At 37.2% G+C, this 116029-nt stretch overlaps 3 protein-coding genes and 1 long non-coding RNA gene across 4 annotated transcripts; 3 read left to right on the top strand and 1 right to left on the bottom strand.

Annotated features, from left to right (window-relative positions):
* The first annotated feature begins 13251 nt into the window (after window positions 1-13251).
* On the top strand, window positions 13252-27238 carry wipf2a (WAS/WASL interacting protein family, member 2a). The gene is made up of 8 exons (XM_067432026.1): window positions 13252-13719; window positions 15803-15929; window positions 18565-18697; window positions 18775-18918; window positions 18995-19654; window positions 21207-21425; window positions 25474-25575; window positions 25688-27238. Exons 2-8 carry the CDS (start codon window positions 15870-15872, stop codon window positions 25726-25728), a joined length of 1359 nt encoding a protein of 452 aa, XP_067288127.1. The 5' UTR covers window positions 13252-13719; window positions 15803-15869; the 3' UTR covers window positions 25729-27238.
* A 1674-nt stretch (window positions 27239-28912) lies between these two features.
* Window positions 28913-36542, top strand: cdc6 (cell division cycle 6 homolog (S. cerevisiae)). Its single transcript, XM_067432025.1, has 12 exons — window positions 28913-29047; window positions 29646-29909; window positions 30013-30279; window positions 30361-30560; window positions 32011-32165; window positions 32323-32429; window positions 32985-33124; window positions 33213-33313; window positions 33397-33467; window positions 35649-35821; window positions 35929-36069; window positions 36154-36542. The coding sequence occupies exons 2-12, from the start codon at window positions 29669-29671 to the stop codon at window positions 36241-36243; spliced, it is 1686 nt and encodes a 561-aa protein (XP_067288126.1). The 5' UTR covers window positions 28913-29047; window positions 29646-29668; the 3' UTR covers window positions 36244-36542.
* Window positions 36543-39445: 2903 nt separating this feature from the next.
* jupa (junction plakoglobin a) lies at window positions 39446-80355 on the bottom strand. The gene is made up of 16 exons (XM_067432022.1): window positions 80202-80355; window positions 59908-59962; window positions 58465-58629; window positions 58057-58310; window positions 57712-57950; window positions 56580-56781; window positions 55204-55348; window positions 54624-54727; window positions 50365-50703; window positions 48013-48165; window positions 47534-47653; window positions 47247-47397; window positions 44365-44486; window positions 40677-40716; window positions 40431-40576; window positions 39446-40320 (listed from the first exon to the last, which is right to left on the bottom strand). Exons 2-15 carry the CDS (start codon window positions 59918-59920, stop codon window positions 40434-40436), a joined length of 2190 nt encoding a protein of 729 aa, XP_067288123.1. The 5' UTR covers window positions 59921-59962; window positions 80202-80355; the 3' UTR covers window positions 39446-40320; window positions 40431-40433.
* Window positions 80356-85657: 5302 nt separating this feature from the next.
* On the top strand, window positions 85658-111389 carry LOC137058671 (uncharacterized). The gene is made up of 3 exons (XR_010900786.1): window positions 85658-85794; window positions 92295-92470; window positions 111169-111389. It is a non-coding gene; the product is annotated as an uncharacterized lncRNA (long non-coding RNA).
* Window positions 111390-116029: the final 4640 nt, after the last annotated feature.

The raw sequence follows: 116029 nt of genomic DNA, 5'->3' as shown, positions 1-116029 counted from the left end.
CTTCAATTAGGACAGCAATCCAAAACAAACATCCAAATCAACACACAAATGTGTCACTGGGCACAAAATGAAGCTTCTGCTGTGGCTATCTCAGTCCCCTGACCTGAACCCTATAGAGTTTGAGTAGGGTGAACTGAAGAAAAAAAGCGCCAACACGGATCTGGGAATCTGAAGGATCTGGAGAGATACCGTATGGGGGAATAGTCTCTCATCTCTTGTCAGGTGTTCTCCAAACTCAAACTCATTTTAGAAGAAGACTCAGAGCTGTTATTTTGGGGAAAGGAAGTTGCAAAAAGTATTTCATAAAAGTATGCCAATAATTGTGATCAGCATGTTTTGAAGAAAATAATTTATTTCATACGTGATTTACCCCTACACTTTCAATTCTTTTACTTTAATGAAAGGTTAGGTTTTTGTGAATTTTTCTAATAAACGATCGAAAGGATAAACAATGCAGATTTATTTTTTACAGCCATCTTTGATCATATTTACCAGGGGTGCCAACAATTTTGACCAGCACTATATATACACACACTCACCTAATATCACCCAAAATCACTCACTGCTCTTGACTGAAAAAAGAATACAGTAGCTAATAATCAATGTATGTTTTATAGTGAAGTCTAGTGTTTTATTTTTACATTTATTCATTCAACTTCACACTTAAATGCTGCTGTACAGCTCAGCTGCCAGTATAAATATTTATTTTATATTATACAATACACTAGGAATGTGTAGGTTTTTTTAAAGTGTTAGGGGTTAACAGCTTATGACCCAGGACCAGTAGTGAAGAAATGAAGACAGAGTCAGGATTGCAATTAAATAAAAGAAAAATTTACTTAAGAATAGTTTGCAGTTTCAAAAGCAGAAGCCAGCTTCAAGTCTCACAAGGAGTTCGTAGGCCGCGCTCCCTCTCTCACCGTCTCGTTGCCTCGCCCTATCGTACATACAATTGTCCCAACAGTTATACAATTTTCAAGGTCTTATCCACGTCATTACTGCAATGTGGATGGTTCTGATTGGCTCAGAGACAATGCACAGTCATGGTAAATTTCCACTCGAGTCAGTTAATCTGATGCACGTTTCCACTGACGTGTCACTTGTTGATGCTTTCACCCAGAATTAGGCCCGTAGTGACCTTCCAGATCTGGAGCAGGCGCCAGCTTGCCCAGAACAACAAGTCCACCCATCTCTTAGGGTGCCCATTGTACACCATTCTGATCTGTAACATAGAAAATTGCGCACACACACACACAGATACACAGTCTCTCCAAGGTTGGAGCTGATTAAGCTCCAGTTCTAACCAGTTCTTACCAAAACATACTGATAACATGTGCTTTCTTTTAGTGAGAGGGACACACAATAGTACAGGCAATATTCATCTTGAGTCTTTAGTGTTTCAGTAAAAGGAAATATAAAAGGAATAAAACATAATAAATTAAATGAAAGACAAATCCATATTTCATATCTGGAAGCCGGGCTAAGTGAGCAAACGCTGTTACTCCACTCCTGACATGTTAGGGGTGTGTGATACCTCCAAAATCCAAACACATGACCTTGTTGCCAGTGTTTAGTGACACATCACACATCTCTAGGCCAGACCCTCAGTCACTCCTCAGAGACCAAATACACACTTTAGAAAACAAGAAACTAAAACAAAATCATAACTGGATAGAATCATTATAATAATATAGGATAAATATTGATTAAAGTTTTGATTATGAAGTTAATTAGGATATGAATATATACAGGTATATTGAAGCGGCAGTGGATTTCAGAATCCCCCCCTTCACTCCCTCCTAAAGGCCAATTTTAGGGTCCCAAATGACCCCCTAAAGTTGGTCTACCAATTTAGGCCGCTTCATAATCTTCCATCCCCCCACTTTTTAGTTTATAATCTTTGAAAAAAAGAAAATCTCTTTTCCCCTCGGGGATTTAACTTCAACCATTATTAATCTTATCTAATTTGGTTTTATCAATGGCTTGATTGATTACAATAAGCACACATTCATCCTCAAGAGGACACACTACATTAGCACCCCATGTTAAATACCACCCCATTATAAATACCAAGATATCTCATCTAAAAATAAGGATTTTAAATACATTTCTTTTAAACACAGACCTTCTTCATCTTCAAAAACAACAGTGGTCTGAAATAAAAATAAACAAAATAAATAGGCATAATAATCCATCCAATTACATTCAGTCTCTGCATAAAACATCCTTCAGTTTACAGTCTATATACATGTACCATCTTAATTTCACATCCTATTCATTTCTTTCTCAAACATGTACATGATTTTACTCAAGATTTTACTCATTTTACTCAATGGGTTTCTTGTTAAACCCATTTTCATAACACATCTTTTTCTTTTCCACATAGATTTCCACATACTCAAATCTTTTTGTTACACTTGCTTTTTCCATCAAATCCAGTTTTTACTCATGATAGCCCACATCAATTTTTAACTTAAATGAACATAACCATAAAATTGTTAATGTTGAAAACTTCATCAAAATGACATAATTATCCATTTGTATAACATTCAATCAGCTTGTTCACATCTTTATCTTGTGACATTGTGCTTAATCATACTCAATACCAATTATTTTTCAAAATAAATTTCCAAACCCATGTTATTTAGTAAACCATTCAAAATCTATTCATTAGGGTTTCCTTTAAAGTAACATTTTTTCTTTCAATGTCTTGTCCATTAAAACTCTTTAGGCGTAAGCTCCAAATGACCAAAATCTTAACCCTGTTGATTTATGTCATCTGGCAGTGATACTTCTCATCATATCCTCACTAGCCTTCCTTTGCCACTTACACCAAAATTGTTATAATTTTACCAAGAACTTCCAAATTTCCATAATCTCCCATATTACTTTATAATGTATTCAAATTTGTTGTCATCATCAATTTCTTTAAAACTGTTTAAAAACAATCTGTATTTTGAAAATCATTCATTGTTCAATATTAACTTAATTTGATGTAAAGTGTTCATACATTATGTCAGAAGTTTTACTTTCACAACATTAATCTTTAGGGCTATTTCTCTGTCATTTTGACTCAGATTATTCTTTATCAAAATAGTCTCCAGTGCAGATGCACCATGTGATCATTATTGTTTCAGTCTTATCTCTACTGCTCTACAGAAACCAAAATATTATTCTACTCATCTCCTAATCCCAGTCACACACAAAAAAGTTAGTCACTTGCTCCTTTAACATTTAGACATTATTACTAGACATCTAATGTCCTGCATCCATTTAAGGGATGAAAAATCAAAATCAAACTTTTTCTTTTAGAAGTTATCTTTTTGGTCGCCCTTCTGCCTTCAGAAATATGAGGGAATCTCTGGATCATTTAGATAGTGACTTCAGCCAATTTGTCACTTTGTCTCTGCCGTCAAGTTTTTGTTTATCATTTCTAATCAATTGAATATTTCAATTTAAACCCTCAGTTAAATTTGGACACGGGTGTTTAACCCATTAAGAAACGGCAATCTTTAACTTTATAATTCCACTTCAACTAATCCAGAGATTAATTCAAATCAGCATCATAAATGACAAAATTAGTCATAATTACCAGTAACGGACAGAGCTGGATACCAGTCCACTTAAAGCTCGTCCAATGTTCTGGATCAACTTTCCCAGATTCCTTCAGAATTAGTAGTTTCTTTAAAGGTTGTCGTTTGCCTTAACCCATCTGTAATGATAAACACTCATTCCAGAGGTTAATGACCTCACACACACTATCAGGACAGAACAGTTTCACAAACCAACACATACAAAACATAAAGTGCAGTCATCAACAAACATACACACATTAAACATATAATTTTGAATTGCTCATTATCAAAATTAGCTTTTAGTGTTAACTAAAAAAAAAATAATAATATTTAAACTCAGTTCTTACATGGTTTCTTAACCAATTTTCAAATCATGTCTGTTCATTATTCCTTCATTTTTAGAGAAGTCAGCTGGGTTGTTTTGGTTCTGATATCATTGCTTTTGTTTAGTTTCAGCTTTAGCAGGACGATAACAGACAGAGCACCATTCCTCCTTCTCAAGCAGTCTCTCTCTCTCTCTCTTACACGGATAGTCTCTTTTATTAAATTCATTAACCTTTAACCTTCACAAAGTTTATCCTTAAAGAATAAATTTGTATCAGAAATTTAAATGTTTAACTTTCCAATTAGAGCTATATAATCATCTCAAAATAATTTATGCTATGATTTTTTTTTCTTCTTCAAGTTACTTTAGTTAAATACCTTTTGTTATCCAGACCTCTTTAAACTTCAACAGCTGTCCTTATCTTTAGACACCACCATGCCTTCAAATTCTCCGCTGCCATATCTAATGACCTGCAGGATTAAACTCATGATATGGGAATATTAGTTCAATATCACACAGTTTTACTAATTCAATTAATACTTTTTTTTTTTTTTCTGGTCTCCACAAAAGTTATTGACAATCACCTCATGGTCTCAGCTGGCTCTTGAATGACCTTTACCATCATAACTTTCACTCAGGGTCTTCCCTGGCATTCACAAACAGTGCGGTACTTGAGTGAGCGGTATAGAGGAGCCATTATTAGGGCAGGCCGTGCTGTGTCCTGTCTGGACTCTCGGCCCCTACAACCACAGCGTCCCCCCTTACTGATGCTGCTGGCCTCACAGACATCGGTTCAACTCTCATACACACCTCACATAAAAACACCTCCCTTCTTGGAAGTGCCCAATGGCGGTGACCCCCATGTCTTAGGTTGTCCCCCTGCTGGCCAAAAGAGGATCTTACCCGTCTTCGGCAAATCACCCTTATTCACATTGGTCATCGCTTGAGATCTTTGACCCTTAAAATGGATCAGATGTTTTTCTGGAGTCTTGGGGAAAGTGCATTCAAGAGTCACCAGAGCCATTTAGTCTGCTTACTATAGGTAGAACATGGAGACAGGTTAATCGTAACACTACTTAATCACTGATACCATTTTACATCCTTCAAACCGCAACATATTAGTGCGTAGATTATACTCAGTGAATTTAGCCATAACCACTGTCCATGCAATTTAATGTCCTGCATGTTGACTCTGACCTGATCCATTGGTCCTGTGCATGGTGGAGGCTAAGATTAGACAAAGATGTTACTGGTCATGGGATAATTTATTTAAAAATTTCAACTCATTAAAATTCTGTATCTAAAAACCTTTATTAGCTTTATTATTGCCCTCCTAATGGCACTTTCACTCTTTTTAACAAATCACTGTCTCTATGATTTTCAACTGATGCACTGTGCTTTTACTATAAATATCTTATCACCTAAGACACAGGCTCAGATAACAGCATTGAGCTGGTTTTGAATGAGAGAGAGACTCTGAGTTATTCAGGATGGTTCACTGTGTTTTCATAAACTTTATACTACTCACACTAGCTTAGCATAAGATCTGGCTAGAAATTAAAATTGTTTTCAAATAAGACATCAAACATTTCCTTTAAACTCTATCCTCAGACAGAGATCACAATTTTAATTAATCATAATTTTATTTGTCTTTTTCCCATACAATTAATTTAGAAACTATACATTTCTCAGATTAAGTCTCTGTTACTCTTTCAAGTTTGTCCATAGCACCAGAAATGGTGGGGGCCAGATTCAGATAAGCGAATTGTTTTATTACAGCTCTGCACCAGCTTATCTTTTTGAAACCAAAACACCAGCATCTAGGTTTTTAACATATTAACGCCAATTTATCTTATAAAACAGTGTTTTTACCAACATTGAGGCAAATTAACATTATTAGAATTTTTCAAGAGTTAGAGTAACAGGAACCACCTTTTTCATAAATCTGTCATTTAAACTTCTACGTTACATTTTCTTGCCTCACGTTTTTCAGTCAATATCTTTAATTTTACCTCATAATTTTAATAAATTTTCATAGATCTTTCCTTCAAAAATAATTACTTAAGACCTTATATTCATATTTCATTATTTTGTTAGACAGAGTGTAAGCCACTTCTTTGTTACTTTTTACTTTGTTTTATCTACAAAATTTAATCTGATGGGCTGATTTGCCACCATTTCTACACCTTATGGGTGGGTGGTTACAGTTACATACAAAATGGCCCTGCTGACCACAATTAAAACTCTCTGTCCTTCAGCAACTGGCATGTTTCAGTCTAGTTCCCAGTCTGTAAGGCGGTGCCTAAAGCAGCAGTCGCTCAGACAGTCAGAGAAGAGAAGAGCGCGCGAGAGGGGAGGGGGCAGATAAGACTGGCTGCTTACACATCTTGGTGTTTTCGCTTTTTCAAAAACAATCTCAAGCCCTTTTTTTTTTTTTTCAGACTACAACTCAATTCCAGTAATTTCAGACAATTTATTACGTTTGGCAATTAGACTATACTATCCCTCAGTAATCTTCTGGGATTTTTCTTTCAGGGGTTAAACCCCACCCATTCTACAAATTCATTAATAAGCACTCTTTGTTTGTAGCCAGTCAAGTTGCTATTTCACTTTTCAGTCTGAATTAAAACCTTGCTGCCATGTTTTAATTTTTTTAAATAAATATGCTCTGCAAATTTCTTTTAAGTGAGGGCTTCAGAGCAAAGCTAGTTACAGCATTTGCTCTCTTTCATTTCAATATATATTATCAAGACTGTTCAAGTTACTGATCATGTCACAATTTATCAGCCATATTTTAGTCAAAGTTCATACTCACCGAAACAGCAAGAGATGGAGGCGGCGATCTTTACCCAACACAGCTGTGGCTTCTGCGTGATGAAACTGCAAAGGACACTTGTACGAAAACGTCACACATACTGGTCCGTGCCAATTTGGGTCACAATTTTTATTTTACTCGGGATCGTTCCAGATGCATCACTGGCAAAACAACTCCTGAATCAATTTTTATTTTGTTTAACTAATAACTAATATTTTATTCCCTGACTGCCTGATTCACTAAGTTCTAAACTCTAAGTTCGGGGTACCCCTATCTGAGATGGAAGAGAGAGAGCAGGTTTGCGATGCCCCCTGGTCCATGTGACCGTCTCTTAAGACTCTAACTCAGACAAACAGATCACACACCAGAGAGACGTGCCCCTGTAGAGGTGGTGCTACACCAGTGGCCCCCAATGGGCTCTCCCCTGTATTAGACACGTGTCTTGCGCTGTCTGCTACGCGTTAGCCGTTGCCCGTAGTAACGTGGCGTGCTCTCAGCGACCTTCTTATACCCTTATGCTGTTCCCAAAAAACAAACACTTAGTATAATTAATCCCCATTCCTATCGAAATGAAGCTCTCTCGCTCCCCGTACCCAATCTCTTCCAGTCAGACAGCCCTAACCAAATAATTAAAGCTTTCTATTACCTTATTTGTTGTTTTGCCAGGGGTGTCACCAAGGAATCATTGCCCGCGCATCCTCCACCAAAACTGTTAGGGGTTAACAGCTTATGACCCAGGACCAGTAGTGAAGAAATGAAGACAGAGTCAGGATTGCAATTAAATAAAAGAAAAATTTACTTAAGAATAGTTTGCAGTTTCAAAAGCAGAAGCCAGCTTCAAGTCTCACAAGGAGTTCGTAGGCCGCGCTCCCTCTCTCACCGTCTCGTTGCCTCGCCCTATCGTACATACAATTGTCCCAACAGTTATACAATTTTCAAGGTCTTATCCACGTCATTACTGCAATGTGGATGGTTCTGATTGGCTCAGAGACAATGCACAGTCATGGTAAATTTCCACTCGAGTCAGTTAATCTGATGCACGTTTCCACTGACGTGTCACTTGTTGATGCTTTCACCCAGAATTAGGCCCGTAGTGACCTTCCAGATCTGGAGCAGGCGCCAGCTTGCCCAGAACAACAAGTCCACCCATCTCTTAGGGTGCCCATTGTACACCATTCTGATCTGTAACATAGAAAATTGCGCACACACACACACAGATACACAGTCTCTCCAAGGTTGGAGCTGATTAAGCTCCAGTTCTAACCAGTTCTTACCAAAACATACTGATAACATGTGCTTTCTTTTAGTGAGAGGGACACACAATAGTACAGGCAATATTCATCTTGAGTCTTTAGTGTTTCAGTAAAAGGAAATATAAAAGGAATAAAACATAATAAATTAAATGAAAGACAAATCCATATTTCATATCTGGAAGCCGGGCTAAGTGAGCAAACGCTGTTACTCCACTCCTGACATGTTAGGGGTGTGTGATACCTCCAAAATCCAAACACATGACCTTGTTGCCAGTGTTTAGTGACACATCACACATCTCTAGGCCAGACCCTCAGTCACTCCTCAGAGACCAAATACACACTTTAGAAAACAAGAAACTAAAACAAAATCATAACTGGATAGAATCATTATAATAATATAGGATAAATATTGATTAAAGTTTTGATTATGAAGTTAATTAGGATATGAATATATACAGGTATATTGAAGCGGCAGTGGATTTCAGAATCCCCCCCTTCAAAAGTAAAGTTTTAAGTTTAAGTAAGGTTTTTCAATTCTTTTAAGTAAAATAAAGAAAGAGTATTGCAATAAAAAATAGTCTTTTTTTCTCCTTAACCTTGCTGTTTCTCTGTCACTTAAGAATAGAATAGCAAAAAACTATATATGAGTGAGTATATATATATATATATATATATATATATATATATATATATATATATATATATATATATATACATACATACACACACACTCACACTCAAGTATTATTAGGAACACTATACTAATACTGTGTTTGACCCCCTTCCGCCTTCAGAACTGCCTTAATTCTACGTGGCATTTATTCAACAGGGTGCAGAAAGCATTTTTTTAGAAATGTTGGCCCATATTGATAGGATAGCATCTTGCAGTTGATGGAGATCTGTGGAATGCACATCCAGGGCACGAAGCTCCCGTTCCACCAAAGGCCAAAGATGCTCTATTAGGTTTAGATCTGGTGACTGTGGGGGCCATTTTAGTACAGTGAACTCATTGTCATGTTCAAGAAACCAGTTTGAAATGATTGGAGCTTTGTGACATGGTGCATTATCCTGCTGGAAGTAGCCATCAGAGGATGGGTACATGGTGGTCATAAAGGGATGGTCATGGTCAGAAACAATGCTTAGGTAGGCCGTGGCATTTAAACAATGCCCAATTGGCACTAAGGGGCCTAAAGTGTGCCAAGAAAACAAACCCCCACACCATTACACCACCACCACCAGCCTGCACAGTGGTAACAAGGCATGATGGATCCATGTTCCAATGCTGTGTATGCCAAATTCTGACTCTACCATCTGAATGTCTCAACAGAAATCCAGAATCATCAGACCAGGCAACATTTTTCCAGTCTTCAACTGTCCAATTTTGGTAAGCTTGTGCAAATTGTAGCCTCTTTTTTCCTATTTGTAGTAGAGATGAATGGTACTCGGTGGGGTCTTCTGCTGTTGTAGCCCATCCGCCTCAAGGCTGTGCGTATTGTGGCATCAGAAATGCTTTACTGCATACCTCGGCTGTAACGAGTGGTTATTTCACTCAAAGTGGCTCATCTATCAGCTTGAATCAGTCGGCCCATTCTCCTCTGACCTCTAGCATCAATGAGGCATTTTCGCCCACAGGACTGCCCATACTGGATGTACTGGATGTTTTTCTCTTTTCACACCATTCTTTGTAAACCCTAGAAATGGTTGTGCGTGAAAATCCCAGTAACTGAGCAGATTGTGAAATACCCAGACCGGCCCGTCTGGCACCAACAACCATGCCACGTTCAAAATTGCTTAAATCACCTTTCTTTCCCATTCTGACATTCAGTTCAGAGTTCAGGAGATTATCTTGACCAGGACCACACCCCTAAATGCAATGAAGCAACTGCCATGTGATCAGTTGATTAGATAATTGCATTAATGAGAAATTGAACAGGTGTTCCTAATAATCATTTAGGTGAGTATAAATCTATCTATCTATCTGTCTGTCTGTCTGTCTGTCTGTCTGTCTGACTGTCTGTCTGTCTGTCTGTCTGTCTGTCTGTCTGACTGTCTGTCTGTCTGTCTGTCTATCTATCTATCTATCTATCTATCTATCTATCTATATATATATATATATATATATACAGTGCCTTGTGAAAGTATTCGGCCCCCTTGAACTTTGTAACCTTTTGCCACATTTCAAGCTTCGAACATAATGATATGAAACTGTAATTTTTTGTGAAGAATCAACAACAGGTGGGACACAATCTTGAAGTGGAACAAAATTTATTGGATATTTCAAACTTTTTTAACAAATCAAAAACTGAAAAATTGGGCGTGCAAAATTATTCAACCCCTTAAGTTAATACTTTTCAGCGCCACCTTTTGCTGCGATTACAGCTGTAAGTCGCTTGGGGAAATGTCTTTATCAGTTTTACTCATCGAGAGACTGAAATTTTTGCCCATTCCTCCATGCAGAACAGCTCGAGCTCAGTGAGGTTGGATGGAGAGTGTTTGTGAACAGCAGTTTTCAGTTCTTTCCACAGATTCTCGATTGGATTCAGGTCTGGACCTTGACTTGGCCATTCTAACACCTGGATATGTGTATTTTTTAACCATTCCATTGTAGATTTTGCTCTATGTTTTAGATCATTGTCTTGTTGGAAGACAAATCTCCATCCCAGTCTCAGGTCTTTTACAGACTCCATCAGGTTTTCTTCCAGAATGGTCCTCTATTTGGCTGTATCGATCTTCCCATCAATTTTAACCATCTTCTCTGTGCCTGCTGAAGCAAAGCAGGCCCAAACCATGATGCTGCCACCACCATGTTTGACAGTGGGGATGGTGTGTTCAGGGTGATGAGCTGTGTTGCTTTTACGCCAAACATAACGTTTTGCATTGTTGCCAAAAAGTTCAATTTTGGTTTCATCTGACCAGAGCACCTTCTTCCACATGTTTGGTGTGTCCCCCAGGTAGCTTGTGACAAACTTTATACGACACTTTTTATGGATTTCTTCTTGCCACTTTTCCATAAAGGCCAGATTTGTGCCGTATATGACTGATTGTTGTCCTATGGACAGAGTCTCCCACCTCAGCTGTAGATCTCAGCAGTCCATCCAGAGTGATCATGGGCCTCTTGGCTGCATCTCTGATCAGTCTTCTCCTTGTATGAGCTGAAAGTTTAGAGGGACGGCCAGGTCTTGGTAGATTTGCAGTGGTCTGATACTCCTTCCATTTCAATATTATCACTTGCACAGTGCTCCTTGGGATGTTTAAAGCTTGGGAAATCTTTTTGTATCCAAATCCGGCTTTAAACTTCCTGCCTGGTGTGTTCTTTGTTCTTCATGATGCTCTCTGCGCTTTAAACGGACCTCTGAGACTATCACAGTGCAGGCTTGTGATACGCAGCACAGTGCATTTATACGCAGACTTGATTACACACAGGTGGATTCTATTTATCATCATTAGTCATTTAGGTCAACATTGGATCATTCAGAGATCCTCACTGAACTTCTGGAGAGAGTTTGCTGCACTGAAAGTAAAGGGGCCAAATAATTTTGCACGCCCAATTTTTTAGTTTTTGATTTGTTAAAAAAGTTTGAAATATCCAATATTTTTCATTCCACTTCATGATTGTGTCCCACTTGTTGTTGATTCTTCATAAAAAAATCACAGTTTTATATCTTTATGTTTGAAGCATGAAATGTGTCACAATATATACATATATATATAATATATATATATATATATTAACAATATATATATATATATATATAGAGAGAGAGAGAGAGAGAGAGAGAGAGAGAGAGAGAGAGAGAGAGAAGAGAGAGAGAGAGAGAGAGAGAGAGAGAGAGAGAGAGAGAGAGAGAGAGAGAGAGAGAGAGAGAGAGAGAGAGAGAGAGAGAGAGAGAGAGAATAATAAGTATTTGAACACCCTGCTATTTTCCAAGTTCTCCCATTTAGAAATCAGGAATTGTCATCGTAGGTGCATGTCCACTGTGAGACATAGGGCCTATATATATATATATATATAGCAGGGTGTTCAAATACTTATTTTCCTCACTATATATATATATATATATAGGGCATATATATATAATATAGTGCTGCTCACTGCATTGAGGTGTAACATTTTGTCTCTAGTGTCTTTGGACAGCTCTTTGGTCTTAGCCATGTTCATAGTTGGATTTTTACTGATTGTATGGGGTGGACAGGTGTCTTTATGCAGCTAACGTCCTCAAACAGGTGCATCTAATTTAGGATAATAAATGGAGTGGAAGTGGACATTTTAAAGGCATACTAACAGGTCTTTGAGGGTCAGAAATCTAGCTGATAGGCAGGTGTTGAAATACTTATTTGCAGATATATCATACAAATAAATAGTTAAAAAAATCATATATTGTGATTTTTTTTTTGATTATGTCTCTCACATTGGACATGCAGCTACGATGGCAATTTCAGACCCCTCCATGATTTCCAAGTGGGAGAACTAGCAGGGAAAATAGCAGGGTGTTCAAATACTTATTTTCCTCACTGTATATATATATATATATATATATATATATATATATATATATATAGTGCTGCTCACTGCATTGAAGTCAAATTAGCTACCTTTCTGTAAGTCTGATGGGTTGGAGATGATCGAGGGACAGGGTTGGGGTGTACTTGAATATTCTAGCGTCACACATTAGGGGAGTTAGACCAGTTTGCTCTGTCTGCAGTTACCTCTCAAAAAAAAATTCACAAAAGAATAACATTTTATAACTAGCAAGTTATATCTTATTTGCATACTAAATTGTGATTAGTCTCCTGTCATTTATTTGCTTACTGAATTGTGATTGGAATTTAGTTGAACACATTGTACCATACACCATAGGCTACTGTACTGTGTCAAACTGTTGATGATTTTGTTTTTCACTGTTACTTACAAGAGATGGATATTTTAGGCCTACCAACTTCCAGTGATGTTACACTTTTTTTGGAAATATGGATTGAAATGCATTGAATAAAAGGATAAAAACTCTGAATCTATCATCTAGTAGTATGCTATATTGAACACAATTGCAAAAAAGAAAACTTTAGTTTTGAAATTTTAGTAACTTCAAAATGAAAAGCTGGGCATTTTGACATAATTAAGTCCTCAATAAAGTTAGTAGAAATACAATAAAAATCTAATTCCTAGACTAGTATTATTCACAATGGTAAATAAAAAAAATGACGACTTTTTGGTTTAACGTTACCTTTGCGTTTTGACAGATGCTTGCCGACGTTTCAGGGTTACGCAATACGCACGGGAAAGAGGTTAGCCCTATGGGTTAGCCATGTAGTTACAGGCATAGATGGTTACAGGACTTGCTTTCCGGATGCAATCGGATTTCTTCGGCCGCTTGCCTCCATTTTGTACCGACTCCGGGATTTCCGGGATTTCGTAGAACTGGGTTCGCTGAAGCCCAGTGGTCCACCGTTAAACAATCGCCCTCGATCATGGGGCAGCAATTTTAATAGCAACAAGCGACCCGGCTTCGTAAATCTTTTACTTTGGTGCTTTTATTTCATACTGTGAGCTGTTTGGAATAAGTTTGCAGAGTTGACATTTAGCTTTCAGTATGACAGCGGTCCACAGTAAACTCTCGCCCAACTAGTTACTTAGTTACCAGATTTTATTCGGTGGCCGATCAGACAGCGGATCATCGGCGAAAGAGGACCCGGGGTTACTGTTTAACATTAATGTTGTTTGGGACAAGATCTCGCATCGCGAGCGACCGACAGGTAAGCTTTGCCAACGTCTTTACAGCCGGAAGAGCTATAAACGTGTCAAGTTAACCTATTTGTTACATTTTTTATTATATGTTTTAATGGGCACACAAGTGACTTTGCGCTAAGTTTTTGAATGCACACGGTTTAACTGGTGTTGTTTTTATTAATCAACGAGTCGTCCAGACCGGTTTGTGAACCGGTTCAACCGATTCATTGAAACGATTCGTTTCAAAAGAAACATTTGTTTACGAATCTCCCATCATGCTCATGATATGTTCATAACATCGTTAGTCGTTCAAAAGTTTTGTTTTTGTTGTCCAATACATATAAATACGTGCTTAAACCTGTAACGTTATCACATTTCCCAATTTTTTTAGGATCTTGTGGTATGACAGGTATGGTCCCTTCGGTCTGTGTGCACACGCACAGTTTAAATATTTGTTTTCTCAGATGATCACGTCGACCGACATTTTACACAACACGTTATTTTAACAATCTTGTTTGACCTCCTTCCATTAATTTCCTTCTTTTTGCTCTAAAATGACTAAGCGATTTTAAATCTATGAACACTGACATGACAGCAGTTTATGATACTAATCTTAAATAACCTCAAATATGTTTTTTTTTATTTATTTTTTTATTTTTTACTTTAATACATGCGTTTATTAGAGCCATCATATAGAGAGCCAAACTAAATTAACCCTATAAACAGTAATATTAGAAATAATAGTCTGAAAAATCTATTCAATATTCTATCTATATCAATTTTTTATGGCCTATATATTATGATATGAGGAGAAAAAAACACCTACATTTTATTCAGAGGCCTAATTTGCTGTTATTTTTGTCCAAAAGGTAATATGGAATACTGATAGATTGTAATGTAAATCTTTATAACAGTATAATAGACTACTTACAGAAAATGGCAATATTAGTTGTAAAGCTATGTCTCCCAATAATATGGTAAGGATGATATTTAAATTCCTTGTAGTTTTAATTATAGGGTACAAAACATATTATGCAATGTAATAGTGATGTACAAAAAAAAAATCATCAAAAGCCTCATGGTATTGTATTTAACGCTAGTCAAGTAAACCTTAGTCCAGTCAATGTTCAGGATAAAGATCATTAAAAATTTCACAGGTAAAAGACACGCACAACTATATCTGAAGGAGGGCATTTTTCTATTAGAATACTATAAGGCCTTTTACTTGCTAAAAAAGTATAGATCAGAGGACCTTCATGTTGATTGTGAAAGTTTTTTCATCAATTTGATCATATTGATAATTTAGAGGCCTTAGAAATTCATCTATCATATGGGATACTGTAGGCTTTATAAGGTTTCACCTTGGGTCATGAGATTATTTACAGCTGCCAAGTAGTCATTCTGTGGCGTTTATTTGTTTGCCTCTACACGTCACCATGTTTAAAAGTTGGTTGATGAGTTTGTGTAACAGAGGCTGGTTTATTTCTTTTATTGTAGTGTCTATGTGATTTCAGGAATCGATCCATATGCAATATTTGTTTTAGTTTTGGTTTGTTTGCTACCTTTGTAGTTTTATTTATTAGACATGCTCATAGACAAAGCGTAATTAAATAGACCAGCAAAAGGCGTTTTAACAGTGTGTAATAGCTTGAATGTACAGAAAATGAGCCATTACAGGTTTTATTTAGTGTTTCTCCATGCTTCACCCATTTTCACACTCTCCCACTTCCATTAGTCGTTGTGTGACTGCAGATCCTGCTTAGCGACATTCTGGCTAGTCCTGCTGAAGCTTTGTATCACTCCACTTTATCTGTGGACGTGTGTGATCACTTTTGTCTGAACTGGCAGGGAAAGTTTCTGGTGTTCCAAACGGGATAAAAAGATCACTGGAAAAAAGAGGAATTTATTTTTAAAAAAAATCTCCAGTAACCTTTAATTTGCTGCCCACTGCCGAGTAGTTCCTAAAAGTTTCAGGTACTGTGACGTTATATTGATGACGTTAACCACTGAAGTATGTCTCTGTGATGAGTCATGGTTTTAACTTTTAAAGGAGTTTTTTAGTGACCTCTTTATTTACCTGAAGATGGCTGTTATTCTTTCACCTCGCAGAGTTTTTGTGAGGATACCGAGTGGAGAAGATTGAGGTGTACTGTTGACGTCTCCAGAAATCACCAGGATGCCAATTCCTCCTCCTCCCCCTCCGCCTGGACCTCCACCACCCCCCACCTTTAACCAGGTCAGTGTAAAGCAAAGAGCAGGTAGCACATGTCCATTCTCAGAGACCGTTTCTTTTTTCTTTCTTTAATTCATGTTGCCTTTTTCAAACCCCCATTGCTTATTTTTTGTTACACGAGTCAATGACAAATATAGAAAAATGTAAAAAAATCACTCTGAAGGGGTTTATTCTGTGATAACAACCGGCTGGATATACATTATCCCGCTTATTACACGGCTACTTGCCTCAAGTAAATTAGACACAAAAAATTGTCTTGAGTTTAAATAGTTTATTAGCTCTTATGTAAAGCTTCCATGAAGAAACAGTTCCAAACTGCTTTAATCCTTTATCTGTTGCTGAAGATTTGTTTTTAGCATATATGTTGAAATGAATGCTGAAAGGGTTAGTTCACCCAAAAATGAAAATGTGCCCATGATTTTTACTCACCCTCAAGTCATCCTAGGTGTATGACATTCTTCTTTAACCTTAAACCTTAATCCAAGCCTTAGTTGTAGCTTTTTTGAAGTCCATAAAAATGCAGCTGTCCATCAAATAACGTGCTCCACACGACTCCACGCTTTTTAAAGTAAACCCTTGAAGTCTTCCATTATAACACATTAGGTCAACGACAGTGTTAAACATAAGTAGTACCGGTCAAGAAAACTCGTAGTACCTGCATGAGTGGTGTGTTATTCAACTTTGGCGATTGTTATCTGGGAATAACATACCGCTGGAATGCATACCGCAATCAGAATCAAGTATTTCACAGAGACGTGTAATAAGTTCTTAGAAATGCACTGTTTGTATTCATGTAGGTCTCATAGTTTTGTAAAGAAGGTTCCAAGATAAGTTTACCTTAAGATCCTTGTCTGTGAGTGTAAAAATGTAAAAAATTATTATTAAAGGTGCACTATGTAATTTTTATAAATATACATTTTGTTCAGTCGAGTTCTTACAATATCTCAAATATTTCCAACTATTTATAAATAGTGAGAGCTGGAGCTGGGACGTCTGAGCGAGTCGCCTGTCAATTGCATCATATCTGCGTTACCCTCGTTTTCCGGTTTTATTTAGCAGAAAATCTTAACTCTTAGCAGTGCGAACAAGTGTCACAGCAGCTGCTGAGCGAACGCACAGAGTATCATAACATCATTTTAAACACACTTAAATGTATCTAATATGATAAACAGAGCTGCACTACCTCATACTCATGATCGGAAAACCGGAAATGGCATAGGCGACTGTGTCCCATCATAATAAAAGTCCCGAGCTACAAAGCAATAAACATGCTATTAAGGATTACAAAATATTGTGCAGTGCCTGGTCTCGCGATAGTAAAGCAAAATGTAAGTAATTGTTTGTTCTTTTGTCTGAAATGTGATTCATGTACAGTCAGAACTTTATTTGCAGTCGTTTGAGCGTGCTGGAGCTGTCAATCAGCTGTGTAAACAACGAGTTTATCAGTGTTTCATTCACTGATTCATTCAACAAATCTCTTAACTATATCACAGTTGCACTGATAATGAAGATGAAGGCATTCGTTAGTGTACAGAAAGTTGCAATGACGAGATCACTGCTTTTATGCGCTCAGCATGTCTGTGATTGGCTACAATGATCATCACTGCAACCTTTCTTCTCAATATAATGCCATAGATTTGAATATAATACAACACTTTTCACGATTAGTTAACCTTGAGAGCGTTAATACTAAAAACACGCTAAAAGAGAGAGTTATTCAATTTCAAACGGAAAGACGTTAGCCAATTACAGCAGTGGGTGTTCAAAGGTTTTAAGATCAAAGGCTAAACTCATGGTAGGACAACCTTTTATTTCTAAATTATGGTTATTTATTTATTTATTTATGATTTTTTTAAAAATTATGTAAAAAGCATTGTAACATTATAAGTGTACCCCAGGAAACATTATACAACAATAAAACTACGCAGTTCATGACCCCTATGATAAGCAGTAAAGCATTGTTGTTACTTTAAAAAATACAAAAATTATGTTTTTTTTTTGGCATTATAAACCTTAAAGGTTTAGTTCATCCAAAAATTAAGTTTATGTCATTGATGACTCACCCTAATGTCATTCCACACCCGTAAGACCTCCTTTCATCTTCAGAACATACTTTAAGATATTTTATGTTTAGTCTGAGAGCGTATCCAAGTGTATACACACTATACTGTCCACGTCCAGAAAGGGAATGAAAACATCATCAAAGTAGTCCATATGTGACATCAGTTAGTTAATTAGAATCACTTGAAGCATCAAAAATACATTTTGGTCCAAAAATAACAAAAACTGCGACTTTATACAGTATTGTCGTCTCTTTTTTGTTTTTTTTAAACCTCAAATAAAGATTCAAATGGTTATGAATCAGCGTATTGAATATAGTGTTCCGAAGATGAACGGAGGTCTTACGGGTGTGGAACGACATTAGAGTGGGTCATTAATAACATCAATTTCTTTTTTGGGTAAACTAACCCTTTAATATTTTATTTTATTTTTACCCCACATTTTTTTTTATTATAAATTACTTTTAATTCAGATATGACCAACAAATGTCGGAATAGAAATTTAAGTAAATTCATTTTTATTATATTTAATAAATTAATAGACCTGTTTTGCAAAATGCAAATGTATTTACGTTCAGGCGAACACCACACCTCCGAAAATCAGTCGAGATGAAGCGAAAGGAAGAGGAGCTCTGCTGTCAGACATTTGCAAAGGCGCCAAACTGAAGAAGGCCAATGTGGTCAATGACAGAAGTGCACCTATCATTGAAAGTAAGTGAGCTGTGTGCTTTTATGCTGAAAATACAGTTAATGTTTGACATGACCACTTAACAATTTTTTTTTGGCAGAGCCTGGAGGTCGAGGTGGCAGTGGCGGTGGTGGTGGAGGAGGGAGTGGAGGTGGAGGTGGTGGAGGATTCGGAGGTGGTTCTGGTCCGATGGTTATGGGAGGGTTGTTCAGTGGAGGAGTGCCTAAACTACGACCAGTCGGAGGTAAATTCCACGTTTTACACCAAGTACTTTAATGATGGTTTATTATCTCAAACTGTTTTTTAATGTGTCTGCACAGACAGCTCTGTAGGACGGTCAGCATTGCGTCCGCCTGGCTCTCGCCCTGCAGTACCTCGTGCTGCGAATCATTCTGAACCGGACGGCTCCAGCCGTGGTGATGGAGGTCGCTCTTCACCTCCTGAACAGCCACGACATCAACGTCCCTCCATACCAGATGTCTCCAGACCGTCTGCTGGCAGCAGCTCCGGAAAACCTGCCAGCTCTGCAAAACCCGCCAGCTCCGCAAAACCCGCCAGCTCCGCTCCACCTCCACCCCCGCCATTCAATCGCGGCGGCAACCGCGGACCCTCCTCAGCCCAACAGAGCCCTGCGGCACATAGTCGTGAGAAACCCCTTCCGCCACCACCTGCAAGCAAGGGGCCTCCACCACCTCCAACTTCTGTTCGTGATGGGCCCACTAAACATCCTCCCCTTTCATCTCGCTCCTCTTCATCGTCCTCCTCTTCTTCAAGTGCACCCCCGCCGCCTCCTCCTTATCGCCAGCCACCTTCTGCAAATGGAGACCCTGCCCCAGAGTTGCCGCAGAGGCGAAACTCGCTGAACAAGAGAGGCCATGCCAATGCTAACGTCCGTAGCCAGGCCCCTCCTCCTCCACCGTCTGCCCAGCAGAACAGACGACCCCCACCACCACTACGCGATCCAGTGGCCCGCAGCACAGGTAAAAATGTTCAAAGCAGTTTAGGTTACCACAAAATGTAGTCTCACTAAAGAGTCAAACAGTGCCTGGCCAAGTTTTTTTTTTTTTCAAGTCTTCGCTAAACAGCTATAAGCCACGAACCAAACCAACTAGCTATGAGGTGAATCACAACAATACAAACTTGAAGCAGATTTGAAGCAACAATGTATTTGAAATTTGGACAATAAACAAGACAGTGTGCTTAACAGCTTTAATGAGGCAATGAACTAGTCCCATGAAGCATTTCTAACAACATAACTGAAACAAATATAAAACTATTGATTTTAGATGTTGATTATGTATATAGAAACAGTATATTTTAAAAGTATATTTTTGATTGCAGTAGTTTGAGAGCATTGGGAGATTAATGGGACTTTTATTTCCAGAATCTATATAATTTCCAAAACACAAACGTGGAATTGGGAACAGACGACCAGAATGGTCATAATGCTTTTCCAATAAAAACTAAAGGAGATGGACATTGTCACATTCGAAAAATGATTTTCAAAAAGCACCACAAATGTTAAACATTGGTCTTGTATACTGTGTTCCAAGTCTTCTGAAGATGTACAATAGCTTTATGTGAGGAACAGAATGACATTTCAAACAGACCGAATGGTTTTCCTAAAATGAAGTCATCATATACTCTCCTTTCAAATTCCAAACCTGCATGAGTTTCATTCTTCTGCTGAACACAAAAGAAGATATTTTGAAGAATGTTGGTAACCAAACAGTTGATGGTCCCCACTGACTTCAATAGTATTGTTTTCTTCCTACTATGTAAGTCAATGGGGACCATCAACTGTTTGGTCATCGACATTCTTCAAAATATCTTTCAGAAAAATTCATGCAGGTTAGGAACTTGAGGGCGAGTAAATGATGACAGAACTTTCATTTTAGGGGGAACTATCCCTTTAACATGGCTTCTGAAGATTTGGAATATAGCATAAAAATCCTATGCAATGTATATTTTGCTGCTGTTAGAGCTGAGAGAGAGACCGTGGTGATGCAGCACAAATTCACCAACTGAAATACTAAACTATGTTTCTGTTTCGGTGGCGAGGTCGTTGGCAGAAACATTGATGTTTCTCGAATGCGTTTTTGACTGTTTCAGCATCTACTTTACACACACCACGTTGGATAAGCTACAAGACATGTCAGTGTGGATATACTTCACTGTGACCAAAAATGGTGCAAAAGTAGCAATATTTAAAAATTGTTCTGCTGAAATATCAAGTGGCTTGTGGCCTCTTGAACTTTACTACAACTGGTAACTTCATCACCTGAGAAAACAGTGTACTGAGTTATAGTTACACACATTTGATAAATTGATGTCTGTTTTCATCCTGTTTTACTTTTTTCGTGTGATAAATAGCAGTGTAAATATTCTGCCAAATATCTCATTTTGTGTTTCACCAAAAATCAGAAAGAGTAATGATTACAAATGAAGACAATTTATTTCTTTTAATCAAGGATTTACTACAATATAGTCCTCTGAAATGTGAACACCATTTAACATGACTTGTCCATTCAGCTCCTCAGGTTCCCCCTCCTTCATCTCGCAATGGGGTTCGGGAAACGCCACCCCCTCCGCCCCCTTATCGTGGCGGGCCACAAACGTCTTCTGAACCCCCTAGTAGAGGGAAACCGCCTCCTCTTTCCTCTACAGGACGTCAGTCTTCAGGACACGCTCCTCCTCCTCCTCCACCTATGCGGAATGGACATGCGTCATCTGCCCCCAAATCCTTTGCTGGTGAGTTCCATCAGTTTCATCAAACAGATGATGTAATCTTTTTTTGGAACATCCATTCCATTCTCTTGGTTGCTAATTTGTTTATTTGTGGGACGTATCTGTAGATCGGGACTTTGATTTCTAGCTAGTTTGTCTTACTGTATGTGAAGTCTACTGTGCATCAGCATATGGGGGAAAAAAACCTGCAGTCAAATGACCTCTCAGTAATTCAAATGCGGCCCTCTTATTTCCTCTTTACACCCAACAACAAAAGCCTTCTCAGAACACAGAGATGTAATGTCAGATAAGTAGTCCTGGAAAATAAGGTCATCATTTTAACTTGCTGCCAGATACTGATCAGTCATTTACAAATAAAACCCGCTTTTAATGTTTTTCATACAGGCTTCCAGCAGACAGCTATAATGCAAATGTAAGTCTTGAGCAGGGTTTCCCGAACAGGGGTTTTCAAACTCACGTGAAGGAATTTCATGGGTTTAATTATAAGTTGATGTTAATAATTAATTGAATCCTAAAAAATGTGAAATTAAAATAAATAAGTAGGGCTGCACCGTTAATAAAATTGAAATCACGATATGGTTTAGTATGATTATCGTTCAGTGTGTCTGCTGTGCGGTTCACAGTAAAGTATGCTACACAGAAAATCGGAAAATATATGCTGTTGCTTGTTTAATCAAAATGTTTACTAAAAATATAAATTATTATACAAAAAAAGACTATTTATTGTAGTTGTAATAAAGTGATAACAAATCCTTCCCTCAGGACCCCATAAGGAATGAATGGGAAATTTTGAAAAAAGAAAAGAAAAAACGCAAACAAAATCTGGCACAATCCCCAACACATATGCACAAATGAAGGGATGAGAATATATAATGTCCCCAATGCAAAACACATTCACATAAAAAATACATAAATCAATTACAATTTTCTTTTATCTATATATATATATATATATATATATATATATATATATATATATATATATATATATATATATATATATATATATATATATATATATATATATAGTTTTGTTCCCATATTCCAGTTTATTTGCTTTCTATAGAATAACCATAGAGAAATAGAGAAACTATACTCCCCCTCTAGTGGCAAAAATGATAAAATGCAGAGTGATATAATTTTTTCCCCCACTAGAGGTCAGCAGAGACACGTGATTTTTGATGTGTTTACTAGAATTGGACTGGTTCTTTTTTGTGGAATAAAGTACACAAATATGCTAGCCTAGAAATCTAGACGCACCCTAGCGGCAGCAAATCTAATCTGCCCGCGAGTGTCATCTAGCAACTCTCAATACCCTTCTGAGCTGTAATTCGCCTAACTCTTGTCGGGCCAATCACATTGGCCCTCATTTATCAATCTTGCGTAGAAACTGGCGTATATGTTGGCGTAATATTATGCTTACACTCCTCTCACCGCCTGATTTATGAAGCTGTGCGCACCTCTGCAATCCAGGTGTACGCAATACTTGCCCTTGATAAATGCGGCGGCTGAAAACGATCGTCATTAGAATAACACTCCCCTATATATTCAAGTCTCCGCCTCTCCCACGCCCTCATTTTACAGCATGGACAAACAGAAGACGGCAAAGAGGCGAAACTTCTCCGACGTGGAGATCGGGAGCGTCTCAATCATCTCACTAGTCCTCTAGTCAGGGCACTGATTAGGACATAAGTCAATGGGCTGACTCCCTGATCAGTGCCCTGACTACTGAACTAGTGAGATGATTGAGACGCGCCCATCGAGACCATCACCAGGGAAGTGGGAAAAAAACCCCGAAATTGTTTTATTTGGGAGTTTAAAGAGTGGGATTAAAGGCACCTACAAAAATAAAATATGGACACAAATAACGAGTACTGTTAATAGTGTGGGGGTTGAGAAGCGCACTCCAGCAGTTTAAAGTTTAAATTTAAAAACAGTTCCAGTTTAAATAGCTGTTTGGATGATAAATTACCATCACAATGCATTATTTTACAGCACGTTTTGAAACAATTAGCATTTAATTTCGTATCATGGCACATGTATTGGGGTGTACAATAGTGATGATGATGTGATGTGGAGTAAAATTCATTCACATTAATAATTACATGACAATTTGTAAGATTCTTCTTATTATTATTATGATTATTATTCTTAATGACGCTTGTTATTTAGAAGAAGAATGTCGTTTTTATTGATTTTATTATTATTTAAAAGAAGAAGGTCATTTTTATTATTTTGTTATCAGGCTCGTGACTGGAGGAATACATAAGCCTACAAATCAAACGCTTTGGTAAAGTCACACAAATTAAACATTGACGTTCATGTTGCACAAAAATAAGCACTGAATGTTGTTGTTGTGGTTTTTAACAGTGGGTCATATAACATCTTGTCAGTGCGTTTTGTGGTGTTAGGAATTGTTTTTCTGTGCATTTTCGCACTAACTCAAACGTGCGTACACCACCTCCTGAGCTGGCGTAGGATTTGAGCGTGCCGTACGCCAACGTCCATATTGATAAATCTCAAAGTCACCGTGGGTTTGGGTGTACGCAAGGTGTACGCTGGAAATTTGGTGTACGCACTTTTGATAAATGAGGGCCATTGTGTATAGAGTCGGTGGGTGGGGCCATAATAACTACTGCCGAGTTGCGCTTGCGTGCTTCTAGTAAACACAGAAAGTTGCGAACGGCGGTCTTTCGAATCAGCTGACCGAATACGGTGAATGTTTAATCTATCAACAAGCTCTGTTTCACCTCCGTTGCTCTGGTTGGTGGTAGCGCTATCCTATCGCGTGCAGAAAGACAACCGTTTATCCCGCCCCTCGGATTGAGCAGTCAATGGTGAGTTTCCAGACCAAACATCTTGATGTGGGTCTGGCTTGTCAGGCTACAAATATGCTTATTTTCAATTAAAATTATACAATTCAAGAATTTAGAGGTCAGTTAAATAAAAATAACAAAAACCCAGTATAAATGTAAAGATAATATTTTATCATAAATGAAACCTAATATAAGAAATTAAATAAGATTTCTGGACAAAAAACATTTTTTTCATTTCGACACCCCAAGGGGAAGTAGTGTTGCACCCTGGGGAGGTAGAGGATGGATACCCGGCTCGGTCACGTCAGCGCGATAAGGCATTGAACCTTTTAAATTTAAAACTGCTTATTATGCAAGTAGCCAATGGGCCTGTTTAACTTGATGCAATGGTTTGTTTTTGTGATTAAAATAAATGTAAAATATTACCCTAACATCCGTCTTCCTGCATGCGGAAATTTGTTTATGTCGCCGTGACAACAACGCGCAACATGTGTGTGCATATTGCCCGCGGCATCCTTGTCATTCCAGTGAGCGCAACTTCACCTCATGTCCTGCGCTGCTGGCAGGAGGACAGCCTTGAAGCCATCCACAGTTGATGCAATCCTTTTTCTGCATAAAACCTCGATAAGCCTAAACTTTGATGGATAGTTTATGTAAATAGATCCCATGTTGCAGTTTAGGAACCATACAGTTTGAGAAAATTGGTAAGATGACTTTCATTTCAATAAGCATTTCAATTGTGTTACGTTAATGTTTTGTTCTGTTAGCTTGGGCCATTTTTAGCAGACCTTTGTTTATTTAATTCCAGTTGGCTATTTGATTGGGCTCTGTGTAACGTTTGATGCCCCATGCGCGTGCTGATGTGCTCGTCTGTAACGTTAAACATTTCAGAATGCCTTCCTACAGTTGCTTAATAAAAGCGGGCTTTCCACACAAACGTACGTGTCATTAGTATATGAGGTAAAAAAATAGATTTTAACTGTCGGGCTCGGGTCGGGCTCGGACACAAATATTTGAATGCCTGTCGGGCTCGGGTCGGGTTCGGTTACTGCTCTGTCGGTCGCGGGCCGGGCTCGGACAGAAAAATGCGGCCCGATCCGCACTCTATGGGGAGGGAAGGAGTTGGGTTAAACATCAACATAAGCAAAGCTACTAGTCCAATGGTGGTTGAGCACAAAATAGCTGTCATTGCCAGAGGGTTTATATTTATTTATATGTCTGCCGTCTCTTCCCAGATGATTTTGAATCCAAGTACGACTTCCACCCTATAGAGGACCTGCCCCCACCTGAAGAATACAGGCACTTCCAGAAGATCTATCCCAGCCACATCAACAAAGGTAAACCTGACTTAACTTTGACCTCCATAGAGGAGGTCAGAGAGAGAAACTTTTACAGATTTTATTCTACATATTATTACCTCATGTCCTCTTTATCTTTCTCCCTCTTTAGTGAGAGGAGCTCCTCCACTGCCTCCCGTTGGAGGAAGATGAATGCCATTCAGGGAAGAGAAGGACCTAAAAAGATGACACAAACACACACACACACAATTACGTACATTCTGTATACAATATATATATTTATGTGTGTTTGCCACACAAACATTCATTACACATAAAATACACTAATAATGTGACATTTTTCTTAGGGAAACACTATCAATACCTACATGATCTCTGATCCAAACCACTCCAGAATGCTGTACCTCTAGACCCGAAAACACTGTGCAATATTCCTGTGCTGCCTAGAAAATGCACCTTCTGTTATTGTGTCTGATGACAGCGGCACAGCAAAGCAACCGAGGCAGAGTAGACAAACTCCAGTTACCACAAAGCTAGATGTGTACATTCCGCCTCTCTTACGGCAACCAAAGGTTTTTTTTATTCAGTGAGAAAATGTGTAGCGCTTGTAGATTATTGATGTCTATGCATATCAGACGCAAAGTCTGTATTTCTCTGGACAATCGTTTATTGTCTTTTTATTTTCCGCTTTCCAAGTCTATCAGGAACAAGGTTGTTTGAATTCTAACAGTGTTTGCTCACACTACGAAGGCCATGAAACAGCCTTGTTTCTTGTTCAGTCCGCAGGTATGTGTTTTCCTGGTCACGCTACAGAATCAAACGCAATATTGTCATATAAGTTTTAAGAGGATTTTCTTAAAAAAGATATATTTTTATTGGCTCTATGTTGAATCTAAACTGACCAAATATACACTAAGTGCCAGCGGATCTGCCGAAGACTGTGTTTTTGAAACAGTGCCATCTTCTGGCTCATCTGCACCCTTTTTCCTGCTGGGTACCAATGTTTCTGGGTCATTAATACATTGCCTTTTCGGCATTTACGTTTTAAACCTAAGCTGAATTTCAGGAAATTTTGTGTAAAACACTACAAGTTTTTCTAATTGGCATATTTAAATTGTGTTTATTGTATTATATGTTATAAAGTGACCAAGCGTGTTAATAATGTTCAGGCATTTCTGGCCGTTAAGTATAGAAGCTACTATTGGGATTTGGTGACCAATCATTCTGACTTTCTGAATGTTTTAAAATTTGTGTCAACATAATTGTGAAATAAAAGGTGGGAAAGGGAATTATAATTTGATTGTGCCTATTTATGATAAGGACATAACATAAAAAGGATCGCTTTGAACACTTTGCTTTATAATTGGTCTTTTGCGTATACTTGCAATATTTCATATTTTACAAGATTTTTTTTCATGCATACAGTGCATTATTTAAATATAAGAAAATGGTACAAAAATATCAGTATTTATATTTTGCTGTATGGACATTTGTATTGTTAATCAAAGTATTTTTTCACCTTTTGTCACACACACACACACTTTTATGATCTTGTTAAAAACAAGATTACCATTGTGCAGATTCTGAAAGTTGTATAGAAGCTTATGACTTATGGTAGCCGCCTTTACTATATTTACAACATATGTAGAGATCAAATTATCATGTGCAGGGTTATGACGTATAAGTATTGTCTAAAGTATTATTCAGTTAAATAATTTTTGTTTTTATTGCACATATTTGTAGACCTTGAAATTAGGCAATTTGCCATTCATTTAATGATTTTTAAAAAATTACTTAATGTAAAACAAAACAAGATATAAAAAGATCAAATGCAAAAAAAAAAAAGATAACAGAATCCCAGTAAAAGAAATACAGCTGAATTACACTATATCATATTTAGACCCATATTCTTAATAAAAAGGATTACCTATGCCTATTATGATATTTAAGAAATGTATAACTTCATAATAAAAGACATTCATAATTATAGATATCAGCATAACGCCACTGTGGACCTTATATCCCCAAATCGTGAAGGAAATATCTTACCGCTGGTCTAAAAAATAAATAAAATACAGTTGTATCCACAAATCATTATTAACAAAAATACAATATTTTATAATCCGGCATCAAATAAATTCAAAAATTGTTCAGATTGAATACAAAAAATGATCTTTTTCTTTCGGCTGTTCCCTTCAGGGGTCGCCACAGTGAATCCTCTGCCTCCATCTATTCCTATCCTCTGTATTCTCTTCTCTTAGACTGACTACCTTCATGTCCTCCTTCACTACATCCATAAACCTCCTATTTGGTCTTCCTCTTGACCTCCTGCCTGGCAGCTCTAACCTCAGCATCCTTTTACCGATGTATTCACTCTCCCTCCTCTGAACATGTCCAAACCATCTCAACCTGGCCTCTCTAACTTTGTCTCCAAAACATCTCACATGTGCTGTCCCTCTGATGTACTCATTCCTGATCCTATCCATCCTCATCACTCCCAAAGAGAACCTCAACATCTTCAGCTCTGCTACCATCGCTGGTCTCACTACTGTCCTGTACATTTTTTTAATACAAAAAATTATATTCAAAGGAAATGTTTTAGCCAATTAAATTGTGTTGAGATGACATTTAGTGACATCTATAGTCAAGAGTAAAAACAATTATTTAAACCCTATAATATGTATTATATAACATGTATAAAATACATATTTGAAACCATCAAATTTCTAATATACAAATCTATTGTTTTTTTACTAAAATATATATTTATATACAAATATGATCATCCTCCACCCAGTTGTGGGCACGGTTACACCAAGAACACATTAATATGCAAATTAGAGACAATGTATAGATAAATTATGTATAATGGGGCAACCTATTTATGGTTTTATCTTTTATATTTTATGACATTCTTTCAATAATCATCTTTATACAAAGTCTGGAGTGTATGTTTTTTAATGAGTCTGGGGGTCTTCTACAGAGGACATAGCATAACATGTCATTTTTTAATTTTGTCTCCAATCTAATGACACAGTATACAGTATAGTATACGGTCATTTAGAAAAGCGCCTCATATACGTTAGTGCATGTGCGCTAGTGCATATGAGATAGAAATGCCTGTCAATGTGAAATGTTTTAAGAGTGTCAAAATATAATGCTGAAATACTTGACTTCTCTTTATGCATCATTTTAAAAGCCGCAGTCCAAAACGTTTAATATTTCCCGGCAAATTCTTTCCGCCAAAATAGCAACAAAGATTTACCCGCCTTTACAGTCAAGTCAATGGGGGAAGGGACTAAGAACCCTATTGGTTCCTTAAAACAAGAGCAACTTGGGCAGCCAATGAAATGCGTTGTAATGACACGACGTCACACGCCAGCGTCCCAGCTGTTTAGAGGAGGCGTTCTTCACCACACATTTGGCGCTAGTTTGACGGCGGGCTAGTGTGGTGAGGAGATCTAGTTAAAATTACTACAGCGATTGTCAATACAATTTCAACTTTGATCAGGTAAGACATTGAATATGTTTATTCTTTAGTCCTTAAGAGGTTGTTAGCCAGAATGTTTCTATATAAACTGCTTTTTTCAGTGTTGTTCAGCGCGTGAACAAACAGCTTGGCGCCAAATGACCCACGACACATTCACTTTACAGTATTTGTAGGAGACCTGCACGTGTTTTAATCTGCAACAAAAACCCTTTTTAATTAGTAAATGTTATTTATTATTGCAAAGTGGTTGTGTAGTTGAGCTGACAGGAAGCATTGTGTGCTTAAACAAAATAAGTTAACGTTAGTCACAAAGCGCCTGTAGGCGCCAAATGGAAGGAACACTTGACTTATTTGTGATCAGTGTGATAAGGAACAGAAAATAACTAATTTTAATGCTAGACTGAACACCCCCAACAGGTTTTAGTTCATGTCTTTGTTAATGATTCATACCCCAGAGTCTACAGGAAAACAACACTCACTTGCTAAATTCCTCATTTGTGTTATATATTGTTACCTCATTCTCTGTTTTCTCCTCAAAGTATAGTTTTGATCCCACAGATGTTCTTAAATCGAATAAGCTGTGTATATTGCAGATCAATGATTTTTCTCTTCTTTTCAGACCTTCCTGTTTTTAAAACAAAAATGCCTAGCACTCGCTCACAGAATCAGCCCACCATTCAGTTCCCTAGAAGGAAGTCTTCCAGGGTGGGTTCTCGACCTAAAAGTTCTTCTGAGAATGCGGCGGATGTCCAAGCCACCCCTCTGTCCCCTAGAAAGACAAATGTGGGGGATTCGCTTGCTGTCTGCCAGTCTTCCAGGAACTCTTTGTTAAAAAACACCTCTCTGGCTGAGAGGCTGCCCCTGAGCCCCCGTAAACGCACGGGTGTGTGAATCGTCACCTTTAAGTGACCATCTTGGTTTTTTTGTACTTCTAGTAAAGTGGCATGCTTTGTTTTGTATTTATGAAGCTCTTGTTTGTGTTTCAGGTGATGAAAACGGATGTAACCTCCCACTTTCTATGCTTGGCTCCCCACCTAAGCAGCGCTGCGCTCCTCTGGGCTCCCCTCGTAAACTGTCCTTCAATGAAAACACGTCAGTCTTCTCTCCTCCACGTCTCACCCCGTCCTCACCGAAAATTCCCCTGTCTCCTATTTCTCGTACATCGCCAAAACGGCTGCATGAGACCCCCTGCTCCAAGCAGATCCCTCGTACAGAGGGAAGGATCCCGGTTACTCAACTGTTTCCTGTAAAGAGTACGTTTTAAAATTAGTATTGGTGTTGATTCTGATCACATTTTTGACACTTGATAACTGACTGTATCTTTGTCACTGTAGAATCGGGTTATCAAGGTGTAAAGCAGGCTCTTCACACCGCCGTACCTGAACGTCTTATGTCTCGTGAGGTTGAGAGAGCTGCCATCGTCTCCTTCCTGGAGAACCATGTAGTGTCTGAAAAACCATCCAGCCTCTATATCTCTGGAGCTCCTGGCACAGGCAAGACTGCCTGTCTAAACTGTGTCCTCCAGGAACAAAAGGTGAGCACTACCATTCAAAAGTTTGGGTTAAGTATAGAGATGCACCCGAATCCATCGGCCCGGACCGTTGACTGGCCGGTCAGTCTCAAGTCTTTCCGATTCCGAGCCGGTCTGTTTTGCTGTCAGCGGCATGTGTGTTGATGTCAGCTGCGCGTTCTCGCTCTTCTCTCCGACAGCAAAGTGACACACACCTGCGTCCTCTCTCACTCATTTCATTCGCTTTATTTAAATAGTGCTTGTATTGCAAATAACTGTAGGTTTTATAAGAAATTAACTTATTTTGAAAGGATGCATTCAATTTATCAAAATACCTACGTTTATATTAAATGTGGTTCTTTTGAACTTTCTTCTGTTTCTTGAGCCGCAAATCGATTACCATCAATATAGCCATTGCTGCTGAAATAGCATTAAATCAAGAATAGATCAAATAAATGAGGCGCAAATCACCATATACAATTGTTTTTGTGTTTTTTAAAGTGTCCTGTGACACTAAGGACTGGGGTAGTGATGCTGAAAAATCTGCTTTCCATTCGCAGGAATAAGCATTTTAAAACATTAATATAGAAAACATTCATTTTAAATTGTAATAGCATTTCAGCAGTTTTAGAAAACATTTTTTTTAAATGTTCTAATGGGTAGTACATCTGCTTTAATTTTAAAAAGCAGAGCGATAGCTGTCTGATATGTGAAACATTAAATTATAGCAAGAAACAACTGTGCTTATGGTCTCTTGAAAAACTTTTTTTTTTTTTAAATGAAGCATTAAATGACGTGCACTTAAAGGTGCACTATAGGATTTTTGCAGTAAAATATCTAAAAACCACGTGCCAGTGTTATATATTTTGTTTAGTTGAGTTCTTAAAATATCCCAAATGTTTCCAACTATTTGTAAATTGCTATTTTAACCAAGGAAACCGGGATGCCTGTCAATTGTGTCATATCTGCATTACCCTCGGTTTTTATTCTGCCGAGTAAAGCGTTTCTTAGCAGTGTGAACAAGTGTCACAGCAGCCGCCGAGTAAATGCAAAGAGTAACGTCATAACATAATTTTAAACACACTTACATGTATCTAATATGATAAACAGTTGTGTTACCTCATACTCATGACCGAAAAAGTGGAAATGGCGCCAGGGACTGTCCCATCATAATAAAAGTCCCGCTGCTCGCAAGCCGTGTGTTGCGCAACAATCACTCCAGCGGCTTCGCTCAGCATTTGGTCCTGCTCTGCTTCATACTACAGTAACGTTACTAACCGCATTCATGAACATGATTTCCGCCCGAGTCCTATCCCGATTCTTTTCCACCGGCTGTGAGGTGAAAACCCCATGTCCCAAGATTCTGCGCTTAAACATGGCGTCATCAAACTACGCCTTTATTTTGAATAGGCACCCTCTAGCGGATAAAAATATTACATAGTGCAGCTTTAACTTTCCTTTCTTCTGTTTCTAGGCTCTGTTGAAAGAAGTTCAGACGGTGGTCATCAACTGTATGAATTTGCGTAGCTCTCATGCCATCTTTCCATTGCTGGGAGAGAGACTGGGGGTTCCCAAGGGCAACATCGAGGCTCGCCTGGAGAAACTTCTGACCAGCTCCGGGCCCACTGTGTAAGTCCGCTTGCATTCAGGCAGTGTTTCGTTCTTACGAAATGCATCAACCGTTTCTGGTTTTTAGCTCATTTTGTACTGTGACTGAGTTCAGTTTGTGTAGGCCTTGTTCATGTGATTTTTAAATCTTATTGTGGTGTTTTATTGTGTGCAACAGGCTGTTGGTTCTCGATGAGATGGACCAGTTGGACAGCAAGTCTCAGGAGGTTCTCTACACGATCTTTGAGTGGCCTTACCTACCCAAATCTCGTGTTTGTCTCATTGGTAAGATTGTCATAACAAATTTGTGGATATTAAAGCTGACATTTGATCACAGTTGAAATAATAATACATTTTATTTGTATTTCCCTTAACATACAATAAACAAGAGTTGGTTGTTAGTCGACAACAGCACACTCTAGTCTAAACCAATGTTACTTGCATATGGATCAGAAACAATCCTTAGCACCCGTTTTCCCGCTTGGGTTTCTCCAGTGCTGGAAAGCTTTTTCTAATGTTAACGTGGGTCCTAAAGATCTTGCCTGATCATAACCCTTCTTAAGTATATTCCTCTGGCCTTTTCTCACTTGTATTGTCTCTCAGCAATCTCCCTTGTAAAGTTTTTTTCTTCTTCAAATCTCCCTCTTGCTTACTCTCTCTGCCATCATGAGTGTATATTCCCCTTCTACTGATTGGCTGTGTTGTGGCGCTCAGTTCAACAGTGTTTCTTAAAAATTGCTTACTGCACCTTTTAATAACTGACTTGATTTCTTCTAATGATCATTTATACATAGTGGATTGTACTGAATGTCTGCTGACATGTGAACTTTGACCCTTTAGGTATTGCTAATGCATTGGACCTGACGGACCGCATTTTGCCCAGATTGCAGGCGAAACCGCATTGCCGACCCAAACTGCTCAACTTTCCTCCTTACAGTCGTGAGGAGCTGAATGCAATCGTCCAAGACAGGCTTAAACAAGTATGTCTACTTGCATATTTTGTTACTTGCACTTATCCAGTTTCACCTTCTGTGGTAATAATACATTGGCTTGTTTGTGTGCATTTAGGTATCCGGTGAAGGTGTTCTGGACGCGGCGGCGGTTCAGTTCTGTGCCAGGAAAGTCTCAGCAGTGTCAGGAGATGCCCGCAAAGCACTCGACATCTGCAGGTAAGAGAACAGGCTCTAAACTTCTAAATGTCCAGTGATGGTTCGTTTTGTGAGGTTCTCACACATCTGTGTCTGTCCTTCAGGAGGGCTGTGGAGATTGTGGAAGCGGATGACAGGTCTAAAATGACATCGGAAACTGCGGTCAGTCCTAAAGGTATGAATTGCTGCACTAAATGTACTGGAGAATAAGTTTCATCAGACTCTAATCATTGTGAGACAGAATTAAAAAAACTAGGGCTGTCAAAATGCATTAATATTGCGTTAATGCAAATTAATTTTAATGGCACTAATTTGATTAACGCAGTGCGCATTTTCGGTTTGATCCATGTTTATGGAGATATTGAGATAAGCAATAGCCATAAAGGATGCAGCAGCAAACTAGCCTGACAAGCCAGACCCACATCAAGATGTTTGGTCTGGAAACTCGCCATTGACAGAGCTCAATCCGAGGGGCGGGATAAACGGTTGTCTTTCAAACTCCCTCTGCACGGCGTGCACGCAATTGGATATCGCTACAACCAACGAAGGTGGAGCAGAGCTCGTTGACAGATTAAACTTTCGCTGTATCCGATCGGCAAAACTCTGAACACATCTTCCCTTCATAAGAATGACCTCAGTGCCGTTCTTTGTTCTTTTCTCAGAGAAAAGCTTAACTCCAAGTCTTCCAGAGTCGCGGTCAAAGCTGATTCGAAAGACCGTCGTTCGTCAGTTTCTGTGTTTACTAGAAGCATGCAAACGCAACTCTGCTCCATTATGTTAAGCCCCGCCCACCGACTCTACACGATGTGATTGGCCTGACCAGAGTTTGGCGTTTACAGCTCAGAAGGGTATTGAGAGTTTCTAGACGACACTCGCGGGCAGATTAGATTTGCTGCCACTAGGGTGCGTCTAGATTTCTAGGCTAGCAGCAAACATTAATAGGGAAAGAAAAGGGTTAACATTACTATTCTGAAACAAGTGCTGTTATAGTCTACATAAGCTACCATATTTTCTTTTGAACTTTTATTAGACTCCAGGTTGAAAGAAATGTGCGTTTTTACACTGAGCACATTCTCTGCAGTCCAAGTCCTTGCACGATGCGTGAATACGCTGCAAGCTCACTCTCACTCATCTGATGTAAATCATTAACACCATCACCACTTTCAGTACATGTGTTTTATTGAACTAAATGCATTACAATCGTCTAAAACAAATACACAGGTTACTTTTCTGAACAAGAGCACTCCCGAGTCCATTAATTTAAGATACTGTTAAAACTGATTAAAATGTGCATTTACGTTGCGATTAATCACGATTTAACTCACGACAATCATGCAATTAAATATTTGAATCGATTGACAGTCCTTAAAAAAGACAAGTTGCAAATATGAACATGTAACATTTTATTACATTCATAAACTATATAAAATGCAGGCAAATAAAATGAAACATTTTACAAGCATTAAACATGAATCCTCTAACCACAAATCCTTAAATTTACTACAAATCCGTTTTCAGAACAGAACTGGAGAAATAAGGACATTTTGTAGTAAAAATGCACTTTACAAAATGGACAACTAAATATGCACACTTTGCATACATTTTGTGTGCTTGATGTTAATTTCATTATCTAAGTTGCTTTGGAATATGTCATGATACTTTTCAGATATTAAAAGCTACTTGTATTCTAAAAAAAAATACAGTAGATTGTTTATTTTATTATACAAATTATGCAAACTATCATAATATAAAATAAGTTCAGATGCATTTGGTAATAAATACTGATTGGTGCTTTCAAAACACTGCTTCATAAAGCTTCAGAACCTTTGCAAATCTGTTTTGAACCAGTGATTCGGAGTGTGTATCAAACTTAAAGTTCAGTAAACAAGGCTGTTTTACGTCATTTAGTGTTTTAAAATTCCATTGGTTGACAACTAGAGGTTCTCTAAACCAGTGTCTATGGTTTTTGCCTGATTTTGAATCAATCTGTAGAAATGTTAATGATCCGTTTCTATAATAAAATGAATGGTTGTAGTTACATCTCTCATTAGCCTGATTAACCAAGCTTTCCATAAAACAAAGCAAACCCCTCAATTGAATGACAATTTTGCTTTTAATAGATTAAACTTTCAATAAAACATTTGCAATATGTTTTTAAAAGCTCTATGCATAGTTGAACTGAGTTTTCACTGCATTTGCTCCATTCTGACCAGCAGGCGTCACTGGCGTGTCTCTTTTCGAGCACCAGAATCATTTTGTGAAGAATTGATTGGTTCAAACTTAGTTTCTCACAGCACTAGTCATAACCAATTCAGAAATCGAAATAACAACAGATTTGCCTGGTCTCTTGTTGCAGTGTCGCGGGTGAGCGTTCCTCAAGTGGCACGGGTTTTGTCAGAGGTGTATGGCGACCGCATGGTGTCCAGCAGCGGGGACGGTGAGAGTTTCCCTTTGCAGCAGAAACTTCTGGTCTGCTGTCTGCTTCTGATCGTCCGTAATGGCAAGAGCAAAGAGGTCCAGTTGGGCAAGGTGAGGCCAAGTTTGATTATTTTTTTCAAAACTTAATAACTTTAGTGTAAATGTTCAGACTGCATTCAGGAAGACTGGGACTGCTAACCCTCTTTCTGTTTCTCCAGCTGTGTGAAGTGTACAGTAAGCTGTGTAAGCAGAGGCAGGTTAGTGGAGTCGGACAGACGGAGTGTTTGTCTCTCTGCAGTCTGCTGGAGAGCAGAGGAATCCTCACTCTCAAAAAGGCCAAAGAGGCTCGATTGACTAAAGTAAGAGCGGTTGTGAATAATACAGCTTTTGTATAATTCATTACTATAATGAGAGTTCTAAATTCAAATTGTTTTCTTTTCTAGATCTCTCTGAAGATTGAAGAGCGAGATGTGGAAAACGCTTTGAAGGATCGAACTCTCCTTGGTAGCATATTAGCGGCTGGTCTGCCATAACCTACACAAGATTTTTAAAAACTTTTTATCATTTATTTTTATTTTTTCCCCCTCATTCCTTTTAAATATTTTATATTGATGCGCTGTGAAAGTCTTGTTTGAAATGAGATGTGCTATTTTGAAGAGGGATGATTTGATCCAAAAGGTTTCATGTCATTTTACTGTTTGTGTCAAACATTTTGCCTGTCTTTTTAAGTGTAGGGTTGCTTTTTGTATTATTGAAATGGCAAATTCTTATTTGATGCTTTCAAGCAGAAGACCTTGCCTTCTATTTTATTTTGTACATTGTAATGGTTTTTGGAAGTATACACTTTTAATAAAGCAGAATGTACATGAGTTTGAGCCTGAGTTTCTACTTTAGTTCTCTAAACAATTTTAAGAAGGGCACACTTAAAAACGGTTGATATTCTTCTGTTTTCCATCAAATCCTTGTAGAATTAATCTTGGAGTTTACAGTACCTTAAAAAGGATTTCTATCCAATGTTTTTGTCAACCTTTACACACTTTTACCTTAAACTATTCCATTTCACACAATTCATTTTTTTTTTAATCTTAGATTTTTGTCTCCAGACTTCACTTTAAGGGATAGTTCACCCAAAAATGTGATGTTTATCTGCTTACCCCCAGGGCATCCAATATGTAGGTGTGTTTGTTTGTTCAGTAGAAAAAATGAAGATTTTTAACTCCAACTGTTGCTCATATACTGCATGTCGGTGGGGTCTAATTCTAATTATACCCCATTGACATGCATAATATGAGCGAGGGAGTTAATCTTCATTAAGCAGATAAATGTCAAATTTTCATTTTTGGATGACCTATCCCTTTAAGATGTGAAGCCAAATATTGGTAAACAAATCAAGATTGCTTTTATTAAACCAATTAAAGAAATTAAATTTTCTCTAGCTAACAGTGACTGATTCCGCTGACAAATTTCAAAATCATTCAGTTCTCAAAACACATTTCACCTTTTTTCAAACATTCCAAGTTTGTTTAAAATAATTGCTGCAATACACAAATGCCCTCATTTTACACAGTTTAACCATGTTCAGGCACAACCTCCATGGCCCACACCACCCATAACTAATCTGCATCAGAGTCTGGGATCTACATGTATTTAGCAAGGTTCAATATTGATCTGTGATGTTACATCTTCCCAATCCTAGATAGAGGTATGGGTACACTATATTTCCAAAAGTTTTGGGGATGCCTGCCTTTACATACACGTGAACTTAAATGGCATCCCATTCTCAATCCGTAGGGTTTAATATGGAGTTTACATTAGTATGTCAAGTTCCTCCATACCAGACTCGTTCATCCATGTCTTTATGGACCTTGCTTTGTGCACGGGTGCACAGTCATGTTCGAACAGGAAGGTGCCATCACCAAACTTCCCACAAAGTTGGGAGCATGAAATTGTCCAAAATGTCTTGGTATGCTGAAGCATTAAGAGTGCCTTTCACTGGAACCAAGGGGCCAATACCAATGCCAAAAAATAACAGAAACCCACACCATATTCCTTCCTCCACCAAACTTGTCACATTGCAGTCAAGCAAGTAAAGTTCTCCTGGTAACTGCCGAACCACCTGATGATGAGGTTTGGATGCAGCTGCTTGGCCTTGGAAACCCATTCTATGAAGCTCTCTCAGCACTTTTCTTGAGCTAATCTGAAGGCCACACAAAGTTTGGAGGTCTGTAGCTATTGAAACTGCAGAAAGATAGTGACTTCTGCCTCAGTATGCACTGACCCCACTGATTTTACGTGGAATACCACTTCGTGGCTGAGTTGCTATTGTTCCCATTTGCTTCCACTTTGATATAATACCACTAACAGTTGACCGTAGAATATTTAGTCATGAGGAAATGTCACGAATGGACTTACAGCACAGGTGGCAGCCTATCACCGCACAACGCTTGAATTCACTGAGCTCCTGAGAGCGACCAATTCTTTCACAAATGTTTGCAGAAGCAGTCTGCGTGCCTACATGTTTGATTTTATACACATGTGGCCATGGAAGGGATTGGAATTCAATGATTTGAAGGGGTGTCCTATTGGCATTAGAATCCAGGCAAAGAAGGTCAGTGGATCGGAGGGGTGTAAGTCTAGCCTATTGTTTTGGATGGAAGTTGACCGGATTTTACAAAGAGATCGGTCTATTAGAACGTTTTTCTGCAACAAGTAGTATTTGGGTCAATTAAAATTATTAAGTAGCAAAACTATTTATTTTATTGGACCCTTTGCATGTTGTATCCTAAGTATGCGCTGATGAACTCTGGCAGGAAATACAGGGTTATGTTATGTTATGTAGGCATAATCAATTTAAATATTAATTTGTTCCACTGTGAGTTAAATTGATTGAGCAACTCCAGCACGGTGATAATAATTGCAGGTACTAATAGGTCGTAGGTCACGCAACTAAGAGGGTTGTGTGTTTTTCCTTTTCTCCTAAGGGAGACTATAAATAGTGCCTTGACAATCCACCAATCAGAATCTCAAGATGATATAAACAGGAGCATCCTAACACTTCAATGAGCTGAAAAGATCATCTAAAGGGTTTTTTATATTTACACACACACATTATAATTACAGTACACAGTAATGACAGATGAGGGAAATTTCACTATACTATGTACTGTAAACTCACTAAACACCCTCAAACTTTCGGCCCATTTTTAAAAAAGTAATCTTTTGCAGTGCAGAAGTGAAAAAAATGACTGCCTAAGAGAAAGTCTTTTGCCAAAAGACTAAGAAACTGCTATAGTACTGTATACTGTAATGAAATTTGCCTAAAGGTGCTGAGGATGCAGAATTTATATTTTGCTGTAATATTGTATTATGTTGCATACAGAGTTCATATTTAATTATTTTGGTATTTTTTAATAGTTTGTTGTATTTGCACTTTCATTTACTGTAATAGACTTTGAGCTGAGATCCTAAGAGGTTTTGTTAGTGTTATGAAATTATCTGTAAGTGTTCACTGGCCAAGAAAGTAGTCTATTTGTTATGTTTTATGTGTAATTTGTGTAAAGCTTGATTCTGATGAAAGAAATATTTGATTTTGACATGACATGAGTTGGTATGTAGTTCTGAGACTTTATAATTGTGAGAAAATGGTGATTTTTGTTTCATCAATTGCATACAAACAAGAAACTGTCTTCAGAAAACCTCTAACACAAACAATTTCAACATCCCAGTCACAAAGCATTAGATAACATGGTTTTATTTCTTTTTTTGGACAAAGTGTGAAGTAAAAATGCTACAAAGAATCCCTTTGTCAGTTAATAGTTGGACAAACATGGAGCTAGCTTTTATACCTCAAGGTTTAATGGTTTAGTTAAACATTAGTCCCTTTTAATCAGCACAGCATTTATTCATCACGTAAAAAAAAAAAAATCTCCATACACATTGCATTGCAAGACAAACAAAATCAGTATTTCCTTGTCTATACATTAAGACAGTTATAGCAAAACAAATATATGGAGTGAAAATAAAACAAGTAGGAAAAGTTCACATGAACTCCACTATTTGACAGTCTCAGTAAGGGAGGAAATATAATGCACTGCACTGAGATCTAAGCGCTGTAGAAAAATCAACATTCCAGGCATTTCCACTCACTAAAGCTGACTAAAACCCCCGTTGAACGAAGCTATAAAGCTGTTATTGTGAGATCGCAAGTCGAAATCATTGATCGCATTTTTCCAAAGTCTTAAAACTATAAAGCAACGTGATTATCATTATAAAATATTTTAATAAAATCTCTTTGGCATAGTTAACCAGTCCTCTTACCAACAATGTATTAATGCACCCATAAGAAACACTAAAATATAACATTTTCTACAAAAAGACATGTAAAATGCAACATGCTGTCATCCTTGTATAAAGGCAGGGTAAAGTTGCTCGATTCTGCCTCTCCCAGCGCAGCGAGAATTGCATATATTACAGCAGTGTCAGTGTGTGTTTGCGGAGAAATGGACCACAGGCACCCAGCGATTAAAAAACAAAACAAAAACAGCTGGGAGTTTCGGTCTCGTGTATTTTTTTTAGATTCCTCTTTCAGTGGAGCTGAATTCACCACCAGGCTGTGAAATAAAAAGAAAACACCAGCTGAAGTTCTGTAGTTGCATTAAATTGTAAGTCCAATCTTATTTGAGTATTTGAATGACAAATAATGTATTTGAGTAGTACTAACCGGTTAGCAGCGATCATAGTTTCTGGCCATGGAGTTGTAAACAAAATTAGGCCCATATTCTTCTTGCATATCTGCATCTAGAGGCAAGTTGTCCATGTGCATTCCATCATTGTATTGATATCCTACGGGCGGGTAGCCATCGAGCTCTGCATGAGACAAGGCACAATAGAGTCATAATGTCTAGAGACGTAACTGGCAGTCATGGAGAGAATTAGCTGACAAATCATGGTGAGATGATACACTCACCGTCTTCTGGAAGGCCATGATCCATCATGTTGTTTTGTGCCTAAAATGTAACAGGGACATTGTTAAAAACCATATGAGCATATTTCTGATAAATGATCTAATTTGTTGTGATTTGCGTCACCATATTGTCATTGAGGGAAATTAAAAATGTATTTATGGCCTACAGTGTTTTTCCACCAGGTGGCGTTGTTCTGTGTTCTACAGTGAGCGTCAGGAACAGGTGTGGTGTGTTACCAATGACTGCGCTCGAGTCAGGAGACGGCGAGTACAAATGGAAGGACTGAGGCAGTTCATCTTTCCTCTTCAGTTCCAGATTGTTTTCTTTCTTTTTTTCTTAAGTTGTTGTATTATTAACTTGACTTATTTTTTATTAAATGTTTATTTGGTAAATTGAGTTCCATGTGTGCCTCCCCCTTATGTTGCTTCACCTTGAGCTATGGTGGATGTAACAAAACATATATTTCATTTTATGGCCAATGTATAATAGACATCTTATATACTTAAGCACAAAGCATTATTAAAGGGTTAGTTCACCCAAAAATGAAATTTCTTTCATTAATGACCCACCCCAATGACGTTCCACACCCGTAAGACCTCTGTTCCTCGGAACACAGTTTAACTCTGGTGCTCCTCGTTTACGGGTTACATTGGTTGTCTTCCCGGTCATAAGTGACCGGACACCTACAAATTAAACTTCCTCCACCCCAGTAAAACCAATGCAATTTATTTTTCTTCAATAATATCTTTTCTTTTTAATTTTGTATTTTGAGATGATTTGATGGTATTTTTTGCGGACAAAAAATTGTATTGTATTTTTTATGCAATAATTATTGTCTATTTTTGCCATTTAAAATTATAAAATATATATTTTTTTAAAACATTTTATTTAAAAAAAAATTTAATTGCAGTATTTTAGGTTAAAATAGAGACTAGGCCTTCAAAAAAATAATAACTGAAGACAGATTAGCGCCCTCTTTTGGAATTATTTAAGAAATTATGCAACCATGGGTGTAATCCACTAGAGGTCTCTATGGAGGGACTTTTGAATTCCCAAGTTCACTTTTCAACACATTTAATATTTTTTTTTAGCTGGATTTGAATAAATATATAAAAATAATCAAATACTATTTTTATATTATTACTTTTTTTTAGAAATGGTGATTTTTTTTCTGTGAATTTGTGTTTTTGCAGATTTCCCATTCATTTCCTATGGCAAGTGGGAGTATTTTTTTTACAACCACTTAGCATGCTCGAATCATGCCCTCAATTTTGTGTGTGTGTTTACATACCTAATGTTAGAAAAGTCACCAAGTTTCATGTCATTCTGACGAAGATTTGATTTTTAATAATTCAAAATGTGGTTCATAGGTTCAGTTTTTCATGGGTGTGTGTGTGTATAAGTGTGCGTGTGTGCGTGTGTATGTGAGTGGATGTGTCAATATCACACTCCTGATGTTTTAGAGTGTCATCCCTATACTGCTGTGTACTTTTTTTCAGCATTGTGGCCGATTTGTAGATTGTACACACAAATATCCTGCAAATGTTTGTGTTTTTGCAGATTTCCCATTCATTTCCTATGGGGGTCATTTTTGACCGAAGAGCACAAGTGGAAGTAATTTTTTTATGACCACTTAGCATGCCCGAATAATGCCCTAATTTTTTTGTGTGTGTTTACATACCTAATGCTAGAAAAGTAACCATGTTTTATAATTTTCAGATGAAGCTGTGATTTTTAAAAATTCTAAATGTGGTTCATTGATTACATTTTTCATAGGTGTGTGTGTGTATAAGTGTGCGTGTGTGTGCGTGTGTGTGAGTGGATGTGTCAGTATCACACTCTTGATGTTTTAGAGTGTCACCCCTTTACTGCTGTGTACTTTTTTCAGCATTGTGGCCGATTTGTAGATTGTTTTTTTGTATTTTCAAATTTTTGTATTTTTGCCGATTTCCCATTCATTTCCTATGGTCGGTCATTTATGACCGAAGACAATGAACGTTACTTTTTTTTTAATGACCAATTAGCATGCTCGAATCATGACCCCAATTTTTTTGTGTGTTTACATACCTAATGCTAAAAAAGTCACCAAGTTTCATATCATTCTGATGAAGCTGGGATTTTTAAAATTTTAAAACAGAAAATTTTTCGGTCAGAAATGACCGAAGAGCACCAGAGGGTTAAGATATTTTAGATTTAGTCTGAGGCCTTTCTGTCCTTTGAATGTAAGTGTATGCCCACTTGCTGTCCACGTCCAGAAGGTAATAAAAACATCATCAGAGTAGTCCATATGTGACATCAGTTGGTTAGTTAGACTCTTTTGAAGCATCGACAATACATTTTGGTCCAAAAATAACAAAAAATATGACTTTATTCAGCATTGTCTTCTCTTCCACGTTCCTCAAATAAAGGTTCAAACGGTCGTGAATCATGATTCGGATCGCGTGTCAAACTGGCAAACTGCTGAAATCACGTGACATTGGCGATACGAGTCATGAATCAATGCGCTGATTCACAACCGTTTGAATCTTTATTTGAGGTTTGAAAACAAACGCGGAAGAGAAGACAATGCTGAATAAAGTCGTATTTTTTGTTATTTTTGGACCAAAATGTATTGTCGACGCTTCAAAAGAGTCTAACTAACCAACTGATGTCACATATGGACTACTATGATAATTTTTTTATTACCTTCTGGACGTGGACAGCAAGTGGGCATACACTTACATTCAAAGGACAGAAAGGCCTCAGACTAAATCTAAAATATCTGAAACTGTGTTCCAAGGATGAACGGAGGTCTTGCGGGTGTAGAACGACATTGGGGTGAGTCATTAATGAAAGAAATTTCATTTTTGGGTGCACTAACCCTTTAATAACGCTTTTTGCTAAAATGATAATTAATATCCCTAAATAATAAGTGATAATAAAGATCTAATTACAAAAGCACAACATTTGCACTAATCCATTAAAAACACATTTGTTAAATACGGTTTTATTTACCATATGTTCTTATATTTTGGTAGTTCATAGATTAAACTTTTGCCGTATACAGTCATCAAAACTCAGAACACATCTTCCTTTTTTAAGAATGACTTGTGTCATTCTTTGTTAGCAGGGAATTCACGCAGAACCGTCACAACTCTGCCATCATTATGTTAAGCCCGCCCCCCGACTCTAAACACACAGTGATTGGCCTGATTAGAGTTTGGTTTTTCAAGCTCGCAAGCCAACGGAGAGTTGCTTGTTGACCCTGGCTGACCCTGGCTGCTGCTAGTGTGCGTCTACATTTCTAGGTTATATTATTTGTGGTGAATTGTATTGAAACTAGTTAGGGTCAGTTTGCAAATATCATAATTATTAATTAAATAATATTATATTGAACCCACATCAATTGAAAAAAAAAATGCATACAAAATGTTTTGTCCCTGTTGTTTTAATTCATAGATAATAAGTGATATCAATGATATTTTTCCAATTGATTAAGAAGTGTCTCTGCTTTTAATTTCACAAGTCTGGTCACTACTATAAAGACCACTTTTCAGGAGCAAATATGATAAAATAAGGTATATATTTGTTTTTCTTTTTGATTATACTGTTTCCCTCTAAAATACATCACATTGCGGAAGTAAAATCTGTTTAAATAACACTAAAATAATCTTGCTATGAAACCTCCACACCACCAGGGGGCAAACTCACCATCTCCCAAGCAGCGGGGTCGTGTTTGAAGAGCGAGTGTGTGAGCTCCACTGATACTCGTTTCTTATAGTCAGGGTTTTTGTCCTCAGAAATTCGGAAGAGAACAGCTGCGGCATACGTGGCTGAAAGAAAAAACAAGCTTTGTTACGTGCTTTAAAAGTATACTTCAGTGTTGATACAAACACTCAGTGTGAACGTCGAATGCTTAGACCAATGGTGCATCCCAATTCGCATACTATCCATCCTAAATAGCATTCAAAAATAGAATTAGTACATCCCAAATCGTAGTATGTTGAGCATGCCAAAGATACCCAGATCTGTGCACACTCTAATGGCCACAATCCATTGCGCGTTGGAGGATTCGATTAGCACTACAAACACGGATAAAAAAAAGGGTTAAAAACTACAAACATGGCGGCCGTGCAAGTCCAACGGTTAAGTAGAAAATAGCAATTAACTTTTAAATGTTTTATTATATTTAAATTTCAAACACATGAGAGTTCTCCACATGAAAAACTCATGCTACTACATTTCTCTCCGATACGGTAGGAAATTAAATTAAATTGAATGTAAAGTGATAACTATGACAAGATGATTTGACAGGGAAGTAAACTGTGATAGTATGCAAAGGCCCCGTCCACATGAAGACACGCTTAGCTGTATACATATACATTTTGTACCGTATCAGCGTTTTGTCCACACGGATCCGGCGGTTTGGAAGTATGAATCCGATATTTTCTGAAACTGGGTCCCAGAGTGGATAAATCTGAAAACGACATTCTTGCATTTTCCGGAGTACAGCCAATCTGTATATTTTGTGAAACGTAATGTCATCACACTACGTCCGGCACGAGATATTTTTTCCCCCAGGATGGTAGGGGAAGGTACCGCCTTTTAGTCTATGATTGGTTAGAAGGGCTCTCCTCCGATTGGTTATACATCTCACGTTCATGGCAGGCTGTCAGCTAGTCTGTTTTGATCGTCGACAGAAGTAAACAAAGTCAATCCAACATACTAAGAAAAGCGTTATATGTCCGTGTCTTTAGATTTATATTTTACTTTTATATTTATTTTTTAAGTTTACAATTTCATAGAAGAGACACCACTGTATTCAAATATGACAGATTTTATTTATTGTGAACCTAACATTGCATAAACTTGCTAGTAATAAACAACCTTAGCGCATGTTAAACATACTAGTAATTGTGTGTGTGTGTGTGTAGGCTATGTTGGATTGACTCCGTTTACATCTGTTGTAAAGACGATCAAAACAGACTAGCTGACAGCCTGCCATGAACGTGAGATGTATAACCAATCGGAGGAGAGCCCTTCTAGGTAATCATAGACGAAAAAGGGGGTACCTTCCCCAACCATCCTGGGGAAAAAAATATTGCGTCCGGCACGGTGAAAGAATAAAGGGATACAACTATGGGCATGCGCACATCAATATTGCGTCATATATACCGTATTAGCATTTTTGTAAGGGTAGGTGTAGGGTCGGGATAGGTATAGGTGTTAATAAAACACATCTGTTAAAGCGACACTGTGTGATATTTTCCCTCATCTAGGGGTGAAAATGTATATGACCATCCAGCGAATAATAGTTTCTATTCCTCTCAATTTAGATTTCGTTTTAACTCCTACGGTGGCCGATTTAGTCCAAGATTAAACATGGCAATCCCCCTCTTCACATTCGACACGGTGCCATCGAGTGATAAAACGTGAAAGGCAAAGCTTGAATTTACGGGTATGTCCCTCTTTGGCTAATGTACTGTCAAGATGGAGGGGCAACATGGCGACCGGCATTCGAACCCCCTCACCCGTATGTATTTTCAATGGCATATTATAAACTAACGAGAATATTTTATTACTTGAAAGAAGTAAATATACATTAATGAGCACAAATATTTTGAAAGAACTAAGTGTTTTTAGCTAAGAATAAACTAAAAAAGTTACACAGTGTAGCTTTAAGTAGCAAGGGTATTGTTATTTTATCGTGAGATTTTGCCTCACCTCATACCACTGCTATACCCCTTGTAGCCACAACTCTTCTTCTCCATTTTTAGTATATTTCTGTGGCAGAATTACAGCGCCACACACTCGCCTGGCATACATACCACATAGTTTTGAGTTGGTTTTAGTGATCTCGCCCCTACTCTACAGGACCGTGCTTGGACACCCCTGGCATAGACTTTCAAAGTATACAGTATTTGATAGCATGTGCAAACCATAGTCTGTAAAAAAATATGGACGTAGTGTCTGTGACGTCACCCATAGGGGATTCCGAAGAGCAGTTCTGAAGGGTAAAGTAGAGGCGAGCTGGCCGTTGCCATCTTGCCAGCACGTCATCGCGTGTCACACCCGGATAACAGAAAATAGTCAAAGAGGTGGGACATGGGCAGAGCTAAGGTGACGCGATGACTATCAGACAGCGGATAAATGGTGATCCACCTGTCACTCAAAGTGACCATGCCCTTAATTATACAGAAATTTAAGGCTTTATATAATGTAAATGGATGAGTGATAAAAAAATTCACCCCATCTGAGTTGTCACGAAGGGCAAAATTAGCCGTATAGACTGAAACCACAATTTGTACCAGGCTGTAAACATGTTTTTTTTCTGCTGTAAAGTTGGGAATTTTAACATGGCGCTCGATGAGATTTTTTCTCCCTTCTGGAGCCTGTCGAGGAATTCACTTCCGAATTGGCTTCAACAGAAACTGGGGGTGGTTGCCGCTTGGTGCAAACGCAGGCCCTTAGCACATGGATGCTAGTGTTATATACCTGTCCAGTGTATGCTGTATTTATCTCCAGAAGTAATACAAAAGTAATTAAAAAAAAGCTTTTTTCGCTTGTTTCTTTGATGCTTCTATCTCACTCACCAATTCCTTCGTTGCTGGAATGGAGGAGCTCCATGAGAGGCGCACAGGCTCCTTCTGAATCAATGATCTCAGCCGAGTGTTTATCAAGAGCCAGTTCACACAGAACACCAGCTGCCACACGCTTGACGTTATCCAATGGAGAATACAACAGCTGCAGGGACAGAAAACAGATGTCTATTATACACACCGAGTATGTTAGACTGAGGGCAAAGGCGACATACAAACGCCCTCTCACACACGCATAAAACAGCCGCAACATAGTATATTGGTGGAAAGGTGTAAGTTACCTGAACAAACAGAGGAATGGTGTCCATGCTGGCAATGGTGGATCTGTTCATAGGATCTCTGGCTAGGATATGCAGAGCACCAGTGCTGCCCTCCACAATCTCTTCCATTCTCACACCATCCTGAGAGAGAGCAAAAAAGGGTCGGTTAATTAATTAAATGACGAAGTATGCTGTATGTGTGTAAGGATGGGAATTGTAAAGAATTAAAAAATTCTGGTATTGATTGAAGTCAGTAAACCATTAATTTGAGAATCAAATGTTTTTTATTCACCATTAAATTACTGGCTCGTTATGGTCATTCTTTGGAAAACTGATAAATACTAGTTGGGCTACATGTTTTTGAATCTGAAGAAACTGGCACATATGAGTCATTTATTTGAGGGAGTCATTTTTTAAGTGTGGTTTAATGAAATGCTTAAGCCTTGGTCCCCCACCCTTATTGTGTGTCCGTGTTACAGCGACAGGTGAGGAATTCATACCTGGTATTGTTGTTGAGCAGATGAACCGTGTTTCTGTGCATCCTGATGAGCTTTCAAAAGCAAAGCAACCAGTTTGGGAATGGCTTCAGCGTCTCTCAAAGGAGCCTGATTGGCTTGACACAGTGCCAGGTTACGGATCAGACCAACCACAGCCTGTGATGAAGATAAACATTAGGGTCAGCAAGATATGGTTATACTGCACAACAAGAGACCCAATAAGGCCCTGTATGGTATAAACTACTCATCGAGAGGGAGGATCAAGTCACAGGACCTAGGAGAAAGCTTTTAAAATTTATAAAAGCTTTTAGATTTTGTGGTTTATTAAAAGCAGGTTTATTCACATTATGTCAGTTTTACTTCATTTAACTTGTTAATCTGCATATTTGAGACACTTTCAGCAGTGGAATAAATGTTAATCTGCATATTTTGGACACTTTCAGCAGTGGAATAAATTAATCAATGGGGACAAAAGCTCCTGTGAATGGGGTAATTCTACAGTGGCATTGGTTTTGTGTAATGCTTCATTCACACCAATATGTTTCAGTATATGGTCCAAAATAACTATATAGTAAAATAAAATCTTTTACTGATTTGATCAATAAATATATTTTCCAGAAAACTTTTAGGAATAATAAAAAAAGTAGTTAGCAAAGCTCACTGAGGTGCTTATTTATGGAAGCATATAGGTAGCAATATTCAAATTGAAATGTAATATGTATAGCATTTTTATACCACATGTGCAACGTTTGGAGCAAAATGTAATTTTTCTATTTTAGTTTGAACATAATTTAAACATATTTTAACACTGTATAAGTTGGAAAATTAAAATGTATTACAAAAATGTTTAGATATGTTTAAAGGTCCCGTTCTTCGCGATTCCATCTTTCAAACTTTAGTTAGTGTGTAATGTTGCTGTTAGAGCATAAATAATACCTGTAAAATTATAAAGCTCAAAGTTCAATGCCAAGCGAGATATTTTATTTAACAGAAGTTCCCTTTCAAAGCCTACAGCGAACGGCCGGTTTGGACTACAGCAGGAAGTGCAGGGATATAATGACATCACTAGAACCGTTTCCGGGCAAAGTGCGCTAAGCTGCTGTCCAATCACAACACGGGAAGCGCTGGCCCAATCAGAACTCGTTACGTGTTTCTAAAGGAGGGACTTCATAGAACAAGGAAATCATCAGGCCGTTTTTAGGACAGAGGAAACAGCGGTGTACAGATAAGTAAATTGTGTGAAAAAATACTGTGTTTTTTTTACTCGCGAAACATGAACTCATGTTATATTGCACACTGTAAACATGATCAAAGATTCGAAAACATGCGAAGAATGGGACCTTTAACATGTTTAAGGATTTTTTGGGGTAAAATTATCATTTAATTAAATTTAATTAATTTAATGTTATTTTTCTTAAAGCCACACTATGTAATTTTTCCGTCTGCTAGAGGGTGCCTATTCAAAACAAAGGCGTAGTTTGATGATGCCAAGTTTGAGCTCAAAATCTTGGGACGTGGTTTTCACCTCACAGCCGGTGGAAAAGAATTGGGATAGGACTCATGTTGCATCCCTGTATATATTATATATATATATATATATATATATATATATATATATATATATATAGGCAGAAATCAGGTTCATAGATGCGGTTACTGTAGTGTGAAGCAGAGCAGGACCAAATGTTGAAGGAGCTGAGCAAGGCCGCTGGAGCGATTGTTTCACAACACACCGCTCATGAGCAGCGGGACTTTTATTATGACGGGACACAGTCGCTGGAGCCATTTCCACTTTTCCCGACACGAGTATAAGGTAACACAGCTCTGTTTATTATACTTGATACATTAAGTGTGTTTCTACCAAATAAACCCGGAACCCGAGGGTAACACAGATGTGACGCAATTGACAGACGACTCCCTCAGATGTCCCGGTTCCTTGGTTAAAATAGCAATTTTCACACAAATTACAAATAGTTGAAAACATTTGGGATATTGTAAGAACTCAACTGAACAAAATATATAACACTGGCCTGACAGTTTTTAATTATTTCACTGCAAAAATCCCACATAGTGCACCTTTAATTGCATTTAAACAGTTATAACACGATTGCATTTTCATTAAATGTCCTGCAATGGATGTAGAAAAATTCAATATGGAATTGAAAGTAGAACATTTAATTTATATTATTGAATTTAAATAAGCATTTTGCTCCAAACGTTGCATACTTGGTTTGGAAAAATGTACATTTAAATACAGAAATAGATTGTCATTTTGCATATTTAATTTCAAATTGAACATTGCTACCCACATGCTTCCATACTAATCTGTCAGTTTTCAGTTTCTCTCTCACTTACCTTTACGACTGGCCAGTAGTAGGGCTGATTGAGCAATTTGACAATAGCGGGGATGCCATAATGGACTCGTACGGCATTCTGTGCGGTCTCAGCCTCCGGGTGCCGGCTGGTGAGGTGGCGGAGGGCACAGACAGCTGGCTCAATCACGTCCTGTTTTGAACCGGCCCTAAGGATGGTGTGAATCAGTGCCTCCACGCCGTTACTCTGGGTCACCTGTGTTTTGTTGCGTGTGTTGTTGCAGGTGAGGTTGGACAGGATGCCTGTAGCGCAGGTCAACATGTTGAGGTCTTCAGCTGACAGCAGACCAACCAACACTTGGAGAAGATTTTCCATTCCGTCCTGAGGGGGCGAGAGAGAGAGAGCATGTGTTGGCACCAATGAATATTTTCCTGATAAGCAATCCAGCTCAGATAAGCAGCAAGGCTTTGACATTTTATGTGAGAGTACAATTTGTATAGAGCAGCGGTTCACAATCCTTTTGACTCAAAGGCCCCCCACTCTCCAACACAATAGAGAATGGGAATGTGACGTCAGCAGTGCAATGTATCCTGGGACTTTAGGACACAGACACCACATTAGAGACTGCGTAGAAGTGGAGGTAGACGTTAAAACTTATTTTATACAGTTAAACACAATGGATAAAGTAAAAGTAAAAGTTGATGAAAATAAACAACTTAACCAAAATGTGGCTTTATAATATAATTCATGATATGTTACAGATTCATAATTTCTGAACCGCTTAAATTTGTTAGTGCTCGCACAATAAATAACGTATTAAAACATGTCTGGTTACTTGTGGCAGCTCATTGCGATCACTCTCTCCGTGTTTGTAAAGTATTACTCCTTTGCTTATTGTTCAGCTTCTTTCACTATAAGGAATCTTGTACTTGTTTTATTTAAAGGTGCACTGTGTACATTTTAGCCGCATCTAGCAGTGAGGCTGCGAACTGCAACTGCCCACCGCTCACCCCTCCCTTTCAAAGCACATAGAGAAGCTACGGTGGCTGACACAGGACAAAGATGTCGTCGTTGGAGACAGCAGAGTAGCTAACGCTCTGTAGAGCAGTTTGTCCGTTTAGGGCTACTGTAGAAACATGGCAGCTAGGGCTGGGACAACGCGTCAATGTCATCGATGATGTCGACACAAAAAATATGTGTCGATTCCCCAGACCCAAATCAAAGATGGCGGCGCCGGAGAGTAGTAGCAACCATAGATATATATCAAGCGGCAACCTCCCGCGATCTCTCTTGAAGCCAATACGGAAGTAATGTAAACTGCAATTCCTCAACTGGCCAACAGGCTCCAGAAGGGAGCAGAATCTCATTGAGCCCCATGTTAAAATTCTCAACTTTAAAGCAGAAAAAAAAATGCTTACAGCCTGGTACAAATTGTGGTTTTGGCTTATAAGGCTAATTTTGATCTTCATGACAACTCTGAGGGGGGTGAATTTTTTTAATAACTAATTCGTTTACGTTATATAAAGCCTTAAAGTTCTGCATAATTAAGTGCGTGGTTACAAGTGGATAGCCATTTATCTGCCGTCTATAGTTATTGCGTCTCCTCAGCTCCGCGCACATCCCACCTTTTTGCCCATTTTCTGTTATCCGGGAGTGACACGCGTTGACTCGCTCACAAGATGGCAACGCCCAGCTCGACCATACTTTAAGCTTCAGAACGGCTTATCAGAATCCTATGGGTGACGTCACGGACACTACGTCCATATTTTTTTTACAGTCTGATATATATATAATAAAGTATATTATGTAATTAATATATAAGTATATTATTTGTTATGTATATCTACGGTAGCAACACGAATCCTCAGACTTTCAGAAGTGCAAGGCTTGCGGGTTGGCGCGCGGCGCGCACGGAGCAACTAGCGCTCTTAACACAGGCGCGCATGCACGCGTTTTGTTAGGGCTACATAAACAAATTTCTGCACACATGAAGACAGATGTTTTGGTAATATTTTATGTATTTTAATCACAAAAACAAACGTTTGCATCAAGTGAAAGCATCGGGCACATTGGCTACCTACATAATAAGCTGTTTTAAATTGAAAATGTTCAATGTCTTTCTTATCGCGCTGATGTGACCGAGGGTATCCTCTAAGTGAGCACAGTTTCATCCCAGGACTATTCCGGTTTTAAACGGAATATCGGCGCCCTTAATGCACTCTACATGTAACTGTTTTCACTGTCATGCAGCAGATGCGCGTGGCGTTTCTGTTGCGTGTCAGCCACGGGGCTGCGTGGCGTTTTCTCTGCCTTTGCACAAGCGACATGCGGCACCGCTGCTGCTATTGATGCGGAGGGAAGCCCTATACTTAATGTTGAACATAAATAGCCTACAGCAAAGACAATGTCGGCAGTAGCCTATTGACCACATATCTATGGTATTGCCGGCAAAATTGGCTACAGAATATTTCGTTTTGTATTGACAGTTGCAATATTCCAAACTCGATAATCGTCGTTTTTTATTATTAGTACAATTAGGCCTATCTGCATTTATGTTAACCTAGAGACTTTCAAACATGAAAATGTCATTTATTAATATGTATTCGTGTCAAAATGATATAGAAACATCTTTTCCTTCTATTTTGCCTGGAGACGCTTCCAACACGTTCTCGTGTCGCGTGAAAAATAGGCGCTCTTCTATTTCTAGCATGCACGCGGTTTCCGCGTTTGTCACGCAGGCAGTGTGCAGCAAACTCCAAGCTGTTAACATGGCATGGGAGCCGAAACAAGAACAGACACGTATGCACCCGCGATGCTCACGACACGCTTGCAGTGTGTCCCCGGATTTGATTAGCCAACTTGTTGATATTTAATCGATGGACATAGCCTGTAGGCTGAGTTGCATACATAGAAAAAATCATATATTGGTTTTCTTTGTTGTTGGTTTATACTTATTTATTTGTGTGTGTGTGTGTGGGTGTGTGTGTGTGTGTGTGTGTGTGTGTACTTTATGTTTTCAAGGTTTTATTGAATGCATTGCTCTTGTATAGTCTTTTACTTTGGAATTGTAAGAGCAATAAACATATTGCAATGTTAAGGAATCAGTAGTTCATTCAGATAATTAAATCAACATGTATAAATTGCTATTAGGCAATTATTGGGGAGAGAATCGATAATCGGATCAAAATCGAATCGGACAGGAAAAATTAATCGTTAGATTAATCGATGCATCGGAAAAATAATCGCTAGATTAATTTGCTTATCCCAGCCCTAATGGCAGCGCAAAATGGCGGCTTCACTGTAAGAGGACTGCTGTGTATGTAAATAGAAATGGCTCATTCTAAGCTAATAAAGACATAACTGTTCATTATCTAATGTCTTTATACATCACCGAAAAAATATATATTGTTATGTATATATTGCATTTCTGTCAATTGATCCTCATAAATACTTTACACTGCATCTTTAAGTCCAGTAAAACATTTTAGTAGGCTAGTGCTTTCACAATAAACAATTTCAGAGCTGCATTAGCTACAGAGGGCCATACTGTTATGTTATCCTTTAATGCTTTTACATTAAGAAATTAGGGCAATATTATGATACATGTTGAATAAATGATCCACTGGCTGAGATCAAGCTATATTGTTTTTGTTATCTAGCAGATATATCAGTGCTACGTTTTAGTTATTAAAAATTAAACTGCAAAAAGAGAAATGAATTTGGTATTGCGTGTAGTCTGATAGAAGGAGTGTATGAAATGTGATGGATTTGTGCAGTGTCTGTAGGACGACTGAGCGCTCCATTGTACATAAGAGTTTTAAATATTAACCCATTTATTAGTTAGAGTTCTTAAAAAATATTAAATGTGTCATGTTTTTTCTCTGGTGAATTGTATTTGTTATCATTGTACGTTACTGAGTGCGTCCTAAAACATGGCTGTGAAAACACTGCTAGTTCTGAAAGTTTTTTAATGAACAGAAACTAGGAGAGTCGGTACATTCAATTAAATTAATGAACCACAATTCATTAAACACAGTTCGATACTTCATGATTCTAGAAGTTTCGAGAACTGTGTGTTTTCCATACAAACAAAAGTAATTGAGGGGGGTTTAGAGTTAAGTAATTCAAGTTTATGAGATAAAACTTGAGATTAAGTAAATCTCAAGTTTATGTTTTTTAGCATGTTCATTTAGATTATGAAATGCTGTGTTTGTGTGTGTGTAAGATAGCTGTGTTTGTGTGTGTGTATGTGTGTGTGTGTGTGTGTGTCTAATAAGATGCTGTTAAATGCATAAATTGACCTGTTTGGTTGCAGCGTCAGACAAGTTTCTCAAGGTCCACAGGCAGTTTTGCATCAAACGTGGAGTGGTGCCAGTCAGATGCTTACCAAGAGCTTGCATTCCACCTGAGAGAATATTAGATTCATTTGTGAATAGTAGTTATTATAGTTAACTAAAATAAAAATAAAATAATATTTGTTAATAAAAAAAATAAAAGTTAATAAACTGAAATAAAATACTGGGTTTTAGATAATTTTAGCTAGTATTAAAATATTAATATATATATATATATATATATATATATATATATATATATATATATATATATATATATATATATATATATATATATATATATATATATATAAAAATATAGAAATAAAAGTCAATTCAAAATATATGTATAAAAAACAACAAAAAAACAATAGGATCTCAATGATATTCAAGTGAATAGTGTTTTTACTGTCTGCCAGGTAACCACAATTTTGCTGAAAAGCCACAATTAACAGTAAGTGTGATGGTTGCTTTATTAAGCACAACCAATTAAAAACACTAATTACTATATCTGGAAGATATAGTTCAATTTTCCAGTTTGACTTACCAGCATCTACAATAGCAGGCTTGTTACTAGGGCAGACAGAGAGCACTTTGAGCACACGGCTAGTGGTCCAGAGCAGCTTCTCATAGTTGTAGGTTCTCATGATGTTCACTAGACCCTCAGGGCCTCCGTTAGCCAGAATAATCAGCTGTGAAACAATCACAACAATTGCATTTTAAGGAAAATTACTTACAGTTCAAGAACATCAACAACTAATACATTTATTTGTTTTATTTTGTATGACAGTAATGTAGAATGAATATATGAATATATGAATATATATATATTACATTTCTAACATTAACTATCTAAACTATCCATCACATGCTTATATATAAATATATATATATTTAGTACCTGTACGAGCTGTACCCGTTTTTTGCTATTCTATTCTTAAGTGACATTGAATCATGATTCGGATCGCCAATGTCATGTGATTTCAGTAGTTTGACACGCAATCCGAATCATGAATCAATGCGCTGATTCACAACCGTTTGAATCTTTTTTTGAGGTTTGAAAACAAACCCGGAAGAGAAGACAATGCTAAATAAAGTTGTAGTTTTTGCTATTTTTTGACCAAAATGTATTTTCGATGCTTCAAGTGATTCTAATTAACTAACTGATGTCTCATATGGACTACTTTGATGATGTTTTTATTCCCTTTCTGGACATGGACAGTATAGTGTGCATACACTTGGATATGCTGTCTGACTAAATATAAAATATCTTAAAATGTGTTCCAAAGATGAACGGAGGTCTGACGGGTGTCGAACAACATTAGGGTGAATCCTTAATGACATCAAGTTCATTTTTGGGTGAACTAACCCTTTAACGCAGTAAGACAACTACTTAGTCCAGAATCACGTGTTTGACAGGCGTTTAGTGCACGCGCGCTCGGAAAAGCGCATGTTAAAACCGTGCATAAGCACGCAAATTAAATGTTTAACCGGTCCGGCAAGGCTTTAAAACGCATGCAAAAAATGAACTTTGGTGATTGTGAATAACTATAGTTTTCCGTGAGTATAACTCTACCACTAACGTGTGATGTGAATGAATGTCGTGTTGTTCAGTGCATTGGGATGGAGGCAAATTATAGAATTTGTAGAAAAATAATTAATTCAATTAAAAAACGCAATTCACAAGCACGTATTGAACTGTGAATGCTGTACTGAATGGTTCAATATTATATTGAGAATTGTGGCATTCCTAATCTATCTATCTATCTATCTATCTATCTATCTATCTATCTATCTATCTATCTATCTATCTATCTATCTATCTATCTATCTATCTATCTATCTATCTATCTATCTATCTATCTATCTATCTATCTATCTATCTATCTAATCTAATCTAGTCAAGATGCATAACATAAACACCTTGCTCTCCTGGTTGCCATAGGAAAGCAGCTGTAGGCAGTCTGTGGTGATGGCCAGGAACTTTGGGTTGCTTTTCTTCAGCAGGGGAACCATCCTCTGCAGACCGTCAGCCAGACGCACCGCCATCTTGGCTCCCTCTTGGTGCAGGAGCAGGTTATGCAGGGTGGTAATGGCATAGAAAAGAACAGAATCCATCGGAGAACTGAAAAAGGAATGAGTTGGATGGTTAAAATCAAGTCCTGGATTAATTTCCTAATAATTGGGGAGATCCAAGTTCCTAATAATGTAAATAAAATACAGCATCTCACATTTGCAATAAATAAATACATTAAAAAAATAGATTTAGTTTAGGGTGGCACATATACAGCTTATGGTTTACCCTAAAATGTTTTTTATTTCACCAATGAAAAACAAAAGGAGATCTTATTGTGATTGTTATTCACATTCCAGTGGGTGTACCTCTTTATTTTCCCTTTTTTTTTTCTCCCTTGCTACCAGTCGTTCTCTTAGCCTCACCCGTATTAACTTTGGCGCCGGAAGTAGCAACCTCTTCTCCCAAATCGAAATCCCCCAACATTATCCTTTAAAACTAATTTGTAACCTGCTAATTGTGCTCTATCCTTTGCACTTCCGTGCTTGTAAATTTTCACCTAAGCTGACGCTACGCCTACATCATTTGTTGGGGTCAGAGGTCACCCCCCCGCCAGAAATCGCACATACAGCTGTTGCCAGAAGCCAGTGATTATAGCTTATAAAGTTTTAAATATGATCATTTTTCGTACAAAAAAAGTTACGTTGCTTAAGACATTTGTTAACCCACTGGAGTCGTATGGATTGCTTTTATAATGGATAGATAAACTATCTATCCATTATAAACCGTTCGACAGAGGAAAGTCATATACACCTAGGATGGCTTGAGGATGAGTTAGTTATGGGATCATTTTTATTTTTAGGTGAACTATTCCTTTAAACTTTTTAAGTTTTTGCTTTGTAAAGTACGAATCATCATGGACTTTCACTGTATTGAAAACTGAGGCTTGGACATCCTGCCTAAAGTCTTATTTAGCCACATGTAATGACAAACATATCTGGGCAAACTAGTCATTTACTTCAGAATTACAGCCTCTCTCACCTCAGCATGCGCACCAGAGCTGGAATGCCCCCTGATTTGAAGATGGCGAGCAGCCCCTCGCGGTGGTGCGAGAGGTTGTGCAGGATGCTGGCCGTGGCGCGGGTTGTCTCCATGTCGGACGTGTTCTGCATGGCTCTCACTACGGCGGCCACCATCTGCGGGGACTGCATCAGAGCCCGGCGGGATGCCTCCTTGCGGGTCAGCTGGTTCACGATCATAGCGGCCTTATTCACCACGACCTGAAGTCAAGGGAGAGGGGATACATTTTTTGTGATATCTGATGTCATAACACTCACTCTTTGCACGTTCTCTATTTCTATGTTTTAAATATGTGCAGCGAGGTACCTGGTCGTCGTCGTTGAGGAGTTTGGTGAGCTCTGGAATGGCGCGTGTAGCGAGTTCAGCATCATCCTGGTAGTTAATGAGGTGAACGATGGCGGCTTTGAGTTGCTGAGATGGTTCGGCTAGCTTCTGTACATTGGTCTGCTGGGATGAATCGATCTGTGTGGAAAGGACGGCCGTTCCCTCCATCAACGTCTCAGGAAACATGGCCGCCCTCACACGCTGGGCACGGGTCATATTGTATTGAGACTCCACATCTATAGGAGAGCAATAAACAGAAGTTTTGAAGGGAAATAATCTGAAATATATCTGCATAGTGTGGATGCTGGCGAAGACAATTGGTAAACTGCTATGGGAAGATTGCTACATAATAAACTCATTTTGATATACAGTATATGATATGCTTTTCACCTGCAGGGTTCTCTGTGAATGTGGTAGAGTACGTTATTTTCTTGGTGCTGTACTCTGCTCCATCTTCATCTGAGCGAACCGTAGTGGCTCCTGATTGGATGCCTGAATCTGTCCCGTAATACGACTGCTGCCACTCTGTGACCTTCACCGTACCTGGTGCCTCTGCTACTCACACACACACGCACACGATTTGAGTTGTGCTATTACCTTGGTTTTGTCAAAACCATACATTTTACTCCCTCTGAATTTACTCCCATAATCATGCAAAGCTTCATGGAACATAGGAAAAAGGGGTGATATCTAGATAGAGGACCTTAAAGCTAATAAACATAGATTACAAGGCACAAAAAATGTGCTAATGTAACTAATATTGGTAATCAAACAGTTGATGGCATCCATTGATTTCCATAGTAGGAAAAAAAAAAACATACTATGGAAGTCAATGCTACCGTCAATCATCTGGTTACCAACAGTCTTTAAAATATCTTCTTTTGTGTATAACATAAGAAAAAAACTCATTAAGGTTTGGAACAACATAAGGTTGAGTAAATGATGATAGAATATTCATTTTTGGGTGAACTTTCCCTTCAAATTCCTTTTGGCAGGCTTCTCTATCTAGTGGACAATTTCACATTACAGCATTTTTTCTAGATTTTTTTTCATCTTAAAGAGAGATAACTTATATCAGTTATAGGCCTATTTTAGAGATTTTTTAAATGCATTGGTTGAATCATTTTAACAGTTAAATGTATGCTTTAACAAAATCTCAATGAATGTCCAATTTATACTGTACATTAAAATGTTGTAATACCTAAAGTAATACCTAAAATCACTTGTAGAATTTAACAAAAAATGTTTAAGCTTTTATTTATTTTTCTTTTATAAACATAAAATAGCGAATAAAAGCAGATTTTAATGCTGAATATTTTGTGGTTCTCAAGTCTAATCAAGTCACCTTTATTTCTATGGCACTTTATACAATACAGGTCGTTTCAAAGCAGCTCCACAGTAATAAACGGCAATAATCAATACTGCAAGTACATCAAATATAAGACAAATTTTAAAATCTGCTGTAAAGCAGCTCTACAGAAGACAATTGTCTCATTGTTCTCTGATTCAGTTTAGTTTATTGTTTTCATTGTTGCATGTTTCCTTTTCATCCAATTGTGTCAGTGCAGTCAAATCGATAATATTACTGAATATTAAGTGTCCGTGACCATATACAGATCATGGGGTACGTTCCCTCATTTCACATGCGCTCATACATTTATTGATTATATGAAGCGTGGGATTTTTCTACTTTTTGTCAAATAAATTTGGCTTTGAACGGATTCCTGCTTGTCCCGGTCATCTCATTGCCTCTAACCGTAAGGTTCATCCACAACAAATCATAACATTAAAATAATAATAGTTTTAATATTGTAAAAAACTACATGTACTTACAGCGCATTTCCATTTTGGCCTCCCGGAATCAAACCAAACAGCCCAAATGTAAAACCTGCAAAAAACAAAAACAAAACAATCAATCAGTTCATCCTGCAAACTGTTCTTCATCAGGAGGACAAAACACCATTAGAAACTGAAGTTACCAAAACAATCCCAAGCAATCGAAACTAGTGCAGAGGATCATGGGAGAAGTGGAGGGGGGAATGCCAGCGGTAGGATTTGACCCCGTGGCTTCTCAAACAAGGCGTGTGAGCTAATGCTCGACTGCGAGCACAACAACCTCACAAAACCGGCTCTGCGTGTTTCGACATTTACACACCCCTTTCTCCAACTCTCACACATTTGAACACAACTACAATATCCATTAGATGCGAAAGCACAATATGGGAACAGTAATTCTTAAAATCCATTTATAACTTAAAACAAGGCAACAATAAAACCCTGTTCTCAAAATAAGCAGGAACAGACCAAATGGATTTGCCTGCCATAACTTTTTTCCCTTTAGCACGCCATTTTATTGTCTCTCTCCTGGATTTGTTTGAACTCCTCCTCATACATTACTAATTTCTCTCCCACCCTCATTCAGGTGCTCTACAGTACATCCTCCATTTGGCTTTCTCTCTTTTATAACCCATTCTGACTGTGTCTAACCAAAACCTTTGAACTCCAGAGGAGAGGAGCAGAATTTATCAGACAGCCTATTTAGACGTCATGCATTTTTTTGGATCTGATTGCTATCCAATAGGGTATAAACAATCCATTTACACTTGTCCACATAAATGTGTCTCCATAACACAGATCATCTGATCTACTGTGTCTGTGTTATATGCATATTATCTGTTTAGAAGGAGTAAAGAAAAAGAAAAGAAAAAAACATTACAAGTCACATCTTGTATGCGCCTCAAACAATCTGCTGAGGTAATCTGTGTTTCATAACTGGATAGCTGTAAAGGCATAAACCGACCAAGTGTAAATATCCCCAGAGAAGACAGAAAACACTGACAGATCATAATCACCAATTATTTTACAAGTATATTAATCTACATAAATTTAGCAACAAGACTGACAAAAGTCACAATATTGTTTTTTATTATTATTCCAGAATCTATATCAATTCCAATTCATATTATTGCTTATCGAAGAGGCAGAGGAAAGTTACTTCTTATGTCAGCAGAGGGCAGAGCTTGACAATAAGGTCTACACGATTGCCCGGGACCAGCATAAACGTCGCTCGGCACAGTTGGCGCAATTGTCACTCGCCCAATCGGGTTAGTAGTGCAACATCATTTGTATATAAATGATGTACAAGTATATAATTTAGCATGTGTTTTTAAGCCTTGCCATTTTAAATATTCAAGCTCAAGAAGACATGAAAGAGAACTTAGTCCAAAAGCGTAGTAAGTTTTTTGCGTGGACACATCCGAAGTATGCGCCCAGAAAGCTGTTTCTCAGAAAGTGCCGAATTGAGCTCTTTTTTACATCTTCTTGCGCTTAAACAGACATAATCACAAAATATGACATCAAATGCCGGTCTCTGCACTGTAAAAAGTAATAAGTTGACTTTACTTAGAAAAGCTGTGGAAACTGATTGCCTCAAAATTTTCAAGCAAATTAGGTCATCATTTTTGACTTGATACTACTTACTACTACTTTGTAGAGTTAACTTGTGTATTTGTAGAGGTTACCACAAAACTTGAGTACAAGTAACTCATTTCAAAAGTTCAGCCAACTTACATATATAAGTTGGGGTTTGTAAGCAGAACTCAAACAAAATAGTTCTTTTAACTAGTTCTTTAATCTGTCCTTGTTCATTTTACTAGAAGAATGTGTGGAAACTGATTGCCTTAAAATTCTCAAGTAAGCTGAACTTAACACTCAGTTAAGTAAGCTTAATTGCATCAAGTTGTGCTTACTTAAACCATTCAAGTCGACATAATTCTATCTGTGAGCTGAGGAAGTGTACTCCCAGAATGCATTGCAGCATGAATAAATTAATCACAGGGCAATCGTAACACCATTTTATTATTTTTGGCTTTATTTTACCTTTTTATTTGTTGTCTTTTGTCAGTATAACCCCAATAATGACAGCAAATGAACTTTTAATGGCCTTATTAAGTGTAAAAAAAAAAAATGTTACCATTGTTGTGTTTTGCATGCTGAATGTTGAAGTCTGTGTGTGACTCAAGCATGGTCAATTGTTGGATATTGTCACAAATCTAGAGGCATTATATCAACACAATTAAAAATTTGTCAAAAGTATTATATATTTACAATAACATTTTAAAAGATCATTAATTGGTATTACATTTTTTATCTATATGAGTAGTTGTGTATGTATATATGTGTGTGTGTGTGTGTATGTATGTGTATATATATATATATATATATATATATATATATATATATATATATGTGTGTGTGTGTGTGTGTGTGTGTGTGTGTGTGTGTGTATATATATATATGTGTATATATATATATATATATATATATATATACTTATTTCTTCCCTTCCTTTGAAATCAGATAACTGTGATTTCGTGCTGCATTGCTGCATCAATAGGAAGATATTTATAGTAATATAAATTAAGTTCCAAGTGCCCAACCAAAGGGAACACCGATCACCACAATGGTGAGAAATTTTAGGAAATCAACATAAATTTATGAAGTCAGCTTATGTGTTGCTCTCCCAAAGTATTTAGTTGTATTTTCAATAACATTCAAGATGACTGGAAAATAAGTGAATACAACTAAGAAGAACGATGACTGCAGAAGTGGAGGAAATGAGTGAAAAGTCTATTAAGAATTGCCCCGCCTCAACCTTTTGCCCGCCCACCTGTTTTTTTTTTTTTTTTTTTTTTCCTTTGGCAAAATGGTACTCAAGCTAGTCAAGTAATGCTTACGTGGGTTTTCTAAGTAACAAAGGCAGAGCATGCAAACAGTTCAGATTACTATATTGTCTTAAGTAAGTTCAAATTATTGACATTAAGTAAATTTTACTAAAAAGATTTAGTAAGAACAGCTGTTGGATTTAACAGTGTGAACATGCATTTAGTACAACACACTCAACATTCTTAAGTACAATGTACTAAACTTGCTTAGTTTAGCTATTGCATCCGCCTAAAAGTTCACAATACTCAGTATATTCAAGTTAAATCAACAAATTTTCCAAAATCAGTTAATTTTACAAGTTTTTCTTTAGTAGATTCGACAATTACTTTTTACAGTGTGCAAGCATCCTAGTAAACATAGACAGTTATATCTTAAGTGAAGATGAACAGTTGAGAAATAAAACACATGTCTAACAGTAGCAGGGTTGCCAACTCTCACGCATCTGGCGTGATACTCACGCTTTCAGGCTCTGTCTCACGCTCTCACTCCGCCCAACTCAATCTCACGCCAAATTGCCAAACCTGCTTTTGATATTAAACAAAGCTATAAGCTTTAATTTTTTAAAATGTGTTTTAATGAAATTCAAACAATAAATAGCGTTTTGGCGCTAATGTGGCATAATGTTAAAGCCAGAGGCGTTGAAAAACGGAGTTGCATGCTCTCGTCTCCCTGCGGTGCGCGCTGGTCACGTGGCCCATGAGCGCTCAATACTTCTAGCGCTGTGCCAATGCATTTAAATGGCTTAAGCGGATACACAACAGTTTCACCATATAGATGTTTGCGGCAAGTTTTGGTAAACAGTACAGCTTAGTGTTAGTGTTTATTGTTTATTAAGTCAGCCATATTTACAGGATCGTTTTATTATGGAGAGTGATAGAGATTCAACATTGTTAACATTAATGTTATTCTTGTATTTAGCCCTTAGGTATTCCTTACTAATATGTCACACTCATACTCATTAAATTATATTTATTGAATATTTTGAGGAGATCTTTTGGTACTAAATACTATTTGTGCAACAATTATTGTCAATAAATGACCACTTAAAACAATTTTCTTCTAATATTTGTATTTCTTCTAAAATTTATATTACAATTAGTGTAGTAATTAATATTAAAATAGAGAATTCCAATTCAAAGAGGCAAATTAGTCATTTTGTGGCTAAAAAATATTAATGTTTATTTGTTTGGAAAAATGTTTGGAGCAATTTTTGTTTGTTAAATTAAAGTTTTAATTTTTTTATGTGACGACCCAGTGAGTTAACCGCATGTTTAATAGCCTAGTCTCTCAAACCAACTCTTGAATTGTCTTGCCTATATAAACTTTAATTTAACAAACAAAATTAGGATAATAAAAAACGAAACGAAAAATAACTACTTTGACATTAAAAACAAAACTGAACTATTTTAATGGCTGCAACAATGTAAAAAATAAAATAAATAAATAAAAAACACGGCTCCAGCCCTCGGGCTGAGAACTTTGATAAGCTGTCGGTTTTTACAAAGGAAAATGACTAAAATAGTAACTCACAGTGACTTGGATAAGTAACTTTAATCTGATTACTGGTTTGGAAATAGTAACGCGTTAGATTACTCGTTACTGGAAAAAAGTAGTCAGATTAGAGTAACGCGTTACTATGTAACGCGTTACTGGCATCACTGTTAATAAATATACATGTATCTAATCTAGTTGCTCAAAAATATATTGCAGTCTTTGCATTCTAATAAATATTTAGATATGATGATCAAACACTAGATTTCTTTAAATGTGAAATTTCAAAACTTAAATAACTTGCATCCTAATCTTTTTAATGAATAATGATACTTATATAAGCAGTCACAAGTGAATATTAAGGAATGGCACATATAATTTGACCCATGTTTAAACTAGTGCCAAAACAAACATATTATTATGTACAGTATATATACTAGATATTAACTGATACTGAATCAAGATCAAAAGCATTTCAGATTTGCCTATGGAGTTTTATAGCAATTTATGCGTTTTGCGATTTGTGTGTAAAATAATGCCTGTGGTAAACATAGCTCGACTATACTTTCACGTTTTGCTCAAAAATGTAAATGACACGCAAACATAATGAAAAAGCGAATTTTGAAGCAGTTATGTTAAAGGTGCACTATGTAGTATTTTTGCAGTAAAATATCCAAAAACCACTAGGCCAGTGTTACATATTTTGTTCAGTTGAGTACTTAAAATATCCCAAATGTTTCCAACTATTTGTAAATTGTGAGAAAATTGCTATTTTAACTAAGGACCGGGACGTGTCAGCATAGCATTTGAGCGAGTCGCCTGTCAATCGTCTCATATCTGCGTTACCCTCGGTTTTATTCTGCAGAAGCGCTTTTCTCTTAGCAGTGTGAACGTGTCACAGCAGCGCCGAGCGAACGCACAGAGTAACGTCATAACATCATTTTAAATACACTTAAATGTATCTAATGTGATAAACAGAGCTGCTTTACCTTATAATCATGACCGGAAAAGGCGGAAGTGCGTGCACCCGGCGACTGTGTCCGGTCCCGTCATAATAAAAGTCCCGGTACTCGTGAGCCGTGTGTTTGTATAACAATCGCTCCAGCGGCCGTGCTCAGCTCCACAACACTCGGTCCTGCTCTGCTTTACACTACAGTAACGTTAATAACCGCATCTATGAACATGATTTCTGCCCGAGTCCTATTTTCCACCGGAGGTGAAGACCACATTTCCCAAGATACTGCACTCAAACTTGGCGTCATCAAACTACACCTTTGTTTAGAATAGGCGCCCTCCAGTGGATGGAAAGTTGCATAGTGCAACTTTAACTCTTATAAATGTAAGTTTTTAATTAGTAACCCCTTTAATAAGTAAAATTAAACAATTTACTGAGGGTTCTGACATAATACCTGGCTTTATGGCTCTATTGGTTCTGTGCAACTCTTAAAGGTATAAAAACCGGCTCTTAAACCAGTCTAATAAACCTGCTGCTATCTTTGTTTTAATGTTAAACAACAAAGGACAACAAAAAAAGTCTCTGCTTTTAACTGAATAACTTCTTAAAATGTACTTCTTAAAATGATAGATTCACTCCAATAAACTTATTTAAAATGCACATAATCAGAGGGCTGAAATTCCCCAGCCAGCCTAGCAGAAACGCCTGGCCGTAGCCCTACAACCAAAAAGCAATGAAATGAAAGATTATAGACTCGCTCTGTAAAAAGATCACATGATCAAGAAGCCTATGTGCCGCACTCTACATAACATCATGAGAAAAGATCGGACACATACTTTGGATGCCTTGCATGTCAGCACTCGAAGACAGTGGTGTCTGTGGCCCCTAAGAGGAGTTTTACTTTAAACAGCACAAACAACATATCTAAGCAGATGTTTGTTGGTTTGCATCTGCTTTGAGCCTTTACTCGTGACAAAATTTGCCTCGCGCTGACACAAGTGGTCTTTCGTGTGGTACACTGAAATGGTTCTTTAGAGTTTAGAATTTTTTTAATCAACTGGTTTTCATTCAGGAAATTGCAAAGAGAATTTGCATATAAAGGGCCAGTGAGTGGTAACTCCCTTCACTAAAGCAATGGCATAAGGACACACCTAGCTGGGTGTAGCCAAGTCAAAAACTTGTCAAAACACGTAAAACACAACAAGCAGCAACTCCTGCAAGGCCTGCAGGTGAACGATAGCAAGTGCTTGTGTGAACACTGGGTGTGGGTGTTTTCTCAAGCATCACATTTACACACCCATTTTGGTATGTCCATACACTGTAATGCAATTTGCACAAAAAAAAGCAGCAGCAGCAGCAAAAAAAAAAAAAAAAAAAAAGCAATAAAATATAGTAGATTATGACAGATTAGTTCAAGATAAGCTCTACACTTTTCTGATTTTGGTCATGGACCAAATAATTACAGTAAGTCTTACTAGTGCGTACTTGCATGCAGACACAAGGTCTGTTTTAGAGGGTGAGGTCAATCACACAACTACAGTGACACACCCGAAAATAAATTACAAAAATCCTACAGATTTACTCTAAAGGAAGGACCTGAGGCATATCCATGGACTTTTTTGACTTGAGGTTGCAAGCACCCATAATATCTGCATCTAGTGTGTTATCTGCTATGAGGGGGAAATGATTTATGAACCATTGATTCACTGCTGTCTCTGAGCTCATACTTTGGACTTCACACACAGTTGGGATTATGATTAGTTAATGAGTAAAAGTTTATTACTGTACATTCAATTTCTTACTGAGCAACAAATCACACGCCCTTCAGAATCACCACCCACCCCCACCTGACCTGCTCCGCCTACCTAACCCTTAACGGACACAGGGCCTCGATCAGCGTAGCCGTCTCCGAAATGAGGCTGAGATGCGTTTGAGTCAGAATGAGCTGTGGATATGACGCATCCCAGAGCTGATTCCCAAAACTCTAATCCTGGTGTGACATTCCACACCAGTCCATGGTGTGCTACCTCTCCCACCCACTTTCTCTTATTCACACCCTGTCAATGACTTTCTGTCATGTACTGCGAACGAAATCGTGCTCATACACAATATTAGAGCAATACAGCGACCACATGAGCACTCTATAAGGATTATTTTTTTAATTCATTAAAATTCAGTGAACCAAACCAACCAGCTCTGTAATTAATTACAATTTCAAACTTGGATTTAAAAAAAATCCACATAAAAAACAGCGGTCTTAATTTTTGTTTTATGTTGGAATGAAGCATTACAAATGACAATCATATAAGAAACTGCAGCCGTATTAAAATTATGGGTGACTACTGATAATAATTTTTATGTTATGGGTGATAATTGATAACCAAATAATGTATAGAAGAAGCTTGTTTCCGTCATGGAATAAAAAAAAAGAGATAATTGCGAAATTCTCTCATTTACAATTCTGAATATTTTCGTCAAAATAGTTTTTTTCTTAGAATTGTGGGATATAAACTCACAATACTAACTTGTTTTCTCGGAACTGCATGATAGAAAATAAATAAATTAAATAAAAATCGCAATTGAGTGTTTTAGTCAAAGTTGAGGGAAAAAAAGGTCAGTATTGTGAGATAAAAAGGTCACAATTGCCTTTTTTTTATTCAGTTGCAAAAATAAACCAATTGAATTGTATTAAAAATGTTTGATATTAAAAAACACACACCAAAAAAAAAAAAAGTTTTAAAAAGAGTTTTAAATGGTAAATAAGTAAACTTAGGAATCACAACACTATAATGTACAGTATGAAAAAACAATATAATTTTGATTATATTGCTAAAGATTACATATACTGTTAATTATTGTAAATTATTAGTGTTTATAAAGATTAAGAGCATGTAGAAAAAGAGTATGCACAATTAAATATCCAATATCAACCAATACTGGTAACTGATAATCTCATAAATACAACGGTTGATTCCACTTTTTATTTTATTTTAATTGGCCAATAAACTTCTCCAGTCTGTCTGTTGCTTGGTGACATGCAAATCTTGGTGTATTGTTCCCTTTGAAATAAAAAAATATTAATAGTAAATAGGAATGAGAGACCTTGCAGTTCTCTTCCATCACTGTTTTACTGTGTTATTGTGTGGGGTTTACTACTTTATATTAATGTTTTAGCTGACTGGGCGTGGCCTTAAAGAAAGCACAAACTGTAAGAGAGTGCTCATATTAGTGGAAATGTATGTGTTGGTTTTATTCATCCTATTTATTGCATTTTCTTGTTTTTTGTTTTAACTCTCGCTTTTAGATTATAGTGAGGAAAGAGTTTGCATGAAAAAAAAATGGTATGCTGCAATTAGTAAGTGGCGTGGGAAAAATGTGTCTATTTAAGGAAGCCGACACTAGTTGAAGGGAGGATTGGATGACGGGTTATGGTTTGTTATGTTGAATTTAAACAAGGTTATTGTAGCACTGCTTGAGTGCCCTAAAACTCTGGCCTCAATGGTTGAAGAGGAGAGTTTGTACTGTTTTAGTACCTGGGAGGTTCTAGTTTTTATTTATAACCCGATTTATTTCTGCTCCTAACCAGATTTATTTGCACCTTTTTTTACAAAACCCTACTGTATTCTTTTTAGGTTAAGTACACAAAACCGCTTTTTGTTTCGATCACTCACATTTCCCTGTGCCTCGCACTCACATGACCTGATGGCTAAAGAATGTCAGAATCAGATGTGCTGATGGTGCTCATTCACACAACAATACTGAGTACTGACAGTGCAGCCAGTCATCATAATCTCCTTCTCACTGCCCTGCCCTCAGGCTCTCACAGACAGGGAGTGCCACTGATAAGACTCAGGTTTGTGGTCTTCTCTGACTCAAACTCTTTTAACACATCTTGTGACATATGAAGATTTCTTTGTCCTATCTATTGATTTATTCACAAAGAATAAATAAGCATGTTTTAAAATTTCTGAATTCAGATTAATTTATATAATTTTACAATTAATATACTCATTTTATGTATATTAATAAAAAATTATATATATATATATATATATATATATATATATATATATATATATATATATATATATATATATATATATATATATATATATATATATATAAAATATAACATCTAATCCTATGTTATACTAATTATAGTACATTTACTTTTTTTCCATGTGAAATAGTTTTAATTATCACTGAAAGTTTATAAGTATTATTAATTTAGTTTAATATATTTTTTTGCAAGACAAAAATGTCAGGGTGGTATTACTGTCCTAATATCAACATATCAACATAACATTAATTAATATCAACATAACATTGATAGAAAATATTAATTTATTTTAAAAAATCTAGTAGTTTGACAAACTTTATTATTACCTTTTAATTGTTATTATATTTAAAACAAAAAAATGGTTTTGTCCACCAAATCAAAAATAAATAAATTCATGTGGTGCAAACATGCAGAAAAAAAAAAAAAACAGGAAATGACATTATAGAAAAGACTACTGGTCAAGTGCCAAATGTCATGTAGCACTACTCCTCGAAAACGTGTTATTTATTCATTAATAATTCAAGATATTAATGTGTAAAGAAATGATTACTTTTTACTTTACTGTTAAGTGTAATTTCCTAAAAATCATGTAAGTTTTTCAAAATCATATGAAACCAACAAGAATACAAATTACTTTTATGATGTTCCTCGTTGATATTAAACAGGCTTTATTTTATAGCTTACTTTAAAAATCCTTATTGTTTGAATTACAATAACAACTGTCTTCTACAAATATAACGTTCATCATAATATCACAGTATGCTCAGGCTGCGGCCAGCCTTTATTTTTACAGTGACCATAATGAGCCATTACCGTATTTACATTTGAATTACTGCCAAAAAGCAGCCATTTTGGATTCAGTCAGTCTCCAGAGATTATAGAGCTGCTATGCCTCATAGCTTTAATTCAGTAGTATGAAATCCAAAGCCTCACACACACACACACACACACACACACACACACACACACACACACACACACACACACACACACAATTAATGACATTGTGACCTGGCAGCCACCAGCTGAGCCTATACTGTTTGAGAGCCTGCTGTGTCTGAGATCTCCCCAGACGCTCAGCTTGCTTCCGCTGGAGATAGCAAGTGGTCTGCACTGGCTCGGGCCCGCGGGTTACTTTAGCCCCAGACGAAATACACACACGGGCCTCTCAACATGTAGATCCATCAACCAGCACATCCAATTATACAGTTATCTAGGCCAAATAAACACAGCAAATTATAAAAGTACATTTCTGACTACTGCTGCATACCCCCAGAATAATAGATATATTAGAGAAGACTATCATGAAGAATTTGAAGGAACAAAAATTGTCCAATGACAGAAATGTTTGTTCATCCTACCACAGAAATTCGCAGCAAAATAAGATACTAATGCAACATATCACAAAATCTAAATAAATAAATCGCTTTTAAATGGCTAATCACATTACATTACTAAAGCTAAAACTGGTCAAATTAAAAATGTCCCGTTCTTTGTGTTTCAGTTAGCCTTTGGTTAGAAAGCGAACATCTTCTCTTACTAGCTTAGCATAGAGCTAACTTGTTGTATATTCCTTTAAAGGGATTATTCAAAAAAAGATTAAATTGTAAAATACTTTGTCATATTCCAAACCTGTATTATTTTATATCTTCTATTGAACACAAAATATAATATTTTAAAGAAAATTGGTAATCAATTGACTTCAATAGTAGAAAAAAATGCTATGCTACCATCAACAATTTCTTAAAAATATATGTTTTTGAGTTCAACAAAAGAAAGAAACTCATACAGGGTTTGGAACAACATGAGGGTGAGAAAATTATAACAATTTTCATTTTTTGGTGACCTATTTCTTTAACCATAATTGTGTGTTGTGCTATCTATAGTATGGCAGTAAATTATTTTCATTCAACTTAAAGGGTTAGTTCACCCAAAAATGAAAATTATTTCATTAATTACTCACCCTCGTGTCGTTGGACACCCGTAAGACATTCATTCATCTTCAGAACACAAATGAAGATATTTTTGTTGAAAGCTGATGGCTGAGAAAGGCTCAGGCCTCTATTGGCATTCAGTATATTTCCACTGACCCACTCACAAGACCCATAAAAGGCACTAAAGACGGCGTTACAAAGTCCATCGCACTACAGTGGCTGTACAATAATTTGACAATGCGACGAAAATAGTTATTGTGCGCACAAAAATCTAAATAACGACTTTATCCAACAAGTTATTGACGTGAACTCGACGCATGCGCGAGAATATGATGCAGCTCTGCCGTTCGAATACATGACCCCGAAGAGGAGGAGCTATCGCATGAGTTCACGTTAGAGACCTACACGGAAGACAATAACTTGCCGGATAAAGTCATTACTAAAAAAATAATAATAAATTCTCATCGCATTGTAAAATTATTGTACAGCCACTGTAGTGAGATGGACTTTGTATCGACGTCTTTAGTGCCTTCATGGGTCTTGTGAATGGAAATATACTGAATGCCAATGGAGGCCTTTCTGAAGCCTTTCTCAGCCATCAGCTTTCAACACAAATATCTTCATTTGTGTTCTGAAGATGAACGAAGGTCTTACGGGTGTCCAATGACATGAGGGTGAGTAATTAATGAAATCATTAAAGTTTTTGGGTGAAATACCCTTTAACAAATGCAAATAATATTGCACATTTGGCAATTCATTTCATATTTTGTTTCGCTCTAGATCTTTGAATGTCTACTGAGATAGAATGAACCTGCAGAATTTTTTTATAATTAGAGTAAATGTAATAAATGTATTAAAATTGCTTCTGCGCCCATTTATCTAACTAGATATTTCTGCACCATTGAAGCGATTTTGTGTCATTTGAGACACAATGCTTCCCTGCAATTGACAAGGTTTTCCAGCTTTCAATCGTTTCACTGTTATATAGAAGGCGCTGTCTATGACGTTCATAAACGTATTCCAGAAGGAGTGGCTAAAAGATTGCTTACACATAATTAATGAAAACATGATCCTCAAACAGCATATAGATCAAACCAAATGAAATGTCTAACCCACTAACTGGTAAACGACTGTGCAAGAGTTTGGAGGTGTTGATGGACTCAATCTAGTTGATGATCATTATTCTCTATGACAAAAATATGTCTTTTGACAAAATTATGATTTTCAATATGCAAACGTTTACTAATATAAATCCCTTGCTTCAGTTAACTTGTTCTTCTTGTGGCCAAGCAAAAACAACTATCACTCAAAAAAATGCTGGGTTAAAAAGAACAAGAATTGGGTTGACAATGGACAAAGCCAGCAGTTGACTTGTTTTAACCCAGCAGTTGAGTTGTTTTAACCCAGCAGTTGAGTTGTTTTAACAATGTTTGCTTAAAGCAACCCAAATGCTGGGTTTGTCCATTTTCAACCCAATTTTGGTTGTATTTTTTTTACCCAGCATATTTTAAGTGTATGCACTCTTAAAATGCTGGGTTGTTACCCAGCATTTTATAGTGTGCGCATATTCTATTATGCTCATGTTAAGGCACAGCCTTATTACTGCAAAGTAGAATGCCCATTTTGGAAATTAATTATGAAATAAATGCATTATCACAATTAGTACACAGCAGTAGGTAAACTCCTCTGGAAGCTGTTGATGTGTAACTCTACAGTGAGGAATCCAGGCATGTACGGACAGGCTGCGTTATTTCAGCCTCAAGCTTAACCATTAGCACTATTAAAATGACATACATGTCTTGAAGAAAAAAAAGGTTCACAATTGATAACAACACATACAGACAAGAGAAATGTGTAAAACTGCACATTTTCAAAGTGACTTGTAAATTAATTGGACCAAATGCATTTTAGAGGGTGTTACATGAGCATTCTTGCAAAATTAGTGCACACAGTGTAAAGGAATAAAAACAAAGCTATATGATCTTGAGACAAGTTTTTAACATAAAGAACTGTAATTATAACTATAGCTATTTGAGTGTCCACACCAATGCACAATAATGTTCTGTTTGCAAGTTTAAAGTCTCTTTAAGACAAGTCATTTCACTTGGCGGCCATCTTTGAAAAGCCTGAAATCTTTGAAATTTTGTTTCTAAACACTCAAAATCATGACCAAAAAACCCCCAGCCTTTTCCGTCTGGAACGAGCTAATGCGCATGCACAGATCTAAACACGCATCTCAGAACTGTTTCTATAGGAACTGGAGCTTCTAACTAGCTTAGAAATCTAGACGAATCCTAGCTGCAGCAAATCTAATTTGCAGCGAGTGTCATCTAGCAACTCTCCATAGACTTGTGATCTGGAAAAAACAAACTTTGGTCAGGCCAATCACATCGTGTATAGAGTCGGTGGGCGGGCTTAACATAATGACGGCAGAGTTGCGGAGATTCCGCATGCTACTTGTAAACAAAGAACCTGGCAAACAGATCTTTCAAATCGACTTGGAGTTAAGCTTTTCTTTGAGAAAAGAATAAAGAACGGCACTGAAATCATTCTTAAGAAGGGAAGATGTGTTCAGAGTTTTGCCGACCGATACGGCAAAAGGTTAATTATCAACTAGCGCCGCTTCACATTGCTCTGGTTGGTTGTAGCGCTATCCTATCACGTGCAGAGGGAGTTTGAAAGACAACCGTTTATCCCACCCCCCACGGATTGAGCCCTGCCAATGGTATGTTCCAAGACCCAACATCTTGATGTGGGTCTGGCTTGTCTTGCTAGCTTCTAACAGCAGCTACACTGATGTATTGACTTTATCAATTGGCTCATTTCTTTAGAAGCCTGAACTTATTCCGCAATATTGCACAATGCACTCTCCCATTTATGATAATAGGAGTGAACTGTCTTTCTGTATATAAAGCCTTTGTTATAAGCGTGTGTTGCAGTTTTGCCCCATTCGATCCTTGAGCTCTTTAAAGTCAGGTTGATTCTGATTGGCTGTCAATGTTTTTATTGTTCGCCTGCTGGAAAAATAGTTCTGAAAGTGATTTTAAAATTTTAAATCGTTCCTCTGTGTCGTAATAGAATTAGGATGGTTATTAAAACTTTATAGTTATCGTCTTTGCTGTGAATGGGCTTTAAAAGTTTTTTGTAAAAGACAATATTTTACGATGACTTGTCAAGTTAAAAATGAAGATGCAATTTTTCCATACAAGCACATGGTTAGAATGCTAATCAAAGTATTGTGGCTCACTTTTTCAAAACTAAAAATGTATTAAAGAAAAAATGAATCTACCTCAATTAACTAGTTTGTTGGACGTAATCCATCTGTAATGCTTATGAATGCAAAAATGCATAAAGCTACGTCAAGGATGGTTTGAGCAAACAGTCCAGTTTTAGCAAAGATAGTCTGTGAATCAGTGTTACTGACACAATGCTGCACATGATCCATACTACTCCACTTATATGCTTTTAAAAGCTAAATGATGTGCGTCCCTCATGGGTGTCACTTGCAGTAAGTGCTTAGATTAACACAAACAGGAAACCTTGTCTGTCTGCTCGCCGCATCCTTGTGTCTCCATTCAGTTCGATGCGATAGATTGAGAGATATGCGATAGGAGAGACTCTTGAACAGTGGGCAAGTCCCGTTTCCAGTATCATGTACATATTCAGACGCCGTCAACTATCCCATAATCCCTCTTCTGTTTTAGGCCAGTTGAGATGAAAGAGGTCATTCCATCTGAATGGAGCTCTTGACTGAATGTGGGCAGCTGTGTGACTGCCCGTGGCTTGATGGACTATCACTAACAATTCGTGTTATTGTAAGACGTTTTCGTCTGAGTCATTAGCAAAGGCACTCAACGGTAAGTGGCACGTTATCTTAGACCGAGTCAGAGTTTCTGACATTTTACCAGCATTCTGACGAGTTTCAACATTGGCCCCTCCTTGTTTTTGAAACGCATTATTTCAGTCAGAAGGAAGCATGATTGTAGCCCATTGAGCCATCTCTTCCTCAGAAAGAAGGGAAGCTGCTTCATCATAGCTCGAGTTTATAGAGCACAACTAAGCCAATGTGACAGTTGTTGAATATTTTATCGGCCTGACGTGTCCTGAGGGAAACCTTGCTGCTACTGCGTAGATCTGAAAAGATTTGAAAGTATACTACACTATTCTAGAGCAAGTTTAACTCAGGGAGACAACCTGGTTAAAGTTTGACTGAATTAGGCTACTGCTTTATGAAGAGATGGAGAATAGACTTGCACTACAGAAGCTAGATGTATAATGATGAATATTATTACTATTTTGGTTACTGGCTGAAATGAACCATTTTGTAAATGTGTCTCTAAATGATCCCAATGCAAAAATGTCATAATTAAATATCAAATGATGGCTGCTTTATATGGCACAAAAGGTTTTTCAAAAACACTTATTTCAGATAACATTTTTCAGTGTTATTAAATTGTTAATCTTAAAATGAGTATCTATTTTTCATATTGTGCATAAGATGCAAAGTATAACATACATATTGAAGCATTTTATATAGACAAAAATGTGCATGTATAAAATCAAATTTCATGTGAGCCATTTATTTACTGGCCTTAACATGAAACTAAAAAGTTCAGTACAGTGTAAAAAGAAACTAAAAAGTACAGTACAGTATTATCTTCTAAACTCTAGAGAGAACAAACAAAAATGTGGTTTTGGCCTTGAAAAGATGGACGCAGCTTTCAAACAGATTGTTTCAACTCATAGGGGTCAACTGAGAACCAATACACTATTACAAAGGACAATGAAATCTTTCTTTCTTCGCTACCAAGTTAAATGGAGGCCTCTTTAGGATGATTGTTTATTACCCCGAGATTGTGTCTATTCCCTGAACAGCCCCCATCTCCACCTCTCCCTGGTTACTCTACACCTCCCAAGGCCTGAATAAAGGAGTGGAGATGTACTGTCTTGATGATACATGCCCGGAACCTCCCACAACTTGACTCATGTTGAGCGAATCAGCTCTTTCACAGGAATAGTGGTCTTGACGCAGACACGTTTAACACATCATTATTTTTGATTTCACACCCAGAACGTCACCCAAATACTTGTGAAACTGATCAAATCACACTCAAGTTTCAAGTTGAGAACTTGGGGTTTGCCACTTCCCTTTCCTCGCTAATATCTCAGAAACATCCATTTATTTCATGCAGCGTTAAACTCACTTTTCTCACTCTCTGTCTGGAAATTATGGTCTGAGGTTAGTTTTATATTGAGTGGAATTTGACTCCTCAAAAAACAAGGGGGAGGGAGCGAAGAACCTATTATGTTCCTTTGTGACTGCTCAGTGTTAATTCAGTAGGTCTGTGCTGGTGTTGGAGTGTTTACTGACATCGGAGGAGAGCTTTGTTAATATTTCATGAGAGCTGAGCTGACCGCACAAGGTACAGAAACGATATCAGTGTGCAAAAAGATCCTAGACAGATAATTAAGCGTGAATCACACTTAAGTTATGCCAGAGCAACTCATTGTTTCAATCAGAGTATTAAAGCCCATTCACAACAAGAACTATAAAAAGAACTATAACGTTAAATACTTGGTTCAGTCATGTAACTGTTAGAAGCTGCAATCTGTCCTTTATCTTCAATCACATAATTTACTTGGCACAAGCTGATTCTGCAGCCAAATACTTTTTATTTTATTTATTTATTTAAAAGGGACAGTGCATATTGATGAACATAAATGTAAATATGCCAGATTTAGCCCAATGGCTACTTTCCATCTGTAGTCCCTGGCAGATCAGAACAAGAAATAACATAAAACAATACACGCAGTCAATATAAATTACAACATTAGCCTTAAAAAAACCATTTACTATTTAAGTGGTCTAATTCAGAGTTTACTGTAAGATGGTCCTGTAGCGCTCCTCTACCTCCCCCAGCTCCACCTGTCTAGATCTGCTCTGATATTTATGTATGCCTATGCAGCATATCGTACACGCTCACAACAATGTATCTGTGTATCTTTTGGTAGTTGCAAATCCATACTTGCTTTGCAGCAGCAGCGTGTGTAGCAGATCTAGTTGTCCAAGACCAAATACATTAACATTGAATTGTTTTAGCATGTTAATGGATATGGCAGAGAGTTTTGTATCTCATGATTGAACTCCATTAACATCAATACCAGTGGACAATAACATTTATCATAAGCGTGGGCTGCAATTATGCCACATGCCCAAACCTCTTCAAACTCAAGTAGATTCTGATTGTCTGTGAAATATGTGTTTATTTATCAGCTGGGAAAAAAATCATTTTGAAAGCAATTCCAGTGATGTTTCTCCATGTCGTTATCATTGTAGTTGTGGTGTGGACTTCCCTATTTTCATAGAATCAGAACCGCATACGTATATAACGTCCTTGGTGTAAACGGGCCTTCACAGAGAGTTTATAAAACAATTAACCTCGAAAAGTCCTAAAGAGCAATTGGCTTGGCCATGTGCAGATTATGAAGCTATCAGACAATCTTATCCATCTCAACCAGCTGGTCATTCACCACAGATTTCATATAGCTACGGATCACACTCCGCGTTCATTAAAGATACATGGCACATTAGGGATTATAGATATGGAGAGAGTGTGTAAAGGAACACTCTGTGACGCATATGCAGGGACCATAAAATACAGCAGACATGAATTATACAGAAAGAAAATAGAAAAAAACGAAAGAAGAAAAGATAACGATGCTACTTGATCTAACAAAACTGTAAAATACAAGCAAACGGATATCCTAAGCGAATGGTGCTTATGGGTAATCTCGTTGCCCTCTCTGAAAGTGTATTTATGAAGAGGGGATCACGCTGCCCCTGCCCCTTGCTGTCCTAATATAGGACAGTATCAGGGATTTGAGCCTGTTTGGGGATTAAGGGCTATGTGTGAGCCCAAATGCTGTAAATCTCATACTAAAACCAATGCCAGTCAGTCGGTAAAGAACCAGCTGGCCCCTGACTGCACTACTAATGTGCACAACTCAGGAACTCCGACAAAGAGCAAATTCCACATCCTGTCTGTGTTAATATCTACTACAACTGACCCACATAAATATATAAATAGACTGTCATATGGTCTTTCATCTGTTCATATTTATTTCACATTTTGTGAGAAAACCCCCCCCAAAAAACATCCAATCATCCTCTTTCTTGTGTGCCAGTAGGGCATGTTGATGCTGTCCAAAATCCAACTGGAATTAAATTGGCCCAAAACTAGACTCTGTAATGCTGGCTAAATCCATGTCATTAAGTTTTGCAGAATTTAGTTGCTTCTTTAAGAGATAAACCACTCACAGAGGCCATGGCTTCTTGCTTCCTTGCTAACCCGACAAACAGGAAAGGGTGTATCACAAGGAACGCTATTTCCTCCAAGGCAGATTAAACAAGTTATTTCTTTTACAACTTAAGTAGAAAATAATTATGAGAAAACTTTGATTGTATCTTATTTATTCAGACTGAAAGAACTAAAGATAAATCAGCTTTTCAGCTGTGGTCACAGTTGAGAAGTAAATAAAACATGGTACAGCCCCACCCAGACACATGCACTAACATAAGACCCGGAGTGATAATGTAAAAGAAAGAGGCATAGATAAAATATGAATTAGACATGTTAAATTAACTTTACATTTAACCAAACCAGGGTCTTTAACACAGTTGAGTTTAGCTAGTTTAAATTCATGCGTCACCTATCCACCCTGCAAGGTGTTACAGGTGTGGCACAGACCAGCATTCAAAACATACTGGTTTTGTCAAAACCAGAGGTTATATGTCAACTGTACACATCAACATCAGTGTGTCCAAACAAACGCGGCTATACATTGCATAATATGATACACAATTCAGAGATGAATACAGTGTTGAGTGTATTAAAGGGATAGTTGTCCCAAAACACCTCTCATTATCCGTTAAAAAGTCGAAGAAAAGACGTACAGCCTACTCTGTACAAATACTTTTCTACAATGTTTCAGTAAACCCAAAAGTTATAGACCTAACGTTACTTCAAGTTTAAACAGTAAACGCTCGCGAACAGAATTCGTCGTGGCTTGAGAAGAAATTAGGAAACCATAGCAACAGCTGCTATCCCTGTCTGTGTCGGACAGTAGGCTACACTAAAACGGAAGTACTTTCAATATTTATCAAGTAAGTTAACATAAATCGTAGGTATGTTTTTAAAATGTATTTTATAATAGTTGTTGCTTAACTAGGCGCCGAAATATTATGTTGCGCAAGACGAAGCGATAAAGAACAAGTCGGGGAAATTATTTTAAAAAGTTGACCTTTCACTTCAAGTAGCTACTTTTCATTATAGTAATTATTGTTGTTTACATAAAATCAAAACGAATGGTAACGGATATCCATTTGTATCCTCTGAAGAACGAAACTCCTACAGGTTTGGAGCAGGGTGTGAGTAAGTTAAATAAGTATTATTTTGTCGTCAAATTAACTATTCCTTTAAATCTATCGACGTACAGTACTTTATTTTTTTGTTTATTATTTTTAAGACTGTGAGTAGGCCTAGGCTATTACGTATTTTAATGACAACAGTTGACATTGCGAAAGTAGGGGGGGTTGCTTGTGTTTCTTTGTTGGGGACAAACACACACGTCTAAGTTATACAGCTGAATGTTTATGCGGTGTACGATTAAATAGCGAGTATTTGGCGTCATGCATTTAAAGTTTGGATCAGCTGTAACCCGACACACGGAAGTAGGAGCGAATATCGTACAGGTAGGTAAACCAACACCGACAACCCAGATCACCACAATAAGCCACTTTCCCAAGAGATCTATCCACGAATTAATGGCTGCTTTATAGGATAAATGATATAGACCGGATGAAAATAGATACAGTTGAACTATAACAACAAAGGCACAAAATCCCAATAAAACAATTGCTTCCTTATTAAACATACAATTGTAAAATCAGATTAGAGTTTACCTTAAAACGTTCGTCTCCGAACACTGCTGCTGACAGCGATCCAAGAGTCTTTTAGTTTTCCCCACCGCACAGAGTTCCAGGGAGTGCTACACTTTCTCTTGCATTCAGATGAGGGCGAACAATGTGCGTTGGGGAGAGGGCAAAGTCTCCTCCAGAGCTCCGCCCCCGATACTCTACGAGTCCCGCACCACACCCAAACCCACACCTCCGCACTTTAACCAGCACTTACGGGACACTTTTGAAACACTCTCACTGGAAATCTGATTGTTTTAGTTGCACTTCAATATAATTAAACAGCAATTAAAATGCAGGTTCATAATATACTTAAAAGTATTTTCTTGGTTTCGGTTCTTATTTTATTTACTATTTTACTTTTATATTGTCATATATATATATATATATATATATATATATATATATATATATATATATATATATATATATATATATATAATGTGTCTATATTTATTATTATATTTATATATAGCCTAAATATAAGTGCTGTCAAATCGATTAATCTTGATTAATCGCGTACAAAATTTGTATTTACATGTGTGTACTGTGTATAATTATTATGTACACAATCATTCATGTATATATTTAACACATATTTGCATGTAGCTACATACTTTATATATATATATATATATATATATATATATATATATATATATATATATATATATATATATATATATATATATATATATATATATATATATATATAATTTATATTATATATAAATATCAATATTTTAACACATTTTTCATAAATATATAAGTGTGCGTGCGTGTGTGTGTGTGTGTGTGTGTGTGTGTGTGTGTGTGTGTGTGTGTGTGTGTGTGTGTGTGTGTGTGTGTGTGTGTGTGTATGTGTGTGTGTGTTTTGTTTGTGTTCTGTGATCATTGCTAAGTATTTGTCTCTGCTTTCATATTCTGTCGTAAACTTCTGTGCTTATCAGAAGCAGTGAGATCTTCTACCTGTAGGGCATATTCCCATCAGCGGCCGCACCTAAGCATTATGACATACAGGGTGCTACGTCATGACTCATGTCATTCTCACAATGTAATACGATGACCTGTCTGGCTAATCACCTCTTAAACTGTCCTCTCTTCCAATTAATTTAAAGAACTTCTCAGCCTTCAACCAATTCCACAGGTTGTAAAATCAAATCTTGTTTTGTTTATCTTCTTCAGAGTTAGGAATCAACAATATTGTCTATCAGCACTTATATGCCCAAAAACATCTAAAAGATCTTCTGAAAGACTAAACAATCTTGAATTAACAGTAGATTTGACATAATATATATTATTTTAAATATAGAGATAACGAGTGCTCATGTTCTGAATAGTTCAACAAATGTCACGCTTGAGAAGGTTCTAAAAAATGCTGGTGTTGGCTTTGCAGAGTGATGCATTTGGCAAGGATTTGATTGCTGTGGAGTGAGTGATTCAGATTACTGTTTACCAATGTGCAAAACATAGTTCAGAGGAAAAGGAGGGAGAGTGAAAATCCAGAAAGGGGTGGAGGAGGGAGAGGGGTGTGGCCGGGACACTCCTTTATGCTGAAAGCATGACAGCTGTAAAACAGAAGTAAAAATCAATTGGTCCAAAATCAGGAAGTTTAGCAAAGGAGAAGAATAAAAGTGCATGTTGGATTAATTGAAACTGCTTTGGATTTCTGCTTTTTGACAAATAATCAGGAACAAAGACAAAGAGGTCAGATGGCTGCTTTCATTCCAGCAATCAATACTACCGATGCTTGAGATCTATTCATGACCATTCTAACCTGGACAGTGCCAAATGGAAATCAATTCAAAAAAATATCTTAGAACACAGTGAAGAAGTCAAGTCACCTCTGTTTATAGCACTTTATACAATAGAGATTGTTTCAAAGCATATTTTCTATTCCCCCTACACTGCCTCTACCCCCTAAACCTAGCCATCACTTGTCTGGCTATCACCAGACCAAGCTCAGTTTAAAGGGTTAGTTCACCCAAAAATGAAATTGACTCACACTAATGCCGTTCCACACCCGTAAGACCTCGTTCATCTTCGGAACACAGTTTAAGATATTTTATATTTAGTCCGAGAGCGTATCTAAGTGTATACACAATATACTGTCCATGTCCAGAAAGGGAATAAAAACAATCATCAACGTAGTCCATGTGTGACATCAGTTGGTTAATTAGAATCTCTTGAAGCATCGGAAATACATTTTGGTCAAAAAATAATAAAAACTACGACTTTATTCAGCATTGTCTTTTCTTCCTTGTTTGTGTTCAATCCTCAAATAAAGATTCAAACGGTTGTGAATCAGTGAATCAATCAATGATTCGGATCGCCAATGTCACGTGATTTCAGCAGTTTGACACGCGATCCGAACAACCCATCACATGAAACTGCTAATTTTTACTTTCTTAAAAAAAAAAACTAATTCTGTATGTTTATAAGCCTTTTGAAAAAATGGAAACAACGGGGAGTAATGTCCTCATAAGTAACCCTCTCCTTGTAATACCCATGCCATTATACACATTTGTGTCCTGATATGTCACAAAAACATGCATGCACGCACGTATACACACGCACACACACACATACACACACACACACACACACACACACACACACACTCACACTCACACACACACACACACACACACACACACACACACACACACACACACACACGCGTGATATCTGGTTTGTGGCTGGCGGTGTTGATGTAATTTTGTTGTGTTTTGTAATTTTTGTTTTTGTTTTGTTTTCTAATATGTAAATAGTTTTTATTCATTTTTATTTTATTTTTTGTTATTTAATATCATGTTAAACTCAATTAAAATGAGTAATTGTTGCCTTGTAACTAGCTGAAGAAAATAAATGATATTTTAATTTTAGTTCGGTTAACATTTATCAGATTCCAGTTAACAAAAAATACCAATAAAAATGGTTTTAGTTACAGTTTTAGTTTTATTTAATTATAATAACCCTGTCTGTGGTCAATATTTCAGAAAAGCCTTAGTCTGAATGGAGGTCAGAGGTCAGCATTCCCAAGCTGCCTTTCATGCTTAGCTCAGAAGGCCAAAATAGCTCAACATGTGCAGCACACACACACACACAAACACACACACACACACACACACACACACACACACACACACACACACACACACACACACACACACACACACACACACACACACACACACACACACACACACACACACACACACACACACACACACACGTTTCCGGATCCACTGGTCTCTTTAGAGAGGATCACTCATTGTACAATGAACAGCATCATTGTTTTAAAGAGAAAGAAGACACATGGACATGCTGCTGGAGGAACATGTTCGTCCAAACCAGTGTAATTAACACGAGTGAAAGCAAGTGCTATTGAAATAAAAGGCCGTCTTTGTTGATCAGTTAGTGTTCTGCAGGAATAATTGAGCTTCTTAACATGGGAAAAGTGGATTGACAAACAAAATGGAGTTGTTTCTACCAAATCTGATGAATGTTGTCCTTTATTCTAAAGAAGTCAGTTTGATTCAGTCATATTAAATACATTATGTGACTTTAATAAATCAGTTAAGATAGACGCTATCACATTTTCCAATATTTTATGACTTTAATTTTATGACTTTTTGTTATGTATGTTTTATGAATTCATTTTAAATTACCATTCATTTGTGAGTATGCAATAAATAAGCATATTTATATCGTCAGGATAGAAACACTGAGCTGAGGTTATGCAGAGGATGCAGAAAAACAAACCGGTGAGAAAAACTGGTTATGATGGAATGATACTTTTTTTCTCTGCTGCTATCTGACAATATATAACTTCAATATACACCACGTTTGGAGTCGGTAAAATTTGTAAAAATGTTTTTGAAAGAAAGATGCTTAATCTCTGTGTCAAAAGGGTTCAAAAAGGGTGATTAAAAAAAGTTTTCATGATTCTAAAATCAATAGAAAATTCAAAGGAACAGCCTTTATTTAAAGAATTTTGAATATAATTTGATATTGTTTTACAGTCGAAAAGTTTTCACTGTTAAACAATTTAATGTGTCCTTAAATAAAGTAAAGTTTAAACAAGTAATATGGTCATACTTACCCTAAACGTTTGAATGGTAGTAATAACAGAGGCATTAAATACTACATAAAATACTACTAAATAAAACATCAAATACAACAATTAAAACAATGTTTTTGAGTTCTTATTGCAGTACTGCAATGACCTCAAATAAAAAAATGTAATTCAGTAAAATAAATAATATTTCAGTTTGGCATTGCTAGCCCTATGTTCTAATGTTTGGGCTTTGTGCGATTCCCAGGAAACAAAAAAAATGTATAGGCCTATAAATTTGGGCCTACAGTAAGTCTTTAAATAAAACAGTCTGCCAAATGCATAAATATGTAGACTTGCTCCACAACATGGGTGAATTCAAGTAGAAAGACCTTATTAAGAGCTTATTAAGTCATAGTGCTGTGGTATTGTCATAAATATCAAACACTCCCATCTCCTTTTTGAGGTCAGTGTCATGTGACTCTGAGCAAAATTGACAGCAAAACACTGATTTTCAGGAAAGTACATTTTTCATGAAGATTATTTTTCACCTTGCAATCATGTAGCCTATTGTAGATACAAGTATATGATTTGCATAAACCAAAGTAGCTGTGTATCTAGTTTAATTTGATGCCTTGCAACAGCTAATGCTAAACCATGTTGGCTGTTTGGGGTGGTGATAGTTCATTAAAAATGTTACAATCAATCCCTTATGAGGATTCTGATGAGTCCAGTTATCAATCTCAACCTCCGTTGAGGCAAAGTGTTTTTTGTTACGAATTAAGAAATTTATTTGGTAAATGTGTTTCCATCTTAGTTTATGTGCATGTCTTATCGGATAAAAACATTCAACCTCAATTGGGCTATTTTTTGGTGCACAATTTAATTTAATTGATATCTTCTTTTTTCTATATTTATATCTATATCACCTTGACGTTTCTATTCAACATCTTGTAGCCCATGTGATATCTCAAAATTCACCTAAAAATAGGTGGATGGAAACAGCTGAACCCTTAGGTGACAGGAATACACTCACACAAACACGCACGGTAATGGTTTTTGCTGAACTTAAAATCCTAAAATATATATTTTTGTCATTTTTATTTGATCACTTCTTTGTTCTTAAATAAAGTTATTGTACGGTTGGAACATTATCTCCCAAGCTACAACTCACCCCATTGTAGCCTACAGACCAAGTAACAACAGAAATCTTTATATTTATGTCATTAAGATGAATGGTAAAAAATGGGTTAATTTAACGGATTATATTACCCCTTAACACAGAAACCCACGAAAAGTTTCAATTCACTTAAATGGATCTCCTGACAGCACATCTGACACTCCGTTTTTAGATGAACAGCTGAGCATTCCTCAGTGATGGAGCGACCTCTGATGGAGCACGAGCACAGCGCGTTCACAGCGGATCTGCTCACGGGCTCTTGACAACCTGAGGCGCTTCCGACAAACTTCACCCCGGGCAAAAATTATAAACGATACATGGACAAAGGAGGACAAACAAGAAACGTAAGTTTCACGCATTTATACATAAAATGTCAACAGAATGAACTAGGCTACTTGGCACCTTATTCATGAGATGAATTAGTTGGACAGAGAGGAGACTGTTCTCGTTGTTTGGCAGGGTGGGACTTTTCATCTCTACTCATGCATTTGATAACAAATATCTAGCACTACAGTTGAGTTCACTTGAGTGTGTTTATAACGGTTAACAGGATTAAGCGCGCGTATTTGCAGTAGGCTAAATAATTGTTCATTAATAGGCCTATACATTTTCTTTTTCGTATGCACTTCCTCACTTGTTCACTTATGGACAAGTTAAATAAACGTTTTCTGTTTAGCCTACTCGGTGCGCTTTAGCTTAAGTGAGTAAACCCGAATGGCATAGCGCATTTCTGACCCGTGCCATCCGCAATGGCAGCTTACAGTTGAATACCGGTGTCCACCTTCCCCTACTACAGCCCTGTGCTGAGCCCTTTCAAAAATAATAGCCTACGTATAGCCTAACAGTTTTTTTCAAATTGCTTACTCACAAAAAGTGAAACTCGAGACCCACTCTGTGGAAGCATTCACTATCACTATAATCTTCAGACCAAGTTTGCGCAAATTCAAACACGCATTATTACACTTTACACTTAGTTTGGAACTGAAAAAAAAAACGTTTTTTGTTGTGTGCAAAACTCAAAACAGTTCTCTACATTAGACACACCACTCAAAACTAACATCTCTCGTGTTTCGATTTGAAAACACTGCCATTTAATTGGCCTACATGAATATAAAGCCTACCGGTAAATTGTCACCTTTTAGTGCTACAATACAGTGTTTCAAAGCAGCTTCACAATAGTAACACATTCTCCTGTAAAACAGAAACATGCCAAAGGTGTGTTGATTAAGTTCAATAACACAGTTGTGCTGCTGTATATATATATATATATATATATATATATATATATATATATATATATATATATATATATATATACAATGTAGGCCTATTTGTGCTGTGCAAAATACAAAATACAGTATTGTTATGTTTCTCATCTGTGTGTGATTGGCGTGTATGTGCCTAATAATTGGATGTTTGTGTGTAACGTTACTAATCAAAACCAACATTTTTTGAAAGAGTTAAAATAGTTTTGAGTTTGATTTCACAAGAGATGTGTGAAGTTTTGCATGTTGTGTGCTTCTTTTGTGGTTTTGTGTGTAGAGTTTCAATAAATTGAGCCATAGATTCACAAATTGTGTGTAAGCAATTTAAAAAAGTAAGTAAAAGTGTCAGAAGCTTACAGGATAACAAATTATTGCACTCATTTTAATTACGTATTGTTTAGCGAGCAATTAAAAAAATGTTCTAATAACGTTTTGATAATGTTTCCATTAAGGGGTGATGAACTGAGAAATCAACTTTCCCTTGAGCTTTTGATAAATAAAAGGTCATGGTAATTTCCTGTAAGTTTCAGAGCTGAAAACGTCCTTGTTAGTCAAAGAAAAGCTTTTATAGACACCAGGCCCAGAAAACGATCCTGTGCCGCATGTTTACGTCATCGTGTGACGAAAGACCGCCTCTACGGTACGTCTAATTCAGTAGCCAGAGCCACAAACTCATGGAGGTGATCGGGTTGCGCTAACCAACAACAATAAAAATGCAGAGGATGATAGCAAGATATTGCGCTATTCCTGGTTGTGGAAGAACACAGTCGCTGGATAAGCTTCCTTCGGATCCTAATATTAGGAACGTGTGGTAGAACTTCCAGCTAGTGGTGTGCGATATATATCGTTTGCGATAATACCGTAATGGTCGTTTTAATGATGTGCGATCTGACATTATCAAGTAAATCCCACACACACACACACACACACCCAGAATGTGTGTGTGCGCATACACTACGTGATGTAGTCTTGAAGATCAACATACTACAATTTGGGACATACTAATTCTATTTTCGAGTACTATTTAGTATGGATAGTATGCGAATTGGGACGCAGGGAGAGATATAGTCAAATGATTCGTTCCTGAATGAATCAGTCGTTTGAATGAATCTGTTGAATATCAATAACTCACTCATTAATAGTAACTTGCTGCCGTCTAGTGGCAGTTTTAGTTTCACATTTAAAGAATCTTTTCACATTTTAAATCATTTCAAATATCAATATTCAACGTAATGTGTTTAAAATGTAAAATATTATTTAGGCATTACTACAGGTTATTTGTCACCTCTAAGCTCATTAAACAGTCTGTGTAAATGTCACTTCAAATGCACTTCAAAATAAATATAAATAAAGGTAAAATGCTCATAAAAGTAAAAAAACACATTTAAACTTTTTGTAAAAGATGGTAACTGACCACCACACAGAATATGAAGAATATCAAAAACTTTAGGAGTCAGCTGATCACCAGAACCAAGGTAGAATTACAATAACACACTCAGCAAAATATCGTCTAATTATCGTTATCGAGAAAATCCCAGAAAATATCGAGATATAACGCTTTGATAACATTATTAATGACCAAATAACATTGAATGACTTGGGCTATACTTGGGCTAACTATAGATGTTTGAATGTTTGTTCAGAGCTTTGAGAGAATCTTGACCCAGAACGTTTCCTGTTAGCTGGAAAGACATTAAGTATTTGCTCTGTGACACTCCTTACTCATCAACTAGAATCAAATATGAAGTGGAAATTATGAACATGAATGTAGGTGAAATATTTTCACGTGACACATATTTCTAGGCTAATGTTTTTTTTTTTTATCCCTTTACACAGTGTGCTTTGTTTGAAATGGACTTTGCCCTGAGTTGAGTACTGGCTTCTGTAGATTTTTTTCTCTCTGAAATGACACCCAGCAACCGATAGATGTAGACACACCCGAACAGATTCACTGACTGGTTTACATGCACAAGAATATATATGACAATTTGGGTCATATTCTCATTATGTTTGCATAATGTAAAATGGCAATTTTCCAGTTTCTAGAAATCTGAATAAGACACCTGGCATATGCCTGTCATAATACCCCCCCCCCCCCCCCCCCCCCCCCCACACACACACACAACTGCCATTGTAAACACCTTATTCAGAATATCAACTCTTTTATATATGAAAATGTGCACATATACAAATGTAAGTATTATTAATCATGAACCATAAAAGTCATGTAAGTTTAACTGGAATATAGTTGTAACCAGAATATGGACTTTAATTGGAACATGTGCTTGTAAACATGACTATTGTTCTCTGAATGGATTCATTTAAATACAGCATGAGAGCATCAGCTCTCCGCACCTGGTCTTTGATTTGCTGTGTGTGGTCAGTCCTGCTCAGCTAAATAAAGCCTTTGCCATCAAATGCAAAACAGAGATCTCTGTTTGTTTGTGCTCCTGCTCCTATTGTTGTGGAAGAGAAAGAACAGGGACATAGACAGTGTTTCCAGGAGGATGTTAAAATAAGTGGTGACTCAGAGGGTAGAGTTTTATTCTGGACTCGTGGAAAACATCATGAGGAGACATATGAACTTTGTTCCTCTTTTGAATAGTAGTTGTTATATTGAAGGAAAATATCCTGCACTGTCATTATATAGTTTGAACAATACAAAATATTTGTTCTTAATCTATTTGATCAGAGGATTTTGTTCTTGCTCCACAACCCCCCCCCCCCCGCTCCTGTCTTTGTTCGAGTCAGCTGCTGTTGAATTTATTTTTTGAATCCAATATTTATGAATTTATGGATGCAATTTGTAAAAGATTTCATTAACGTAACCATGTAGTATTGGTATTTTTGATTCTATAGACTTTTTTTATCTACTTTCGAACATGCATTAGAGGAAAATTCTTTCATAACAAACAAATATTATATTCATCTTAAATCAAAATGAATTTAAAATTCAGTTAGATGTGACATTTTGGGAAGAAGTTTGACTTTATATAGGTATTTATTCTAAATACATGCAATATTCTCATATTTATCTTCATTTTAATAATCAGTCATACTTTGACTGTCACTGTCTTCTTGACTCTACAGTACACAAAACAATAAACTATATTTTGAAAACAAAAACTTTCAACTTAAAATTGAGAGATTTTTTATGATTGATTATTCATTATTTAAAATGAATCCTTGCAACTATGGTTATTATTATTATTATGAACTTAATCACATTAGTATGAAGATAGGGTACATGAGGTAAAGTTTAATCGTGATATTGCCAAAATTCATTGTCAGCATTCAGTGTCTGTGATTATAATGGGTTCTAATGCTTTTGTCAAGGTGTAGGCAAGTGTCAGTGGGCTATGCTGTGGTGAAGTAAATCTGTTCGACAATGTCTTGCTCTGGAGGCAGTCATATGCAAATGTATTTGACTGTGTGATGTTACAAATCCCACAATATCCAAACCCTAGACTGTAAAAAAAATATGGACGTAGTGTCCGTGATGTCACCCATGGGCAGAGAGGTGGGACGTGGGCGGAGCTGAGGTGACGCGATGACTAACAGACAGCGGATAAATAGCGATCCACCTGTCACTCACAGTGGGCACTCACTTAATTAGGCAGAACTTTAAAGCTTTATATAACGTAAACGGATGAGTTATTAAAAAAAATCACCCCATCACAGTTGTCATGAAGGTCAAAATTAGCCATATAGACCAAAAACACAATTTGTACTTGGCTGTAAATAGGCCTATGTTTTTTCTGCTTAAATTTGGGCATTTTATCCAAGGGGGTAATCCAGCCCCCGGAAAGCGAACCTTTCACAGGGGCGGCCATTGCTAACCAAGCCATCACCTGCTGTTAGCATCCTATTGACTCCTATTCATTTTGGAATCACTTTGACAGCGAATAAATTTACATCTGAGGGGTTTAAAGACTCATTTGTCCATTTTTTATTTCTAAAGAAACCCAACAATGTATAAAAGGCTCCATTACCTTGTACCTTTTATCAAAACATTTAAACAACGTGATTCAGATTATACTTTCCACAACTACTAGAAGACTTACAACTGTCAGACAAGATGCTTACATCACATCTACATCGTCAAACTTAGTCTGAGGCTTCGCAGTACACTCAGCGATCAGAAAGTGAGTTCTAATTGACTTCAGTTTTCGCCGTTAAAGTCTATGGGGTTGCTGTGTCCATTTTTTTTACTGTCTATGATTTTAACATGGGGCTCAATGATATTCTGCTCCCTTCTGGAGCCTGTCCTTAGTGGCCAGTCGATGAATTGCAGTTTAAGTCACTTCCGTATTGGCTTCAACAAAAACTGGGGGAGGTTGCCGCATTATCCAAACGAGTCGTTTTTTTGAGCTTGATTAAATAAATGCTTTGTTAAAGGCCCATTCACATTTTAATGGTACAAAGACCTCTTATGGGCCCATATACCCGGCGCAGTGTTTTTTAGCTAGTTTCAGCCTGACGCTGTTATAATTTTTTTCCGTCCTGCACCATGTTGTTTAAATAGCAAATACACTCGCGGCCATCTGTTGGTCTGCTGGTCTGAAAACGAGGTGTTCAGGCATTGTTGGTACTTTGCTATTTTGAGGCAATTGACCAAAAAAAGTATTGCGTTTAATTTTTATTTATTTAAAGAGTACATTTGAAATATGCACCTATAGGCGGATGCACAACGCTTGTACACTCTGCTTAAACACACACAGGGACACGGCGTTCTCTTTTCTTTCCGCTTGCAATTTCCGCCTAAATAGCGAAAGGGAATGGGAGACTCTGTAAATGGACTGCATTTATATAGCACTTTTAACAGACCCTATGGCCATCCAAAGCGCTTTATCTTGGCTCACATTCACCCATTCACACACCAACAGCGGTGTCAACCATGAAAGGCACCATCCAGCTCGTCGGGAGCATCTGGGGTTAGGTGTCTTGCTCATGGACACCTCGACACTTGGTCAGGTGGAACCGGGGATCGAACCACCAACCTTTTGGTTTATAGACAATCTACATGAACCACTGAGCCATTGCCGCCCCATTCTGGTTGATTTATTGCAAGTTACGCCCAAAACACACCCAAGACTCATAAAGAGACTAGGTACAGGTAAATTTTATGTCTTGACACCTTTAAGTATAAATTAAAAATAACCCATGCAACATAAAAACTAGCAGAAGCCGAAGATTCTGCTATGCAAGCGTCTTTGTCACATACAGCCATATCATGATTGGAAATCACTGACACACATAAATGAGTGATTCAGTCATCAGTGTGTAATGTTATCAAATTAATGTAATGAGTATTGCAATTTAATAATCAATTTAATAATAATCAAAGGTGTCCACAAATCATTCATGAGTGTACAATGAATGATATAGGTTAAATTAATAATCAGTAAATCTGTTGGTTCCATGAATTGAGCCATTTGATTAAATTGACCTGGCAGTGGTGAAACTGCTTTTAGCTATATGAGCTGCCAGACTGCCGGCTCACAGATTGCCTCCCTTTATTCTCTCTCTCTTGCTCCCGCCCCCTCCTCTTACTCCACCCTCCCTATCGCTCTATTCAGAAATTCTTCTCAGTGAACAGGCCAGTCGATAGAGTGAGCACAACAAGACAGGGCAACCTTGAGCAGGTCTAAAGGACAATTTCAAGAAAGACACAGGCTCCTGTGTGTGACCTATCTTCTGTCCCACAGAGAGCGGCTTTCCTTTCACCCAATGCAGAGATCATCTATCAGTTTCTGTAAGTAGCTCTAGACTTCTTTTATGTGCCTGACTCTCAGTTGTAGCTCTCAGCTGTCCGGGCATCCTGTTACGGGACCCTCAGTTGTGCTTCGACCTGCTGCTGTGTTGCTGTAGATGTTTATGGGATATGACACAGATGGACATGACATCTTTGGTGCAGTCTGTTTTAGTTTCTAACATTGTGGAGACCATAGAAACACTAAATTGGAAACACATCGAAATGTGATATATCTACAGTTTGTTTACAGACCATTTAGGCACTGTTTAGTTTTTGTGTTTTAATTGCACAAAAGGTCACAACTGTTATTAATAATACTACAAAAAAGACATTACGATATTATAATATTACAAATATGTAATTGCTTATTTAAGGACTTCTAAATACCATATAACACATACTATAGTATATAGCTCTTAAGGGATTTGTATTGTCACAACATTGCTCATTGTTTAATGAAGGAGCTTAGCATTATTTTAACATTATTATTATTATTTTTTTTAAACAAATATTCAGAGGACTGATCTAAATATACTTCAACAATGGGGCTTAGAAGTTTAGTCTTTTTTCTTAAAGGGATAGTTCCCCCCCTTAAAATCTTTAATAACTCATAACCTCATGTTATTCCAAACTGTATGACTTTTTCTTCTGCAAAACACAAAAAAAGATATTTTGAAGACTGTTGATAACCAAACAGTATTGGTGCCCATTGATTTCCATTGTATAAATGACAAAAACACTTTCAAAAACATCGCATTTTATGTTCTACAGAAGAAAGAAAGTCATACAGTTTTGGAATGAGGGTGAGTAAATGAACTTTTTTTTTATTTTTTATGAACTATTGCATTAACTCTAATATATTTTTATAACTCTTAAATAGGCTATTTGTCATGTAAATTCTTATTTCACAAACTCACAGTTTTTTTAGTTCAGTGTTTTAATGATAGGCTGTGCCAGGGTTGGGTTATGAACAGTTTTGTTGTAATTTTGTCTCCACAAAGAATAGAAGGAGCAGGAGAGATTGACTATCTTTGTCAGCTTCATATGACCTCCAACTAAAAATGACTGAATAACTGGACACATTTGGAGTTTGGCAAAGAGCATAGTAATCAGTGTCAAACTGGTGTTTATGTGTGTTCAATCTAGAATTTACACTTTGTGTCGTATAGAAAATGTTTTACAAAAGGTTTGGAATCAGTACGTTTTTAAAATTAATACTTTTTTTCAGCGAGGATTCATTCAATTTATTAAAAGTGGTTGTAAAGACTTGTATTGTTTAAAATATTTCAAACAAACGCTGCTAGAACAAAAGCTTTTGAACTTTCTCGTCATCAAAGAATCCTGAAATAATGTATCATAAGTTCCACAAAAATATTAAGCATCACAACTGTTTTTGACACCGATAATGATAATAAATTATTCTTGAGCACCAAATCAGCATATTAGAATTATTTCTAAATGATCATGTGACACTGGAGTAATGATGCTGACAATTCAGCTTTGCCATCACAGGAATAAATTACATTTTAAAATATATTAAAATATAAAATAGTTATTTTAAATTGTAATAATTGCTCACAATATGTCTGTTTTACTGTATGTTTGATCAAAATATCAAATCAAATGCAGCCTTAGTGAGCATAAAAAAGCTTTTAAATAAGTATTATGTGATTTATTGTATTCTATTTCTACCTTGCTGGTAGGAAAAAGTCAAGGACATTGTAGCAGATCAGCTGATAACCTTTATATGCGCTGATGTAGTTCAATACATGACCATCTTAATCTGTAAGATCCTCACCCAGCTTCTCAGCACACATCACATTTTCTTCTTTGTGCTACGGCTACTGTATGATTGTCGATCTTCTCTCATATTCAGGTCTCATATAACTATATCATCTTTGAGGAAAAAACGGGGGAACTTTAATGACCTATAATTTGTAACTTTTTATTTGTAGCGTTAGGACGATTTTTATTATTCATGTACTCAGGTTAATGTGTAACACGCACCCAGTCCACTCTTTGTTAGATGTGATTTACATTAAGGTGAAAACCTGAACAAACCACCTGTCAGAGAGAAAGGGAGGGACTGGATGGATAGAGGTGATGTCATATTTATTACTTAGCCTTGTCAGAGTCAGTGTTCGGTTTCAAGCAAATAAACTTTACCATGATTGGATAGCTTTCGTTTTTGATTGAAATTGTTCCTGTACATATTTAATTAACTACACTTATTGTTGTCCTGAAGTCTCATATGAGCGCTGAAAATCTACAACCGTTTTAATTGAACCCATTTTAACTGTGCAGAGCATCTTCTAAAGGATAGTTTGCCAAAAATGATCCCATGATTTACTTATCCTCAAACCATCCTTGCTGTATATGACTTTCTTCTTTCAGACAAACACAACTGGAGTTATATTAAAAAAAATCTTTATTCCTTCCAAGCTTTATAATAGAAGTAAATGGCGGTCCTGATTTTGAAGTAAAAAAAGTGCATCCTTCCATTATAAAAGTACTGATGTGCATTCGTGACTTTTGTTTCGCTCTATCCTCTGCGTTCGTCAATGCTTCATGCGTCAGGTCAAGGGTTAATCTTTCGCCTAAAATCAATGCATACAGCCGTCTGTCGGAAGCTAGTTATTTTAGTCTATAAAGTTTTAAATATGGATTTTTTTGGACACAAATATGGACATTGCTTCGCTTCAGAAGCCCTTTATTGATCTCCTTGATTACTTTTATAATGGATGGATGCACTTTTTTGGTTTTCAAAATCTCAACCCCCATTCACTGTCATTATAAAGCTCGGAAGAGCCAGGACATTTTTTTGTGTGATATAAATCTGATTGTATTTGTCTGAAAGAAGGAAGTCATATACACCTAGGATGGCTTGAGGGTAAGTTAATGGGGTAATTTACATTTTTAGGCGAACTAACCCTTTAAATGATCAGTTTAAAGAAAAAAGTTTCATACTCGTATTCTTATCTTCCAAACCTATATTCTGCAGTGTCGGGGGTAACGCAAGTTACGCAATCAGATTACTTTTGTCAAGTAACTAGTAAAGTAACACATTAGTTTTAAATTTACAGCCAAATATCTAAGTTACTTTTTCAAATAAGTATTGATAGTTACTTCGTTTTTCCATTTATTTACTCTTTTCTGCTAGCCTAGAAATCTAGACGCACCCTAGCGGCAGCAAATCTAATTTGCCCGCGAGTGTCGTCTAGCAACTCTCAATACCCTTCTGAGCTGTAAACGCCAAACTCTGGTCAGGCCAATCACATCGTGTATAGAGTCGGTGGGCGGGGCCATAATGACGACAGCCGAGTTGCGTTTGCGTGCTTCTAGTAAACACAGAAACTGGTGAATGGCCGTCTTTCGAATCAGCTTTGACCGCGACTCTGGAAGACTTGGAGTTAAGCTTTTCTCTGAGAAAAGAACGGCACTGAAGTCATTCTTAAGAAGGGAAGATGTGTTCGGAGTTTTGCCGACCGGATACGGTGAATGTTTAATCTGTCAACAAGCTCCGTTTCATCTTCATTGCTCTGGTTGGTTGTAGCGCTATCCTATCGCGTGCAGAGGGAGTTTGAAAGACAACCGTTTATCCCGCCCCTCGGATTGAGCCCTGTCAATGGTGAGTTTCCCGACCAAACATCTTGATGTGGAAAGACCTCAATTGGATAGACCTACAACCAATCAGACCAATGAAGCGACGTATTGTCAAATGTCAACAGACAGAGTTCAACTGCACTGTGTTGCCAAGTCCGCATTTTTTTCTGCGGTTGTTTTCTATGTCCGCGGGTTGAAGCGACTATTGTGTGATATATAGACCCATGAGTGCGAATTTTAGCAGGAAACCTTGCCAAAATAACACACATTTTACCCCCCAAACGCCATTTTCCCCCGGAAAACCCCCCGAGAAGCTATTGTTTAGGGCTAGTAGTTGGCGGGTTTTGTTGTAAAAACTTGTCAACCCTGTCTGCACGTGCGCTGGAATAAACGATCTTTGCCGGTGTTGTAAAAAAATAAAATAATTTAATGATACACAGAGTACTTACCCAACATGATCATCATTTTTGAGAGAAATTGTGAAGGTGAATGCATATACAAACAAGCTCTCCGTTTAGGATTCGAAAAAATATAATCCAAGCCCCTTTGATGATGTGCATGATTACGTTACTGTTGATCATCTGTCCGTCGTCTAAAGCCCGCCCTGATGATTTCATTGGTCCGAACAGTTTCTGTTACTCCTCTATAGAGCAAGGCCAGACCGAACTGCCCGACCTAAAAATGTTGTGGGCGGGGCTGAGTTCGGCTGGCATCCAGGCTAGCTTGTCAGGCTACTCTTCTGCCCCATATTAAAAGAAATCTGGAGTAAGCGCAGAGGCGTTGTGTGCGCTGTGTGTGAACATCATTGTTATTGTAGTTCTAGAGTAGATGTGAGCATCCATCTTATGCATCTTGCACAAAAATGTATTCAGTATTTCTCAAAATAAAATAAAAAACAGTGAAATGCAAACTCAGAATTTCACACAAACTTGCAATAATAATGTTTAATTACACAAATATACTTTATGTATTTAATCTCACTTTATCACTTTATGTCTTTGCTGCTGACCTTCGATGATCTAACCATACTAATAAGCACAAATGACTTTAGATAAACATCCCATTTCTGTTTCATTTATAGTTTTTATTGCTGAAGTAAGAGTGTTGAACTTTATTCTCATATCCTATTCTTCTGCAATTCAGAATGGCAGCAGAGCTGAATGGTTTCTCTGAGCTGCTCCTTCTACTGTACAGGAATAAATGTGCATTTGGTTTGAAACAACAGAACAAAAACAACAATTTTCATATTTGTTTTAGCTAAATTGTGTAATTTTGAAAATGTAACAATATTGCAAAAGTATTCAACTGCATATTGCATCATCAAAGTTTTACTTACTGTATATTGAGCTGATAATCCTATTCATTCAGATCAGAATAAAAGGTTGTTTGTACTTTTATGATTTATTTGTCCTTTTAAGTCAGAGAGAGAGTGTGTGCAGGACTGCTCGTAGGCAATGGGGATTGTTTGTGTAGTCGGCACACATGATCAGATACAGCTGTGATAGGAGAAACTTATCTATCACCTGTTGGGCAGAGACACAGTTCTTCCGTTAGATCTCTTTAGAAACACCTGATCTTACTTTTGAGAGCCAACATCCTGACTGCATGACTTCAGACTGTACAAACTTATTTAGCACTTCTTATTTAAAGATCAAGCAGAAGGTAATGGATTATTCCTTATGCATTTTCAATTCAAAATCAATATTTAATCTAATTTTGATTGTGCCTTATTGTACTATAGCTGTATCCAACCACAACCTTTGTTGATCTGAATTGTCATGGTTTATTGCCGGTTATTAACCTACCTGATATGTTTGATGCAAGCTCTAGGAAAATATTCTTGTAACTTACAGTAATTTACAGAAATTGAGCTTGTACTTCCTTGTTTTTCTCCTTGCACTAACTGTTTGTTCTAGATGTGAATCTTTCTGTTTCTGTTTAGGCTGATATATCAACCAGGCTGGTTAATTTGTGGATATTTCACTATTTTAAAGATGTTTGAAATTCGATTCTCATGCCTCAGTCTATTGCCAAGAGAGTTAGTTCACAATTAATTATGTCACTTCCAAAATGTATCAATAGGCTTTTCAGTGCATAAATCACATACAGTTTTCAAATATTTGTATCTGCCTTAGCAGATGTTGCCATCTGCCATATTGAGTTTTGCTCTTTTCTCATGTAAGTGTTGTATTGCATTTTAAGGTGCTGTAGGTTTTTGACTTTAAAGCATAAAAATTCCATAAAATATTTGCAGATATTCCGATTATAAAACACATTGTAAACCGAATGAAACAACACAAACACATTATCACAAATTTCCTAAGTCGCAAAGAATTAGTCCTGAGATGAACAATTATTACAAGCATAATCACTGAAATGGAGTCAAATTAGTGCTGTAACGTTTCAGTACAGTACTTTCGGTTAAGTGCACGTGGGTTTCCGAATGCAGTCTTTAACAGTTTACAGTTTGCTTGTTTTACACGTGGAACACACTTCAATCTGAGTTCCCACACTAACATATTAAGTATTCTGTCCATTTTATCTTGAAATTCAAACGATAAATGCCGTTTTGACGCTCTTTAATGTGACGTGAGAGATTACTCTAGGCACGTCAGTTCAAGGCGCGACGTGTGAGTAAAGACGATCATCTCTTCCTAAAGAATAAACATGAATATATTTTTCTTATGGTATGTTGTGTAATTGGTCAATGAATTGTTGCTCCATTTTTGAAGTCCATAAAAGTGCATCTATCATCATATAACTGCTCCACACGGCTCCGGGGGGTTAATAAAGGCCTCCTGGAGTGAAACGATGCGTTTGTGTAAGAAAAATATCCAGATTTAAAACATTATAAAGTAAATTACCTAGCTAGGGATGTGACTGTGAGGATATTTTCCCACCGGTTAATCGACGTGTGACAACACTGATAATACCGGTATCATTGGCTGGGCTTTTTAATCACTAATTCTATCTAATGAAAGTAACATGGACACAGCCGCTCTGGCATTAATAACGGAGTGGAGCAAAGTGAGTGCTTTCAATGAATTCCTATGAAAGTTAAGCTTCCATATGCATGAACTGAAAACTCGCCAGTGCGCACACACCGTGAATAAAAGTTTTTCCATTAATGCGTGCTCTGTGAGGCCATTTTAGTTTCGGTTTTGCCTATTCAGGGGTGGGTTGCTTACAATGTGGGTTCATTAGCCTATTATTCTTAATGAAAAACCCAACTTACAATGACAATCTCACTTAAATAGGCGCTTTTACATTTCGCTTTGAAACCAAATCTTCCGCGATCATCTAAGGAGTAACATCAGTTTTTTTTTATTGTCTGTTCTCTGAATTAAATAATTTCATTATTTAACTTTATTACTTTATTATCATTTTTTATCATTAAGTTGCATTATATTAATACTGGCATTATGAGTGTCTGCCACCTCAAGATATTTTGGCATCAGCATTGGTCATTTAAAAACAATATTGGTCAACTAATATATTTAAAGACAGGGAATGTCAAGATTATCAGGAAAAACTGTGCAAATAAGGATTTTCCCTTTGAACTGCATATATATTCATAAAATAACTGATTCTCATTAAGCAGTTTTAAGGTTTTTTGAAAGTTTTTAGATTTTTAGCATAGCACATATTTTGATGGAAAGAAATGTTTATTGACTTACAGTTACAGTAGTGTGAGTCCTGCTGTAGCAAAAACCAAAGAAAAGTGGATCAAGTAGACTCAAAATCACTGAAATTGGACTAAAAAGAAATTTAGTGAATTAGTGATAATGTGTTCTTTGTGTTGTTTACAATGTGATTTATAATTACTAGATTATTAAGAGTGAGACACCTGTAAACAAACGTTGGTTATGTTGTAAACTTTTAAAAACTCAGTCATTGGTGTTCAGTGGAACTGAAACACTGTATACATGCATACAGACGTCCGTGTGTACGTGTTTGCATGAGCCCTTATTTGCCCATAAAAACCCACTGACGGATGCATCATGTGACCAAGCCGCACGTTCACAGTCCTCAGATCTCCTAGGAGACGGCCGGTTCAGAGTGCACGCTGCTTTCAGCCAAACGCATGCTTTCTGAACATTGAACTTGCCCCTCCCCCTAACTTAAGCCGTAATTCAAGTGTGTCCGTTCTGATAGGCTGATAAAAGACTTCTTTTGTTCCTCCTCTCTCTGTCTCTCCCACTTTCTCTTGTTTTATCACTCTCTCTCTCTGTCTCTCTCTATGGGCCTCCCTCTTTCTCTGAGATGAGGAGAGCCCTAGAGGCTATGTGAAAGGACACACGTAGGCACCTCTAGCAGGAGTTTGGTTGGCAGTGAGTCTGGTATTGTGTGCCGTCACCTTGAGCTTGTCCGTAATCTTTCTGTAAAAGCCAGTGTAAGGCCGCCCAAATCGTCCCAATGGAGGCTAACGATCGGCGGGTGAAGTTCGCTGCGCGTTCGTCTTTTCAGCGGGGAAAAGGGGATTTTATTCCAATTCCTCGTTATCTGACTCCATTTAATGATAATTTAGAATTTGGGTTAGAATGCCAATTGGTTATTTGGTCATTCATTTTTAATAGTTTACGTACACATTTAATTATTCCGTTTAACCCTTTGTTGAAATTATACCCAACCTGAATAATTCCAGAGCAAGTCAGAATCCATCAAAGTGTAACAATTTATTTAACAGTCAGGTAAATGTATAAAGCCAATTACATAGTCAATTCAAAGGTAATCCATATATAACATCAAATAGTCTGAAGTAAAGAATGAAATGTATACCTGACTTCTGAAAACTACATAATGCTGGCTATCTTGAGAGACATCCAGCATTACGGGCTGACCGGTTTAAAGTGTCAAGACTTGAGCTCTTTGCAACATTTCCTTAAATACCCAGAACCAGATACATACCCATCACAATAGGAATTTGCATTGATCAAGTTCTATAGACTTGATTAGAAGAGAGGCCAAATGGCTGAAAGCCACACCCACCATACACCAAGGAAAGATATCTTTAAACCCTTAAAACATTCATGATGTTCTAGTTTACTTCTGTGGAGTTGAGATATTTGTACCAGTCGCACTGAGACATTTCAAACGATATCAAACACATATAATACTGCATTGTGAGGATTGACATTGTAACAAAGAGATTTCTGGTGCATTTCAGGTGATCTCAAGTTTGTGGGAGCAGTAGTTTGGGGGAAGTTTCATGTGAAAGGAAAGGCATGTAAATTAGAGTCATTCATAGATGATTCACTCAGTGTGATGTCGTCTCGGACAGAGACTCTAACTCTATGAATAAGCTCAGATGCTAATTTCCTTTATTTTCTCAGAGAGTCCTTGTTCTTCATTCAGACATTTCGGCATATACTAGTTTTTTCAGTCTTACAGTTCCACCTCTTGATCCCAATGGGTCAAACTCTGGTGGTCCTATGGGATCACTGTTAGACGTTGGTTAGACGTTGGTTCAATCCTTGAGATTACGAAATTGTCTTAGCAGCTGCAGAGCCCTTTGGAAGGTTCTTTGTTCACCTGGTGTGTGTAGCTTGAGTTTAAGCTGGTGGGTGAATGTGTTCAGGTGTTCTACCTGTGGTTCAGCACAGCATGTTCATAGAGTCAGTCTCGGACCTTGGTGAATGTTCAGTTAACGTGTCACTTCTTCATGGGGAAGCTTCTGCTTCTGCACCTTCCCGATAATCTGACTCTCCTTGTGTAATTCTCACACCTCCAATGGTGTGGTTCACTGGGTAGATTTCAATGGGTGGAAGGCTTCTCCGTAGTTGACACCTGAAAAGAGTCTTAATGTCCACTTAACGACTGAACACTGATGAACTTAAAGCCATAGAGAAATGCATAAGAACATACAATGCAAGAAAACAAAAATAAAAAACAATGTGGGTTCACGTCAGCAGTGCGACTGGTACACCTTCTCTCAAGTGTTTTTTTAAGGTCATAATTGGTGGGGTGGTATTTAATCACCTAATTCTTCACTATCACTGTGATAAAGTGACAGCGGAATTTAAGTATTCTTGGTCTGGATTACCCAAGGAAATGCAGCAAAAAGTCAGTGCAGTTTATATATTAAAATAGATGATATGCATATAATAATAACATCATCAATAATATTCAATATTCAATCACAATTATGAAGATATACATATATATATAATAACCACTGTGTTTGTTCAGGAATCTTCCAATGCAATTAAGGCAGATCTAAATATGTTTAATCATACAATAATGGAGATTGTGTATTCCTTGTCACAGTGTGTGTGTGTGTGTGTGCGTGAGTGTGTGTGTGTGTGTGTGTGTGTGTGCGTGTGCGTGTGCGTGTGAGTGTGTGTGTGTGAGAGAGAGACTTTGAGAGACTGTGAGAGAGTGAGTGTGTGTGTGTCTGTGTGTGTGTGTGTGTGTGTGTGTGTGTCTTCGTTAGATTGTCATCATGTGACCAACTCTACTGTCCTGTGTGTTTGAAGCTATTTGGATCTGTTGGTGTGAAAAGATGGACAATAGATCTTTAGTGAAGTAACACTTTTGGACTCTATGCCATCTATGATGTGTAGTGTACAACCTGGACAGATTTGATCTGTTTCAGGTGATATGAGGGTGTAGTGAAGGAGGTGTGTGTTCTGTGTTCTGTGTTTGTTTTTGGGAGATGGGTGGAGTCTTATCAATAACAATCTGTGTTGCAAAATTTAGTTCCAGTGCTACACTGGTAGGTCATTTTGTGAAGTGTGAATGACCCCATTAAGTGTTTTCGCACCCATCTCCATCATTCCAGGTTGTTCTGACAATTCCATTGTTTTGGCTCTGATGGGGGTGTTAGCCCCATCTTGGTGTCCATCCTACAAGGAATTGCAGTTGTAAACCTGAGACAAAAATAATGCAGAGAATCACAGTTAATTCTGACATTATCAACAGCTTCACAGTCAGGTTTGGACTTATTTGAATGGCACTATTATGTCTGTTGCAATTTTCATCCTGGCTGTCACATGAAACAGAGTTTCATCGGCCAGGTCTGAATTGTTGCTGTTGTTTTAGTACAGTGTGTGACACCTTAAAACTGTTCTTACAGTCGAGCCTTCACAGTCTGCTGTGAGCATTAGAGACCCCAGTTCTGCTGGAGAATTTTTCTGGATTAATCAGAGCTTTTATCGCTCATACTGTCATGAATTCCGATGGGTTGGTTCCCATGGCTTTATTTCCAGTTGCTCTCTTTACAGTCAGATCTGTGGGCAGAAATTGATTCACCTGTTTTGGTGTTGTCTGCATTGAATTTTGTTTTACGGTGTCGCACACACATTTGATTATTTGAGGTCTCTGTGACCTGTAAAAAAAAAATTGAGGTACTTCTGTGGTGAAGGGTGAATTGGTTTGCTATTATCAGTGCCACACATATAGCTGTGTTCTTGTAAAGGCAAAAGATAACAGCACAACCCCTCCCTTTTGGCACTGGGAATTAACCCAATGCAACACAAGATTAAAATCGAATACATTTCTTTATGCATTACCTCAATATTTTATCTGACTCAATAATGTAAACGTTTTAATTATTTCTAATACTTTATAAATATGAATAAATGTCTGACTATTCTGCTTAACTCTTTACTTTATTGAAATCATTCATTAGGTTCTTAGAGTCACAGGGTCTTCGCACTTTCCAGTATGCGGGCCCATAATCACAAAATTATCAGTCTTGGTCAAGTAGACAGAGGTTAAATCTTTTATATTGCGTTATAGTCAGTAAACCAAGATTCCGATAACATGAGTATTCACAAACTCGTCAGTCTTGGTCGTCAGTAGAGGCCATACGACTGATATCTTGGACGCCCGTGCTACACGTTGATCATTCCAAGATATTTTTGTTCAGTCCCCTTGGGTTTGAATTCTCGTAATTAATGCAAACTGCTTTCAATCAGAGGCCCATGACCATCACCACAGATTCAAGTGACCAACTTACTATCTCTAATGGTGACTTTCTATAATCATGCCGTGGTTTTCCACGTCTACGTAATTTAGAGCAATATTACAACAATCAGGAATTAGGGTTGCCCTATTTAGATTGGTCTAACAATTTGTTATTGTTCTAAACGGAAGACGTCTTTAGTCTTTCAACCCGCAGTCCAAGTCTACGTATCTGAACGCCAATGTGTTAGTCGGAGCTCTAAAACATCAGCCTGGTGTGCTTTTATGCTCCACCGAAAAACTGTGTTCTAGTCCGTGTTACTAACCTGAGCGTAGTCTTGTGGTGTCATGGATGTACATGATCCACTGAGTTATTAACACAACATACGTTATAGCATTTTCATGGTTAATGCAATTGAATAACACTGTAGCCACATGGCAATCCTATGCTCCACCTGGGAGACAAACAAATTCAACAAAGAACCACATTTATTCAGTTTTTCTCAAGATACATGGTCTAGAATGCATATAGCATCTACAACCTTTATCCTAAGTGTTTCATACACTTACAGTAAAGCAATCTTGTGTTTTAAAGAATAAACTTAAATAGCCTAGGTGTTTTTATTAACACAAACAACTATCGTGTGTTCAATGCGCACGTGTTTAGTACAATTACAAATTTGAAAATGCATACGAACTAATACCAAGCGTTAGGCGGAACTCTAGAATCTCAGTCGGCGTGCCTCAAAGCTCCACCCAAAAACTGAACTCCAGTCCGTTACTAACCTGACAGATTTGCGGTAACAATACATCCTAATGCACTAAAATCAATAATTTCAGAGTAAATCAAAATTAAATCGAACGCAACAACATATTTATCAAAGTGTCTTAAAGATAATGATTTTGATTCGGCCCTGCAGTCACAGCTGGCTGGCATGTACATTGATTGCACGACAACAGTCAGGCTTAAGTTCAATGAGCGACTCTGTTGCTGTTAACATCCAATGAACTAGCAGCACATGCTGAGTGCAGTCAAATTCCTGCTCGAATTCTGTTTTGAGTGAGGTTTCGGATTTTATTTTCATGCCAATACATTTGAATATGAAAGACTGGTTCAAGACTGATGCAAGCACATTCGTTGTATCTCTTTTTAGATTACAAATGCCTATTTGCTTGATTTAGTCTATTTACAGACTAATCTGCTTGGCAGCACAGTGGCAATTTTAACTGAATTTACAAAATGTGATAGATTTAGGTGTTACTTATTTGGCTAAACGCTCCCATTGAACATAGAGAGAAAGTCTTTGTTCTCCGAGTGGGCGTGGTACGCCCCGTGTGCTCGCTGAGCCACTCAGAAACATCATGAGGTTTCTTAACAAAAATACAGTAACAACATCACTATCATTCTGTGTATCAATCTTAGATTTGAATCGTACCACCTCTTAATCATTTGTAGCCACGAGTAATTTAGCTGTGTGGCAATAATAGCTGTAGCCAATTTTGATCAAACAAAAAGTTCTCTTCATTTTTACATGTTGCATATGCCATCAGCCTGTTTTTCCCAACTTTGTTTTTCATAAACAAATGCATCAACGTGCGTATCTATCAAATCACAAATGCCTTCCAATTGTTTACAAACTTAGATTTTTAATTCTATTGTTTGCTCGTTCTCATCGTGTGTTAGTTTGTTGCAGCTAATAAAACAACGGAGAAAGCATTTAGCTGATTTTAAAAACGCTCTAGTTTACAAATGCTTATCGAGTCTCAGGAAATAGTTTGGAAGATGTTTTTCCAATTTAGGTTTAGTTGTTGTAGGTCTACGCAGACAAAGAAATATTTTAAAATCCATAACACGAGTTTTAATTCCTCTACTGCGCTGTCGCTATCATGTCCCTGATATGTGATTGTATCTAAATTCTTAAACCCCACCGGATTGCGGTTCCGGTCTAACATTGGGTATTCCGACCCATTCTATTAATGTGTCTATATGGGATGCGTCTGTTTTTCCCTAAACATTTCTAAAAAGGCAAAAAGAATTTTACTTACCAGAACAGCTGAAGAAAGAGAAGCTTAAACCTCTTGTTGATTTTAAAATCGAATACTTCGCTGAAAAGACGTTGCTCGTAAGAGAGTTGCAACATCACGTCGGGGTCACCATTTTGTAAGGCCGCCCAAATCGTCCCAATGGAGGCTAACGATCGGCGGGTGAAGTTCGCTGCGCGTTCGTCTTTTCAGCGGGGAAAAGGGGATTTTATTCCAATTCCTCGTTATCTGACTCCATTTAATGATAATTTAGAATTTGGGTTAGAATGCCAATTGGTTATTTGGTCATTCATTTTTAATAGTTTACGTACACATTTAATTATTCCGTTTAACCCTTTGTTGAAATTATACCCAACCTGAATAATTCCAGAGCAAGTCAGAATCCATCAAAGTGTAACAATTTATTTAACAGTCAGGTAAATGTATAAAGCCAATTACATAGTCAATTCAAAGGTAATCCATATATAACATCAAATAGTCTGAAGTAAAGAATGAAATGTATACCTGACTTCTGAAAACTACATAATGCTGGCTATCTTGAGAGACATCCAGCATTACGGGCTGACCGGTTTAAAGTGTCAAGACTTGAGCTCTTTGCAACATTTCCTTAAATACCCAGAACCAGATACATACCCATCACAATAGGAATTTGCATTGATCAAGTTCTATAGACTTGATTAGAAGAGAGGCCAAATGGCTGAAAGCCACACCCACCATACACCAAGGAAAGATATCTTTAAACCCTTAAAACATTCATGATGTTCTAGTTTACTTCTGTGGAGTTGAGATATTTGTACCAGTCGCACTGAGACATTTCAAACGATATCAAACACATATAATACTGCATTGTGAGGATTGACATTGTAACAAAGAGATTTCTGGTGCATTTCAGGTGATCTCAAGTTTGTGGGAGCAGTAGTTTGGGGGAAGTTTCATGTGAAAGGAAAGGCATGTAAATTAGAGTCATTCATAGATGATTCACTCAGTGTGATGTCGTCTCGGACAGAGACTCTAACTCTATGAATAAGCTCAGATGCTAATTTCCTTTATTTTCTCAGAGAGTCCTTGTTCTTCATTCAGACATTTCGGCATATACTAGTTTTTTCAGTCTTACACCAGAATGACTTAAGACCTAGGTCAATATTTAAAAATCAACAACAAATGTAGTGTTTGTACTAGTGTTGTCACGATACCACATTTTTGACTTCAATGCGATACCAGACTAAAATACCTCGATAGATACCGATACTAAATCGATACCATGGTAAAAACAAACAAAAAACAGGTAATATAAATAATATAACAACAGAACTTATTATTCATTGTTTTTTTTTTTTTTTAACTAAAAATTCACTTGGCCAGCATGTTCCTGCCCTGGTTTTTGACCATTCCCTTCTTTTATTGCTTTAATAACTGCATGCCAGTGTGAAGATCTTTACTGAGATCATCATTATCAATCATGTCACTAACCTTTCACTTCAGGTTGGCATGACCAAAATCTTATTTTATTATACGAGTAATTTAATTTTTTAATTTTTTTATTTATTTGCCCACAGTAAAAAATTTACATTAATACCTTCGCAACACACAATATACAGTTCTATTCATGTTACAGAATATACAAAACCTAAAAAGACAGGAAGTAAAAATAAATAAATAATAGTAAATCAACAACAGCCACAGATAAACAGTTACATTAATTTAGAGCATCAAAAATAAAAAATAAAATAAATCAAAAGGAATTTTTTCAAAACAGATATTAATAGCAGTCTGATATACATGTTAATGGAGTTCCTTTATATATTCCCATAGGGGGGACCATATCAGCCAAAATTTCTCGGATTTTTGATGTTTGTCGTAAGTAAGCTTTTCAAGTGGTAGCCATGTAGCGATCTGAGATGTCCACATTTTAAGAGATGGAGCCTGTGATGCAGACCAAAGTAGCAAAATGCATTTTTTAGCTAAGTATATCAGAACAACAAATAGTTGTATTGCATCTTTTTAAAACAAAAATTCGCGTTGAGATTCAATAAGTACAAAGCTGGGGTCATATCAAAGTGCAGTCCAAGAAGATCTTCCATTACACTATGTACTTTTTTCCAATTTAATATTTTTTAAATGTAATCTTATAATTATAATATAGATTTTTAATTGTATGTTTTTAAAAATAAGCAAAAAATGCAAATTACAAACAATATGACAAAAACAGTGCTTTATTTTTAGCTTGATTAGGTCTATTTAACAGTAGCAAGTCAAGAAAGAAATTAAATAATCAAATAGAAAACTGCTTACTTAGTCTTCCCTCTATAATTTAACTCTACACTGATTCTTAATAAATATATTTTAGTTATTTAGCCAAGCATGTGGTGGTTTTCTGTTTTTTATTGTTTGCCTAACATTATCACAGAATTTTAGGTCTGGCTTAAGACCTGCACTGATCTAATTACCTCAGCTGTATACGTTCACTAAAGACATATCCGACTGTGTTTACCTGAATACTCGCCAGACCGTGCATTTTTACATATGTTTGACCATTCAAACACAAATTATAATCCGCGAAAGAACTGAATGGCGATCGGATGTTTGTTGTCTGAAAGGCGTGTGCGCGCGCTTCAGGTCAGAGTCCGGTATCGCTAGCACGTCCCGCGCCACTCTTTTTCTCCTCATGCGCGCATATTTCTGTTGCCTTCTGTGTCATGCGCTGCGCGTATATATTTAACTCTTCTACTACTTCCAATGTTTAGTGAACGGTGGAAGCAGAGCTCTCCTGACAATACAATACAGCTCAAATACAGCTCATATTAGCACTGTCCTGCTTAAAGTAGGCTACCAGTACTAATAAAAGTCCATATCGCCGTTTGTAATCGCAGGGTATCGCAATACTTTTCTAGTACCGGTATATCGTGCAACAGTAGTTTGTACAGAGCACTGCAGCGATGACAAATTTATATAGGCCAACCCTGGTTACCTTGATAAAAATCCTGTAGGATTTTTCCAATGGCTTTTAGATTGTTGGAGAAAATATACTTTGTGACCAACAAAATTTTATGGCTCTTACATGTTTTGGTTCATCATGAGCTTCATAATTTAACTTAATTTATGAATTTTGAAGCCAAGAATGAAATGTTGGGATAAAATATTGTGTAGAAAGTTCAATGTGTACGATTTGGCAGTTGTCCTGTGTGTCATCTGCATTTGTGTGCATACTGTGTATAGTGAAGAGTATGCGTTACAATGCTGTTCTGATTCAGTTGTAAGCATCTTTAAATGAGGTTTCTCTGTTTTCATGATGAACCATCATGTTAGTGTCAGTAGAAACCTTGCTGACCTTGCTTCCCTCCCTCATGTCCTCCTGAGACGAGAGATTTTTGAATTTCTTTTTCTGGAAAAAACAAACAAAAATGTTATACAAAAATTTCCATTTAGGCTAAAGAAGACTACAGGTATTATTAGGAGCTGCATGTTTTTCACCTGTCCATCTCACTCACAGAATGTTAAATGTGCACAGCGGCTCGGGCATTCATAACGGAGCGGTGCGGAGCATAGCGTGTGTTTTCAATGAATTCCTATGAAAGTAACTTCCATAGGCATAAACTGTAAACGCACCAGACTGGACACACTGTGAATGACTGTGCAGCCGTGAATGAATGACAGTGCGGCCGTGCTCATTTAATTTCGGTTTAGAATTAGCTCCAATTCGGATGCGAGTTTCTTGAATTGTGGGTTCATTAGCTTATTACTCTTAATGAAAAATGCAACAACAAAACGGTAAACTGACAAACTCACTTAAATAGGTGCATTTCTCTTTGAAACCAAATCTTTCATGATCATCTTGTCTGTCAGCTCTTGGCTCTTGTGATGAATGAGATCTGACTCCTGCTGCCTTTGTGTTGCGACTCTCGTTCGGCTCATGCTTTATTGAGCAGACACGTTCAGTTTTTAATTGTAGTGTCTGTTCTCTAACTGAAAGAAATGATTTTATTACTAAAAAAATTCAAACGATGGTGGGGGTGGTGGGCAAGTGATGTTACAGATAGTGCATTTACCGATAGTGGGCAAGTGATGTTACCGAAGCAAGTGCATTCTGGGACTTGTTGTCTTTCATCCACATGGAAGCTACTCTGGCTTTTCTCAGTCAAGAAGGCACCAACTTCTAAAATAAATTCACATTTTTACTACATAAATGACCCATTTTAAATACACATTCATCTTTCCACGGATAAAGTATCCCTTTAATTATACATTTTTGTTAGAATAATATCCAATTTAACCATTTATGAGTACGTTTTGGCTAAGAATCTGTTTACTGTACAGAAATATCTCCAATTCATTCCTATTATTGGATGTTCTGTAAAGCTTGTCTGAGGAAACAACAGTAACCAAAAGCTTTACTCTGCTTTAATCATATTTTAGCGTTGTCATAACACATCCTTTACCGAAATTCTTGATTAAGCGTGTGAAATATTCTCACCAGAGGGTTTCTGCTTCAGAATGTTATAACTCAAAAAAGTCACGAATGATTTTATATGCCACCAGCTGAATTATTTAAAAGTGTGTCATGTCATTTGATATTGGATCTGATAGACATTTTCACTGGAAGAAATCAAGCTGAAAGTAACACTGCTGCAGGTACGTGAGGGCCTATCAAGTTTCACATCAGTAGCACAATACAATCAATGGCCTGCTTTTAATGAACATGATCTGTGCCCTGAGCATCATTGTTTTCATACGCCTTTTTTCATTTAACTGGATACTGATAGGGGAGTCTTTTAATACACAAAAAAGCTCTTTTTTATAATCAGTTTGTTAGTATCAGTGTACATCTCTCTCTTTCTTGCCACTGTCGCCTTTGGCTTGGCTTGGCTTGCTCAGTTTGGGACACTAAAATTATGAAGTTATTTAACTAAATTAAAAAATTAAAAAAATTAATTAGGTCTTATTTAATTCTATAAACTATAAAACGTATCTGCCAACATTGTCGCTATATGATCAATTAAAATAAGCTGATAACATCGACTGAACAGCCAAATCTAATTTTGTTGCAATATTATCCTGTTTAACACTGTGAAGCTGCTTTGACACAATCGTCATTGTAAAAGCGCTATATAAATAAAGTTGATTGATTGATTTCTTTCTGGCTCCTCCAGGTCACATGAGGACGTATGCTTGGAGTCTGTCTGCCTATTCCACAGCCATTCTCTGATCCAGTAGAGGCAGCACATCAGTTTGTTGAAGGCCTCAAGCACCCATCACCCTGAACCCCAGCAGGCCTGTCACACTGTCTCATTCGCTTGATTCTGCCTCTTCTTCTCCTGTGCGCCCCCATCAGCCCTCCCTGGAGCCCTCAGGGCCCCTCACCCTCCATGGAGAGCAGGGAGAGGAATGCGGGACCCTCGCCCAGGAGATTGTCCTCACTCCTGGGAACTTGAAGGAGGATCCTCTGCCAGCACAAGGCTTTCATGATGTCTCAACTCTCACAGGTACAGGAAGGGGTTTTGTTGGTGTGCGATTATTCCCAGGATGCACCTGTTTGCTGTAGTGCCATCTACATTCTAATGTACGTTTAGCAGATATTCTACCATTTAAATGTTTGGGGAGCATTGTCTTCTCTTCCGTATTTGTTTTCAATCTGCAAACAAAGATTCGAACGGTTATGAATCAGCGTAATCATGAATCAATACGCTGAATCATAACCGTTCAAATCTTTGTTTGCGGATTGAAAACAAACATGAAAGAGAAGACAATGCTGAATTATTTTTGTTATTTTTTTGACCAAAATGTATTTTCGATGCTTCAAGAGATTCTAATTAACCAACTGATGTCACATTTGGACTACTTTGATGATGTTTTTATTACCTTTCTGGACGTGGACAGTATAGTGTGCATACACTTGCATTGGAGGAACAGAAAAGCTCTCGGACTTAATATAAAATATCTGAAACTGTGTTCTGAAGATGAACAAAGGTCTTACGGGTGTGGAACGACATAATTTGAGTGTGTTGAAAGTTATGTTATAACTTTACTCTATTCGCTTGGTAGCTGGTATGAGAGACTTGGTGCACTTTTCAGAAATCTAGACCGATATTTACAATATCATATTAAAGGTGCATAGTGAAATAATAACATGAACATCACAAACTGTAAGTCTCAAACACCATTGCCTCCTACTTCTTATGTAAATCTCGTGCATGAAAAACACCACGGAAAAATAAGTAATTCTCAACATAAGGCCAACCGTGACGCAAGCGTTGGAGATCATTTATCTGTACGCCCCCAACATTTGCATCTGTCCAAACATGTTCATTATCAGGCAGAACTAACGGAGCTAAATCATCGGAACTGGAGGTAAACAAGCGACACTGGAGGATAGCGAAAACGGCAACTCTCATGACACATGTACTGTTCAGGCTGTGCAGGAGATGTGAGGACTTTTCATATGTCAACAGACATGATTGAGGTTTATTATAATCGGATACCACAACAATTTACAAACTATATTGCTGCAAGCAGTAAGTAGTGATTTATCCACTTATTGACTGTTTAAATAATTTCTGATTAAATTTAAAGTTTCTTAGGGAGACAGCATTGTCTAGATGACGCACGATGCTAGTACAGTAACAACAGGAAACACCAAGTAACATACAAAACTAAATAGTGTGTCTAATGAAAAAGGTTAATATTATTTTGTATTACAAAATACAACCGTAGATACATTGCTTACAGATCGTTCACTCGATCCTTCTAGCAAACGTCACCTTTTCCACCATATAAGTTAAAACGACAGTCATTTGACAAGGCTATTCATTTAAAAAAAAATATAAGTTATATATTTATAGTTTTGAGAACTGAAGTAGGCCTATGATGTTTTTGCATGCTTGTATTTCAGAGTACATCACAGTCACTGCGTAGCCTACATTGTGACTAACGTTATATAAACATGCAACATCGTTGACAAAAAAAGACAAGTCTAAAATGTAGAATGAATGACACTTTAAGCAGAACATCTCAAATGGAGATTGCTGAAATGCAGCTTACTTGTTTATTGGTGCTTTAAGATCATCCACGCGCGAGAGAGAGAGAGCTCGCGTACATATGGTTACAATTGTCAATGAACAATTTTTGCCCTTAAATATGCCAAATTTATTTATTTATTTATTAGGGACAGTGTGTGTTAATGAACAGACATGATTATACATGAATGTAAACATGTAGCAAAAGGCTAGTTTCCATCCGTTGTCCCAGGAGCTGGGGTCACAGAGGGCCACTGCATCATCAATCATTATTGCATATCCTTAAACTACACGGTCAACATTATTGCACACACCTCACATTACATACTACTCACATTGCACAATTTACAATATTACACAATCCACTCGTTACATTACCCTCATAACTCATTATTATAGAACAAATCGTAATTATTGTGCAATCACATATAAGGCACAGCTAAACAAATGTATTGAAACACACACCATAGATCGCATGCTCCATTGATAAATTAACTATACACGATCGTGTCGTTGATGTTTACTCACGCGACGATAGCCAACAGCACAGACATTTGAAGCAGTTTTACTCACCGGCTGCTTCCAAAGCAGGACCGAACCTTTATCGCTGGGAGCGCTCCATCAAAAACACACTTCTTTGGTATGATTTGGTGAAGTCCTGTGACAGCAGTGACCGTGGAGATCCGCGATGTTGTGAAGCTTCCCGTCATTTCTGCGTTCAAATCGGTTCAAATGCAGCACTGTTTTCCCGAAATGCTGTGCTGAAGCGTTGAAGTCGCTTGATGTCACCCATAGGAATAAAGTGGAGCGCGGCGCAGACTATAACGACATAAGTGTTCACGGACAAGTGGATCTGCAGCTGAGAGAGTGTTTATGGGCATGCATTTCATCTCTCGCTCTAGTCTCGCGCGCGCACACCACGTACTGTTTCCTGTGGGAGAGATCTGATGTAAACCATTGGAGTGCTTTGTTGGAAATATTGAACTGTGTCAACCTTGACAGCAAGATCTGATGGTTAACAGAGTCAAAGGCTTTCTTCAAATCCAAAAAGACGGCCCCAACACAAGGATTCCTGTCAAGTAAGCTTTTGATGTTTTCTATTAACACACACAGGGCAGTATCAGTGGAGTGATGGGTTCGAAAGCCAAATTGTAGTGGATGTAATGAAGGCTAATTGTTTTCTAAATGACCTGTGAGGAGTTTGACCACCCATTTCTCAGCTATTTTGGAGAAAACAGGAAGTATGCTTATAGGTCGGTAGTTTGCCATGTTTGTTTTATCACCCGATTTAAAAATTGGTGTCACTGCAGCTACGTTCCAATCGCCTGGGACTACGGAGTGTTTAAAGGACATGTTAAGAAGATGGGTGATTGGTTGTACAAGAGGATCCTTAAAATCTTTCAGAAAAATCGTATTAAAACCGAAAGCATCTAGCGTTTTTGAGTTTTTTAGGCCAGCGATAATTTTGGCCACTCATAATCTGAGATCTCAGTGATTCTGAACACAGTCTGATCCGAGTCACTGATATTATCAGAGCAAACAGATGGAGTGAAGTGTTGGGTAATCTCTTTTACAGAAGATTTAGTAGCAATAGATAAGGGGTCATTAATAATTATATTATTTACCTGAAGCCTGATTTCCTTATTATTTTTGTTTGACTGACGGCCAAGCAATTTGTTTAGTTGCTGCCATACTATTTTGCCGTTTCCTTTTGCGTTCTTTATTATATTTATGAAAAAGTTAGCTTTTGCCTGTCTTAGACTTGCTGTTACTTTATTTCGCAAATGAGTAAATCTCTGTCGGTCTAAAATAAGACCAGTTTTCAGAAATTGTTTCAGTAATGGGTCTCTTGTTGTCATCATATTTTTACATTCTTTGTTTAACCATGGCAAATAGCATCTTTTCTTTAATTTATATTTCCCTCTGGTGGAATATATAGATATAACTTCTTTTACACTTTTGTGAAGTTGACTGCAACACAAATTAGGGTCATCACTGGACAGGATTAGCTCCCAATCCACCGATGATAAAGCTATGGCCACATTTTGTTGTTGATTTCTGGGTATAAATTCAAATGGTGACCTATTATTTGATGGATTTGAGAAATCGTCCCATTTATATTTTCATTGGGCATTGGCATCAGATTGGCTGCCACATGTTCTCCGTTGTGCGTTGTTGTTTTTAGCGTCCCAGCTACTCTGCTAACCGCAGACGCGACGCGAAGTTCGCCCTGTTTTTTAATGACTGATGGCTCCATATGTGGGAATTTCTGCTCGCTTGCTGATCCAGAGACACCAACGAAAGCATCCCCCCATTCAACACCCTCGTCAAAGCTGAACACACAGCTTTGAAATACTCTCTATGTAGATATCAGAAATACCCTCTATGTAGATATCAGAAATACCTTCTATGTAGATATCAGAGAATAATTTAACATATTGTTTCAACTCATTCTAGGGCACCTTTAATAAAAACAGGATGACTCAATGACTGTTGCTAAATGACATGCTGTTCATTTTAAAATATATTGTATAATGGTCTCTGATTATGCTGTTAGCCACACGACAAAGTAGTGTTGTCTTTGAGGAATGGTAAAAACTACTCGTGCTGAATCAAGAAAAAGAGTGATTCAAACAATAAGACTAACGGTGTTGTGCTGTATAACAATTATTTGTTTTCTGTCGATAACTGTATATCCAAATAGTTGCCTGCTTGTCTGACAAAAAACATACTAAATGAAAGCGTCTTTGTTGTTTTCTACGGAAATCAAGGGTAGTGCGGATATGAAGTCATTGACAGACAACGCAAGGATATGGTCCGTAGCTCTGGTTAAAATAGCGGATTTCTCTAGATTTAAACAATGTTTGAAACGTTTGGGATAATGTACACAGGTCAACAAAATATATAACATTGTTCCAGTGGTTTTTGAATAGTTTAATTAAAAATAATTACATATTGTGCCTTTAAAGAATAATGGAAGAAAACACATTAAGCAGGA

Source organism: Pseudorasbora parva, chromosome 22, assembly GCF_024679245.1.
Source record: "Pseudorasbora parva isolate DD20220531a chromosome 22, ASM2467924v1, whole genome shotgun sequence".
In the NCBI taxonomy this organism is placed as follows: Eukaryota; Metazoa; Chordata; class Actinopteri; order Cypriniformes; family Gobionidae; genus Pseudorasbora; species Pseudorasbora parva.
The sequence above is the reverse complement of the archived record's forward strand: the minus strand, read 5'-3'. Positions and strand labels throughout refer to the sequence as shown.

Coding starts and splice junctions, on each gene's coding strand:
- jupa (XM_067432022.1), bottom strand. Junction 58,311..58,464: donor ATTCACAGAGAACCCTGCAG/GTGAAAAGCATA, acceptor GCTCTCCTATAG/ATGTGGAGTCTCAATACAAT. Junction 57,951..58,056: donor TCCTCAACGACGACGACCAG/GTACCTCGCTGC, acceptor CCTTGACTTCAG/GTCGTGGTGAATAAGGCCGC.
- cdc6 (XM_067432025.1), top strand. CDS start 29,669: ATGCCTAGCACTCGCTCACAGAATCAGCCCACCATTCAGTTCCCTAGA. Junction 32,166..32,322: donor ACCAGCTCCGGGCCCACTGT/GTAAGTCCGCTT, acceptor TGTGTGCAACAG/GCTGTTGGTTCTCGATGAGA. Junction 35,822..35,928: donor AAGAGGTCCAGTTGGGCAAG/GTGAGGCCAAGT, acceptor CTGTTTCTCCAG/CTGTGTGAAGTGTACAGTAA.
- wipf2a (XM_067432026.1), top strand. CDS start 15,870: ATGCCAATTCCTCCTCCTCCCCCTCCGCCTGGACCTCCACCACCCCCC. Junction 21,426..25,473: donor TGCCCCCAAATCCTTTGCTG/GTGAGTTCCATC, acceptor GTCTCTTCCCAG/ATGATTTTGAATCCAAGTAC. Junction 25,576..25,687: donor TCCCAGCCACATCAACAAAG/GTAAACCTGACT, acceptor CTCCCTCTTTAG/TGAGAGGAGCTCCTCCACTG.